The 120,671-nt window shown below is 46.3% G+C and overlaps 2 protein-coding genes and 1 pseudogene across 4 annotated transcripts; 2 read left to right on the forward strand and 1 right to left on the reverse strand.

Annotated features, from left to right (window-relative positions):
• The first annotated feature begins 25,522 nt into the window (after window positions 1–25,522).
• On the forward strand, window positions 25,523–118,674 carry recql4 (RecQ helicase-like 4). 3 transcript variants are annotated; one of them, XM_070881803.1, is made up of 26 exons: window positions 25,523–25,603; window positions 26,309–26,452; window positions 34,605–34,746; window positions 39,725–39,758; window positions 50,271–50,398; window positions 50,652–50,798; window positions 51,905–53,181; window positions 57,749–57,851; window positions 58,877–59,036; window positions 64,268–64,399; window positions 66,124–66,276; window positions 71,238–71,330; window positions 80,044–80,180; window positions 81,216–81,299; window positions 84,520–84,708; window positions 86,093–86,275; window positions 89,810–90,014; window positions 91,304–91,581; window positions 95,752–95,889; window positions 110,215–110,392; window positions 110,665–110,794; window positions 113,677–113,852; window positions 115,166–115,352; window positions 115,785–115,944; window positions 116,472–116,580; window positions 117,506–118,674. In XM_070881803.1, the coding sequence occupies exons 3-26, from the start codon at window positions 34,663–34,665 to the stop codon at window positions 117,631–117,633; spliced, it is 4,593 nt and encodes a 1,530-aa protein (XP_070737904.1). In that variant the 5' UTR covers window positions 25,523–25,603; window positions 26,309–26,452; window positions 34,605–34,662; the 3' UTR covers window positions 117,634–118,674. The 3 variants fall into 3 exon arrangements, with proteins under 3 accessions (XP_070737904.1, XP_070737907.1, XP_070737906.1); XM_070881806.1 differs by having other exon boundaries at window positions 58,889–59,036; XM_070881805.1 differs by lacking the exons at window positions 25,523–25,603; window positions 26,309–26,452 and adding an exon at window positions 27,073–27,244.
• Window positions 78,882–79,120, forward strand: LOC139264935 (U2 spliceosomal RNA; annotated as a pseudogene).
• LOC139264755 (acyl-coenzyme A thioesterase MBLAC2-like) lies at window positions 93,518–94,863 on the reverse strand. Its single transcript, XM_070881807.1, has one exon. It carries the CDS (start codon window positions 94,593–94,595, stop codon window positions 93,777–93,779), a length of 819 nt encoding a protein of 272 aa, XP_070737908.1. The 5' UTR covers window positions 94,596–94,863; the 3' UTR covers window positions 93,518–93,776.
• Window positions 118,675–120,671: the final 1,997 nt, after the last annotated feature.

Consider the following 120,671-nt stretch of genomic DNA (forward strand, 5'->3'; position numbering starts at 1 on the left):
AGAAGCAGCTGAGCCCACTGGATACATCAAAGGCTATGGGCCGCTACAACACCCCGGCTGTCGTGCTGAAGACTTATGCTCCAGAACAAGTCGCGTCTGTAGTCAATCTATTTCAGTGCAGCTACAATACTGGTATCTACCCGACAATGTGGAAAATTGCCCAGGTATGTCCTGTCCACAAAAAGCAAGACAAATCCAATCCATCCATTTACCGCCGCCTCGGTCTATTCTCAATCATCAGCAAAGTGATGGACGTTGTCATTGACAGTGCTATCAAGCGGCACTTACTCACCAGTAACTTGCTCACCGATGCTCAGGTTGGGTTCTGCCAGGACCACTCGGCTCCAGATCTCATTACAGCCTTGGTCCAAACATGGCCAAAAGAGCTGAATTCCTGGAGGTGAGATGAGAGTGACTGCCCTTGACATCAATGCAGCATTTGATGGAGTGTGGCATCAAGGAGCCTAGTAAAATTGAAGTCAATAGGAATCAGGGGGAAAACTCTGCACTGGCAGGAGTCATATCTAGCACAAAGGTAGATGGTTGTGGTTGTTGGAGGCCAATTTTCACAGCCCCAGGACATGGCTGTAAGAGTTTTTCAGCCAGTGCCCTCGGCCCAACCACCTTCAACTGTTTCATCAGTGACCTTAACTCCATCACAAGGTAAGAAGTGGGTTGTTTGCTGATGATTGTTAAATTCCATTCGCAACTTCTCAGAAAATGAAGCAGTCCATGCCCGCCTGCAGCAAGTCCTGGACGACATCCTGGGCTCATAAGTAGCGAGTAACATCTACATAAGTGCCAGGCAATGGCCATCTCCAACAAGCAAAAGTTTAACCACTGCCCCTTGACATCAACATCCTCGGGGGGTCACCATTGACCAGAAACTTAACTGGACCAGCCACATAAATACTGTGGCAACAAGAGCAGGTTTGAGGCTGGGAGCACCTTCACCACCCGGACTGCAGTGGTTCAAGGAGGTGGCTCACCACCACCTTCTCAAGGGCAATTAGGGACAGGCAATAAATGTTGGTCTAGCCAGCAACACCCACATCCTGGAGTGAATAAAAAAATAATTCCCAGCCAAAACCTCTCCACATCTTTGATCAAGCTGCATGTCTTAATGTCTTAATGTCTCCTTCTTTGGCTTCTTGTCAATTTTTGCCTGATTAGCTCCTGTGAACACCTTGGCACATTGTAAGAACATAAGAACATAAGAAATAGGAACAGGAATAGGCCATTTGGCCCCTCGAGCCTGCTCCACCATTCAATAAGATCATGGCTGATCTGATCATGGATCAAGCTCCACTTCCCTGTCCGCTCCCCATAACCCTTCACTCCCTTATCGCTCAAAAATCTGTCTATCTCCGCCTTAAATATATTAAATGACCCAGCCTCCACAGCTCTCTGGGGCAGAGCATGCCATAGATTTACAACCCTCTGAGAAGAAATTTCTCCTCATCTCAGTTTTAAATGGGCAGCCCCTTATTCTAGGATTATGTCCCTTAGTTTTAGTTTCCCCTATGAATGGAAATATCCTCTCTGCATCCACCTTGTCAAGCCCCCTCATTACTTTATAAGTTTCAGTAAGATCACCTCTCATTCTTCTGAACTCCAATGTGTATAGGCCCAACCTACTCAACATATCCTCATAAATCAACCCCCTCATCTCTGGAATCAACCGAACAGCCTCCAATGCAAGTATTGACCATGCAGGTATGGACCATGTACAGTAGACACCTCAAGTCCCTGGGGAAATACCACCAGCGATGTCTCCGCAAGATCCTGCAAATCTCCTGGGAGGACAGAGCACAAACATTAGCGTCCTCGTCCAGGTCAATAACCCCAGCAGTGAAGCACTGACCGCACGTGATCAGCTCCGCTGGGCAGGCCACATTGTCCGCACGCCGGACACGAGAGTCCCAAAGCAAGCGCTCTACTCGGAACTCCTTCACGGCAAACGAGCCAAAGGTGGGCAGCGGAAACATTACAAGCACACCCTCAAAGCCTCCCTGATAAAGTGCAACATCCCCTCCGACACCTGGGAGTCCCTGGCCAAAGATTGCCCTAAGTGGAGGAAGTGCATCCAGGAGGGCGCTGAGAGCATGCAGAAATCAAGCGCAGGCAGCGGAAGGAGCATACGGCAAACCAGGCTCCCTGCCCACCCATTCCCTCAACGACTATCTGTCCGACCTGTGACAGAGACTGTGGTTCTCGTATTGGACTGTACAGCCACCTAAGAACACATGCTAAGAGTGGAAGCAAGTCTTCCTTGATTCCGAGGGACTGCCTATGATGATGATGATGATGATGATTTTTCCTTAAATACGGAGATGAAAACTGCATTCAGTACTCCAGGTGTGGCCTCACCAATACCCTGTACAGTTGTAGCAGGACTTCTCTGCTTTTATACTCTATCCCCCTTGCAATAAAGGCCAACATTCCATTTGCCTTCTTGATCACTTGCTGTACCTGCATACTAACTTTTTGTGTTTCATGCACAAGGACCCCCAGGTCCCTCTGTACTGCAGCACTTTGCAATTTTTCTCCATTTAAATTATAATTTGCTTTTCTATTATTTCTGCCAAAGTGGATAACCTTACATTTTCCCACATTATACTCCATCTTGTAAGGGGAGCTTGGGGTGTGGGTTCGAGTCCACACTCCCCTGGGGTTCTGTGTGTGTGATTTATGAGGATGAGTTAGTAATGAGGCACCAGACACAGTGGGTAAGAGTATAAAATGGCTAATGTTGTTTATTTAGAATAGTAAACACCAAGATAGAGGGCATAGGAAGAGGTCATAAATAGCAGTAATGGCACAATCTCACTCAACAACACGAAAAAACTCGCAACAGGGAAGGGGAAAATAAGAGATTAAAACATTCCACTCACACACAACCCCACCTCCCACTTCCACCCTTCTTACCAATTCCTATCCTAAATTGAGTCTGTGAGGGGGTTTGGGCTATATTCACAATCCACTCAACTCCGGGGTTCTGGGGGGCACTTATTTCAGCTCGGGGTCCCTCTGGGGTGGATTTTACGTTGTCAGTTGTTTGGTTTTCCTCCTCGATGTTGCGTCGGTTTCTTCTCTTTGCCTTTCGGTTGGCTCCTAAGCAAAAAAAGCTGCTGGAGTTAAGCACACCTTCCCCAGAGCAAGGGCCCTGTGAAAAACTGACTCAACTCCCAAAAGCTGACTCCAACCTCCAACCTCTGGTTGGTTTCCTTGCTCAGCTCAGCTGTGGAAGTCACTGCCACTGCCTGCTGGTTTTCAGTCTCAGTGGCTTCGTCTGCGGAACTGCTGCTTCTTCCTCTGGTGGAGCGAGAGCGAGAGGGAGAGAGAGCTCTCCCTGGATACAAGCTGCAAGCTGCAAGCTCCCCAACTGCCTCCACACACTGCTGCTTCTACCCCCCGGTGGTTCTGTGGGTCCTATAACCAATTTAGTTCTGGCCTTTACGCCCTCAAACTCAGTTGGTGGTCCATTGTGTAAGTTTGGGCGGGGAGATAGCTTTGAATATTTAATCAGAAGATGTCACAGGTACAGGTAGGTGTGAGGACAGGGGTATTGTTTTGGTGCACATTGGTGCCTCAACGTCTGCTGGTCCATTGTCCACTGTCCATATTAATTAGGTTGATGATGGTCCACATTCATAATTTGATTAGAGGTGAGTCATATTTTCAAACTGGGCCGGGTAGTCCCCATTGGTTGAGGATTTTCCCGCTTCAGGCCCAACCCGACCCCTGATTGACCTGCCAGAATGCACTTTTCCCCCATTGGCCAGTGCCTCTATCTTGCTTGTGAGCCAGACTCCACAATGTCTGTATCCGCCCACACATTCCCAGCCTGCCTGGTCTGAGGTTTTGGTGGGCAAAAAATTTTAATTTAAAATGAATAGAACGATCCCACGTTAGTTTTCCTGTCCTTAGGGTGTTTCAATAAAATGCGGCCGTGGATTTTCGAACCTGACACTCCCCCATTAAAACACTCTGTCTCAGGGTGTTTTCAAAATGTGAAGTAAAACCTTTACCCTCTCTCAGAGCCAATCTTCCTCAAATCTTACCTAAACCCACGATAAAACCTTAAAATACACCAATGGTATTCATACATTTGGAATCAATACAATACTGAAAATGTAAAAATGCTTCTCAATCAATACCCTTCACCAAAATCATAATAGTACATAGTATCACACATCATAATATTACAGATAGGGAGGTATGGACCTTTAACAAGATACAGACTATTCTTTTGGCAATACATTTGGCTCGCACAATCAGTCCCGTCATACTGCATAGACTTTGCTAGCCCTCCCTTTTCGTTTGGCCTTTGACTTGGCCTCCCGCATAGCTTTCTCAATTTTTAAACGACGGCCCTTTCTCCTAAGCTGGCAGCGGATCGCCAGCAAATCAGCTACGATGATCAGCTGTGCCACTACCAGGGCGTGAGAGAGGATGCGGTCCCAGGCCGAGACCTCTACGTTCAACCCCTAATCCCACCAGGGCCTTGAATTTAAGTCAGCTATCTGGGCTCCCAATTTTACTGGTTTTCTTGTTGTAGGGTGAAATAATGTTACTGGGATTTTTGTACTGCTTTGAACAGATCTGTCAGGTGCTCTGGTAAAAATGGAATGTGGTATCCGAAATTGTCCATGCTATCATTGATGCCCCGGTGTTGAAACCGGTAAAAACATCATTCCAGATCCCTCTTCTGTGTCTTTTCGGTTTGACGTTGTCTTTGGGTTGTACACTGTACAGCAAAGTCTTATTCAAATAGCCAAAAATCGAGCCCGTAGAACATCCTGAACATTTCTCGAAGGAGAGCCTGGTAGAGGCATTCTGTCTGTTTTGGGCACCACTCAGGTAGGTGCACCTCGGTAAGGTTTAGGATGACGGAGGCCATGGTATAGTGGACCCCCTGGTATAGCAGCTTGTCCGTGGGAACCAAAACCAAACCGTTCTCTGGTCCCTGGGTGGTGGTAGGGCATCTGTCCATGTCAGTTGGTTCGGTCGGGGCTGTGGGCAGGGGCTGTCTGGTGTGTGCGCTTAACTCGGTGGCATGGATGGAGCTGGGGTGGCTTACTATGCATGCGACCATGCTCCGGTCCCATCCCATCCCCTCCCCTTCATCCCGCCACTGTCGGGAGAACGCTATGGAGATGCCTGCCGGGCATATCTTCTCTGATCCCCACCTGCACACATACACTCCTAACTCCGCCTCCCACCATTTATCCCAACACACACTCACTCCCCCCTGGGTGCCCGTGATGGTCCGGTGGGTGCTGTTGTCCAGTCTCTCCCAATCTGCTGTCGGGTTTCCCATGTCCTTGCTCAGCTTCCTGAGCCACCACCAGCTTCCCACCGGGATGTGCCCCTTACAGGTCAGGCGAACCCTCTTCCCAACCCGGGATGCGGTCACCTCAATGTTGGGGCAGGAGACTGATGCTTCCCCATACGTGACCCCGGGGTGGCTGGAGTATCTAATGGAATTGGACCTCAACCACCCTGGCCACCTTCCCCTGTGGGTATATATTGCGGTTCCCTCGACCCCTGGTGTCCCTTCTCCTGTGGTGACAGTCGGTGCCTGCTCCCCCTGAGCATCCAAAAATAATGGCTTCTTCAGTCTCTCCCCGGTAGCCGATGCACATTCTAATGTAGGTGCACAGGAGCAGGATTTTCCTCATCTCTGGTTCCTCTTCTGAAAGACAAAACCTCATTTGGTTCAAAAACCCTGAGCCCCCTGGATCATCCCTACCTCATTTTCCACTCTGTCTACAACTTACAGTACCCCTGCACGGGTTTAAACTGTGTGTGCCTATGGGTCTGACCGCAAACCGCAATTATACTGTGGAAGTCAAGGGGTTTCAACTAATAAACACTTGAAACAACAAACAAACCTTGCACAAAAGAGGAAGTGAGAGAAGAAAAAAACTCCAGGCTCCCTATCCTATTGGCTCAAAAGCCTCACTGTTATACTCCCTATATTGCAAAGGCCACCTGAGCCCCACTACACTAGAGAAAACTTTATATATATATGTACACACCTACTGCTCTCCCTTTTAACTTGCTTGCTCCCTTCCCGGGTGGCTGTGCTAATCCCTGGGATGCTCCTTGGTTTTCCTTTTATGCGGGGGAATGTAGGGGGGAGACTACCTCTCCTTTGGCCTCTTGGGCCGGACCGACCTCCGCGGCCCCTCTGTCTCCCCTGCCAAGGTGTCCCCCGAGCTTCAGGTGGTGCTTACTGGGCTGGTACAGCCCCTCACCCCCTCCAGGGATGGCTCACTGCCCTCGGGAGTAACAAAAATTCCCCCGGCAGGCTCCTCACTGCCGGGGACTCCCGTATCCTCTGGGGGCTTTGGGTTGTACAAGGGTTCCACCCGAAATCACTCGCAGCTGATACTCTCACAGCGTTTCCTCAGTTCTTTTAGGGACCACTCACCACTATCTCACTTGCAGGCTCTGGGCTGTCCGCACCGAAGGCTAGGCTAGTACCTGACAGGCTCCTCACTGTTGGCGGCCCCTGTCTCCGGTACAACCCCTTCCCCGTCAGGAGACCTTGGCTGCGGGGTCACGTCCAGTGACTGGCTGCCTGCCTTGTGCGGCCCTTTTCCCCTAGTGCCTCTCGGGAAAGTAAAACAGGCTGCTAGGGACGGTGGCACCCTTGGCTGCGGAGTCCAAGCGGATCTCCTAATGGGTGGAGGTGAGTCCTCGTCCCATATGTAAGGTGGGAATCTCCCTTCCTGTGGGTTCCAAATCTGTTTGTACCTGTGAAGCAACTCACTGCCCCTTGTGGTGGGATCGGTGGGGCTGCAGTGGTGGGCTGGGGGCCTGGGCTTCCCGTCGGGATTATCCCTCCGGGCTACCCTTTCCCACCAGGTTTTGCCTTGTTGGGGTTAAACAGTTTACATTGGTTAATGTGAAACCATGTAACCCAGCGGGGCATCTTGACCACGTATACTATGGGGCTTGCCTTGTCGACAATGCTGTAAGGCCCCATGTATAGTGGCTGTAAGACTCCCACCCTGGTGAAGTTGTGGACCATGACCTGGTTCCCCACCTGCCACTCGTGCTGTTTGCTCGGTTCCAGCAGCAATCGGTTGGTCTGATGCTGCTTCCCCATGTTAGTGGCCGCCTGCCAGTGAATCTGCTTGAGGTGCTCCAACAGATTCTTGGTAAAGCGGTCCCTATTCACCTCGATTACCTGAGCTTCCATCAGGACCGGGGCAATTACATGGGTGGGGGTTCGCATGGCTCTTCCAGTCATGAGATCGTATGGGAAATACCCCGTGCTTTTCGACTGGCTGGCCCGGATTCCCATCAAAACCAGGGGCAACCTCTCCACCCACCTCTGCGGGGAATCCCCAGTCTCCTTCCTGAGTTTTTCTATCAAGGTCCTGTTCATACGCTCCACTAGCCCTGAGGACTGGGGGTTGTAGGTGACGTGCCACTTCTCCTCAATCCCCAGCACCTTAAGGGTTGCCTGCATGACCTGTCCCATGAAGTGGCTCCCCCGGTTGGACTCCATGTACTGTGGAAGTCCCCACCTGGAGAACACCTCCCTAACCAATATCCTGGTGGTCCCCGCTGCTGTGGCTGTTCGGCAAGGGAAGGCTTCAACCCACTTTGTGAAAGTGTCCACCAAAACCAGTCAGTACCGGTACCCTCCCTTAGCCACAGGTAGGGGCCCTATGTAATCGATTTGTATCGATTGCCATGGTCCCTCTACCCTCCTTGCGTGTCCTAGAGACACCTTTCTTTTCTGGGGATCTGGATTATTGGTTGCACAGACAAGACAGTTCGCGCAAAATTCATGAGTGTCTTCCCGGAGCTGGGGCCACCACCCGACCTGCTCCACCCGTTGCCAGGTGACCTCCGGTCCGGGGTGTCCAGCTCCAGGGCCTGCGTGGTCCAGCTGAAGGAACCCCCTATGGTGCTGCTGGGGCACTATCCTTTAAACAACATCTCCTTTAAACAACATCTTCTCCCTAACATGGATGCCTGTGCCTCCGTACGGTCCTTCGACCTTTTCTCCCGCAGTCAGCTTGTCCATGACAGACTTGAGGACGGGATCTCGCGCTTGTACCTGCTGGAGGTCCGGGGCCAAAGCCACCCCTGTACTCCCTTGTGTCTCCTGTCCGCCCCAGATAGCGGGTTCCACTTGGTTCCCGTTCGGGCTCCCTCTTTGGCCAGTTGATCTGCCTTTTGGTTCCCTGCAGCTCTGGGCTCATGTTTGTTATGGGCCTTTACTTTGTGAATGTAAATGTCTGCCCCGGTCCCTACTGCCTGCATGATGTGCTGTAGTAGGGGTTTTATGGCCAGGGGCTTACCGTCTGTAGATGTATACCCGCGACGGGACCAGATGGCTAGGTACTCCGTGCAGGCATTGCAGGTGAACATACTATCTGAACAGATGGTATAGTGCCGTGGGAATTCGTCGGGGTGGGTGACTACACACATGACTGCCGACAGTTCAGCCTGCTGGGCGCTCATGGTGGTTGGGAGCTTTATGTATTGAGTAATCTACCTCCTTGTCTGCCTTCATGGTAATACTAGGAGGCAAAGAGTAGGAATAAATTGGTCCTTTTCAGAATGGCAGGCAGTGACTAGTGGGGTACCGCAAGGTTCAGTGCTGGGACCCCAGCTATTTACAATATACATCAATGATTTAGACAAAGGAATTAAGTGTAATATCTCCAAGTTTGCAGATGACACTAAGCTGGGTGGCAATGTGAGCTGTGAGGAGGATGCTAAGAGGCTACAGGTTGACTTGGACAGGTTAGGTGAGTGGGCAAATGCATGGCAGATGCAGTATAATGTAGATAAATGTGAGGTTATCCACTTTGGTGGCAAAAACAGGACGGCAGAATATTATCTGAATAGTGACAGATTAGGAAAAGGGGACCTGGGTGTCATGGTGCATCAGTCATTGAAAGTTGGCATGCAGGTACAGCAGGCGGTGAAGAAGGCAAATGGCATGTTGGCCTTCATAGAGAGAGGATTTCAGTATAAGAACAGGGAGGTCTTACTGCAGTTGTACAGGGCCTTGGTGAGGCCACACCTTGAATATTGTGTACAGTTTTGGTCTCCTAATCTGAGGAAGGACATTCTTGCTATTGAGGGAGTGCAGCGAAGGTTCACCAAACTGATTCCCGGAATGGCAGGACTGACATATGAAGAAAGACTAGGCTTATATTCACTGGAATTTAGAAGAATGAGAGGGGATCTCATAGAAACATATAAAATTCTGACGGGATTGGACAGGTTAGATGCAGGAATAATGTTCCCGATGTTGGGGAAGTCCAGAACCAGGGGTCACAGTCTAAAGATAAGGGTAAGCCATTTAGGACCGAGATGAGGAGAAACTTATTCGCTCAAAGAATTGTGAACCTGTGGAATTTTCTACCACAGAAAGGCCAGTTCGTTAGATATAGTCAAAAGGGAGTTAGATGTGGCCCTTACGGTTAAAGGGATCAAGGGATATGGAGAGAAAGCAGAAATGGGGTACTGAGGTTGCATGATCAGCCATGATCATATTAAATGGTGGTGCAGGCTCGAAGGGCCAAATAGTCTATTCCAGTACCTATTTTCTATGTTTCTATAACATTTGTCTGTAAATGAACATTTGATTAAAATATTTGTGATCTGCAAGAACCTTTTATTCACATCACTTTCAATATTCATACAACGATATTGTGATGTCTACAAAGCTTTTAACATGGGATATGGTAGCCCAGTGGTTACGTTACTGGACTAGTAATCTAGAGGCCTAATGTAATAATCCAGAGAAACGAGTTCAAATCCCACCATCGCAGCTCGGGGATTTCAATTCAATTAATTTTTTTAAAATCTGGAATTAAAAGTGTTATGTATGCAACACCTTGTAACCAGCATTCTACTGCCACCAGAGGGCGCCATCTGTTGGAGTCCCAAGGGATCCCAGCATCCCTTGGGAGCACTGCATATAAGCAGGCCTCCCATGCTGTGTCAGTATTCTGGAGTCAAAATAAAGAGACTAAGGTCACACTTACTCAAGTCTACAGTACTCAGTCACATTGCTTTATTTGAGACATAACAACTGACGATTGGGAAGTCTTCGTGGAGTGACTTGACCAATACTTTGTGGCCAATGAGCTGGAAGGGAATGAGAACGCTGCCAAATGAAGGGCGATCCTCCTCACCGTCTGCGGGGCAACAACCTATGGCCGCATGAAGAATCTTCTTGCTCCGGTGAAACCAACAACCAAATCGTATGAAGAACTGTGTACGCTGGTCCAGGAACAGCTAAATCCGAAGGAGAGCGTTCTGATTGCAAGGTATCGATTTTATACATGTCAACGGTCTGAAGGCCAGGAAGTGGCGAGCTACGTCGGCGAACTAAGGCGCCTTGCAGGACATTGCGAATTCGGTGGATTCCTGGAGCAAATGCTAAGAGACTTTTTTGTCCTTGGCATTGGCCATGAGGCTATCCTTCGCAAACTATTGGCTGTTGAAACACCGAACCTGAGCAAAGCCATAACGATAGCCCAGGCATTTATGTCCAAATGCGATAACACCAAACAAATTTTGCGGCATAAAGAGGCATCGGCAAGTACTGTACACAAAGTAACGTCGTTTTCAGGCAGGAATGCATATGGCAGAACGTATACATCTGCAACTGCACGACCTCAGATGACTCAGAGTCCGCCATCAAATGTCCACCGATCATGTTAAAAATTGAACTGAACATAATTCCAGTATCCATGGAATTGGACACGGTTGCGAGTCAGTCCATCATGAGCAAAAAGGCCTTCGAGAGGCTGTGCTGCAACAAGGCACAAAGGCCCAAGCTGAGCCCTATTCATACCAAGCTGAGAGCGTACACTAAAGAGCTGATCCCTGAATGCGAGGCAATTAACACCCTTGTTGGCGCTGCGGAGGTGATCATCGATCCTATCAATACCGCTTCAAACACTATGCGTGCAAAGGCTGTGGAACAATGGGGCACCTCCAGCGAATGTGCAAACGAGCTGCAAACCACGTTGCAGAGGAAGACCGATCCATGGCGGATCAAACTGAACTAGAGACTTGAACCGAGGAGGCAGAAGTGTACGGGGTACACACCTTCACCATGAAATGTCCACCGATCATGTTAAAAGTTGAACTGAACGTAATTCCAGTATCCATGGAATTGGACACGGGTGCGAGTCAGTCCACCATGAGCAAAAAGGCCTTCGAGAGGCTGTGCTGCAACAAGGCACAAAGGCTGAACCCGATTCATACCAAGCTGAGAACTTACACTAAAGAGTTGATCCCTGTAATTGGCAGTGCAGCAGTAAAAGTCTCCTATGATGGAGTGGTGCACGAACTACCACTATGGATTGTACCAGGAAATGGCCCCACACTGTTCGGCAGAAGCTGGCTGGGAAAAATCTGCTGGAACTGGGACGACATCCGAGTGCTTTTGTCCGTCAACGATGCCTCGTTTGCCGAGGTTTTGAGCAAGTTCCCGTTGTTGTTTGAGCCAGGCATCGGAAATTTCTCTGGGGCGAAGGTGCAGATCCACTTGGTTCCTGGTACATCTTCCATCTACCACAAGGCACAGGCAGTGCCATACATGATGCGAGAGAAAGTGGAGATTGAGCTCGACAGGCTGCAAAACGAGAGGGCATCATTGTTGAGTTCAACGAGTGGGCCAGTCCGATTGTTCCGGTCCTCAAGGGCGATGGCACGGTCAGAATTTGTGGGGACTACAAAGTAACGATTAACCGTTTTTCGCTGCAGGACCAGTACCCGCTACCCAAGGCAGATGACTTATTTGCGACGCTGGCAGGAGGGAAGACGTTCACCAAGTTGGACCAAACCAAACTGCGATTCACAGACAGCCACGAGCAACCTGAAGAGGACACCACCAACTTCGACCCTCCGATACACACACAAGTGGCAACCGACATCACGGTTGACCACAAAGCTGAACTCATCATCCCCAGCAGCCCAGCAAGGCCAGCTGCACAGCAGTCCCGCGAAGGCCCAACCAACTCACCTGCAGCTGTGTTTGTACCGAGACGATCGACTAGGGAGCAGAAAGCGCCAGCTCATCTCACCATGTAAATAAGTGTACTGCTGACTTTGCGGGGGAGTGATGTTATTTATGCAACACCTTGTAACCAGCATTCTAGCGCCACCAGAGGGCGCATCTGTTGGAGTCCCAAGGGATCCCAGCATCTGCATATAAGCAGGCCTCCCATGCTGTGCCAGCACTCTGGAGTCAGAATAAAAAGACTAAGGTCACACTTACTCAAGTCCACAGTACTCTGTCACATTGCCTTATTTGAGAAATAACAAAAAGCTTCTGAATGAAACAATCGTTTTGTCATAAAAACCCAACTTGTCCTTTAGGGATGGAAATCTGCTGTCCTTTACATGGTCTGGCCTATATGTGACTCCAGACCCACAGCAATGTAGTTGACTCTTAACTGCCCTCTGAAATGGCCTAGCAAGCCATTCAGTTGTACCAAACCGTTGCGATAAAATCTGGTCGGGGCCATAAAAGGAGCGGAGGTGCGGCATCCACAGCGAGGCTCCGACCTGCGAGGAACCATCTGCGGCAGGTCAGGGCCATAAAAGGAGCATACCACTGCAAGGTACAGCACGAGCCGGTTGGGGAGGGCGATGACTGTGAAGAGGGCGACTGGATTGGACGTCACCATAATCCAGGTGGCTGATTGGAGCGTAGGCAGGTACAGCAGGAGCGGTGAGGTCCAGGCGAAGGAGCGGTGAAAGATTGCAGAGCGACGTGATCGGGGTCCAGAGGCAGCACGGGCCAGCCCACACTGCGATATGTGTGCGTATTAGGTCCGTGCAGTAGAGCTGGTCTCCAGTCATCTTGGTTAATCCTTGCCACTGGACCAAGACCTAGCTCTGTCAAGCCCGTGTGGTGGCTGGGGTGCAACGGCCACCACATGTTAAAAAGATCCACGCACAGGCATCTTCCACCCTTCAATAGGTTGTTTGCGACCTGGAATATCAGGTCCTTCACTGAAACACCTGTGAACTCATCCCTTTTTGGTGGAAGCAAGTCATCCTCAATACGAGGGACCACTTAAGAAGACTGTGGGAGTACCTCACCACACGGACTGCAGCGGTTCAAGAAGTCAGCTCACCACCAACTTCTCAAGGAAAATTAGGGATAGGCAATAAATGCCAGCCCTACCAGCGACACCCACAACGAATAAATAAACAACTTCTGATTAAACTAAAGGCCACATGGAACTGTTTTTAAACCATGGAATTGTGTTTTTAAAATAAATTGTCATGTCACAATGGTGGGGGTAATTTCAAGTGGGACCTTGCAAGAGTTGATGCTTCAACCTGTATTATTTCCAACCGATGAATGGCCAGTACACTGAGCTAGCTAAAATGGCCAGGTTTGCTATGGCACAAAGAATTGGGAGACTAAATTGCCAAGTGATGGGTTATTCACTCAGCAGACACACAGCAAGTGAAATTTTAACAATAAAAGTGGGTGGAATAAAATGAAGCCCATACATTTAGAATGGATTGAACTGAATTAGAACAGGACCCTGAGAAAAGGGCCCAGCAGTAATAACCAACAGTCACTTTTAATGTCAGTATAAAGTGATAAGGCTAATAGAATGTTGGTGTGTAACCAGACACCCCTTGGAGGACAGCCTCACCAACATTAGCGTCCTCAATCAGGCCAACATCCCCAGCATTGAAGCACTGACCGCACTTGATCAGCTCCGCTGGGCAGGCCACATTGTCCGCATGCCAGACACGAGACTCCCAAAGCAAGCGCTCTACTCGGAACTCCTTCACGGCAAATGAGCCAAAGGTGGACAGAGGAAACGTTACAAGGACACCCTCAAAGCCTCCCTGATAAAGTGCAACATCCCCACTGACACCTGGGAGTCCCTGCGTACAGATCGCCCTAAGTAGAGGAAGTACATCCGGGAGGGCGCTGAGCACCTCGAGCCTCATTGCCGGGAGCATGCAGAAATCAAGCACAGGCAGCGGAAAGAACGTGCGGCAAACCAGTCCCACCCTCCCTTAACCTCACTATCTGTCCCACCTGTGACAGGGACTGTGGCTCTGTTATTGGACTGTTCAGCCACCTAAGGACTCATTTTAAGAGTGGAAGCAAGTCTTCCTCGATTCCGAGGGACTGCCTATGATGATAATGTGTAACCAGAAGAGTACAATATCAGTAAGGATGCAGTTTACTAAGGAAAATTATGGAAAGTTACTTTAACCAAACTTTATTTTGGTAAGTTTCTACTCCCCTGCTTTGGTTTTTTCTCTTTCCCTTTCTGTTTCTTGCATCTTTATATTTTTGCTACACATTCACTTCTGATATTATTCTCTATCCTTCTGGTCTCTGACCACAGCTACAATTATTACTCAGAAGTTTACTGATTAACATTTTTGTGGATTCATGCAAGTTATAGCACAGAAGGTTTTTTAACCCATCATGCCTACTAGTGCTAGCTCTTTAACTGGATCGATCTGCTCTAATTCCATTTCCTCTATCCCTTTTTCATTTTCAAATACTTATCCGAATCCCTTTTATGTTTTCATTTTTGCCTCAGTAGCCACTTCAAAGGCATTCCATGTTACAATCTAAGCTTGTGAGAATTCTAACATCCCACTTCTTGAATCTATGTCCCCTTGTTACTGATTCACCAACCATTGGGAACTGTCTTTAACTATTTATTATCTCAATTTTTTTCATAATTTAAGCCTCTGTTAGATTTTGTCCTTGGCTTCCATTGGTTTAATTTATTAAAAAGTCCTCTTGCAGCCTTTCTTGCCTCTCATTTGAATGAATCTTTGCTGTACTCTTTCCATGACTCTAATATCCATCTTCGAATGGAATGTCCAGAATTGCATTCCATGTTTTCAACAATGACTCAACCAAAATCTAAGATATCCCACTCTTGCCTAAATGTTGCTAAATAGGATCCTATTTGCCTTTCATGCATCTGCATTCAGACATCTGTCCCTTTATCTGCTCAATTTCCCAGTAAACAATAGTGAGACCTACGACTTAAACTGTGATGCCCTTGCCACTAAATTCTGGCGTATTGGAAAGTACCATATGCTGCCAAGTGAGTCTCTTATCTTTTGTCGGTGGATTAAATATACACTCTCTCGAACAAAGACTTTAATGTCCTATGTATAATAGATGCTTAAAACTGTACACAGCACTCTAACGTTTGCCTAATCATTGCCTTGTATAAATTTATCATTACTTCATTATCCTTGTATACCATACCCCAATGTTGTACAATTTAAAATGCTATTTATTATGGCACTGATACTTAGAAATTCAGCGATTGCACCCTCTGGTCTGTGTTCCGACACATCTGTAAGTGTATTTCTCTGCATTCCACTGTATTTTTTTCCATTCCTCACTAATTGTCCTGCTTCACCTCTTGAAGGTGTTGAGTTCCAAGGCACCTTCCAGTACCTCACCCTCTGATTGGAGTTCATATATGAATAATTTACATTTAGAAGTATTAATGCTGAACTCAAACTGGCTATGTAATACCTGCGCATCCACCGGCATTCACTGGATATTTTTAATGTGCTTATGGGCTGCAGGTGATGTGAGGAAGGCTGCATATTTTTAAGGCCCATCTCTAGCTGCTTAGAGAAGTAGGGAGCTAACTTTTTGAACTGTGGCTCCCTTTCACAATGGTGTTAAAACAAAGAAAGTGTTAGGTAGGCAGCGAATGCCAGGACGTTAACCCGTGACAGTGACAATGAAAGAACAATACATTGCCAGGTCAGGTTGCTGTGTGACTTGAAGATGATGTCATTCCCATTTTATTGATTCTTTCATTCACCTTGGTGATGGAAGTCGCAGGACTGGAAGGTGCTGTCGAAGTAAGCTTCAGTGAGTTGCTGCAGTAATTCCTGTAGGTACACACTGACCACAATTAAATGGTTGTGGAGGGGATATCAAGTCCAGTGGCAGGCTGCCTATGAAATGAACTGCTTTGATCTGGATGGCATTGATCATCTTTAGTGTTATGACTGCACCCATCCAGGTAAGTGTTCCATCACAGCCCTGACTTGAACCAGGACATTGTGACACAAACTGCATTATCCCTTCTCGCTCTGCAGCCTTTCAGCCCCTCCATCACCTCTTTCCACTGTGTGCTTGGTTTCTTATCAATCCAGTATCAGCCAGAAAATCTCTTGCCATGGCTTTTCTTCCCACAATCGCCTCTAGAATTCCCCCAAGCATCAATCTGGACCTCCTTTTCCTCATTCTGGAGGGGGAGCCAGCTGTCGTGGTGCATATAGGTACCAACGATATAGATAACAAACGGGATGAGGTCCGACAAGCTGAATTTAGGGAGCTAAGAGTTAAATTAAAAAGCAGGACCTCAAAAGGTAGTAATCTCAGGATTGCTACCAGTGCCACATACTGGTCAGAGTAGGAATTGCAGGATAACTAAGATGAATACGTGGCTTGAGGAGTGGTGCAGGAGGGAGGGATTCAAATTCCTGGGACATTGGAACCAGTTCTGGGGAAGGTGGGACCAGTACAAACCAGACGGTCTGCACCTGGGCAGGACCAGAACCAATGTCCTACGGGGAGTGTTTGCTAGTGCTGTTGGGGAGGGGTAAACTAATATGGCAGGGGGATGGGAACCTATGCAGGGAGACAGAGGAAAGTAAAATGGGGGCAGAAGCAAAAGATAGAAAGAAGAAAAGTAAAAGTGGAAGACAGAGAAACCCAAGGCAAAAATCAAAATTCTAAAGGGACAAAGTGTGTTAAAGAGACAAGCCTGAAGGCTCCGTGCCTCAATGCGAGGAGTATTCGTAATAAGGTGGACGAATTAACTGCGCAGGCAGCCATTAACGAATATGATATAATTGGGATTACGGAGACATGGCTCCAGGGTGACCAAGGGGAACTCAACATCCAAGGGTATTCAACATTCAGGAAGGATAGACAGAAAGGAAGAGGTGGGGTAGCGTTGCTGGTTAAAGAGGAAATTAATGCAATAGTAAGGAAGGACAATAGCTTGGATGATGTGGAACCTCTATGACTGGAGATGCGGAATGTCAAAGGGCAGAAAACGCTAGTGGGAGTTGTGTGTAGACCACCAAACAGTAGTAGTGAGGTTGGGGACAGCATCAAACAAGAAATTAGGGATGCGTGCAATAAAGGTACAGCAGTTATCATGGGCGACTTTAATCGACATATTGATTGGGCTAACCAAACTGGTAGCAATGCGGTGGAGGAGGATTTCCTGGAGTGTATTAGGGATATGGTGTATTAGGGAGTGTATTATGTCGAGGAACCAACTAGAGGGCTGGCCATCTTAGACTGGGTGATGTGTAATCAGAAAGGACAATTAGCAATCTTGTTGTGCGAGGCCCCTTGGGGAAGAGTGACCATAATATGGTAGAATTCTTTATTAGGATGCAGAGTGACACAGTTAATTCAGAGACTAGGATCCTGAACTTGAGGAAAGGTAACTTCGATGGTATGAGACAGGAATTGGCTAGAATAGACTGGCGAATGATACTTAAAGGGTTGACGGTGGATAGGCAATGGCAAACATTTAAAGATCACATGGATGAACTTCAACAATTGTACATCCTTGTCTGGAGAAAAATAAAACGGTGAAGGTGGCTCAACCGTGGCTAACAAGGGAAATTAAGGATAGTGCTAAATCCAAGGAAGAGGCATATAAATTGGCCAGAAAAAGCAATAAACCTGAGGACTGGGAGAAATTTAGAATTCAGCAGAGGAGGACAAAGGGTTTAATTAGGAGGGGGAAAATAGAGTATGAGAGGAAGCTTGCTGGGAACATAAAAACTGACTGCAAAAGCTTCTATAGATTTGTGAAGCGAAAAAGATTAGTGAAGACAAACGCAGTCAGATTCAGGTGAATTTACAATGGGGAACAAAGAAATGGCAGACCAGTTGAACAAATACTTCGGTTCTGTCTTCACTAAGGAAGATACAAATAACCTTCCGGATATACTAGGGGACCGAGGGTCTAGTGAGAAGGAAGAACTGAAGGAAATCCTTATTAGGCGTAACATAGAAACATAGAAAATAGGTGCAGTAGGCCATTCGGCCCTTCTAGCCTGCACCGCCATTCAATGAGTTCATGGCTGAACATGCAACCTCAGTACCCCATTCCTGCTTTCTCACCATACCCCTTGATCCCCCGAGTAGTAAGGACCATATCGAACTCCTTTTTGAATATATTTAGTGAATTGGCCTCAACAACTTTCTGTGGTAGAGAATTCCACAGGTTCACCACTCTCTGGGTGAAGAAGTTTCTCCTCATCTCAGTCCGCAATGGCTTACCCCTTATCCTTAGACTGTGACCCCTGGTTCTGGACTTCGCCAACATTGGGAACATTCTTCCTGAATCTAACCTGTCTAAACTCGTCAGAATTTTAAACGTTTCTATGAGATCCCCTCTCATTCTTCTGAACTCCAGTGAATACAAGCCCAGTTGATCCAGTCTTTCTTGATATGTCAGTCCCGCCATCCCGGGAATCAGTCTGGTTAACCTTCGCTGCACTCCCTTAATAGCAAGAATGTCCTTCCTCAAGTTAGGAGACCAAAACTGTACACAATACTCCAGGTGTGGCCTCACCAAGGTCCTGTACAACTGTAGCAATACCTCCCTGCCCCTGTACTCAAATCCCCTCGCTATGAAGGCCAACATGCCATTTGCTTTCTTAACTGCCTGCTGTACCTGCATGCCAACCTTCAATGACTGATGTACCATGACACCCAGGTCTCGTTGTACCTCCCCTTTTCCTAATCTGTCACCATTCAGATAATAGTCTGTCTCACTGTTTTTACCACCAAAGTGGATAACCTCACATTTATCCACATTATACTTCATCTGCCATGCATTTGCCCACTCACCTAACCTATCCAAGTCACTCTGCAGCCTCATAGCATCCTCCTCGCAGCTCACACTGCCACCCAACTTCGTGTCATCCGCAAATTTGGAGATACTACATTTAATCCCATCGTCCAAATCATTAATGTACAATGTAAACAGCTGGGGCCCCAGCACAGAACCTTGCGGTACCCCACTAGTCACTGCCTGCCATTCTGAAAAGTCCCCATTTACTCCTACTCTTTGCTTCCTGTCTGCCAACCAGTTCTCAATCCATGTCAGCACACTACCCCCAATCCCATGTGCTTTAACTTTGCACATTAATCTCTTGTGTGGGACCTTGTTGAAAGCCTTCTGAAAGCCTTCTGAAATTGTGTAAGGGAAATTGATGGGATTGAAGGCCGATAAATCCCTGGGGCCTGATAGTCTGCATCAGAGATTACTTAAGGAATAAATAGTGGATGCATTGGTGATCATTTTCCAACAGTCTATCGACTCTGGATCAGTTCCTATGGACTGGAGGGTAGCTAATGTAACACCACTTTTTAAAAAAGGGAGAGAGAAAATGGGTAATTATAGACCAGTTAGCCTGACATCAGTAGTGGGGAAAATGTTGGAATCAATTATTAAAGATGAAATAGCAGTGCATTTGGAAAGCAGCGACAAGATCGGTCCAAGTCAGCATGGATTTACGAAAGAGAAATCATGCTTGACAAATCTGGAATTTTTTCAGGATGTAACTAGTCGAGTGGACAAGGGAGAACCAGTGGATGTGGTGTATTTGGACTTTCAAAAGACTTTTGACAAGGTCCCACACCAGAGAGTAGTATGCAAAATTAAAGCACATGGTATTGGGGATAATGTACTGACATAGATAGAGAACTGGTTAGCAGACAGGAAGCAGAGAGTCGGGATAAACGGGTCCTTTTCAGAATGGGAAGCAGTGACTAGTGGGGTGCCGCAGGGCTCAATGCTGGGACCCCAGCTATTTACAATATACATCAATGATTTAGATGAAGGAATTGAGTGTAATATCTCCACGTTTGCAGATGACACTAAACTGGGTGGTGATGTGAGCTGTGAGGAGGATGATAAGAGGCTGCAGGGTGACTTGGACAGGGGTGAGTGGGCAAATGCATGGCAAATGCAGTATAATGTGGATAAATGTAAGGTTATCCACTTTGGTGGCAAAAACGTGAAGGCAGAATATTATCTGAATGGCGGCAGATTAGGAAAAAGGGAGGTGCAACAAGACCTGGGTGCCATGGTACATTAGTCATTGAAAGTTGGCATGCAGGTACAGCAGGCGGTGAAGAAGGCAAATGGTATGTTGGCCTTCATAGATAGGGAATTTGAGTATAGGAGCAGGGAGGTCTTACTGCAGTTGTACAGGGCCTTGGTGAGGCCTCACCTGGAATATTGTGTACAGTTTTGGTCTCCTAATCTGAGGAAGGACGGCAGCGTCGGGAGGCCTACAAAAAGCCTAACAGGCGTCGAGCAGCCAGCGGGGAGTCGGAGAGGCAGCGTCGGGAGGCTTACAAAAGGCCAGCCGGTGCAGCTGCAGCAGGGAGAGAAAGCAAAAAAGTAGAAAGAAATCAAAGGGTGACGTCACAGCCAAGTGGGTAAGTGATTGGCTGGTGATTGCCGAGTAGTTTTTCTTTTTCTTTTCCTTTATCGGTAGGTAATCTTTATCATTGTTGTTGCCAAATAAAGTTAATCTAGGGGATAAGTCATGGCAGGTGAGCTCAGACACATGTCATGCTCCTCCTGTGCTATGTGGGAACTCAAGGGCGCTTCCAGTGTCCCTGACGACTACATGTGCAGGAATTGTATCCGGCTGCAGCTCCTGACAGACCACGTTGCGGCACTGGATCTGCGAGTGGATTTACTCTGGAGCATCCGCGATGCTGAGGATGTCGTGAATAGCATGTTTAGTGAGTTGGCCACACCGCAAGTAAAGGGTACACGGCCAGATAGGGGATGGGTGACCAACAGGAAGAGCAGCGGAAGGAAGGTAGTGCAGGGGTTCCCTGCGGTCATCACCCTGCAAAACAGATACATCGCTTTGGGTACTGTTGAGGGGAATGACTCATCAGGGGAGAGCAGCAGCAGCCAAATTCATGGCACCGTGGGTGGCTCTGCTGCACAGGAGGGCAAGAAAAAGAGTGGGAGAGCTGTAGTGGGAGGGGATTCTAATATAAGGGGAATAGACAGGCGTTTCTGCGGCCGCAATCGAGACTCCAGGATGGTATGTTGCCTCCTTGATGCAAGGGTCAAGGATGTCTCGGAGCAGCTGCAGGACGTTTTAGTAACATAGAATCATAGAAAATAGGTGCAGGAGTAGGCCATTTGGCCCTTCGAGCCTGCACCGCCATTCAATGAGTTCATGGCTGAACATGCAACTTTAGTACCCCATTCCTGCTTTCTCGCCATACCCCTTGATCCCCCTAGTAGTAAGGACTGCATCTAGCTCCTTTTTGAAGGGGGAGGGTGAACAGCCAGTTGTCGTGGTGCATAAAGGTACCAACGATATAGCTAAGAAAATGGGATGAGGTCCCACAACACGAATTTAGTGAGCTAGAAGCTAACTAAAAAGCAGGACCTCAAAGGTAGTAATTTCAGGATTGTTACCAGTGCCACGTGCTAATCAGAGTAGGAGTAGCAGGATAGCTCAGATGAATACGTGGCTTGAGGAGTGGTGCAGAAGGGAGGTATTTAAATTCCTGGGACATTGGAACCGGTTCTGAGGGAGGTGGGACCAGAACAAACCGGACGGTCTGCACCTGGACAGGACCAGAACCAATGTCCTCGGGGGAGTGTCTCCTAGTGCTGTTGGGGAGGAGTTAAACTAATATGGCAGGGGGATGGGAACCTATGCAGGGAAACAGAGGGAAGTAGAATGGGGGCAGAAGCAAAAGATATAAAGAAGAAAAGTAAAAGTGGAGGGCAGAGAAACCCAAGGCAAAAAACAAAAAGGGCCACATGACATCAAAATTCTAAAGGGGCCAGGTGTGTTAAAAAGACAAGCCTGAAGGCTCTGTGCCACAATGCGAGAAGTATTCGTAATAAGGTGGACGAATTAACTGCGCAGGCAGCAATTAACGAATATGATATAATTGGCATCACAGAGACATGGCTCCAGGGTGACCAAGGCTGGGAACTCAACATCCAGGGATATTCAACATTCAGGAAGGATAGACAGAAAGGAAAAGGAAGTGGGGTTGCGTTGCTGGTTAAAGAGAAAATTAACGCAATAGTAAGGAAGGACATTAGCTTGGATGATGTGGAATCGGTATGGGTGGAGCTACGGAATACCAAAGGGCAGAAAACGCTGGTGGGAGTTGGGTACAGACCACCAAACAGTAGTAGAGGTTGGGGACAGCATCAAACAAGAAATTAGGGATGCGTGCAATAAAGGTACAGCAGTTATCATGGGCGACCTTAATCTACATATAGATTGGGCTAACCAAACTGGTAGCAATGCGGTGGAGGAGGATTTCCTGGAGTGTATTTGGGATGGTTTTCAAGACCAGTATGTCGAGGAACCAACTAGACGGCTGGCCATCCTAGACTGGATGATGTGTAATGAGAAAGGACTAATTAGCAATCTTGTTGTGTGAGGCCCCTTGGGGAAGAGTGACCATAATATGGTAGAATTCTTTATTAAGATGGAGAGTGACACAGTTAATTCAGAAACTAGGGTACTGAATTTAAGGAACGGTAACTTCAATGGTATGAGACGTGAATTGGCTAGAATAGACTGGCGAATGATACTTAAAGGGTTGATGATGGATAGGCAATGGCAAACATTTAAAAATCACATGGATGAACTTTAACAATTGTACAGCCCTGTCTGGATTAAAAATAAAACGGGGAAGGTGGCTCAACCGTGGCTAACAAGAGAAATTAAGGATAGTGTTAGATCCAAGGAAGAGGAATATAAATTGTCCATAAAAAGCAGCAAACCTGAGGACTGGGAGAAATTTAGAATTCAGCAGAGGAGGACAAAGGGTCTAATTAGGAGGGGGAAAATAGAGTATGAGAGGAAACTTCCTGGGAACATAAAAACTGACTGCAAAAGCTTTTATAGATATGTGAAAAAAAAAGATTAGTAAAGACAAACGTAGATCCCTTGCAGTCGGATTCAGGTGAATTTATAATGGGGAACAAAGAAATGGCAGACTAATTGAACAAATATTTTGGTTCTGTCTTCATGAAGAAAGACAGAAATAACCTTCTGGAAATACTAGGGGACCGAGGGTCTAGTGAGAAGGAGGAACTGAAGGAAATTCTTATTTGGCGTGAAATTGTGTAAGGGAAATTGATGGGATTGAAGGCCGATAAATCCCCGGGGCCTGATAGTCTGCATCAGAGAGTACTTAAGGAAGTGGCCCTATAAATAGTGGATGCATTGGTGATCATTTTACAACAGTCTATCGACTCTGGATCAGTTCCTATGGACTGGAGGGTAGCTAATGTAACACCACTTTTTAAAAAAGGAGGGAGAGAAAACGGGTAATTATAGGCCGGTTAGCCTGACATCAGTAGTGGGGAAAATGTTAGAACCAATTATTAAAGATTAAATAGAAACATATTTGGAAAGCAGTGACAAGATCGGTCCAAGTCAGCCTGGATTTATGAAAGGGAAATCATGCTTGTCAAATCTTCTAGAATTTTTTAAGGATGTAACTAGTAGAGTGGACAAGGGAGAACCAGTGGATGTGGTGTATTTGGACTTTCAAAAGGCTTTTGACAAGGTCCCACACAAGGGATTGATGTGCAAAATTAAAGCACATGGTATTGGGGGTAATGTACTGACGTGGATAGAGAACTGGTTGGCAGACAGGAAGCAGAGTTGGGATAAACGGGTCCTTTTCAGAATGGCAGGCAGTGACTAGTGGGGTGCTGCAGGGCTCAGTGCTGGGACCCCAGCTATTTACAACATACATTAATGATTTAGATGAAGGAATTGAGTGTAATATCTCCAAGTTTGCGGATGACTCTAAGCTGGGTGGCGGTGTGAGCTGTGAGGAGGACGCTAAGAGGCTGCAGGGTGACTTGGACAGGTTAGCTGAGTGGGCAAATGTATGGCAGATGCAGTATAATGTGGATAAATGTGAGGTTATCCACTTTGGTGGCAAAAACGTGAAGGCAGAATATTATCTGAATGGCAGATTAGGAAAAGGGGAGGTGCACCGAGACATGGGTGTCATGGTACATTAGTCATTAAAAGTTGGCATGCCGGTACAGCAGGCGGTGAAGAAGACAAATTGTATGTTGGCCTTCATAGCAAGGGGATTTGAGTATAGGAGCAGGGAGGTCTTACTGCAGTTGTACAGGGCCTTGGTGAGGCCCCACCTGAAATATTGTGTTCAGTTTTGGTCTCCTAATCTGAGGAAGGACATTCTTACTATTGAGGGAGCGCAGCGAAGGTTCACCAGACTGATTGCCGGGATGGCAGGACTGACATATAAGGAGAGACTGGATCGACTGGGCCTGTATTCACTGGAGGTTAGAAGGATGAGAGTGGATCTCATAGAATCATTTTAAATTCTGACAGGACTGGACAGTTAGATGCTGGAAGAATGTTCCCGATGTTGGGGAAGTCCAGAACCAGGGGACACAGACTTAGGATAAGGGGTAGGCCATTTACGACTGAGATGAGGAGAAACTTCTTCACTCAGAGAGTTGTTAACCTGTGGAATTCCCTGCCACAGAGAGCTGATGATGCCAGTTCATTGGATATATTCAAAAGGGAGTTAGATATGGCACTTACGGCTAAAGGGATCAAGGGGTATGGAGAGAAAGCAGGAAAGAGGTACTGAGGTGACTGATCAGCCATAATCTTATTGAATGTTGGTGCAGACTCGAAGGGCCAAATGGCCGACTCCTGCACCTATTTTCTATGTTTCATCTGGAGGCTGACCCTTGCTGACATCAGCCAAAGGCATGGGGTTAGTTAACACGCTTATGCCAATGACCTCCAACTCTACCGCTCCAGCACCACCCTCGACCCCTCTACTGCCTTGCTGCTGTCAGAAGGTTGTGGGTTCAATTCCCGCTCCAGAGATCCAGAGACTTGAGCACAAAAATCTAAGCTGACACGCCAGTGCACGGCTGAGGGAGCGCTGCTCTGTCAGAGGCGCTGTCTTTCGGATGAGACGTAAAAGATCCCATGGCACTATTTTGAAGAGGAGCAGGGGAGTTACCCCTGGTGTCCTGGCCAATATTTATCCCTCAATCAACATCAGTTTTAAAAAAAAGATTATCCGGTCATTATCACGTTACTGTTTGTGGGTGGGAGCGTGCTGTGCACAAATTGGCTGCTGCCTTTCCTACATTGACAACAGTGAAAAAAAAAGCGCTTTGGGACATCCGGTGGTCGTGAAAGGCGCTACACAGATGCAAATCTTCCTTCCCCCACCATTACCTACCAACCAACCTCTCCCTCCTCGCCACCCGCTTGAACCTGTGAGCTGCTTTGTGTGGGGGGGGGGGGGGCTCACAGCTCTTTCCACTCCCCATACAAAGACGCCGGGACTTACAAAAACAGGCCCTGCAGATGACCATCCTGTTCTCCCAGAGCGTCGCTGGCCCGTTAATGAGCGTAGGCGGCTGCGCGCGCAGGCCGGGTCAGGTGACCCCCCCCCCCCGAAGGCGGGAGTTTTGTTCGGGAAGCTTCGGCCGGGCCCGCCGTCGCTCAGCACCGGCCTCCGGTAAGTTCCTCCGCCCCGTCACACCGCATTACAGCAGCCCGGCGCCTCACAGAATTGGGCGGAGGGGGAATTGGGACGAAAGGATAATGGTTTTAAAAAAAAACAATCCAATCCTGCGTCTCTTGATACACACAAGCAAGTTTAAAAAAATAAGTTCAGCTTTTATTTTAAAGCCAATGTTTGCCATACGGTGTAAAGCGATGTTTAAAAAATGTCAAAATGAATTGTAATGTTCTCAACCCTGGTGTTCAGTCAGTGTCTCTTTTTAAAGGTGCAGTGTCTTCATTCAAAAAAACCTGTGAGCATTATTTTGAGGGGGTAGTATGGCCCTTTTGGCATTGTCGCTTGCAATTAACTCGATACATGAAGACAGCTAATATCTTTTGTTATGTGCTTATAAAAACAGCTTTTAAAACGTTTTGACGAACAGCTTTTCAGCAGTGCCACTTTAAGAGGATTGAACTGCCACTGTTTTTGGGATACAGTGTTCTGAGCAATATTTATCCCTCAACCAACATAACAAAAACAGATTATCTAGTCATTATCACATTGCTGTTTGTGGGAGCTTCAGTGTGCAAATTGGCTGCCGTGTTTCCTACCTTTCCAACAGTGACTACATTCCAAAAGTATTTAATTGGCTGCAAAGCACTGAGATGTCTGTTGGTTGTGAAAAGCACTATATAAACGTAAATCTTTCTTTTACAGCATATGTGGAAGAGTTGTCAGCATACTGCTTACACATGGTAGTATCGTGATGCTCTCATCTTCCAGAACCAAGTGATTGCTTGTCACTTGCTGATTGTAGTGACACTCCTAGTTAAAGACAGCAAAATGTACATCATGCTCCAGGTAAGTTCATTTTGTGTATTTTCTGCGACTGGAGCTAGCTTGGCTGGTGGCTTAAAGGGCTGCGTCATCACCCCAACCCTCTTCTCAATCTTTCTCGCCGCCATGCTCCACCTCACAGTCAACAAGCTCCCCGCTGGAGTGGAACTAAACTACAGAACCAGTGGGAACCTGTTCAACTTGTGCCGTCTCCAGTCCAGGTCCAAGGCCATCCCAACCTCTGTCGTCGAACTACAGTACGCGGACGATGCCTGCGTCTGCGCACGTACAGAGGCTGCACTCTAGGACATAGTTGAAGTATTTACGAGGTGTACGAAAGCATAGGCCTTATGCTAAACATCCGTAAGACAAAGGTCCTCCACCAGCTTGTCCTCACCGCACAGCACTGCGCCCCAGTCATCAAGATCCACGGCGCGGCCCTGGACAACGTGGACCACTTCCCATATCTCGGGTGCCTCCTATCAACAAGTGCAGGCATCGACGACGAGATCCAACACCCAGTGCGCCAGTCCAGCCTTCGGCTGCCTGAGGAAAAGAGCGTTTGAAGACCAGGCCCTCAAAACTGCCACCAAGTTCGTGGTCTACAGGGCTGTATTAATACCTGCCCTCTTTTATGGCTCAGAGACATGGACCATGTACAGTAAACACCTCAAGTTGCTGGAGAAATATCACCAGCGATGCCTCCGCAAGATCCTACAAATCGCCTGGGAGGACAGACGCACCAACATCAGCGTCCTCATTCAGGCTAACATCTCCAGCATTGAAGCACTGACCACACTCGATCAGCGACGCTGGGTAGGCCATATAGTCCGCAAGCCAGACACGAGACTCCCAAAGAAGTGCTCTTCTCTGAGCTCCTTCACGGCAAACGAGCCAAAAGTGGGCAGCGGAAATGCTACAAGGACACCCTCAAAGCCTCCCTGATAAAGTGCAATATCCCCACTGACACCTGCGAGTCCCTGGCCCAAGACCGCCCTAAGTGCAGGCAGTGCATAAGAAATAGGAGCAGGAGTAGGCCATACGGCTCCTCGAGCCTGCTCCGTCATTCAATAAGATCATGGCTGATCTGATCATGGACTCGGCTCCACTTCCCTGCCCGCTCCCCATAACCCCTTATTGTTTGAAGAAACTGTCTATTTCTGTCTTAAATTTATAGAAACATAGAAAATAGGTGCAGGAGTAGGCCATTCGGCCCTTCGAGCCTGCACCGCCATTCAATGAGTTCATGGCTGAACATGCAACTTCAGTGCCCCATTCCTGCTTTCTCACCATACCCCTTGATCCCCCTAGTAGTAAGGACTACATCTAACTCCTTTTTGAATATATTTAGTGAATTGGCCTCAACAACTTTCTGTGGTAGAGAATTCCACAGGTTCACCACTCTCTGGGTGAAGAAGTTTCTCCTCATCTCGGTCCTAAATGGCTTACCCCTTATCCTTAGACTGTGACCCCTGGTTCTGGACTTCCCCAACATTGGGAACGTTCTTCCTGCATCCAACCTGTCTAAACCCATCAGAATTTTAAATGTTTCTGAGATCCCCTCTCATTCTTCTGAACTCCAGTAAATACAAGCCCAGTTGATCCAGTCTTCCTTGATAGATCAGTCCCGCCATCCCAGGAATCAGTCTGGTGAACCTTCGCTGAACTCCCTCAATAGCAAGAATGTCCTTCCTCAAGTTAGGAGACCAAAACTGTACACAATACTCCAGGTGTGGCCTCACCAAGGCCCTGTACAACTGTAGTAACACATCCACGCCCCGTACTCAAATCCCCTTGCTATGAAGGCCAACATGCCATTTGCTTTCTTAACCGCCTGCTGTACCTGCATGCCAACCTTCAATGACTGATGTACCATGACACCCAGGTCTCGTTGCACCTCCCCTTTTCCTAATCTGTCACCATTCAGATAATTGTGTCTCTGTTTTTACAACCAAAGTGGATAACCTCATTTATCCACATTATACTTCATCTGCCATGCATTTGCCCACCCACCTAACCTATCCAAGTCACTCTGCAGCATCATAGCATCCTCCTCGCAGCTCTCACTGCCACCCAACTTAGTGTCATCCGCAAATTTGGAGATACTACATTTAATCCCCTCGTCTAAATCATTAATGTATAATGTAAACAGCTGGGGCCCCAGCACAGAACCTTGCGGTACCCCACTAGTCACTGCCTGCCATTCTGAAAAGTACCCATTTACTCCTACTCTTTGCTTCCTGTCTGCCAACCAGTTCTCAATCCACGTCAGCACACTACCCCCAATCCCATGTGCTTTAACTTTGCACATTAATCTCTTTTGTGTGGGACCTTCTCAAAAGCCTTCTGAAAGTCCAAATACACCACATCAACTGGTTCTCCCTTGTCCACTCTGCTGGAAACATCCTCAAAAAATTCCAGAAGATTTGTCAAGCATGATTTCCCTTTCACAAATCCATGCTGACTTGGACCTATCATGTCACCTCTTTCCAAATGTGCTGCTATGACATCTTTAATAATTGATTCCATCATTTTACCCACTACTGATATCAGGCTGACCGGTCTATAATTCCCTGTTTTCTCTCCCTCCTTTTTTAAAAAGTGGGGTTACATTGGCTACTCTCCACTCCATAGGAACTGATCCAGAGTCTATGGAATGTTGGAAAATGACTGTCAATGCATCCTCTATTTCCAAGGCCACCTCCTTGAATACTCTGGGATGCAGACCATCAGGCCCTGGGGATTTATCGCCCTTCAATTCCAACACAATTTCCCGACTAATAAGGACTTCCCTCAGTTCCTCCTTCTTACTAGACCCTCTGACCCCTTTTATATCTAGAAGGTTGTTTGTGTCCTCCTCAGTGAATACCGAACCAAAGTACTTGTTCAATTGGTCTGCCATTTCTTTGTTCCCCGTTATGACTTCCCCTGATTCTGACTGCAGGGGACCTACGTTTGTCTTTACTAACCTTTTTCTCTTTACATATCTATAGAAGCTTTTGCAGTCCATTTTAATGCAAGCTTCCTCTCGTACTCTCTTTTCCCTGCCCTATCAAACCCTTTGTCCTTCTCTGCTGAGTTCTAAATTTTTCCCAGTCCCCGGGTTCGCTGCTATTTCTGGCCAATTTGTATGCCACTTCCTTGGCTTTAATACTATCCCTGATTTCCCTTGATAGCCACGGTTGAGCCACCTTCCCTTTTTTTTTAAAATTTATTCAATGTCCCAGCCTCCACAACTCTCTGAGGCAGCGAACTCCACAGATTCACAACCCCCAGAGAAGAAATTTCCCCTCATCTCAGCTCCAAACAGGCAGCCCCCCCCCACTCCAAGATCATGCCCCCCAGTTCTAGTCCCCCCCCACCAGCGGAAACACCCTGCCCGCATCCACCCCGCCAAGCCCCCTTATAATCCCACACCCTTCCATAAGATCACCTCTCATTCTTCCGAACTCCAATGAGCAGAGGCCCAATCCACACAACCTCTCCACATAAGTCAACCCCCTCATCCCCGGAATCAACCTAGTGAACCTTCTCTGAACTGCCTCCACAGCAAGTACATCCTTTCGCAAATATGGAAACCAAAACGTAGTACTCCAGGCATGGCCCCACAGCTGCAACAAGACTCCCCTGTTTTTATACTCCATCCCCTTTGCAATAAAGTTCAAGATTTCATTGGCCTTCCTTGTCACTTGCTGTACCAGCATACTATCCTTTTGTGTTTCATGCACAAGTACCCCCCAGGTTCTGCTGTACTGCAGCACTTTGCAATCTTTCTCCATTTAAATAATAACTTGCTCTTTGATTTTTTTTCTGTCAAAGTGCATGACCTCACATTTTCCAACATTATACTCCATCTGCCAAATTCTTGCCCACTCACTTAGCCTGTCTATGTCCTCCTGCAGCCTCTTTATGTCCTCCTCACACATTACCCTTCCTCCCATCTTTGTATCTCCTCAGCAAACTTGGCTAGGTTACACTCAGTCCCCTCTTCCAAGTCATTAATATAGATTGTAAATAGTTGGGGTCCCAGCACTGATCTCTGCGGCACCCCACTAGTTACTGATTGCTAACCTGAGAATGAACCATTTATCCCGACTGTCTGTCTGTTTTCTGTTTGTCAGCCAATCTTCTATCCATGCTAATATATTACCCCCAACCCCGTGAACTTTTATCTTGTGCAGTAACCTTTTATGTGGCACCTTGTCAAATGCCTTCTGGAAGTCCAAATACACCAAACCCACTGGTTCCCCTTTATCCACCTTGTTCGTTACATCCTCAAAGAATTCCAGCAAATTTGTCAAACATTACTTTCCTTTCATAAATCCATTCTGACTTTGCCTGACCAAATGACTTTTCCAAATGTCCTGTTGCTGCTTTTTTAATAATGGATTCCAACATTTTCCCAATCACAGATGTTAGGCTAATTGATTTATAGTTTCCTGCTTTTTGTCTGCCTCCTTTTTTAAATAGGGGTGTTACATTTGCAGTTTTCCAATCTGCTGGGACCTCCCCAGAATCCAGGGAATTTTGGTAAATTACAACCAATGCATCCACAATCCCTGCCGTTACTTCTCTTAAGACCTTAGGATGCAAGCCATCAGGTCTAGGGGATTTATCTGCCTTTAGTCCCATTATCTTACTGAGCACCGCCTCCTTAGTGATTGTGATTGTGTTAAGTTCCTCCCCCCATAGCCCCTTGACTCTCCCCTGTTGGAATATTGTTCGTGTCCTCTACCGTAAAAACTGATACAAAATACTTGTTTAGAGTTTCTGCCATCTCCATCTTCCCCATTACTAATTCCCTGGTCTCGTCCTCTGAGGGACCAACATTTACTTTAGCCACTTTTTTTTTTTTCTTTTTATATACCTATAGAAACTCTTGTTATCTGTTATATTTTGTGCTAGTTTACTTTCGTAGTCTATCTTCCCTCAATCATTTTTTTAGTCATTCTTTGCTGGCTTTTTAAAACTTCCCAATCTTCTGTCCTCCCAGTAGTTTTGACCACTTTGTATGCCCTTGTTTTTAATCGAGTGAAAGGTTATGGGGAGCGGGCAGGGAAGTGTAGCTGAGCCCAAGATCAGATCAGCCATGATCTTATTAAATGGCGGAGCAGGCTCGAGGGGCAAAATGGCCTAATCCTGCCCCAGATTCTTATGTTATTATATTAATGTGTCCAATATGATAAATTCATTTTGCATCCGAGAGGGCGCTGAGCACCTCGAGTCTCCAACGCCGAGTGCAGGCAGCGGAAAGAGCGTGCGGCAAACCAGTCCCATCCACCCCTTCCCTCAACGACCACCTGTCCCACCTGTGACCGAGTCTGTGGCTCTTGTATTGGACTGTTCAGCCACCAAAGAACTCACTTCAGGAATGGAAGCAAGTCTTCCGCGACTCCGAGGGACTGCCTATGATGATGATTGGGTAATTACATCATGTGGTATGGCACTAAGCCAGATAATAAGGTCCAGGTTATCCCTCTGGTCTCAGCTAACTTGGCCAATCTCAATTGGTTTTGGTGCCCCGGGCAGGGGCACAATCAGCCAGGGTTTCAACTATCAAATGGCCTTGCTATAAGTTATGCATGGAATCATGCAGTACAGTGGGAGACCAGTTGGCCCACAATGCCTGTGCTGGTTTGTTGAAAGAATTATTCAATTAGTCCCACTCCCCTGCTCTTACCCCATAATCCTGCAAATTTTCCCTCCCAAGTATTTATCCAATTCCCTTTTGAAAGTTATTATTGAATCTGCTTCCACCACCCTTTCAGGCAGTGCACTCCGGATCATACCAACTCACAGCATAAGTAACATTCTCCTCGTCTCCCCGTTCCCCAGTTCTCTTGCCAATTATCTTAAATCTTACCGACCCTTCTGCCAGTTCTCTATCTCCACTCTATCAACAGCCCTTCTTCATATTAAATCTCCCCTTAACATAAGAAATAGGAGCCAGGAGTAGGCAATACGGCCCCTTGAGCCTGCTCCGCCATTTAATACGATCATGGCTGATCCGATCATGGACTCGGGTCCACTTCCCTGCCCCCTCCCCATAACCCTTAATCCCTTATCGGTTAAGAAACTGTCTATTTCTTAAATTTATTCAATGTCCCAGCTTCCACAGCTCTCTGAGGCAGCGAATTCCACAGATTTACAACCCTTTGAGAGAAGAAATTCTTCCTCATCTCAGTTTTAAATGGGCGACCCCTTATTCTAAGATTATGCCCCCTAGTTCTAGTCTCCCCTATCAGTGAAAACCACCTCTGAATCCACCTTGTCAAGCCCCCTCAATCTTATACGTTTCAATAAGATCACCTGTCATTCTTCTGAATTCCAATGAGTAGAGGCCCAACCTTTCCTCATAAGTCAAGCCCCTCATCTCCGGAATCAACCGAGTGAACCTTCTCTGAACTGCCTCCAAAGCAAGTATATCTTTTGTAACTATGGAAACCAAAACTGCACGAAGTATTCCAGATGTGGCTTCACCAATACCCTGTATAACTATAGCAAGACTTCCCTGCTTTTATACTCCATCCCCTTTGCAATAAAGGCCAAGATTCTATTGGTCTTCCTAACCATTTGCTGTACCTGCATACTAACCTTTTGTGTTTCATGCACCCCCAGGTCCTGCAGTACTGCAGCACTTTACAATTTTTCTCCATGTAAATAATAACTTGCTCTTTGATTTTTTTTCTGCCAAAGTGCATGACCTCTTACTTTCCAACATTACGCTCCATCTGCCAAATTTTTGCCCACTCACTTAGTCTGTCCTTTTGCAGAGTTTGTGTGTCCTCACACATTGCTTTTCCTCCCATCTTTGTATCATCAGCAAACTTGGCTATGTTACACTCGGTTCTTTCTTCCAAGTCATTAATATAGATTGTAAATAGTTGGGGTTCCAGCACTGATCCCTGCGGCACCCCACTAGTTACTGGTTGCCAACCCGAAAATGAACCATTTATCCCGACTCTCTGTTTTCTGTTAGTTAGCCAATCCTCTTTGCTCCTCAAATCTCTCCAAGTAACTGAAATCCCTCATCTCTGGTACCATTGTGGTAAATCTTCTTCGCACTCTCTCCAAGGCTCACTGTCCCCTGAAGAATGACTCCAGTGTGTGAGGTACCAGAGGGCAACCAACATCTGTGAAATCATAACTAAACGTCAGGAGAAGGCGGCCGAGGGCAGAAATACTGGAGGCAAGGAAGCCAAATTAACATTGGTAACCTAAACCAAAGCATATATAGAAATTCTTTTTATTTTAACTTTAGAATTTTGCGAATAAAATATTTCTGCAAAAGGGGTCTATTGTTTATCCTGTTCGTTGCCCGTGATTATTTTACCAATTTCGGTGGCACTGAGAAAGTGGGAATCACCACCAAAGTAGTTTTACTGTTTTAGTTAATTTGTATGTCCTGCTATTTTCTTCTCTTCAAAACCCCTGCCCTTCCCCTGATTGTCAGCTAGGAGTCATTCCTAACCCAATTTTTTTCCCTAACTCTTCAATTTTTTCTCTTCTAAAGTCACTGACTCAAGCCGGGGTAGGGATTGTCAGACACCTGCAGTTTGCTGGTACTTTGCACAGTGGTTAGTCTTCATCTATTAGACTGATTATTGGCAAGCTTTTCAGCTATGGGGCAATCATAGGCACATCTGATTGGTGACACCCATTGGAATTTAATTTATTCTTTAAATAAAAACAAAACAAAGCCTTTTTGAGGGAACCTGATGGGAACTGAGGGTCCGATGGGGAGGGGAAGAGGAGAATTGGGGGGGGTGGGGGGGTGATGGTGGAACGGAGAACAAGGGGTTAAATAGGTTATTCATAGGTGATCAAGTAACATATCAGATACTTGGAATGGGTTGGGAACATGCAGTTTCCAACATAAGACAGCGAGCAGGAATTCTGGCTATCTTTTAATCATCTCTCCACCCCCTCCCCCACCATATAAGGTTGCTGAGTCGAAGTTTAGAGCCAGTACTGTTACCCTAGCTGAGACCACCTAACTCCGCAAAGCCTTGTGTATATGGATTAGCAGCACACTGCTCACTCATTCATTGGGGCAGCTAGATGACTGCAAGTTGTATACACAAAAAAATCTTATGAGAAATTTGCAATTTCCCACATCTGAACTTCCCAAAATTCTTGCATAAAATTTTGATGCCTTTTTTCTCCTTTCCTGTAGAGACATATTAAACGATTGAAAGATTAAGAGAGAAACCGGTGCAGAGAGCTGTTGAGAAATGGACCGATACAATGAGTTAAAAGTTCTGCTGAAGAAGTGGGAGTCTTCGTTCTTTCAGGAACACAAGCGGAAGCCAAATAAGGTAGGTGCTGAGCACAAGGTACAAAGTGTCAACAGTTTGAAAACCCAGCAGAAACGCTGTCTGATCAAGCTAGCAGCTCCTGAAGTCACAGGCTGCACAGCTTCCAGTAGGCATTAGTCCGAGGCAGGCAACCAACAAATATAAACTGACCATAATAAGAACATAGGAAATAGGAACAGGAGTAGGCCATACGGCCCCTCAAGCCTGCTCTGCCATTTAATAAGATCATGGCTGATCCGATCATGGATTCTGGTCCACTTCCCCGCCCGCTCCCCATAACCCCTTATCGTTTAAGAACTGTCTATTTCTGCCTTAAATTTATTCAATCTCCCAGCTTCCACAGCTCTCTGAGGCAACAAATTTCACACATTTACAACCCTTTGAGAGAAGAGATTTCTCCTCATCTCCGTTTTAAATGGGCAGCCCCTTATTCTAACATTATGCCCTCTAGTTCTAGTCTCTCCCATTAGTGGAAACACCTCTCTGCATCCACCTTGTCAAGCCCCCTCATAATCTTATACGTTTTGATAAGATCGCCTGTCATTCTTCTGAATTCCAATGAGTAGAGGCCCAACCTCCTCAACCTTTCCTCATAAGTTAACCCCCTCATCTCCGGAATCAACCTAGTGAACCTTCTCTGAACTGCCTCCAAAGCAAGTATATCCTTTCGTAAATATGGAAAGCAAAACTGCACGCCGTATTCCGGGTGTGGCCTCACCAATACCCTGTATCGCTGTAGCAAGACTTCCCTGCTTTTCTACTCGATCCCCTTTGCAATAAAGGCCAAGATTCCATTGGCCTTCCTGATCACTTGCTGTACCTGTATACTATCCTTTTGTGTTTCATGCACAAGTACCCCAGGTTCCGCTGTACTCCAGTACTTTGCAATCTTTCTCCATTTAAATAATAACTTGCTCTTTGATTTTTTTTCTGCCAAAGTGCATGACCTCACACTTTCCAACATTATACTCCATCTGCCAAATTTTTGCCCGCTCACTTAGCCTGTCTGTTCTTTTGCAGATTTTTTGTATCCTTCTCACATATTGCTTTTCCTCCCATCTTTGTATTGTATCGTCAACAAACTTGGCTACGTTACACTCAGTCCCTTCTTCTAAGCCGTTAATATAGATTGTAAATAGTTGGGTCCCAGCACTGATCCCTGCAGCACTCCACTAGTTACTGATTGCCAACCCAAGAAGTAACCATTTATCCCGACTCTCTGTTTTCTGTTAGTTAGCCAATCCTCTATCCATGCCAATATATTACCCCCAACCCTGTGAACTTGCATCTTGTGCAGTAACCTTTTATGTGGCACCTTGTCAAATGCCTTCTGGAAGTCCAAATATACCACATCCACTGGTTCCCTTTTATCCACCTTGTTCGTTACATCCTCAAAGAATTCCAGCAAATTTGTCAAACGTGACTTCCCTTTCATAAATCTATGCTGACTCTGCCTGAATTATGCTTTTCCAAATGTCCTGCTACTGCTTCTTTAATAATGGACTCCAACATTTTCTCAACCACCGATGTTAGGCTAACTAGTCTATAGTTTCCTGCTTTTTGTCTGCCTTTTTTAAACAGGGGCGTTACATTTGCAGTTTTCCAATTTTTCCAACCCTCTCATTTCTGGAATCAACCAAGTGAACCTTCTCTGAACAGCCTCCAATGCAAGTGTATCCTTAAATACAGAGACCAAAACTGTATGCATAGAAACATAGAAAATAGGTGCAGGAGTAGGCCATTCGGCCCCTCCAGCCTGCACCGCCATTCAATGAGTTCATGGCTGAACATGCAACTTCAGTACCCCATTCCTGCTTTCTCACCATACCCCTTGATTCCCCTAGTAGTAAGGACTTCATCTAACTCCTTTTTGAATATATTTAGTGAATTGGCCTCAACAACTTTCTGTGGTAGAGAATTCCACAGGTTCACCACTCTCTGGGTGAAGAAATTCCTCCTCATCTCAGTCCTAAATGGCTTCCCCCTTACCCTTAGACTGTGTCCCCTGGTTCTGGACTTCCCCAACATTGGGAACATTCTTCCTGCATCTAACCTGTCTAACCCCGTCAGAATTTTAAACGTTTCTATGAGGTCCCCTCTCATTCTTCTGAACTCCAGTGAATACAAGCCCAGTTGATCCAGTCTTTCTTGATAGGTCAGTCCCGCCATCCCGGGATTCAGTCTGGTAAACCTTCGCTGCACTCACTCAATAGCAAGAATGTCCTTCCTCAGGTTAGGAGACCAAAACTGTACACAATACTCCAGGTGTGGCCTCACCAAGGCCCTGTACAATTGTAGCAACACCTCCCTGCCCCTGTACTCAAATCCCCTCGCTATGAAGGCCAACATGCCATTTGCTTTATTAACCGCCTGCTGTTCCTGCATGCCAACCTTCAATGACTGATGTACCATGACACCCAGGTCTCTTTGCACCTCCCCTTTTCCTAATCTGTCACCATTCAGATAATAGTCTGTCTCTCTGTTTTTACCACCAAAGTGGATAACCTCACATTTATCCACATTATACTTCATCTGCCATGCATTTGCCCACTCACCTAACCTATCCAAGTCGCTCTGCAGCCTCATAGCATCCTCCTCGCAGCTCACACTGCCACCCAACTTAGTGTCATCCGCAAATTTGGAGATACTACATTTAATCCCCTCGTCTAAATCATTAATGTACAGTGTAAACAGCTGGGGCCCCAGCACAGAACCTTGCGGTACCCCACTAGTCACTGCCTGCCATTCTGAAAAGTCCCCATTTACTCCTACTCTTTGCTTCCTGTCTGACAACCAGTTCTCAATCCATGTCAGCACACTACCCCCAATCCCATGTGCTTTAACTTTGCACATTAATCTCATGTGTGGGACCTTGTCGAAAGCCTTCTGAAAGTCCAAATATACCACATCAACTGGTTCTCCCTTGTCCACTCTACTGGAAACATCCTCAAAAAATTCCAGAAGATTTGTCAAGCATGATTTCCCTTTCACAAATCCATGCTGACTAGGACCTATTATATTACCTCTTTCCAAATGCACTGCTATGACATCCTTAATAATTGATTCCATCATTTTACCCACTACCGATGTCAGGCTGACCGGTCTATAATTCCCTGCTTTCTCTCTCCCTCCTTTTTTAAAAAGTGGGGTTACATTGGCTACCCTCCACTCCATAGGAACTGATCCAGAGTCAATGGAATGTTGGAAAATGACTGTCAATGCATCCACTATTTCCAAGGCCACCTCCTTAAGTACTCTGGGATGCAGTCCATCAGGCCCTGCGGATTTATCGGCCTTCAATCCCATCAATTTCCGCAACACAATTTCCCGACTAATAAGGATTTCCCTCAGTTCCTCCTCCTTACTAGACCCTCCGACCCCTTTTATATCCGGAAGGTTGTTTGTGTCCTCCTCAGTGAATACCGAACCAAAGTATTTGTTCAATTGGTCCGCCATTTCTTTGTTCCCCGTTATGACTTCCCCTGATTCTGACTGCAGGGGACCTACGTTTGTCTTTACTAACCTTTTTCTCTTTACATATCTATAGAAACTTTTGCAATCCGTCTTAATGTTCCCTGCAAGCTTCTTGTCGTACTGCAGTACTGCAGTACTCAAGGCCTCACCAATACCTTGTACAGTTGTAGTAGGACTTATCTGCTTTTATACTCTATCCCCCTTGCAATAAAGGCCAACATTCCATTTGCCTTCCTGATTACTTGCTGTACATGTATACTAACTTTTTGTGTTTCATGCACAAGGATCCCCAATTTGCATTTTTTCTCCATTTGAATTATAATTAGCTTTTCTATTTTTTTCTGCTGAAGTGGATAACCTCACAGTTTCCCACATTATACTCCATCTGCCAAATTTTTGCCTACTCACTTAACCTGTGTATATCCCTTTGCAGATTTTTTGTGTCCTCCTCACAATTTGCTTTCCCACCCATCTTTGTGTCATCAGCAAACTTGACTACTTTACGCTCGGTCCCTTCATCCAAGTCATTAATATAGATTGTAAATAGTTGAGGCCCAGCACTGATCCTTGCGGCACCCCACTAGTTACTGGTTGCCAACCGGAAAATGACCATTTATCCCGACTCTGTTTTCAGTTCGTTAGCCAATCTTCTATCCATGCTAATATATTACCCCCAACCTCGTGAGCTTTTATCTTGTGCAGTAAGAGTATGCCCCTTGTTTTTCAATTCTATGTTCAATAGAAACTTCCTGGATCTAGTTCCTCTATACCACAAAACACTTTAAAGATCTTTGATCAAATACTCATCCCAATTATCTCTCTTTTGAAGAAAGTGATGTTCCATTCTAAACAATCTTTCCTCATAACCCGGCCGCCTTAAGTTCAGGAGTCAGTCTTGCAGTCCTCCTTGGGACTCTTGAATAATTCTCTGCCTGTAATATGGAGACAAAAATGGAGCACAGTACTCCACATGCAATCTCACCAAGGGCAGATACAACTTCAAAAATTAATTTGATTTCTAAATTACACCCTTAGCTGTGCATCCCCTCTGTCCTTTTGGCCTGCCCATGAGCACCGAAGTGACTGTTTTAGTGACCGATCCATCAAAATCCCCATATTCTTTCAGCTCTGTTACCTCAAGCACATTACTATACTGTTGTTTCTTTTACCTAAACATAAGTGTTAAGACTAATCTGCATCACTGGTCTCTGCATCCAATTTGGTGTCAAAACTTGCAGACCATGCACAATATTTTAAAACTTTGACTATGCGTCTGGTTGTCAGTACTTGTTTCTGTGGATTGAAAGCAATATGTGATGGTACAAAGTGACAGTTCTAGCTAATATGTACTGTTACTATGGCTTCAAGCAGCCACAGGTTATAAAGTATGATTCCAAAGTTTAGTCTTATTTTGTGGAGGGATGCGTGTGAAAGAGTGCTTCTGTACACTATACATGCATGTGTCTACACACAACTTACTGTTCCCCAATTTCCCCTCATTCAGGTGGATGTGGCTGGTGCTTCGGTTGAGACACAACGTAAGTAATAAATGAAAGGCTTTTCCAGGATATCTGTTTCCTTAATTCAGAGTTATTGTTGGTGTGGGCAGGATTGGACGGAATCTCCTTTTTTTTTTAATGCAGCAATTATTTGTACCAAGTCTCCCTTCTGCGCCGAAGTGAGAGTTAGGACAAATATCACTGACTCTGCCCCCACCCCCGTCCCCAATGCAATTCCTACTAACCCATTTCTGCTCATGCGTCCAACACCACGTTGCCTCCGATCCATCCGGTAGCAACCCCGACGCACGAGCAGCCGAACGCATCCGCGGAACCTCCCATAACGCTGAGCCTTGAGTGGGCTGTGGGCCCCGAGCTCTCCCCGAGGGGGCCCAAGCCTCCCGCAGCCCCGGGGAGAGAGAGCTGGGCTGGGGAGGGGGAGGGAGCGCGCGAGCTGGGGAGGGGGAGAGGAAGGGAGGGAGCTGGGTAGAAGGAGAGAGCAAGTGAGGGAGGGAGAGGGAGGGGGCGAGCGAGCTGGGGAGGGAGGGAGGGAGAGGGAGGGGGCGAGCGAGCTGAGGAGGGAGAGGGCGAGCTGGGGAGGGGTGGAGGGAGGGAGGGAGGGAGCGAGCGAGCTGGGGGGGGTGGGGGAGGGAGCGAGCGAGCTGGGGGGGGAGGGAGGGAGCGAGCGAGCTGGGGAGGGCGAGGGGGAGGGAGGGAGCGAGCGAACTGGGGAGGGGGGTGAGGGAGAGAGGGAGGGAGCGAGCGAGCTGGAGAGGGGGAGAGGGAGGGAGCGAGCTGGGGAGAGGAAGGGAGCGAGCTGGGGAGGGGGAGAGGGAGGGAGCGAGCTGGGGAGGGGGAGGGGGAGGGGGAAGGAGCGAGCTGGGGAGGGGGAGGGGGAAGGAGCGAGCAAGCTGGGGAGCGGGAGAGGGAGGGAGCGAGCTGGGGAGGGTGAGAGGGAGGGAGTGAGCTGGGGAGGGGGAAAGGGAGGGAGCGAGCTGGGGAGGGAGCTGGGTAGAGGGAGGGAGGGAGGGAGCTGGGTAGAGGGAGGGAGGGAGCTGGGTAGAGGGAGGGAGGGAGTTGGGTAGAGGGAGGGAGAGAGCTGGGGAGGGAGCGAGCTGGGGAGGGGGAGGGAGGGAGCGAGCTGGGGAGGGAGGGAGCGAGCGAGGTGGGGAGTGGGAGGGAGGGAGCGAGCGAGCTGGGGAGGAGGAGGGAGCAAGCGAGCGAGCTGGGGAGGGGGAGGGAGTGGGAGGGAGCGAGCGAGAGGGGGAGTGGGAGGGAGCGAGCTAGCTGGGGAGCGAGCGAGCTGGGGAGGGGGAGGGAGCGAGCGAGCTGGGGAGTGGGAGGGAGCGAGCGAGCTGGGGAGTGGGAGGGAGCGAGCGAGCTGGGGAGTGGGAGGGAGCGAGCGAGCTGGGGAGTTGGAGTGGGAGGGAGCGAGCTGGGGAGTTGGAGTGGGAGGGAGGGAGCGAGCTGGGGAGTTGGAGTGGGAGGGAGCGAGCGAGCTGGGGAGTTGGAGTGGGAGGGAGCGAGCGAGCTGGGGAGGGAGGGGTAGAGGGGGGGAGGGAGCTGGGTAGAGGGAGGGAGGGAGCTGGGTAGAGGGAGGGAGGGAGCTGGGTAGAGGGAGGGAGGGAGCTGGGTAGAGGGAGGGAGGGAGCTGGGTAGAGGGAGGGAGGGAGCTGGGTAGAGGGAGGGAGGGAGCTGGGGAGAGGGAGGGAGGGAGGGAGCTGGGGAGAGGGAGGGAGGGAGGGAGGGAGCTGGGGAGAGGGAGGGAGGGAGGGAGCTGGGGAGAGGGAGGGAGGGAGGGAACTGGGGAGAGGGAGGGAGGGAGAGAGCTGGGGAGGGAGGGAGCGAGCTGGGGAGAGGGAGGGAGGGAGCGAGCTGGGGAGGGGGAGGGAGGGAGCGAACTGGGGAGGGGGAGGGGGAGGGAGGGAGCAAGCTGGGGAGCGGGAGGGAGCGAGCGAGCTGGGGAGGGAGTGAGCGAGCGAGCTGGGGAGGGAGAGGGAGGGAGGGAGCGAGCTGGGGAGGGGGAGCGAGCGAGCTGGGGAGGGGGAGGGAGTGGGAGGGAGCGAGCTTGCTGGGGAGGGGGAGGGAGCATGCGAGCTGGGGAGGGGGAGAGGGAGAGAGCTGGGGAGAGGAAGGGAGGGAGCTGGGTAGAAGGAGAGAGCAAGTGAGGGAGGGAGAGGGAGGGGGCGAGCGAGCTGGGGGGGGGGTGGAGGGAGGGAGGGAGCGAGCGGGGTGGGGGAGGGAGGGAGGGAGCGAGCGAGCTGGGGGGGGGGAGGGAGGGAGCGAGCGAGCTGGGGAGGGAGGGAGCGAGCGAACTGGGGGGGGGGGGGAGGGAGAGAGGGAGGGAGCGAGCGAGCTGGGGAGGGGGAGAGGGAGGGAGGGAGCGAGCTGGGGGAAGGGGAGGGGGAAGGAGCGAGCTGGGGAGGGGGAGGGGGAAGGAGCGAGCGAGCTGGGGAGCGGGAGAGGGAGGGAGCGAGCTGGGGAGCGGGAGAGGGAGGGAGCGAGCTGGGGAGGGTGAGAGGGAGGGAGTGAGCTGGGGAGGGGGAGGGGGAGGGAGGGAGTGAGCTGGGGAGGGAGGGAGGGAGTGGGCTGGGGAGGGAGGGAGGGAGCGAGCTGGGGAGGGAGGGAGGGAGCGAGCTGGGGAGGGAGGGAGGGAGGGAGCTGGGTAGAGGGAGGGAGGGAGCTGGGTAGAGGGAGGGAGGGAGCTGGGTAGAGGGAGGGAGGGAGCTGGGTAGAGGGAGGGAGGGAGCTGGGTAGAGGGAGGGAGGGAGCTGGGTAGAGGGAGGGAGGGAGCTGGGTAGAGGGAGGGAGGGAGCTGGGTAGAGGGAGGGAGGGAGCTGGGGAGGGAGGGAGCGAGCTGGGGAGGGGGAGGGAGGGAGCGAGCTGGGGAGGGGGAGGGAGGGAGCGAGCTGGGGAGGGAGGGAGCTGGGGAGTGGGAGGGAGGGAGAGGGAGGGAGCGAGCGAGCTGGGGAGGGGGAGGGAGCAAGCGAGCGAGCTGGGGAGTGGGAGGGAGCGAGCTTGCTGGGGAGGGAGCGAGCTGGGGAGGGGGAGGGAGCGAGCGAGCTGGGGTGTGGGAGTGGGAGGGAGCGAGTGGGAGGGAGCGAGCTAGCTGGGGAGCGAGCGAGCTGGGGACGGGAGGGAGCGAGCGAGTTGGGGAGTTGGAGTGGGAGGGAGCGAGCGAGCTGGGGAGTTGGAGTGGGAGGGAGCGAGCGAGCTGGGGAGTTGGAGTGGGAGGGAGCGAGCGAGCTGGGGAGGGAGCTGGGTAGAGGGAGGGAGGGAGCTGGGTAGAGGGAGGGAGGGAGCTGGGTAGAGGGAGGGAGGGAGGGAGCTGGGTAGAGGGAGGGAGGGAGGGAGCTGGGTAGAGGGAGGGAGGGAGCTGGGTAGAGGGAGGGAGGGAGGGAGTTGGGTAGAGGGAGGGAGGGAGTTGGGTAGAGGGAGGGAGGGAGCTGGGGAGAGGGAGGGAGGGAGGGAGGTGGGGAGAGGGAGGGGGAGGGGGAGGGAGGGAGCGAGCTGGGGAGGGGGAGGGAGGGAGTGAGCGAGCGAGCTGGAGAGGGAGTGAGCGAGCGAGCTGGGGAGGGAGGGAGCGAGCGAGCTGGGGAGGGGGAGCGAGCGAGCTGGGGAGGGGGAGGGAGTGGGTGGGAGCGAGCTTGCTGGGGAGGGAGCGAGCTGGGGAGGGGGAGGGAGCGAGCGAGCTGGGGAGTGGGAGGGAGCGAGCGAGCTGGGGAGGGGGAGGGAGCGAGAGGGAGAGTGGGAGGGAGCGAGCTAGCTGGGGAGGGAGCGAGCTGGGGAGGGGGAGGGAGCGAGCGAGCTGGGAGTGGGAGGGAGCGAGCGAGCTGGGGAGTGGGAGGGAGCGAGCGAGCTGGGGAATTGGAGTGGGAGGGAGCGAGCGAGCTGGGGAGTTGGAGGGGGAGGGAGCGAGCGAGCTGGGGAGGGGGAGGGAGCGAGCGAGCTGGGGAGTGGGAGGGAGCGAGCGAGCTGGGGAGGGGGAGGGAGCGAGAGGGGGAGTGGGAGGGAGCGAGCTAGCTGGGGAGGGAGCGAGCTGGGGAGGGGGAGGGGGAGGGAGCGAGCGAGCTGGGGAGTGGGAGGGAGCGAGCGAGCTGGGGAGTTGGAGGGGGAGGGAGCGAGCGAGCTGGGGAGGGGGAGGGAGCGAGCGAGCTGGGGAGGGGGAGGGAGCGAGCGAGCTGGGGAGTGGGAGGGGGAGGGAGGGAGCGAGCTGGGGAGGGGGAGAGGCAGGGAGCGAGCGAGCTCGAGGGGGAGAGGGAGGCGGTGAGCTGGGGAGCGGGAGAAGGAGGGAGGGAGCGAGCTGGGGAGAGGGCACGAGTGAGCTGGGGAAACATAGAAAATAGGTGCAGGAGTAGGCCATTCGGCCCTTCGAGGCTGCACCACCATTCAATAAGATCATGGCTGATCATTCCCCTCAGTACCCTTTTCCGGCTTTCTCTCCCTTGATCCCTTTAGCCGCAAGGGCCATATCTAACTCCCTCTTGAATATATTTAACGAACTGGCCTCAACAACTCTCTGCGGTAGAGAATTCCACAGGTTAACAACTCTGAGTGAAGAAGTTTCTCCTCATCTCGGTCCTAAATGGCTTACCTCTTATCCTTAGACTGTGACCCCTGGTTCTGGACTTCCCGAGTATTGGGAACATTCTTCCTGCCTCTAACCTGTCCAGTCCCGTCTGAATTTTATATGTTTCTATGAGATTCCCGATCTCATTCTTCTAAACTCCAGTGAATACAGGCACAGTCGATCCAGTCTCTCCTCATATGTCAGTCCTGCCATCCCAGGAATCAGTCTGGTGAACCTTCGCTGCACTCCCTCAATAGCAAGAACGTCCTTCCTCAGATTAGGAGACCAAAACTGAACACAATATTCCAGGTGAGACCTCACCAAGGCCCTGTACAACTGCAGTAAGTCAGGAATCCTACGCTCATCCCCTAGCTATGAAGGCCAACATGCCATTTGCCGCCTTCACAGTACCTGCATGCCAACTTTCAATGACTGATGTACCATGGTATCCTGGTCTCGTTGCTCCTCCCCTTTTCGTAATCTGCCGCCATTCAGATAATATTCTGCCCCCCTGTTTTTGCCACGCAAGTGGATAACCTCACATTTATCCACATTACACTGCATCTGCCATGCATTTATCCATTCAACCTAACCTGTCCAAGTCACCCTGCCGTCTCTTAGCATCCTCCTCACAGCTCACAGCGCCACCCAGCTTAGTATCATTTGCAAACTTGGAGATATTACACTCAATTCCTTCATCTAAATCATTGATATATATTGTAAATAGCTGGGGTCCCTGCGGCACCCGACTAGTCACTGCCTGCCATTCTGAAAAGGACCCGTTTATCCCAACTTTCTGCTTCCTATCTGCCAACCAGTTCTCTATCCATGCCAATACATTACCCCCAACACCATGTGCTTTAATTTTGCACACTAATCTTGTTATGTATGGAGAAAGAGTCAGACTGAACACTGAGCTCAAAGTAAAGTGTGACTGTGGTCTTTTATTGCAGGTCTCCAGAGTGCCCCTCCAACCTGTGAGGCCTCCTTAAATACCTGTGCTCCCAAGGGATTATGGGATCCCTTGGGACTCCAAGGGATGAGCCCTCTGGTGGCTGTACAGAGTAAATACAAGTTTACATATATAACAATACTCCCAGGCCCCCAAAGTCAATAGTTACAATGTGAGTTGATCTGGGGCCCTTTTTGCCCTGGTTGATCGTCTCAGTGTGAAAGCTGATATTGTTGAATCATTTGTTGGGCCCTGCTGTGGATGATGGGTTCTACTTCGTGGTCAACTGTGGTGCCGGTTGCCACTGTTGTGTATGTTGGGGCATCAAAAAAGGTAGGGTTCAAGGTGGGTTGTTCAGGATAGTCCGTGAATCTGAGTTTGATTTGGTCCATGTGTTTCCGGTGAATGAGTCCATCTGAAAGTTTGACCCGAAACCCCCTGCTCCCCTCTTTGGCTACGACAGTGCCGGGAAGCCACTTGGGACCTTGTCCATAATTCAATAATACAGGATAATTGATTTCAATCTCGCATGACACATTTGCGCTATCATGTAGATCAGGGTGAACTAACGAGAGCCTTGTCTTAAGTGCTCTTTTCATGAGCAGTTCAGCAGGTGGGATCCCAGTGAGCGAGTGGGGTCTCGTACGGTAGCTAAGCAGGACTCGGGATAGGCGAGTCTGCAGTGAGCCTTCAGTTACCCTCTTCAAGCCTTGCTTGATAGCTTGCACTGCTCTCTCTGCCTGACCATTGGATGCTGGTTTAAATGGGGCAGTTGTGACATGTTTGATCCCATTATGGGTCATGAATTCTTTGAACTCAGCACTGGTAAAACATGGCCCGTTGTCGCTCACCAGGACATCAGGTAGCTGTGAGTGGCAAACATGGCCCGCAGGCTTTCAGTAGTGGCAGCGGACGTGGTAGCCGACATTATCTCACATTCAATCCACTTGGAATACGCGTCTACAACCACAAGGAACATTTTTCCCAAGAACGGGCCTGCATAGTCAACGTGTACCCGATACCACGGTTTTGAGAGCCAAGACCATCAACTTAGCGGCGCCTCCCTGGATACATTGCTTAACTGCGAGCATGTATTATATCTGTGAACGCAGGACTCTTAAGTCTGCATCGATACCGGGCCACCACACGTGCGATCTGGCTATCGCTTTCATCATTATGATGCCTGGGTGGGTACTGTGGAGGTCATTGATGAAAGTGTCACTGCCCTTCTTTGGAACCACTACTCGATTGCCCTACAGAAGGCAGTCTGCTTGTATAGACATTTCATTTTAGCGCCGCTGGAACGGCTTTATCTCTTCCTGCATTTCCACTGGGACACTGGACCAGCTCCCATGAAACACACAGCTTTTGACTTGAGATAATAAGGGGTCTTGGCTTATCCAGGTTTTGATCTGCCGGGCAGTGATCGGTGATTGCTCACTCAAATGCATCCATAACCATGGCTAGATCTGCGGGCTGTGCCATTTCCATCCCCGTGGTGGGCAATGGCAGCCTACTGAGAGCATCGCGCAGTTTTTGTGCCTGGCCTGTGGCGGATGACTTAGTTGTATGCGGACAACGTGAGCGTCCATCTCTGGATGCGGGTCAATGCGTTGGTATTTATTCCTTTACTCTCGGAAAACAGGGATCTAAGTGGCTTATAGTCAGTTTCCAATTTGAATTTTAGCCCAAATATGTATTGATGTATTTTCTTTACCCCATAGATACACGCTTACACTTCTTTCTCAATCATGCTGTAGGCTCTCTCAGCCTTCGACAGACTCCTGGATACATAAGCAACCGGTTGCAGTTTCCCGAAATCATTAGCTTGTTGCAATACACACCTGATGCCAGGTGATGATGCATCACATGCTAGTACCAACACTTACACGGATCATACAACACAAGCAGTTTGTTTCAGCATAACAATTTTTCTCGCTTTAACAAAGGCATTTTCTTGGCTTTTGCCCCAAACCCATTCGTCCCCTTTTCGTAGTAAGACATGCAGTGATTCCAACAGTGTGCTGAGACCCGATAAGAAGTTACCAGAGTGGTTCAGGAGTCCCAGAAACGACCGCAGTTCTGTCACGTTCTGTTGCTACAATGCGTTCTCGATTGCGTCCGTCTTCGCATTGGTGAGCCTGATGCTGTCCGCCGCAATCCCTCCTTCCCAAGAACTCCACTTCAGCCACTAGGAAAACACACTTCGAGCGTTTTAACCTGAGCCCCACACAGTTGAGTCGATTTAAGAACCTCCTCCAGGTTCTGCAGATGCTCGACTGTGTTCCGACTTGTGACCAAGATGTCGTCCTGGAAGACCAGGGTGTGGGGAACCGACTTCAGTAAGCTTTCCATGTTTCCCTGGAATATCGCCGCTGCTGATCAGATTCCAAATGGGTATCTGTTATAAACAAAAAGACCTTTGTGCGTGTTGATGCAGGTGAGGGCCTTCGATGATTCCTCCAGTTCCTGCGTCATGTAGGCTGAAGTCCGATCCAGCTTCGTGAACGTCTTTCCTCCCGCCAGCGTTGCAAAAAGGGCGTCGGCCTTTGGTAGTGGGTATTGGTTCTGCAGGGAGAAACAATTGATAGTTACTTTGTAATCACCACAGATTCTGACGGTGCCGTCTCCCTTGAGGACTGGGACGATAGGACTGGTCCACTTGTTTAACTCGATCGGTGAAATGATGCCCTCTCTTTGCAGCCGGTCTAGCTCGATCTCTACCCTTTCTCTTATCATGTACGGTACTGCTCTCGCCTTGTGATGGATGGATCGTGCCCCCGGAATTAGATGGATGTGCACTTTTGCTCCTTGGAATTTCCCGGTGCCTGGTTCGAACAGCGAAGGAAATTTGTTTAAGACCTGGGCACACGAAGTGTCGTCAGCGGGCGATTGCGCTCAGACGTCGTCCCAGTTCCAGCGTATCTTTCCCAACCAGCTCCTGCCGAGCAGCGTGGGACCATCGCCTGGTACCACCCAGAGTAGTAGCTTGTGCACCACTCCATCGTAGGAGACCTTTACGGTAGCACTGTCGATTACACAAATCAGTTCTTTTGTGTAAGTTCTTAGTTTCGTGCGAACTGGAGTTAAGACTGGTCTTGAGGCCTTGTTGCACCACAACCTTTCGAAAGTCTTTTTGCTCATGATGGACTGGCTCGCGCCCGTGTCCAGCTCCATTGACACCGGGACTCCATTTAGTTCAACATTCAGCATTATCGGGGGACACTTTGTGGTAAATGTGTGCACCCCATGTACCTCTGCCTCCTCGATCTGAGACTCTGGTTTGTCGTGATCTTCCGTGGATCTGTCCTCCTCTGCTACATGGTGGTTTACAGGTTTAACAGGATTTGCAGCTCGCCTGCACATACATTGCAGGCATCCCATTGTTCCACAACCCTTGCAAACATACCCTTTGAATCGGCATGAATAGAAACGATGATCACCCCCCGCAGCGCCAACAAGGTGTTAACGGCCTTGCATTCATCACCCTTGATGGTGGTCTCTGAGACATCTGCGGACGTGCAGCTGCAGGAATGTGTGACCTGCCCCTTACGTTACGACTCTAAAACAACATCACTTCGTTCACAGTACTTGTAGCAACACTTGTGTGCTGAGAGATTTGCTTTGTATTGTCACTGGTGGCAATGAACACCTGGGCTACCGCTATGGCCTTCTTCAAGGTTAGGGTCTCTACAGTCAAAAGTTTGCGAAGTATGGTTTCGTGGGCAGTGCCAACTACGAAAAAGTCTCTGAGCATGTGCTCGCAATGTCCTGCAAGGCGTCTTAGCTCGGCGACATAACTCGCCACTTCCTGGCCTTCAGACCTATTGTAGTTGTAGAACCGGTACCTCGCCATCAGAACTCTTTCCTTCGGGTTCAAATGCTCTCAGACCAGTGTGCACAAATCGTCGTACGATTTCTCTGTGGGTTTCGCTGGAGTGAGCAGATTCTTCATGAGGCCATACGTTGGTGCCCCACAGATGGTGAGGAGGATCGCCCTTCATTTGGCAGCGCTCTCTTCCCCATCTAGCTTGTTGGCCACGAAGTATTGGTCGAGTCACTCCACAAAAGTTTCCTAATCATCTCCCTCCGAGAATTTCTCCAGGATGCCCGCTGTTCTCTGCATCTTTGGGTTCGCTGTCTATCTAGTCGTCAGTTGTTATGTATGGAGAAAGAGTCAGACTGAACACTGAGCTCAAAGTAAAGTGTGATCATGGTCTTTTATTGCAGGTCTCCAGAGTGCCTCTCCAACCTGTGACGTCTCCTTTAAATACCTATGCTCCCAAGGGATTATGGGATCCCTTGGGATCCCAGGGGATGAGCCCTCTGGTGGCTGTACAGTGTAAATACAAATTTACATTTATAACAAATCTCTTGTGTGGGACCTTGTCAAAAGCCTTTTGAAAGTCCAAATGCACCATATCTACTGGTTCTCCCTTGTCCACTCTACTAGTTACATCCTCAAAAAATTCTAGAAGATTTGTCAAGCATGATTTCCCTTCCATAAATCCATGCTGACTTGCAGGGAGAGAGCGAGCGAGAGCTGGGGGGGTGGAGAGAGGAGAGGAGAGGAGAGGAGAGGAGAGGAGAGGAGAGGAGAGGAGAGGAGAGGAGAGGGAGGGAGAGAGAGAGAGAGAGAGAGAGAGAGAGAGAGAAAGATTGGGGGCATGGAGCGAGGTAGAGCTTGTGTGTGGGGGGGGGGGGGGTGGAGAGGTAGAGCTTGAGTGTGGGGGGGTGGAGAGATAGAGCTTGTGTGTAGGGGGGGGTGGAGAGGTAGAGCTTGTGTGTAGGGGGGGGGTGGAGAGGTAGAGCTTGTGTGGGGGTGGAGGGGGGAGAGAGATTTGAGGGGAGAAGAGGGGGGAGAGAGAGAGAGAGAGAGAGCTTGTGTGGAGGGGAGGGAGAGAGAGAGTGTGATTGTAGGGGGGTTGTATTGTAATTTGTTGTAAATTAATTCTATAGTAATTGTATGATAAATTAAACCACTTGTACATCAGGCCATTCTGATAATTAGTATTTTCTGAATGCACAGAATTGTACATTGAGTACAGAGCTATCAAGAAAACTAGGGAGGGACATGCTACAGAGAATGATCAAAATACACATTCAGATTCTACAAGGAGACCCTCACTGGACACTAGCCAACATGAGGATGAGAAGGTAAGTCTAGTTTTCTAGACTTTGATGGGCCGAGTGGCCACCTCCTGTGCTGTGATATTCTATGACTTATAAACTGGGTTATATTGTAATTACTAACTGGAAATCTTCTGGCCTGTGACTAGTTGGCAAATAGAACCTTCCAGCACCAGTTGGTATATATTTTTCCAACCAACAATTGGTCATCTTTTGGGACAGGCTGGAGCTGAGGAGGGAATATTGGGAAAAAATATAATCAGCCAATTTCTGTTTCCAGATCCCTGAATGTGATATTTGGGGATCCCATCTAAATCGTCAGAACAGAATTGTTCAGGAGCTCAAGTCAAAGGAGCACAGTGGCCTCAAAGCGTCGGCTCAGTACTATGGAATGAAACTGAAGGAGAAACTTGGAGCATCGGGAAAGGCAAGTGTTTTTTCCTTTTCTTCTCGCCTGTGATGGTAGATGTTGGGAGCTTGCTGCAGCTAAGCCCAAGCCCAGCCTTCTTCAATGTTCCTGCTTGTGGGTTACTGGACAACTATTGAGGGCACCTCATCGTGTCACACATCCCGCCCAACCAAGCAGGTTACCTACTTTCCAGTCACAGCTGTTCTGTTGCTGTCTGTCTCTGAAGAACATGTTGGTGACCTGCCTGGTGTGTGTGTGCTTTGTTTCCTTCATGGAAGCTGTGCTTACTTGGTACCATGGCTGAGATCAGGACCTCAGTATAAAGAATTAAAGAAGAGGTTTGAAAATATATCTTTACACAGACTATTTACAACAAAACCGTTATTGAAGTAGTCGATTAATTATTTTAAAAGGGAATTAATTAGTTGCTTGTAAAAGAGGAATATTAAGAGGGATAGGGAAGGAGCAAGAGAGTGGGATTAGACTGGGGGCTCGTGCGGAGAAAAACAACAGCACAGACTATGAATCGTTTGGCCTGTTTCTGTCTTGTACAGTCTATGAATTATGGAAGTGAAACCATATTCTTCTACTCTGCTGGGCACAGAGAATTCTTAATGTTACTTCACGGACTTAGAAGCTTGGTTGTTACATAGAAACATAGAAAATAGGTGCAGGAGTAGGCCATTCGACCCTTCGAGCCTGCAATACGATCATTGCTAATCATTCACCTCAGTACCCCTTTCCTGCTTTCTCTCCATACCCCTTGATCCCTTTAGCGGTAAGGGCCACATCTAACTCCCTCTTGAATATATCCAATGAACTGGCATCAACAACTCTTTGCGGCAGGGAATTCCACAGGTTAACAACTCTGAGTGAAGAAGTTTCTCCTCATCTCAGTCCTAAATGGCTTACCCCTTATCCTAAGACTGTGTCCCCTGTTTCTGGACTTCCCCAACATCGGGAACATTCTTCCTGCATCTAACCTTCCCAGTCCCGTCAGAATCTTATACGTTTCTGAGATAAAGTTTTAGACTTATAACAGCTGTACAAATAAAAGACTAAAGCAAACAACAGGTATGTTTTACAAATTCAATTTAAATTTTTTTTAAACATTTTTTTGACAGGAAAGGCCAATTTCTCTCCGTAAATCATTGACTCCAAGAAGACCACAGATGTCCAAAGAGATCAAGAACAGTGAAATCAGCCAAGTTGTTGGGACAAAACCAGTCACTCCCAAACCTTCACAAAATCTGCAGACTGCAACCAAAGAGTCTCACGATGGGCCTGACCAACTGGAATTACTGCACCTCACCATGAAAGGTATCACTCCATCAAAAATCCTCCTGGCTCAGACACGTACTCCCCGATCTGTAAATAAATTACATCAATTGCAGCAGAATGTGGCAAGAAGAATGTCTTCGATTGACCCTGGCTGGTTAGACAGATGCCAGGAGAGAATGCAGCCAGGTGCAGAGATGCCCATTTTGGGCAGCTGTTCCCTACCAGCCAATGGGACAAATAGTGGGGCATGTGATCTTAATTCTGTTTATAGGAAACCTTCACCTAAAGGGAAGCCTCTGTCTTTCAGTGACTCTACATCAGAAGTCAATGACAGGCCTCTAAACTTAAATGATTCTACACAGGTGACCCATGAGAAGCTTCTGCACCAAAGTGATGTTTTTCCTACAGTCAATAGAAGGTGCTGTCCAGTGAGCAACACTTCTGCTTCAGCTGATGATGCACCGTCATTATTGGGCGATGTCCCTTCAAATGCTAATGGTGATGAGATTTTGGTTTCTACCATTCCTGATGTGACCAATCCTAGAAAGCCTGCAGAATCAGAGAATGATTATTTCCAGGATGCTCATACTTGCCAAACAAAGCTTGGTACAGGGAAAATACCAAACATAATACAAAGTAGACTGGAATGCCAACTAAACACCGATTCAGTGAGCATGGAAGAGAGAAGTTCCTGTTTCCAAGATTCTTCACGGACGATTTGTGATGAAGTGAAACCAGACTTGGGCGCAGAGTTAAATGGCTGCGAGAATTTTGCTGAAATGCTGAATCCTGGGGAAGAATCACGAGATATAAAAACAAGCAGCAAAAAGAGACCGAGAACACCAAGTGCGGATGTTAAAGAGAGTGCTGAAGCTTGTGAAGATCTCGAAGGCAAGACCAAGAAACGTAGAAAGATGACCAAATCTTCAGACACTTCAGCTCAGAAACAAAAGAAGAAGCGAACACTCAAAGTTGGTTCCAAATCTATGGGAGATGAAAGCAGTCCTGCTGTGAATGAAGGCAAGAATAATCCAAAAACTGAAATGCTGAGGGAGAATCTATATGGAGATGTGGAAGAAGCGAGCCTCAATTCAGAGGCTAGAAAGGGTAGTGCAGTAAGGTATGTACAGACACTGGTCCAACAGGGTCAGATGCCAGATCTGAGAGTGGTGTACTCGACACAGCTTTTTCTTTTTAAAAGCTTGAACAGAACAAAATCTTGCGTTGGTTGTAGTTTTATCATCTCTATTGGTCAGCCCAGAGCTGGGATGGAACCGCATGTCCTGCTCTGGTTGGGAGGGGAAATGGCACTGTATACTGGAGGGTGGAGGATGGTCTTTGAATGTATGTTTCAGACCTAGGCTATATTCAATGCTTGCTTTGGACCAATCTGAAGTTAATGCACCCAAGACCAACCACCTGGTGTTATTGAATTGGAACTCCCCCATTGCTATGTTTCCCTTTTGCTGTCTTTAAACCTGATTCCCCCTGCATTGGCACTCTGACATTAGCCACTAGAGGGGGCATGGGCTAACTTACTTTCTCAGTGTTAGTATCCTCTAATCAGATTTCTTATATATTCACTATATTTCCCAAAGACATCATGTGAGAAATCACATTGGCAAGCTCATTATTTCACAGCACATTATGCTTGTATAATGGTGTGCTGTGTCATTACACTGCAGTGCCCTCTAACATTATATCTTTTGTAAGTGTAATTAAGATTTCATGGAATATTTGGGAGACATGCTGTAGCACAGACTTTGGGGTTGGCTTATTTCCCAAGTAATTATGGCTTCTCTATGTAAACATAGAAACATAGAAAATAGGTGCAGGAGTAGGCCATTCGGCCCTTCGAGCCTGTACCGCCATTCAATAAGATCATGGCTGATCATTCCCTCAGCACCCTTTCCTGCTTTCTCTCCATACCCCTTGCAAGATTGTAATCTAATTTACAGGTGCTTTTTATAAAGAATAATGGATACCTGTAAGTGTTTTTAGGACTGTTATTTGAAGTCCATGTTCCTAAAATTGTCTGGATTCAGGTTACCCATCATTGGAGATTTTTCGCTTTTAATATAAAGCTTTACTTGAACAAAGGAACTAATTTAGTTAAATTATTTGTTTAAAGTTCTCTGACTTTTTTAAATGTATAACCCAAACATATTTTAAAGTTCATTTTTTATATAATTTTTTTTAAATAAAATTGTCCATGGGATTAAAACAAAGAATTTGAATCCAAGAGGTCTAATAGTGCTATCTTTGGATTTGACTGATCTAGCACTGAAGAGGCAATCTTGACAGGGGAGGGACAGATAGGGAACACCAAGAAGCATTAAACCATTGTTATGTTTTCTAAAGAATGTGCATGACTGTCTTCAAAACAGTGCAGCAAAGAGCGGGACTGAAGACAGTAATATTATAATCCATCTTGTTTTTATTTAAAAAGCACAATTCACCTCCACGTTAGCGGTTTTATAGAGGGCACCAAGCATCTGCAGCACTCTTTCATAAATATAACAGCGAGTTACATTTCAAGTAGTAGAAATCTAGAATTCTCTCCCAAAAGGTTGAGACAATTGGAACTTTCAAGACTGAGATTGATTTTTTGTTGGGTAAATTCTGGTCTCTTGCGCATCCCACATTTTCATCATTCTATCATTGGCGGCCGTGCCTTCACAGATTAGGGCCTAAGCCCTGGAATAGTGCAGCTCGTGTACAGGGATGCTGAGCAGGTGGGAGAAAGGAAAAAAGTTCGGGTGGAGGAAAAAAAAGAAAAGTATTCTCTTCAGTGACTCTTTAATACAGATAAAGGTGAAGTGATTTGGAGAGGAAGTTCCTGGGTGGTGCAGGCTCGCAGGGCCGAATGGCCCACTCCTGCACCTATTTTCTGTGTTTTCTATGTTTAGTAGCTGAATGCAGCCATGGATGATAGAGCAGAATGCAGGGAATAGCCAGTGTTGGAGGATTCTGTATAGGACATATGGTTCGAGCAGATCAGAAAGTGGAAAGGCCAAGATTGAATTAAAAGTGAGGTGATAATCCTGATAAGACTGGGGTGGTGGGAGTTCAGGCGAGAACACAGGCAGCAGCTTTCTGAACAAGTTGTTTGTGGAGGTGGGGAGACCAGCTCGGAGGGCATGAGGAATCAAGCCTCGATTAGGAGGCTTCACCCCGAGGAGAGGAGATTCAGGGGCAGGCACTGTTACTGAAGTGAAAGATAGCCTTGGTACTTGAGTGACAGCTCAGCTCCGGGTCGAGAGATGCACCAAGGTTCCACACTTCTGAATTTAACCTGTGGCGGCAGCTGTGGGACCCAAAGAGAATAGATTCACTTCAGCCAACATTAAGTTGGAATAAATTTCAGCTCATCCACTTCTTAATGTTTGTCAAGCAGGTGGGGAGGTGCAGTTGACTGTCATACTTGTGGAAGCTGACCCTTTGTTCTGGGTCATGTCTGTGCGGAGTAGCTGATAAATAAATACACCAGGATTAGACATTAACTGCTCCACTTGCATTGGATCCACAATAGTTTATTGGTAAATAATCATGAACTTCTACAAATATTGTATTTGACACCAAACCAGACCATAGTGTCTTGCGTATCACCAAAATAAAATCCAAGCACTTGCATCTTCCACCCTCTAAGATGTAGTTCGGGATCTGGAATATTAGGTCCTTCATTGAAACACCTGTGAACTCATCCCTTTTTGGTGTGAAGCAAGTCATCCTCGCTTCGAGGAACTGCAAATAATCATAGAAATTACAACACAGAAGCTGATCGTTTAGTCCGTTGTGCCTGTTCAATTGTACCTCTTCTAATCCCACTTTCCTGCATTTTCCCTTTATCCTTTTTATATTTTCTTCTTTTCAAATGTTTATCCAATTCTGTTCAAATTATTTTATAGTCTCTACTTTTAATGGTGGTAAAAGTATCATGTGTTGTAATAAAAGCAAAATACTGTGGATGATGGAATTCTGAAATAAAAACAGAAAATGCTGGAAATACTCAGCAGGTCAGGCAGCATCTGTGGAGAGAGAAAGAATTAACGTTTCAGGTCGATGACCTTTCGTCAGAACTGAAAAAAGTTAGATATATAACAGGTTTTAAGCAAATACAGAGACGGGGGAGGGGAGGAAAGAAAAGGGAAGGTCTGTGATAGGGTGGAAGGCAGGAGAGATTAAATGACAAAAGGGATGACGGTGAAAGGAGATGGGAATGGGACAAGTAAAGAAGCAAAAGATGGGTCTCGAGGAGGTGTAACTGGGAATATCAGAATCATCAGCAACAGTTGCTATCTGAAATAAAAAATGGGGGCCGAGGTAATGATCTGAAATTATTGAACTCAAATGTTGAGTCTGGAAGGCTGTAAAGTGCCTGACAGAAAGATGAGGTGCTGTTCCTGGAGCTTACACTGAGCTTCATTGGAACAGTGTAGGAGGCCGAGGACAGAGAGCCCAGAGTGAGTGAAGCGGGGAATTAATTCATTCTTCCACCCTTCCCTTTTGATCTTTCCTCCCCTCCCCCTGTCCCTGCCACAAAATGGATGGATTCAACAGCCTATATCTGTGTTATTGTGTGACTCATTGTATGATCATTACCTTTCTTGAGACACAAGTGATTTCCTAAAAAAAAAATCGATATGAGTCAAGCTTTGCCTACGCTTTTGCAGATCCATGCAGACTCTATCTGATTAGTTCATTACTTTGAGTGTTCACTCATTTCATCCCTAATCATGCAGTCTTTTTGAACAATGTTTCTCTAATGCTAATCTTCCTGGCTTCACAATACATGATCTTTTAGAGCTCATAATAGATAAGTGGAAAGGATTGCAGGGCTATAACTCCAATCTCTTGGCTTGAATGTCAACTTGTAAGAGTGAATTCTGAGCACTACTTTACAACATTCATCCTACCTCTGCTTAAATTACTGCTTCACTCATTCCTGGTATTGGTTACTTTTATTATTAATAATGTGTTAACAATATGAGGTGGCTTTCTTTTGTGGCAGATTTGTACCAGAAGCTAGTGTCAGTGCAGACACTGCTGATTCATTTCATGCCATTTACACATGATGATCGCAGGTCATTAACCAATAACTGACATCATTAGTGAAAATCATTTCTGCTGATGACTAGAGTTTTACAGTAAGAGAGAAAGACTTGCATTCATATAGCGCCTTTCACCACCACTGAACGTCTCAAAGAGCTTTACAGCCAATAAGTACTTTTGGAGTGTAGTCACTGTTGTAATGTGGAAAACGCAGCAACCAACTTGTGCACAGCAAACTACCAGAAACAGTAATGTGATAATGACCAGATAGTCTGATCTTGTTCTGTTGATTGAGGGATAAATATTGGCCAGGACACTGGGGATAACTCCCCTGCACTTCTTTGAAATAATGCCATGGGATCTTTTACGTCCACCTGAAGGAGCTGACGGGGCCTCGGTTTAACGTCTCATCCGAAAGACGGCAACTCCGACAATGCAGCATTCCCTCAACACTGCACTGGCGTGTTAGCCTAGATTTATGTGCTCAAGTTCCTGGAGAAGGACTTGAACCCACAATCTTCTGACTCCGAGGCGAGTGTGCTACCACAGCTGACACTAGTGTCGGATTGAGCCCTGGCTGCTTCATCAGTCTTCTCTGACACTGCCAATTTGTCTTTGCTTATAATATATTTTAGGTTCGCACCTCCTAAAAAGGATGGAAACTTTGTGAGGATCAACCTAAAGAACAAATCACATGTTAAAGGTGGGGTGTTAAGAGGAGCATATCTTCGCAAACAGGTACTGTACTCGAATGGACTTTAAAAAAAATTAATTCATGGAATGTGGGTGTTGCTGACAAGGCCGGCATTTATTGCCCATCCCTAATTTCCCTTGAGAAGGTGGTGGTGAGCCGCCACCTTGAACCATTGCAGTCTGTCTAGTGAAGGTGCTCCCACTGTGCTGTTAGGGAGGGAGTTCCAAGATTTTGACACAGCGACAATGAATGAATGGCGATTATAATTCCAATTTCCAAGTCAGGATGATGTGTGACTTGGAGGTGATGTTGTTCCCATGCCCTTGTTCTTCTAGATAGTAGAGGTCGCAGGTTTGGGAGGTGCTGTCAAAGAAGGCTTGGTGAGCTACTAAGTATATAAGTCATGTAATTTTTTTGATGAATATAGAAATAGAAACTTCTCCCTTTTTGAGGTGATAAGTTTTCACTGATAGGGAATTTGGAAACGTAGAAATTTACAGTGCAGAAGGAGGCCACTTCGGCCCATTGTCAGGCAGCGCGGACACGAAGAGCTGCACGACCCTTGGTCAGCAGCCCTGAAGGTTACATGTAAACCTATGAACAATGACGGAAAGGTAAAGAGCACCCAGCCCAACCAGTCTGCCCCACACAACTGTGACACCCCTTATACTGAAACATTCTAAACTCCACCCCAACCGGAGCAATGCGAAACGATGAAAATTGTGCTCCAACCTTTTGTTCTGCTTCCCGAGACGGTAACTGTAATATTTTACTTTTCTTTGGAATGCTGCAGGATTACAATCCTAGAAAGAAGTTTGTAAAATGGAAAAAGACCTGAATGTTGATGATACCAGGCAGTGATGTGGTCTGTCTGCAAAAAAAACTTCTTTTGGGTTATGTGATTGATTAAATCTCAGGCAACAATCACTTCACATGAGGAAGTAACCATTATTTGGTGGCGTAAATGAACAACATTAAACATTAAAACAATCCGTCTCAAGTAGCATTTAATATGTTGTCAGAGCGTTTTGTGTTCTACCACAGTTCACTAATGTACATTTTTCTGGAGTTGTTTCTAAAGGCCTGGAAGCAGAAATTACAGATGAAAGGGGAACGTTTTGGAGGTGGAGGTGGAGGTGGAGGTGGTGGCGGGCGTTCGAATAGGAATGGAGACACGTGTTTCCGCTGTGGAGGAACAGGTCACTGGGCAAAGAATTGCAGGGGTCAAGGTAAGTGCACACATTGCAATGAAGTTCTTCTGCTTCAGGGGTTTGACACCATTTTTTTTAAAACACTGTTTACCGGAATGTCACAATTGACAGCCTGACCTATGGGCGGGAGCACAAGCAAGTGGCATGAGCCTGCAGCCGTGGACCCATGAGCATGTTTTGCCTCACGGGGGAACTAGCACTGTCCCGCGCCCCCCCACTCCCGTTCGGGCCTCTGGTTGATATTGCAGGTCGGGTTCTGATAACATCAGACCCGAACTGCATATTTAAAATAAATAGCTTTTCCTTCTTGCGGGTGTCCTGCTTGCCTGCTCAAAAGAGCAGGTTAATTTCGCAATATGGCAGGAAGGAGGCGAGTTTGGTGGAGGTAGCTGACACCTGTTTTTTTACTTTACCCCCCCCCCCAGGTTTCCTCCAGGTAGAGGCAGTTAAAATCAAGGTCTACTGGCTCAAAACCATTTGCAAATAAACATCATCAGTTGTGCCAGCATTCTGGTGCTGGTTATATTTCATGTATCAATCGCTGCCAAGAGACAGTTTGCTGTGATTGGTGTATTGCAGGTTAGATAGATGCCACCCTCAAAACAGTGTGGCCTCTCTGAGTGAGATTATGAATTTAGTAGCACTTGTCTCAGTTTTATTCTGTGAATACTGGAGACCGGATCATGACTGCCGAAGTTTGTGTCACTTAGAACCATTGAAGCCAGCAGAAAAAAAGAGATCTTCATCCTATAAACCTGAGTTGGAATCAAACTAGAGATGTGTTATTCAGGTCTCCCACAGCTACTTGTACTTGGAGTACGTAAGATGTGACCTTCAACCAGATTTTATAGAAATTTGTGTGGATTTAACGGGGCTGAAATTGCCCCTTCCTTGTTACCGCTGGAAATGACTGCGGAGTGGAATGGCCCCCATTTTGAAAATTGCCCTCCTGGCGGTGACCCGCTCCCCCCATAACCGCTCCATTGCTGCCGATCCGTCTTAACAGCGTGCCCACCCCCCGAACGCAAAATTCCACACTGAAAATCTTGCTCCTGCTGCTCTATGCCACCGACAGCTTTTTCTGTCGGTGCACTGAGCTTGCAGTGCTTGTCAAATGGCAGGGAGGGCGCACTGCAGCGGCCGCCATCTTATTTTTTTTTTGTTGGCCGACTGCCAGGTTGGGCTGACAGTTATGCCCCCGCATTTGGCCGGGCTGCCTGGTCTTGAATGCCAGGCCGCTGGCCAAGCCGAAACCCTCCCTGGTGGCCCAGTGGACCTAACTTAATGGCTTACAGCGGCTCTCCTCTTTAAGTGAAAGGGAGAGGCGTGACGCGCCAGCGTGATGACTTCATCAGCGCTACGCTGATGGCTGACACTCCGCCCGCCCCCCACCCCCCACTTCCGCTCCTCTACTTACCGAACTACCGCTCTCCGCTGCATTTCCGTTCCTATTATGACTGAATTCAGGGCCGCTCGGGAAAAAAAGCCAAAGAGCGGAATTTCCTGCAAGAGACCATCACTTCTACCGCGGAGGTGAAAACAGTCGAAACACGTTGGGTGCGCCGCGTTTTTGGTGGGGGGCAGTTTCGGTCCATGTCTCATTTTATTTTATTTTAGCTGGTGTGGGGGTAAGGATGCTATTTGGCAACTGGATGTGGAAGCAGGTTGTGCTTATATTTTTTTCCCTTTGAAAAATGGGAATGTGATTGTTCCTCGTGCTGTTGCAGCTTGTCACTGATGGAAAGATGCTGGAACATGTCTGGTGGCAGGGTATTATTCATATATGCAGTCCCAATTCTGTGGTTTGCTATGAGAGAGGAGAAATACAGACACAAACAGCCACTGTCACCGACTGAGCAGAAACAAATTCAAATTTAAGATACAGAGTGCAGGAATATCTATGAAGAAAGTCATTGCACTTGGTCCAAACAGTAAGGGGCTGAATTTTACTTTGACCACCTGTCAGCCCCTCTGTTCCCATCTCCCCCACTCCCCCCACCACACACCCACACACACACGTGTTTAGCCTGAATGGACCTGAACACACCCATATTTAAAGGTTCAGGTTCTTACGATGCCCTTTGCAGGAACTCTCGGAATAGATGTGCACCCTAAATTGGGAAGGACACTTGGTGGTAATGACCAATGGCTTCAGAGCTTTCTGGCTACTCTCCCAAAACAGCAGCTAACTGTCCTCCAGTCTCTAATCCTGGCCCTGAACTAATAAAATAATCTTATCTGTTTGGAGGTGGAAGAAGATTGCTTGAAGCCCTTTACAGGTCCTATCTGTCCAATCTGTGGGGACGGGGCATAACTTGTGAGGCCTATTATCAGTTGCCTTTCACTGTTTAGACCTCTGCCTGGTGGAGACTCAGGAAAGTGAGGCAGGAGGTGTTCGGACGTTAGTCTATAGTCAGTAATACCAAAGAGCTGCCCTACCCCTTCCCCAGTCACAATACAAGAAACACCTTTCCTCAGGACTTGGTCAAAGCCCACCTTAATTAATGTCACTCCTTGTCTCTAAATTGAACGTCTTATTGTTATCATCATCATCGGCAGTCCCTCGAAATCAAGGAAGACTTGCTTCCACTCCAAAAATGAGTTCTTAGGTGACTGAACAGTCCAATACGGGAATGACAGTCTCTGTCACTGGTGGCACAAACAGTCGTTGAAGGAAAGGGTGGGTGGGGAGTCTGGTTTGATGCACGCTCCTTCCGCTGCCTGCGCTTGTTTTCTGCATGCTCTCAGCGACGAGACTCGAGGTGCTCAACGCCCTCCCGGATTCTCTTCCTCCACTTCGGGCGGTCTTTGGCCAGGGATTTCCAGGTGTTAGTGGGGATGTTGCACTTTATCAAGGAGGCTTTGAGGGTGTCCTTGAAATTTTTCCTCTGCCCGCCTGGGGATCAGCTGCCGTGCAGGAGTTCTGAGTAGAGCGCTTGCTTTGGGAGCCTTGTGTCGGGCATGCGGACAATGTGGCCCACCAAGCGGAGCTGGTTGAGTGGTCAGTGCATCGATGCTGGGGTTGTTGGCCTGGTTGAGGCGTGAATTGGCTAGAATAGACTGGCAAATAATACTTAAAGGGTTGACGGTGGATAGGCAATGGCAAACATTTAAAGATCACATGGATGAACTTCAGCAATTGTACATCCCTGTCTGGAGTAAAAATAAAAAGGGGAAGGTGGCTCAACCGTGGCTAACAAGAGAAATTAAGGATAGTGTTAAATCCTAGGAAGAGGCATATAAATTGGCCAGAAAAAGCAACAAACCTGAGAACTAGGAGAAATTTAGAATTTAGCAGAGGAGGACAAAGGGTTTAATTAGGAGGGGGAAAAATAGAGTACGAGCAGAAGCTTGCTGGGAACGTAAAAACTGACTGCAAAAGCTTCTATAGATATGTGAAGAGAAAGAGATTAGTGAAGACAAACGTAGGTCCCTTGCAGTCGGATTCAGGTAAATTTATAATGGGGATTAAAGAAATGGCAGACCAATTGAACAAATACTTTGGTTCTGTCTTCACGAAGGAAGACACAAATAACTTTCCGGGAAGTACTAGGGGACCGAGGGTCTAGTGAGAAAGAGGAACTGAAGGCTATCCTTATTAGGTGGGAAATTGATGGGATTGAAGGCCGATAAATCCCCGGGGCCTGATGGTCTGCATCCCAGAGTAATTAAAGAAGTGGCCCTAAAAATAGTGGATGCATTGGTGATCATTTTCCAACAGTCTGTCGACTCTGGATCAGTTCCTATGGACTGGAGGGTAGCTAATGTAACACCACTTTTTAAAAAGGGAGGGGAGAGAGAAAACGGGTAATTATAGACCGGTTAGCCTGTCTTCAGTAATGGGGAAAATGTTGGAATCAATTTATTAAAGATGAAATAGCAGCGCATTTGGAAAGCAGTGACAGGATCGGTCCAAGTCAGCATGGATTTGTAAAGGGAAAATCATGCTAGACAAGTCTTCTGGAATTTTTTGAGGATGTAACGAGTAGAGTGGACAAGGGAGAACCAGTGGATGTGGTATTTGGACTTTCAAAACTTTTGACAAGGTCCCACACAAGAGATTGGTGTGCAAAATCAAAGCACATGGTATTGGGGTTAATATACTGACGTGGATAGAGAACTGGTTGGCAGAGAGTCGGGATAAACGGGTCCTTTTCAGAATGGCAGGCAGTGACTCGTGGAGTGCCGCAGGGCTCAGTGCTGGGACCCCAGCTCTTTACAATATACATCAATGATTTGGATGATGCAATTGAGTGTAATATCTCTAAGTTTGCTGATGACGCTAAACTGGGTGGCGGTGTGAACTGTGAGGAGGATGCGAAGAGGCTGCAGGGTGACTTGGACAGGTTAGGTGAGTGGGCAAATGCATGGCAGATGCAGTATAATGTGGATAAATGTGAGGTTATCCACTTTGGGGGCAAAAATGTGAAGACAGATTATCTGAATGGCGGCAGATTAGGAAAAGGGGAAGTGCTACGAGACCTGGGTGTCATGGTTCATCAGTCATTGAAAGTTGGCATACAGGTACACCAGGTGGTGAAGAAGGCAAATGGTATGCTGGCCTTCATAGCTAGGTGATTTGAGTATAGGAGCAGGGAGGTCTTACTGCAGTTGTACAGGGCCTTGGTGAGGCCTCACCTGGAATATTGTGTGCAGTTTTAGTCTCCTAATCTGAGGAAGTGCAGCAAAGGTTCACCAGACTGATTCCCGGGATGGCAGGACTGACATATGAGGAGAGACGATCAACTGGGCCTTTATACATTGGTGTTTAGAAGGATGAGAGGGGATCTCATAGAAACATATAAGATTCTGATGGGACGGGACAGGTTAGATGCGCGTAGAATGTTCCCGATGTTGTGAAAGTCCAGAACCAAGGGACACAGTCTTTGGACTGAGATGAGGAGAAACTTCTTCACTCAGAGAGTTGTTAACCCGTGGAATTCCCTACCGCAGAGAGTTGTTAATGCCAATTCATTGGATATATTCAAGAAGGAGTTAGATATGGCCCTTACGGCTAAGGGGATTAAGGGGTCTTGAGAGAAAGCAGGAAACGGCTATTGAGGGAATGATTAGCCATGATCTCATTGAATGGTGGTGCAGGCTTAAAGGGCCGAATGGCCTACTCCTGCACCTATTTTCTATGTTTCTATGAGAAACAGTAACCCTAACTAATGTAACTTCTTGCTGGACTGAAAATTTTATAATGCTTCACATTATTTCTTATCTCTGATTGTCATTCCTTCCCTCAGGACGTAGCACTGGGCTTAAATCAGAATCTGAAGAGAAAGTGGAAACTTCTGAGATGACAGATAATGACATTTCTCCATTACCAACCCTGGAGGAGGTGGCACGTTTAACGTCTATATGCGGCACTGTGAGGGGTAAGAGGACACTGTAGAGGGACTACTGACCAAGACAAAGTCCTTCATTTTTCACAAAACTATTTTTTTTAAATCGTACTAAGAACATAAGAATTAGGAACAGGAGTAGGCCATCTAGCCCCTCGAGCCTGCTCCGCCATTCAACAAGATCATGGCTGATCTGGCCGTGGACTCAGCTCCACTTACCCGCCCGTCCCCCGTAACTCTTAATTCCCTTATTGGTTAAAAATCTATCTATCTGTGACTTGAATACATTCAATGAGCTCACCGCAACTGCTTCCTTGGGCAGAGAATTCCACAGATTCACAACACTCTGGGAGAAGAAATTCCTTCTCAACTCGGTTTTAAATTGGCTCCCCTGTATTTTGAGGCTGTGCCCCCTAGTTCTAGTCTCCCCGACCAGTGGAAACAACCTCTCTGCCTCTATCTTGTCTATCCCTTTCATTATTTTAAATGTTTCTATAAGATCACCCCTCATCCTTCTGAACTCCAACGAGTAAAGACCCAGTCTACTCAATCTATCATCATAAGGTAACCCCCTCATCTCCGGAATCAGCCTAGTGAATCGTCTCTGTACGATCTCCAAAACTAGTATATCCTTCCTTAAGTAAGGTGACCAAAACTGCACGCAGTACTCCAGGTGCGGCCTCACCAATACCCTGTACAGTTGCAGCAGGACCTCCCTGCTTTTGTACTCCATCCCTCTCGCAATGAGGCCAACATTCCATTCGCCTTCCTGATTACCTGTTGCACCTGCAAACTAACTTTTTGGGATTCATGCACAAGGACCCCCAGGTCCCTCTGCACCGCAGCATGTTGCAATTTCTCCCCATTCAAATAATATTCCCTTTTACTGTTTTTTTTTTTCCCCAAGTTGGATGACCTCACACTTTCCGACATTATATTCCATCTGCCAAACCTTAGCCCATTCGCTTAACCTATCTAAATCTCTTTGCAGCCTCTCTGTGTCCTCTACACAACCCGCTTTCCCACTAATCTTTGTGTCGTCTGCAAATTTTATTGCACTACACTCTGTCCCCTCTTCCAGGTCATCTATGTATATTGTAAACAGTTGTGGTCCCAGCACCGATCCCTGTGGCACACCACTAACCACCGATTTCCAACCCGAAAAGGACCCATTTATCCCGACTCTCTGCTTTCTGTTCGCCAGCAATTCTCTATCCATGCTAATACATTTCCTCTGACTCCGCGTACCTCTATTTTCTGCAGAAACCTTTTGTGTGGCACCTTATCGAATGCCTTTTGAAAATCTAAATACACCACATCCATCGGTACACCTCTATCCACCATGCTCGTTATATCCTCAAAGAATTCCAGTAAATTAGTTAAACATGATTTCCCCTTCATGAATCCATGCTGCGAAATCACCCAATTTCCCATATGGCCAGTCCATTCCTGTTTGGGTCATTTTCTTGGATTTTCTCTTCTAACCTTGCAATCTAGGAAGTGAGTTAGAAAAATACTCTGGTCAATTTTAACTCTTCCAACTTCAATGGAAAGGAAAATTGGGAGACGGAAGCAGTTAAATTCGACTCCGTTGTTTTATTTAATATTATTACAATTTAGGGCTGCTGCCTGAATTTATGACCAATATTTTTTTAATCTAAACTGGTCCTTAATCAGTGACCCAGATATATCATGTTTAATCTTTGTTCTTACCTGTAACCAGGAGAATGTTTTTGGGTATCACACCTTCATTGCAGGTATCTCAACCCCAGAAGATGCAACAAAACAGCTTGAACCGATGCCTGCTACTGAGGTCCTACTGAACACCATTCGTCCCACATTTGAGCAGCCAGCAGCTCCGCCGCCCATGGAACCTCTGTACAGCCTTGGGGAGGATGGCAAGGTCATAGGTACAACATCGAATTGAGTTTCAACACCCCCTGTGGTCTATGTAAGCTTTCTTTGCCAGAAAGTGCCTGTGAAACTTGCATAAGAACATAAGAAACAGGAGCAGGAATAGGCCATTCGACCCTTAGAGCCTGCTCCGCTATTCAGTAAGATCATGGCTGATCTTTTACCTCAACTCCACCTTCCTATACTATCCCCAGATCCCTTGATTCCCTTAGTATCCCAAAAAACTCTGCATCTCTGTCTTGAATATATTCAACGCCTGAGCAATTCACTGCTCTCTGGGTATAGAGAATTCCTAAGATTCACAACCCTATGAGTGAAGAAATTTCTCCTCATCTCAGTCCTAAATGGCCGAACCATAAACAGAAAAAGCCTTCACATTTTTCAGTTAATATGCAACTAATGCTTTACATTGTGTAGTGCTTGGCTGTCTGGCTGCCTTAGCTTATTCTTGTTACAGGGTAGCACTAATTTAAAGCATATTCTGACTATTTCATGGAAATGTTATGCTGCTGTTCCTGTACATAGCCATTGACTGATTGAATTTTAGAAATCTTGTCACAATTTTTGAATGAACGAATGTCCTCCTCCCTCCCCCAAAACAACATGAAGCTACAATAACATGCATAACTGTGGTTTATAGTGAGCCCATTGAAAGCTTTCGGGCTAGAATTTCCACGTCATTTCCGGCGGTTTTCTCGGCGGTACTGCTCGTTTTTAGCGGAAAACCACCCGGCGAAAATTTCCACTCCACTTCTCAGAGTTTCGCCAGCGTTTTCAAAATATTGCTGGGGAGTGGACCGCTGGCGTGCACCGCCGAAAAAAACTCAACCCCCTCAAGTTTGGGCTCAGTGGTGATCCATAGGTAAGAGCGAAAAAAACGCCCACAAAAAGCAGCCGGAACTGGGCGGTAGATAAGTAGCCCTGCAAAGAAAGGTAAGTTCAAGGGTTTTTAGAAATTCTTTTACAGCAATTAAATTAAAAAGGCACTTGATAATGTTTTCTTTTTTGTTTCTTTGAAAAAATATTTTTTATGTTTACCCCCCTCCCTAGGCCCAATTGTAAATTTGAGTAACTACCGCCTATTTTGATTAAGAACAGCCCAGGATCGTGTTTAACCGCCGAGACTCTGCGTGTAAGATCCATTTTCTTGCCGGGCGGTATTTTTTCCCTTTTTTATGCAATTTTTCACCGGTGTTAATTTAAGAATCTGAGTGATCTTTTTGGGCAGCACTCCGGAGATGGTGGGTTTTATGGAAAATCTAGCCTATAAAGTCCAATATTATTGTTTCAGACATGTTAGCTCTCAAGTTTCTTTACACTTATATCAATTTGCAGGTCGGGGAATGATTGCCATAGCTCAAAGATTGAATCCTGACTGCTTCATTGGCTCAGCGAGCTTAACCAGCTGCACCCTTTGGGTCAGGATAGTCCGGAGTTTGAACACTAGCCTGTGCTGACGTGGCTGATCGCGGCCATGGCAGTGGTTGGGATACTACAATTGGCCTCAGTCCCTCAGACAGGAAGATGGTGGGTGGCGGGGTATTGTGGAGAAAGGAGCTGCCAATTACTGCATATTCCAGGGGAAGTTGCAGTTCTCATCCCATGCTCTCTCGTCCATCGCCCTACTTTCCCCAACTTAGTCCCATCGCATCCTCTGCCCCTTTACCTTCCTTTCGACTTTTTAAAAATAAATTACATTGCCTTTTGAAATGTTCAAGGCTCCGTTTAAGACCAGAAGACATGCAGTGCTAGCTCTTCCTTGTCAATTCTGTGCACCAGGAGTGGGGGAGCAGGATACTATTTGTTGATCCCCTGTTTGTTTTATTCTCTTGTCCAGAACTTAAAGAAGGGTAACTTTGAAGGTATGAGGCATGAATTGGCTAAGATAGATTGGCTAATGATACTTAAGGGGTTGACTGTGGATGGGCAATTGCAGACATTTAGAGAACGCATGGATGAATTACAACAATTGTACATTCCTGTCTGGCGTAAAAATAAAAAAGGGAAGGTGGCTCAACCGTGGCTATCTAGGGAAATCAGGGATAGTATTAAAGCCAAGGAAGTGGCATACAAATTGGCCAGAAATAGCAGCGAACCTGAGGACTGGGAGAAATTTAGAACTCAGCAGAGGAGGACAAAGGGTTTGATTAGGGCAGGGAAAATGGAGTACGAGAAGAAGCTTGCAGGGAACATTAAGGCGGATTGCAAAAGTTTCTATAGGTATGTAAAGAGAAAGAGGTTAGTAAAAACAAACGTAGGTCCCCTGCAGTCAGAATCAGGGGAAGTCATAACGGGGAACAAAGAAATGGCAGACCAATTGAACAAGTACTTTGGTTCAGTATTCACTAAGGAGGACACAAACAACCTTCCGGATATAAAAGTGGTCAGAGGGTCTATTAAAGAGGAGGAACTGAGGGAAATCTTTATTAGTCGGGAAATTGTGTTGGGGAAATTGATGGGATTGAAGGCCGATAAATCCCCAGGGCCTGATGGACTGCATCCCAGAGTACTTAAGGAGGTGGCCTTGGAAATAGCGGATGCATTGACAGTCATTTTCCAACATTCCATTGACTCTGGATCAGTTCCTATCGAGTGGAGGGTAGCCAATGTAACCCCACTTTTTAAAAAAGGAGGGAGAGAGAAAGCAGGGAATTATAGACCGGTCAGCCTGACCTCAGTAGTGGGTAAAATGATGGAATCAATTATTAAGGATGTCATAGCAGCGCATTTGGAAAATGGTGACATGATAGGTCCAAGTCAGCATGGATTTGTAAAAGGGAGATCATGCTTGACAAATCTTCTGGAATTTTTTGAGGATGTTTCCAATAAAGTGGACAAAGGAGTACCAGTTGATGTGGTATATTTGGACTTTCAGAAGGCTTTCGACAAGGTCCCACACAGGAGATTAATGTGCAAAGTTAAAGCACATGGGATTGGGGGTAGTGTGCTGACGTGGATTGAGAACTGGTTGTCAGACAGGAAGCAAAGAGTAGGAGTAAATGGGTACTTTTCGGAATGGCAGGCAGTGACTAGTGGGGTACCGCAGGGTTCTGTGCTGGGGCCCCAGCTGTTTACATTATACATTAATGATTTAGACGAAGGGATTAAATGTAGTATCTCCAAATTTGCGGATGACACTAAGTTGGGTGGCAGTGTGAGCTGCGAGGAGGATGCTATGAGGCTACAGAGTGACTTGGATAGGTTAGGTGAGTGGGCAAATGCGTGGCAGATGAAGTATAATGTGGATAAATGTGAGGTTATCCACTTTGGTGGTAAAAACAGAGAGACAGACTATTATCTGAATGGTGACAGATTAGGAAAAGGGAAGGTGCAACGAGACCTGGGTGTCATGGTACATCAGTCATTGAAGGTTGGCATGCAGGTACAGCAGGCGGTTAAGAAAGCAAATGGCATGTTGGCCTTCATAGCGAGGGGATTTGAGTACAGGGGCAGGGAGGTGTTGCTACAGTTGTACAGGGCCTTGGTGAGGCCACACCTGGAGTATTGTGTACAGTTTTGGTCTCCTAACTTGAGGAAGGACATACTTGCTGTTGAGGGAGTGCAGCGAAGATTCACCAGACTGATTCCCGGGATGGTGGGACTGACCTATCAAGAAAGACTGAATCAACTGGGCTTGTATTCACTGGAGTTCAGAAGAGTGAGAGGGGACCTCATAGAAACGTTTAAAATTCTAACGGGTTTGGACAGGTTGGATGCAGGAAGAATGTTCCCAATGTTGGGGAATTCCAGAACCAGGGGTCACAGTCTAAGGATAAGGGGTAAGCCATTTAGGACCGAGATAAGGAGAAACTTCTTCACCCAGAGAGTGGTGAACCTGTGGAATTCTCTACCACAGGAAGTAGTTGAGGCCAATTCACTAAATATATTCAAAAGGGAGTTAGATGAAGTCCTTAGTACTCGGGGGATCAAGGGGTATGGCGTGAAAGCAGGAAGTGGGTACTGAAGTTTCATGTTCAGCCATGAACTCGTTGAATGGCGGTGCAGGCTAGAAGGGCTGAATGGCCTGCTCCTGCACCTATTTTCTATGTTTCTATGTTTCTATGTAACAACGTAAGTTGTGCAGTTTTCGTTAGGGGTCTTACTCAGAGCAAGAAAACATTTATTAGATCTTGGATACAAGAATCATCAAAGCAAAAGCATTAACTAGCACTCTTTTTATGTGGGAACATTCAGGTAACTTGGTAACAACATGAGGGAGGATTGAGCATTTTTGGCTGAAAACTCTTGTCTAGAAAAATCTGAGTTGCTGAACTACAAGTACTATGCATACTAAAAATAAAAAATAAATTTGTATTACACAAAACAAACAATCAAGGCTCAGTCTTGATCCTGTCGGTTGAGATCTCCACAAGTGGGACAGGCCTTCCCACCGAACCGAGGAGGATCGAAAAGTGGAATGATGCTCTGACTTTTGGGAAAATATGAGGTAAAAGGAAAAAAAAGACTTGCAATTATACAGTGCCTTTCATGACCTCAGGTGCACTTTCCAGCCAATGAAGTACTTTTGTGTAGTCACTGTTGTAATGCAGCCAGTTTGTGCACAGCAAGATCCTACAAACAGCAAAGTGATAATGACCAGATAATTTTTTTTTAAAAAGATGTTGATTGAGGGATAAATATTGGCCAGAACACCAGGGATAAATCCCCTGCTCTTCTTTGAAATAGTGCCGTGGGATCTTTTACGTCCAAATGTCGGAGCAGACAGGGCCCCGGTTTAACGTCTCATCCAAAAGACGACACCTCCGACAGTGCAGCGCTCCCTTAGTACTGCACTGAGACTGTCAGCATAGATTTATGTGTTCAAGTCCCTAGAGTGGGATTTGAACCCACAACCTTTTTACTTCGATGAGAGTACTACCCACTGAGCCACAGCTGACACAAAAGGAAGGATTTGGGTTGCACTTCATTTAGTAATGTTTATTACCCTCTTTGTCAGCTACTCCAGCAGAAGTCCATGAAGCCCTGTCGGAGCTTGGGTACCATTCATTCAGACCGGGCCAGGAATTGACAGTTATGAGGATTTTATCAGGTACGTGAGTAATAGAATTTTTCAGGCTGCATTTTCACATTTCAATAGAGTACTTACTAATGGCAATAGTATGTGCAGTACCTTTTATCTCTTTAATTACTTAGAATAATACAGCATAGAAGGAGGAGAATTTACTTTTGAAAGTTATTGTTGAATCTACTCCCTTTCAGGCAATGCATTCCAGATTACAATTCATTGTGTGAAAAATAAAATCTGATCTCAAGAACTCAAGAAATAGGATCATGCTGGAGATGGCGGAGGAACATAAGAACATAAGAATTAGGATCAGGAGTAGGCCATCTAGCCCCTCGAGCCTGCTCCGCCATTCAATAAGATCATGGCTGATCTGGCCGTGGACTCAGCTCCACTGTCCCGCCCGCTCCCCGTAACCCTTAATTCCCTTATTGGTTAAAAATCTATCTGTGACTTGAATACATTCAATGAGCTAGCCTCAATTGCTTCCTTGGGCAAAGAATTCCACAGATTCACAACCCTCTGGGAGAAGAAATTCCTTCTCAACTCGGTTTTAAATTGGCTCCCCCGTATTTTGAGGCTGTGCCCCCTAGTTCTAGTCTCCCCGACCAGTGGAAACAACCACTCCGCCTCTATCTTGTCTATCCCTTTCATTATTTTAAATGTTTCTATAAGATCCCCCTCATCCTTCTGAACTCATAGAAACATAGAAAATAGGTGCAGGAGTAGGCCATTCGGCCCTTCTAGCCTGCACCGCCATTCAATGAGTTCATGGCTGAACATTCAACTTCAGTACCCCATTCCTGCTTTCTCGCCATACCCCTTGATCCCCCTAGCAGTAAGGACCTCATCTAACTCCTTTTTGAATATATTTAGTGAATTGGCCTCAACAACTTTCTGTGGTAGAGAATTCCACAGGTTCACCACTCTCTGGGTGAAGAAGTTCCTCCGCATCTCGGTCCTAAATGGCTTACCCCTTATCCTTAGACTGTGACCCCTGGTTCTGGACTTCCCCAACATTGGGAACATTCTTCCTGCATCTAACCTGTCTAACCCTGTCAGAATTTTATATGTTTCTATGAGGTCCCCTCTCATTCTTCTGAACTCCAGTGAATACAAGCCCAGTTGATCCAGTCTTTCTTGATAGGTCAGTCCCGCCATCCCGGGAATCAGTCTGGTGAACCTTCGCTGCACTCCCTCAATAGCAAGAATGTCCTTCCTCAGGTTAGGAGACCAAAACTGTACACAATACTCCAGGTGTGGCCTCACCAATGCCCTGTACAACTGTAGCAACACCTCCCTGCCCCTGTACTCAAATCCCCTTGCTATGAAGGCCAACATGCCATTTGCTTTCTTAACCGCCTGCTGCACCTGCATGCCAACCTTCAATGACTGATGTACCATGACACCCAGGTCTCTTTGCACCTCCCCTTTTCCTAATCTGTCACCATTCAGATAATAGTCTGTCTCTCTGTTTTTACCACCAAAGTGGATAACCTCACATTTATCCACATTATACTTCATCTGCCATGCATTTGCCCACTCACCCAACCTATCCAAGTCGCTCTGCAGCCTCACAGCATCCTCCTCGCAGCTCACACTGCCACCCAACTTAGTGTCATCCGCAAATTTGGAGATACTACATTTAATCCCCTCATCTAAATCATTAATGTACAGTGTAAACAGCTGGGGCCCCAGCACAGAACCTTGCGGTACCCCACTAGTCACTGCCTGCCATTCTGAAAAGTACCCATTTACTCCTACTCTTTGCTTCCTGTCTGACAACCAGTTCTCAATCCATGTCAGTACACTACCCCCAATCCCATGTGCTCTAACTTTGCACATCAATCTCTTGTGTGGGACCTTGTCGAACGCCTTCTGAAAGTCCAAATATACCACATCAACTGGTTCTCCCTTATCCACTCTACTGGAAACATCCTCAAAAAATTCCAGAAGATTTGTCAAGCATGATTTCCCTTTCACAAATCCATGCTGACTTGGACCTATCATGTCACCTCTTTCCAAATGCACTGCTATGACATCCTTAATAATTGATTCCATCATTTTACCCACTACCGATGTCAGGCTGACCGGTCTATAATTCCCTGTTTTCTCTCTCCCTCCTTTTTTAAAAAGTGGGGTTACATTGGCTACCCTCCACTCCATAGGAACTGATCCAGAGTCAATGGAATGTTGGAAAATGACTGTCAACGCATCCACTATTTCCAAGGCCACCTCCTTAAGTACTCTGGGATGCAGTCCATCAGGCCCTGGGGATTTATCGGCCTTCAATCCCATCAATTTCCCCAACACAATTTCCCGGCTAATAAGGATTTCCCTCAGTTCCTCCTCCTTACTAGACCCCCCGACCCCTTTTATAACCGGAAGGTTGTTCGTGTCCTCCTTCGTGAATACCGAACCAAAGTACTTGTTCAATTGGTCCGCCATTTCTTTGTTCTCCGTTATGACTTCCCCTGATTCTGACTGCAGGGGACAAGTAAAGACCCAGTCTACTCAATCTATCGTCATAAGGTAACCCCCTCATCTCCTGAATCAGCCTAGTGAATCGTCTCTGTACCCCCTCCAAAGCCAGTATATCCTTCCTTAAGTAAGGTGACCAAATCGGCACGCAGTACTCCAGGTGCAGCCTTACCAATACCCTATACAGTTGCAGCAGGACCTCCCTGCTTTTGTACTCCATCCCTCTTGCAATGAAGGCCAACATTCCATTCGCTTTCCTGATTACCTGCTGCACCTGCAAACTAACTTTGGGATTCATGCACAAGGACCCCCAGGTCCCTCTGCACCGCAGCATGTTGTAATTTCTCCCCATTCAAATAATATTCCCTTTTACTGTTTTTTTTTCCGAAGGTGGATGACCTCACACTTTCTGACATTGTATTCCATCTGCCAAACCTTAGCCCATTCGCTTAACCTATCTAAATCTCTTTGCAGCCTCTCTCTGTCCTCTACACAACCTGCTTTCCCACTAATCTTTGTGTCATCTGCAAATTTTGTTACACTACACTCTGTCCCCTCTTCCAGGTCATCTATGTATATTGTAAACAGTTGTGGTCCCAGCACCGATCCCTGTGGCACACCACTAACCACCGATTTCCAACCCGAAAAGGACCCATTTATCACGACTCTCTGCTTTCTGTTCGCCAGCCAATTCTCTATCCATGCTAATACATTTCCTCTGACTCCGCGTACCTCTATCTTCTGCAGTAACCTTTTGTGTGGCACCTTATCGAATGCCTTTTGGAAATCTAAATACATCACATCCATCGGTACACCTCTATCCACCATGTTCGTTATATCCTCAAAGAATTCCAGTAAATTACTTAAACATGATTTCCCCTTCATGAATCCATGCTGCGTCTGCTTGATTGCACTATTCCTATCTAGATGTCCCGCTATTTCTTTCTTAATAATAGTTTCAAGCATTTTCCCCACGACAGATGTTAAACTAACCGGCCTATAGTTACCTGCCTTTTGTCTGCCCCCTTTTTTAAACAGAGGCATTACATTAGCTGCTTTCCAATCCGCTGGTACCTCCCCAGAGTCCAGAGAATTTTGGTAGATTATAACGAATGCATCTGCTATAACTTCCGCCATCTCTTTTAATACCCTGGGATGCATTTCATCAGGACCAGGGGACTTGTCTACCTTGAGTCCCATTAGCCTGTCCAGCACTACCCCACTAGTGATAGTGATTGTCTCAAGGGTCCTCCCTTCCCACATTCCTGTGACCAGCAATTTTTGGCATGGTTTTTGTGTCTTCCACTGTGAAGACCGAAGCAAAATAATTGTTTAAAGTCTCAGCCATTTCCACATTTCCCATTATTAAATCCCCCTTCTCATCTTCTAAGGGACCAACATTTACTTTAGGCACTCTTTTCCGTTTTATATATCTGCAAAAGCTTTTACTATCTGTTTTTATGTTTTGTGCAAGTTTACCTTCGTAATCTATCTTTCCTTTCTTTATTGCTTTTTTAGTCATTCTTTGCTGTTGTTTAAAATGTTCCCAATCTTCTAGTTTCCCACTAACCTTGGCCACCTTATATGCATTGGTCTTTGATTTGATACTCTCCTTTATTTCCTTGGTTATCCACGGCTGGTTATCCCTTCTCTTACCGCCCTTTTTCACTGGAATATATTTTTGTTGAGCACTATGAAAGACCTCCACTGTTCCTCAATTGTGCCACCGTTTAGTCTGTGTTCCCAGTCTACTTTAGCTAACTTTGCCGTCATCCCACTGTAGTCCCCTTTGTTTAAGCATAGTACGCTCGTTTGAGACACTACTTCCTCACCCTCAATCTGTATTACAAATTCAACCATACTGTGATCACTCATTCCGAGAGGATCTTTTACTCGGATATCGTTTATTATTCCTGTCTCATTGCACAGGACCAGATCTAAGATAGCTTGCTCCCTTGTAGGTTCTGTAACATACTGTTCTAAGAAACAATCCCGTATGCATTCTATGAATTCCTCCTCCAGGCTACCCCGTGTGATTTGATTTGACCAATCGATATGTAGGTTAAAATCCCCCATGATTACTGCCGTTCCTTTTTCACATGCCTCCATTATTCCCTTGATTATTGCCCGCCCCACCGTGAAGTTATTATTTGGGGGCTTATAAACTACGCCCACCAGTGACTTTTTCCCTTTACTATCTCTAATCTCCACCCACAATGATTCAACATTTTGTTCATTAGAACCAATATCGTCTCTCACAACTGCCCTGATATCATCCTTTATTAACAGATGATCCATTGAACGTGGAGGCTAGTGGGGTGAAAGGTGAGGACAAGGGGAACCCTGTCGTGGTTCTGAGAGGGAGGGGAAGGGGTGAGAATAGAGGTGCAGGAAATAGAACGGACAAGGTCGAGGGTCATGTTAACCATGGAGGAGGGAAATCCTCTGCTGAGGAAAAAGGAAGACATGTGAAAGGTGGCGTCGTCGGAGCACATGCGACGGGGACGAAGAAACTGGGAAAATGGAATGGAGTCCTTTAAGGATGCGGGGTGGGAGAAAGTCTAGTCCAGGTAGCTGTGGGAGTCGGGGGCTTATAGTGGATACTGGTCGAAAGTCTATCCCCAGAAATGGAAACATACAAGTTAAGGAAGGGAAGAGTCGGAGATGGACCAGGTGAAGGTGAGGGAAGGGTGGAAATTGGATGCAAAGTGAATGAAATTTTCAGTTCAGGGCGAGAGCAGGAAACGGTACCGATAGTCATCAATGTACCGGAAAAATAGGTGAGAGAGGGGACCCGAGTAGGACTGGAACAAAGAATGTTCCTCAAAGCCCACGGAAAGGCAGGCATAGCTAGGACCCATGCGGGTTCCCAAAGCAACGCCTTTAATTGTCTCCATTTCTGGGGATAGACTTTCGACCAATATCCACTATAAGCCACTGAATCCCACAGCTACCTGGACGACACTTCCTCCCACCCCGCATCCTGTAATGACTCCATTCCATTCTCCAAGTTTCTCCGTCTCCGTCGTATCTGCTCTGACGACGCCACCCTTCATCCCTTTTGTCTCTCTAATCTCTCCTGCCTTCCACCTATCACAAACGTTCCCTTTTGTTCTCTCTTCCCCTCCCCCTATCAGTGCTTAAGAATGTGTTCTTTTCAAACATTCGGCAGTTCTGACGAAGGGTCGTTGACCTGAAACGTTAACTCTTGTTTTTCTCTCCACTGATGCTGTCTGACCCGCTGAGATTTCCAGCATTTTCTGTTTTTAATTTCAGATTCCAGCATCTGCAATATTTTGCTTTTGTACCAGATTTATTAAATTTGATTCACAATTTTGCCATGGTGGTTTCCCTGTGTTCACTTGGGAGCCCCTGAACTTTGACTCTTGCCAACATATGCCTCAGTTCTTTCACTTTGGGTAAAGGGATGTGTCTACAATGAGATGATGTGTAATCTATATCTGGTTACTTTTCTGGTTCTTGCTTTCATTCGTGTAGAAAACAATTGGGATTTTTCTCTGCCTGGATTTCATACAGCTCACAAAAGTAGCTTTTAAAGTGGATGCCACTTGTTTCACTGAACAAAAATTGGTGAAATTCCATTTGCGTAAAATGAGGCAGGTTATTGTCCATGAATTGGCTGATAAAGGATTCCTTCTGACGACAGGGGGCGCGGTGCGGAGGAGGCAAAACGTTAAAAAATTAATGAATGCAGCATTTGTCAGACGGATGTGTAATTTCCATTTATGGTCATCTGTGAATTCGTTTGGTGGAAAATACTGTAAGAAAAAAGTATTGCAGCCACAAATATTGTTTGTTCATGTGATGGTGGTAAGCATTTTGATTGCCTGATTGCTTCAAAAAGAGTACATCTGTATAATTTAGGAACCTTCGAATGCTCTTGAAGTTTACTGTTTATCTTTGCTGTTAATATGTATGGACGGTGTATGCTTACATATGCACCACCAGAAAATGGCTAACAATCAACTGTCCAATATATTTAAACATTTTAATTTGTACAAAGTAGTCTGAAGGTGAGAGATTTTCCATCATGCGATTTGCTATTAAAAGTTGTCAGCATCTGCAGATGTGTGCAGTAAGCAAATGACCATTATCAGAGTTAATTGCTGGACTTGTGTTACACTAATCTCCATACAGCAGAGAATAAAGATGCAGATTTGTTTGTAGGAGTCTGAAGTTACAGAAATTCATCCAACTTTTTGTACAACATGAAGGTGTTAGGAGCAGTTGCGATACAAGAGTTTGATTTGGAGATTTATAGGATTTCAGCATTTCTCGGTCACCTTATCAAAAAAAAACTTACCCTTTTTAATTTCATACCTCCTATGATGGTGATTGCAGTGGTTGAGTGCCACTGGTGATTGAATAAGTAAAATTGTATTTTTATTACAAAATATGATGGGAGTATTATTGTTTGTTTTATCTATATACTCAATTTCATGTCTTGCCTTTTTTCAAAGTGTAGGATAGAGAGGAGGCCGATGGCGCATGAAGGGGGAGGGGGAAGAGGAAGATCATTGGGGAGGAGGGTTATTGGAGAAGCGCTGGTTGCGGTGTGAAATAGATGCAGGAAACGATCGCTGCGTCCGAAGGGATCTGCCCGAGAAGTTTGGTTTTTATAATTTATAGGGGGATGTGAATGAGAATGAAGGCTGTAAAGGTTCATGAATTTCCTCCCCTTGTAAATTTTAAAAGAGCACTGATCTGGGCAGTCTGCTTATAATGCAACTGTCGAAAGTGAAACCCACATGCGCAAAGAAAGCATTACAGCCAGAGGGAGGAAAGGTATGGGCACTGAGTGTAGAATATGGGAGCTGCAAGAGGCAGGAAGGAGGGAGAGAGAAAGTTCATCGGTGCTAAGGTTCCATTCTGTCCTGAATTATTGAATCCTGAATGCTTTGCATATATCGCCATTCCTTCATTGTCGCTGGGTCAAAATCCTGGAACTCCCTCCCTAACAGCACTGTGGGAACACCTTCACCACAAGGACTGCAACAGTTCAAGAAGGTGGCTCACCACCATCTTCTCAAGGGCAATTAGGGATGGGCAATAAATGCTGATTTCCAGGAACGGTGCAGTGGCTCTAGGCCTTTTGGCTAAGATCATGCGTAACTGACCTGACAGGGGAGTAGCCACCATAACCCCAAGGTGGTTCTCCCTGGATCAGGAAGGTATATGCTTGCTTTTTTGGAAATAGGAGGTGGGTGGGGTGGCTTGACCCATCCACCTCCACGGAGGTGTGTGGGGGACCTGACCCATCCACCTCCATGGCACGAACCTGGTATTGCAGTACTTCCAGGAACGGTGCAGTGGCTCTAGGCCTTTTGGCTAAGAGCATTGGCGCAGAGTGATCCTTGAATGGGCCCAAGGTGACCTCTGGCGTTTGTGATTTGACAAAGAATTGGAACGATTGGCTACGAATTTTAAAAAAAAAAATGCTGATTTTGCCTGCGCCACCCACATCCCAGGAACAAATTTTTAAAAATGAAGACTTGTATCTCTAGTGTGCTCCAGTAATTAGGAAGGCAAATGGAATGTTGGCATTTATTGCAAGGGGGATAAAAGGAGAAAAGTCTTGCTACAACTGTACAGGGTGTGGTACACCTGTGTAGTTTTGGTCTCCTTGTTTAAGGAAGAATATACTTGCATTGGAGGCAGTTCAGAGAAGGTTCACTAGGATGATTCCTGGAATGAAGGGGTTGTCTTATGAAGAAAGGTTGAGCAGGTGAGGCCTGTACTCATTGGAGTTTAAAAGAATGAGAGGTGATCAATTGAAACATACAAGATTCTGAGCGGGCTTGACGGGGTAGATACTGAGAGGATGTTTTCCCTCGTGGGGAAATCTAGAACTAGAGGGCAAAGTTTCAGAATAAGGGGTCACCCATTTAAGATGGAGATTTGAGGGTTGTGAATCTTTGGCATTCTCTACCCCAGCGAGCTGTGGAAGCTGAGTCATTGAATATATTCAAGGCTGAGATAGACAGATTCTTGAATTCTAGGGGGATTGAGGGTTATGCGGATTGGGCAGGGAAGTGGAGTTTGAGGCCAAGATCAGATCAGCCATGATCTTATTGAATGGCGGAGCAGGCTCGAGAGGCCGTATGGTCTACTCCTGCTCCTAATTCTTATGTTCAGCTCGGCCAATTAATTAAAAGTCAAAGTCGTTGTTAAATTCAGTACTTTCAGGGATTCCTGATGCTCTCTTATGGTGTCTGTTCTGTTTTCTGTCCCAAACCAGGCCTTTCGACCTTGGTTGTGCTCTCCACTGGAATGGGAAAATCATTTTGCTACCAGCTGCCTGCATACCTGTACGCCAAGAGGTCAAAGTGCATCACCTTGGTGATTTCACCTCTTGTCTCGCTGATGGACGACCAGGTGAGATTTTCAGTTCCTCTTTCAGTTTTCTACACCCATTTTTTTTTAAGGAGTAGCCCTGGCTGCATTCTCAAATTTATCATTATCATCAAGTACCTGTTCGTAACCCAAGGGTCACTTGAGATTCCAGTTCTGTTCAAACTCATGACTGTTACAAAACAAATTATACCATGAAGTATATTTCACCCCACAACCGGATAATGTACCAGTACCCTTTCAATTGCTTGTCGGTCACAGATCTAAGCTATGTGCATTCTGCATGAGGTAGTGTTACTGTCACCATTTATCCCTCAACCAACAACACTAAATTGATACAAAATCAAAATACTGCGGATGCTGGATATCTGAAATATAAATACGCAACAAGTCAAGCAGCATCTGTGCAGCGAGAAACGGATCTTTCGTCAGAACTGGAAAATCTGGTCATTTATTTCATTACTGTTTGCGGGAGCTTGCTGCAGATAAATTAGCTGCTGCATTTCCTACATTACAATAGTGACTACACTTCAAAAGTACAGGTTGAACCTCCCTTATCCGAAACTCTTGGGACCTGGCCTGTTCGGGATAAAGGATTTTTCAGGACGAGGGGGTGGTCACGTTAAATTGGATGGTACAGGTATTGAGCAAGGGGCTATCGGCGCTGGCTGGCTTGGGGCTGGGAGTGCGGCAGAGAGATTGGGGCGGGGGGGGATTGTGGAGTCAGGCCAGCGATTGTGGGAGTCGGCAGCGAGGAAGGACTTCAATTTGTTCATGTCGGAGTTCTGCGCAAGCGCCACCCGGTGGCCGGGAATGGTTCCAAATAAGGGAGGTTGGACCTGAACTGAGTTGGCTGTGAAGCACTTTAGAATGTCCTGATGCCATGAAAAGCTCTATATAAATGCATATTCTTGTTTTTATTGTGTATCGGATATGAGGGTATGTTATATTTCTCAAGGAAGGAACCACAGTGCACATTGTAAGATTTGTTTGTGTTATGTCAGATTATTGGTATGAAACCACCTTAATTTATATATTTATTTTGTATCTTTCCTACAGGTGTCTGGGCTCCCTTCCAATCTAAAGGCTGTTTGTATCCACTCTAGTATGACAAGGACACAGAGAGAAGCAGCTATTGCAAAGGTCAGCTGGAGATTCAGTGGTTAATTATGATCATTGAATATGGGGGATGACGAGCTGATCTCATTGCAAATGTTCCTTGACTTGTTAATAGAATCATACAACACCGAAGGAGGCCATTTGGCCCATCGTGTCTGTGTCGGCTCTTTGAAAGTTATCCAATTAGTTGCACTCCTGGTCTGTCCCCGGAGCCCTGTAAATTTTCCCCTTCAAATATTTATCCAATTCCCTTTTGAAAGTTACTATTGAATCTGCTCCTATCACCCTTTGAGGCAGTGTCCAAATTATTTTATTTAATGGCATACTTCAGCATCTTGCAGCGCAACAGCTGCAGGAAATTACAGGGCGCAGCGCCAGCCCTTATACGTGGCCGCCTTCGACTTTACAAAGGCCTTTGTCACTGTCAACCGCGAGGGTCTATGGAGCATCCTCCTCTGTTTCGGATGCCCCCAAAAATTCGTCAACATCCTCCGCCTGCTCCATGACGACATGCAGGCCGTGATCCTTACCAACAGATCCATTACAGACCCAATCCATGTCCGGACCGGGGTCAAACAGGGCTGTGTCATCGTCCCAACCCTCTTCTCAATCTTCCTCGCTGCCATGTTCCACCTCATAGTCAACAAGCCCCCTGCTGGAGTAGAACTAAACTACAGAACCAGTGGGAAGCTATTCAACCTTCGCCGTCTCCAGGCCAGGTCCAAGACCACCCCAACCTCTCGTCGAGCTACAGTACGTGGACGATGCCTGCGTCTGCGCACATTCAGAGGCTGAACTCCAGTACATAGTCGACATATTTACTGAGGCGTACGAAAGCATGGCTCTTGCGCTAAGCAGACATTGACGACGAGATTCAACGCAGCCTTCAGCCGCCTGAGGAAAAGAGTGAACATAAGAATTAGGAACAGGAGTAGGCCATCTCGCCCCTCGAGCCTGCTCCGCCATTCAAAAAGATCATGGTGAGTGTTCGTAGACCAGGCCCTCAAATCTACCACCAAGCTCATGGTCTACAAGGCTGTAGTAATACCTGCCCTCCTGTATGGTTCAGAGACATGGACCATGTACAGTATGCACCAAGTTGCTGGAAAAATACCACCAATGATGCCTCCGGAAGATCCTACAAATCCTCTGGCAGATCCTCAGATGCACCAACATTAGCGTCCTCAACCAAGCCAACATCCTCAGCATTGAAGCACTCAATCAGCTCCGCTGGGCAGGCCATATTGTCCACATGCCAGACACGAGACTCCCAAAGCAAGTGCTCTACTCTGAACTCCTTCATGACAAACGAGCCAAAGGTGGACAAAGGAAACGTTACAAGGACACCCTCAAAGTCTCCCTAATAAAGTGCAACATTCCCACCGACACCTGGGAGTCCCTGGCCAAAGACAGCCCTAAGTGAAGGAAGTGCATCCGGGAGGGTGCTCATCGCCGTGTGCATGCAGAAAACAAGCACAGGCAGCGGAAAAGAACATGTGGCAAACCTGTCCCCCCCCCCCCCCCCCCCCCCATTACCCTCAGCGACTATCTGTCCCACCTGTGGCCAGGACTGTGGCTCTCGTATTGGACTGTTCAGTCACCTAAGGACTCATTCGAAGAGTGGAAGCAATTCTTCCTCAATTCCAAGGGACTGCCTATGATGATGACTTCAGCATCTTGCATGAAAAGAATCCCTATTATTTCAGTCACTCTGTTATATATGTGGATGTTTTACAATTTTTTTTGGTACAGATGCCGCCAACCAGTGCCATTTACAACTGAAAACATTTAGATCAGTGGCAATGCTGTCATCAAAATAGAGACAAGTGGTGACTCCACTACAATCCTTCTGAATACTGTTGCTGAGGCATTCTAAAGAGAGAAAGTATCAGTATAGACCTTCAAAAGCACTTGTTAGAAAATATGCTGATTCAAAAAAAAAAATACATGGTGTTGGAATATGCTAAGAAGGTTTGAGTCCCTAGTACAGTTAGGTAATGACAAGTGACCCCTTGCATGTTCTCTGTACAAATGATCACTTCTCAGACCAATCCAAATACTTCTAATTCTTTGACATTTTGCTGCCTCATGCCTTTGGGCAGTGACGACCTTTACTTCTGAAACTTTGGGTCACAAAAATGTTAGTTTTCTCTTTGGGTTTTCCTGATTTACAGTAAATATGGGGGTAGGGGAAGGCTGGGAGGTGAGAAAAGGTTACCTCCCTGCCTTTATTAAAAAAAAAAACATTTTTTCTTAAACCTGAATGGGTGTATCCTCGTTACTCTCCATAAGCAGTAGTTGCTCACCTCGCTGTGTTCAGATTAGGTGGGACAGGTCAGTTGGAGAGTTACCATGGTGGTTCTTAATCGTCTTATTTCTCAGCCCTTTGATCCAGGTTATGTAGCTGGCTACTGTTTGGCACCTTCTCTCTGACCCTGCAATGAAGCAGTCCGTGCCCGCATGCAGCAAGACCTGGACCATTGACTTGTGCTAGTAAGTGGCAAGTAACATTTGTGCCACGCAAGTGCCAGGCAATGACTATCTCCAACAAGAGAGTGTGACCACTTCCCCAGGGCATTACCAATGTCTATAAATCCCCTACCATCAACATCCTGGGGGTAACCATTTACCAGATACTCAACTGGACCAGCCGTGGCTACAAGAGGTCAGAGGCTGGGTATTCTGTGATGAGTGGCTCACCTCTTGACTCCCCAGAGCCTTTCCACCACCTACACGGCACAAGTCTGGAGTACTTGGGAGATGGAATACTCTCCACTTGCCCAGATGGGTGCAGCAGCAACAACACGCAAGAAGCTTGACACCATCCAGGACATATAAATCCACTTTATCATCACCATTTACTTCCTCTACTACTGGTGCACTGTGGCTGCAGTGTGCACTCTCTACAGGATGTATTGCAGCAACTTCACCAGGCTGCTTTGACAGCACCTGGCTGGTTGGTAAGTTGAGGGATGTGGTGTTGAGGTGCATGACTGAGTTGCTGTAGAGTAGAAGAGGCTTTGCCTTACCTGAGAATGCTCAGTGTTGACACTGAGTGCCATAGTGCTGAATTATTTCACCTTGATGAACACGAGATCTGCCCCCATCTCCCACCCCCCCCCCCCCCCCTGCCAAGCAGGTAAATTAAAACAAACCAGATGGCAGTAAGGAACTTTTGCTTTGGATTTACTAGGACATAATTTCATATTTCCTCCAATTCATGTGTTCACCTTTGAGCCCACAGGTGAAAGAGGGAAAGGTCCACGTTCTGCTGCTCTCCCCAGAAGCGCTCGTTGGTGGTGGCCGGGCCGGGTCGAGCTGTCTCCCACCTGCACACGAGCTTCCCCCGCTGGCTTTCGCTTGTATCGATGAGGCGCACTGCGTCTCGGAATGGTCGCACAACTTCAGACCATGCTATCTCCGACTGTGCAAGGTAAGGGAGGAGCAGTTCAGTGCAGCTGTGTGATCAGAATTATCTTGAGGGAAACGATCTGAATTCAAATTAGGCATCTCGCCACTTTGTTCAGGTTTCTACTCTCCTGGAAATGCTGGCTGTGGAGTGTATGACCCTTGCCCCATTCTTCAAGTGGGGCCCTGACCCTGACTTTGAATGTTGACCGGTGGGCATCACAATGTTGGCCATGCCCAACTTCCACCCGAACTCATTTCCCAGAAGGACTCGCTGGCTAGCAATAAGCAATGGAAACATTGGATGATTCCCACCACTCTCTACCAGTTATAGGCTTCTCAGTGCTGCCCCCTGGCTGCGCTGAGCCAACATGACAGACCTAATATGAACCTGTGATTTTTTTTTTCTGAATACACAACACACTACCAATTTTCTTGTACAATAAGTAATCATAAAACCTAACAATGTTATCCTGAATCTGAGAGGGTTTTGGAATACAGAAAAGCTTCAATTATACAAAGCCTTGATTAGACCCCATCTGGCGTACTGTGTTCAGTTTTGGGTACCGAACTTCTGGAAAGATACATCGGCCTTGGATAGGTACAGCATATTCACTAGAATTATACTAGGGATTAAAGGGTTAAATTGTGTATAGGTTGGATTAAACATGGCTTATATACCCTTGAGTTTAGAAGATTAAGGGGTGATCCGATCGAGGTCTTTAATGTGATAAAGGGACTTGATAGCGTGGATGAAGAGAAACCATTTCTTCTGCTGGCAGGAACCCAGAACAAGGGGGCATAATAAGATTAGTACTAGGCCATTCAGGACTGAAATCAGGAAACACTTAACACAAAGTGTAGTGGGAATCTGGAACTCTTTTCCCCCAAAAGACTGGTTTCTGGGTCAATTGAAAGTTTCAAGACTGAGAAGGATAGATTTTTGTGAGGTAAGGATATTAAGCGATATGGAGTCAAGATACAATTCCGCCATTTCATTAGATCATGGCGGAACAGGCTCATGTCGGGGGCAGGGGGTTAAAATCAACCCCTCAGTATCTGGAGAAACAGAAAAAAACCGGACACTTGGGTGAGGTATCATGGGACAGCCAGTGCCAATGGAATTAAACCCTATCATAAGTTAGCACCTTCAGGACACGAGGGAAGATTATTGGGGGAACAAGGAAAAAATTAAGATGTGCGCTAAAATCACTCGCAGAAGACTATTGCCTGTTGTCAGTTAGCTAGCAGGCTAATTAAAATTGTGTCTTTTCTCAGTTATGACAAGTCTTTAACCAGTGGATTAACAAATTCAGTTTAAATTGTGAACATCAATAACACTGGAAAGCAATTTTTAGCTTTTTAATATTGCTGTTCTTCAGTAGATGTATTTTGTGTCTGATCTGCAGGTCCTGAAGGAACGTTTGGGAGTGAAGTGCCTGCTGGGATTGACAGCCACTGCCACACGAGCAACAGCCCAGAACATTGCATATCACCTTGGGATCCAGGAGGGAGAAGGAATAGCTGTACGTTCTGCAGATGTGCCAGCCAATTTGTTCCTCAGTGTGTCTACAGACCGAGATAGAGATCAGGTAAAGGCCTGTACTGGCTGTTCATAGCACACCATACAAGGGAAGAGAACATCTGTAATCATCTATTGTTTGAGTACAACAGCCCTATTAGAAAATAAAAGTTGGTCCTATCGGCAGACGGATATACAATCATAGAAATTTACAGCATGGAAGGTGGCCATTTTGGCTCGTCGTGTCTGCGCCGGCCGACCAAGAGCTATTCAGCCTCAACCCACTTTCCAGCTCTTGGTGCGTAGCCCTGTGGTTACGGCACAAGTGCACATCCAATTACTTTTTAAATGTGGTGAGGGTTTCTGCCTCTACCACCCTTTCAGGCAGTGAGTTCCAGACCCTCACCACCCTCTGGGTGAAGAAACTTCCTCTCTAAACCTCCTACCAATTGCTTTAAATCTGTGCCTCCTGGTTGTGACCCCTCTGCTAAGGGAAATAGATCGGTCCTATCCACTCGATCGAGACCCCTCATAATTTTATACACCTCAATAAGGTCTCCCCTCAGCCTCCTCTGGACACAGTCTTAGGATAAGGGGTAGGCCATTTAGGACGGAGATGAGGAGAAACTTCTTCACTCAGAGTTGTTAACCTGTGGAATTCCCTACCGCAGAGAGTTGTTGATGCCAGTTCATTGGATATATTCAAGAGGGAATTAGATATGGCCCTTACAGCTAAAGGGATCAAGGGGTATGGAGGGAAAGCAGGAAAGGGATACTGAGGTGAATGATCAGCCATGATCTTATTGAATGGCGGTGCAGGCTCGAATGGCCTACTCCTGCACCTATTTTCTATGTTTAAAAGAAAACAAACCCAGCCTATCAAATCTTTCCTCATAGCTAAAATTCTCCAGTCCAGGCAACATCCTCGTAAATCTACTCTGCACCCTCTCTGGTGCAATCACATCTTTCGTAATGTGGCGACCAAAACTGCACGCATTACTCTAGCTGTGGCCTAACTAGTGTTTTATATAGTTCAAACATAACCTCCCTGCTCTTGCCTTTATTAGCCAAGGGATAGAATACAAGTATTCCATATACCTTCTTAACCACCTTATCTACCTGGCCTGCTACCTTCAGGGACCATGCACTCCAAGGTCCCTTTGTTCCTCTACACTTTTTAGTGTCCTACCATTTATTGTATATTCCCTTGCCTTGTTAGCCCTCCCCAAATGCATTACCTCACATGTCCTCGATTACATAGAAACATAGAAAACAGGTGCAGGAGTAGGCCATTCAGCCCTTCTAGCCTGCACCGCCATTCAATGAGTTCATGGCTGAACATGCAACTTCAATACCCCCTTCCTGCTTTCTCGCCATACCCCTTGATCCCCCGAGTAGTAAGGACTTCATCTAACTTCCTTTTGAATATATTTAGTGAATTGGCCTCAACTACTTTCTGTGGTAGAGAATTCCACAGGTTCACCACTCTCTGGGTGAAGAAGTTTCTCCTCATCTCGGACCTAAATGGCTTACCCTTTATCCTTAGACTGTGACCCCTGGTTCTGGACTTCCCCAACATTGGGAACATTCTTCCTGCATCTAACCTGTCTAAACCCGTCAGAATTTTAAACGTTTCTATGAGGTCCCCTCTCATTCTTCTGAACTCCAGTGAATATAAGCCCAGTTGATCCAGTCTTTCTTGATAGGTCAGTCCCACCATCCCGGGAATCAGTCTGGTGAATCTTCGCTGCACTCCCTCAATAGCAAGAATGTCCTTCCTCAAGTTAGGAGACCAAAACTGTACACAATACTCCAGGTGTGGCCTCACCAAGGCCCTGTACAACTGTAGCAACACCTCCCTGCCCCTGTACTTAAAACTACTCGCTATGAAGGCCAACATGCCATTTGTTTTCTTAACCGCCTGCTGTACCTGCATGCCAACCTTCAATGACTGATGTACCATGACACCCAGGTCTCGTTGCACCTCCCCTTTTCCTAATCTGTCACCATTCAGATAATAGTCTGTCTCTCTGTTTTTACCACCAAAGTGGATAACCTCACATTTATCCACATTATACTTCATCTGCCATGCATTTGCCCACTCACCTAACCTATCCAAGTCACTCTGCAGCCTCATAGCATCCTCCTCGCAGCTCACACTGCCACCCAACTTAGTGTCATCCGCAAATTTGGAGATACTACATTTAATCCCCTCGTCTAAATCATTAACGTACAATGTAAACAGCTGGGGCCCCAGCACAGAACCTTGCGGTAGCCCACTAGTCACTGCCTGCCATTCTGAAAAGTACCCATTTACTCCTACTCTTTGCTTCCTGTCTGACAACCAGTTCTCAATCCACGTCAGCACACTACCCCCAATCCCATGTGCTTTAACTTTGCACATTAATCTCTTGTGTGGGACCTTGTCGAAAGCCTTCTGAAAGTCCAAATATACCACATCAACTGGTTCTCCCTTGCCCACTTTACTGGAAACATCCTCAAAAAATTCCAGAAGGTTTGTCAAGCATGATTTCCCTTTCACAAATCCATGCTGACTTGGACCTATCATGTCACCATTTTCCAAATGCACTGCTATGACATCATTAATAATTGATTCCATCATTTTACCCACTACTGAGGTCAGGCTGACCGGTCTATCATTCCCTGTTTTCTCTCTCCTTTTTTAAAAAGTGGGGTTACATTGGCTACCCTCCACTCGATAGGAACTGATCCAGAGTCAATGGAATGTTGGAAAATGACTGTCAATGCATCCACTATTTCCAAGGCCACCTCCTTAAGTACTCTGGGATGCAGTCCATCAGGCCCTGGGGATTTATCGGCCTTCAATCCCATCAATTTTCCCAACACAATTTCCCGACTAATAAAGATTTCCCTCAGTTCCTCCTCCTTACTAGACCCTCTGACCCCTTTTATATCCGGAAGGTTGTTGGTGTCCTCCTTAGTGAATACAGAACCAAAGTACTTGTTCAATTGGTCTGCCATTTCTTTGTTACCCATTATGACTTCCCCTGATTCTGACTTTAGTTTGTCTTTACTAACCTTTTTCTCTTTACATACCTATTGAATTCCATTTGTCACTGTTCTGCCACCTGACCAGTTTATTGATTTTTTTTTTCCTGCAGTCTACAACTTTCTTCTTCATTATCAACCACACAGCCGATTTTAGTATCATCGACAAACTTCTGAATCATACCCCCTACAGCCAAGTCTAAATCATTGATATATATCACAAAAAACAAGGAACCTAGTACTGAGCCCTGCAGAACTCCACTGGAAACAGCTTTCCAGTCACAAAAACACCCATCAACCATTCCCCTTTGCTTCCTGCCTCCAGAGTTAATTTTGGATCCAACTTGCCAATTTGCCCTGATCCGATGGGCTTTTACATTCATGACCAGCCTGCCATGTGGGACCTTATCAAAAGCCTTGCTAAAATCCATATACAATGCATCATACGAACTGCCCTCATCGACTCATGCATTCCTCCAAAAAAAGACATCTTTCAGAATGTCACCTCTTTGTATTTTGTTTTATATCTATGTGCTGGCTTTGAGTAAATTCTTTCACTGTGTTCTTGCCCTAGGCACTTGTAGTTTTGATCCGAGGCGACCGGTTTGCCTCTTTAGATTCTATTATTGTCTACTGCACCCGGCGAGAGGAGACGACACGCATCGCAGCCCTGCTTCGGACGTGCCTTCATGGAGTAACGCTGAAGGAGCCACCATTGGAACCAAGCAAGGAGGGGGAGACGCCTGAAGAAATCCTAGCAAAAAGAAAGAAAGCCATTGGTAAGGCTCCGATGTTGCAGGAGCGCGAGATGCTGAGGAAAATGTCCCAACTTAAGATTTTGAAATTATGTTTGTTTGGGGTAGAAATTGAAATGTGTTGCACCCAATATTTGGGTGTAAAATAGACATAAAGCATACCAATTTAGCAGTGGGCAATGAGTGCGGCATAGAAAGGAGATGAGGCTGATCTCTCGTGTTGGAGGACTGAGTTATGAGGATAGGGTCAGCCTGGAAAAGAGAGAATGAGAGGAAGCTGTACATAGTATGCAAAATACCAAGTGGAATCAATTTATCTGGAGCACTATTCCAAGTTAAGCTTGGACTGTAGGACAGACACAAGTTTAAACTCATAAAAGACCCAGTTTAACACTGATCTGTCGCAAGATCCTGCACTGACCACACTCTACCAGCTCTGCTGGGCGGGCCATATTGTTTGCCTGCCTGACACAAGACTCCCAAAGCAAGCGCTCTAGTCAGAACTCCTACATGGCAAACGAGCCCAAGGTGGGCAGAGGAAACGTTACAAGGACACCCTCAAAGCCTCCTTGATAAAGTGCAACATCCCCACTGACACCTGGGAGTCCCTGGCCAAAGACCGCCCTAAGTGGAGGAAGTGCATCCAGCAGGGCGCTGAGCACCTAGAATCTCGTCGCCGAGAGCATCCAGAAAGCAAGCACAGGCAGCGGAGAGTGCGGCAAACCAGTCCCATCCACCCACCCACCGCTTCCTTCAACGACTGTCTGTCCCACCTGTGATAGAGACTATAATTCCCGTATTGGACTGTTCAGTCACCTAAGAACTAATTTTCAGAGTGGAAGCAAGTCTTCCTCGATTTCGAGGGACTGCCTACGACGATAGTGGAAGCAAAGTCTCTGGAATCATTGAAATTGGTGGAATCAGTTCATTACCAAAATTAGGTGGGGGGAAAGAATAGGATCAGCTGGATGGGCTTTCTACTTATCTTTGCAACAGACTTGCATACTTAGCAGCAAATATCACTCAATTATAATCATTCCCTCCTTAGTCCTGTGGCCAATTTGTTGCACTTGTGCTGCTACTCTTCCTGAGATCAGCTAAACCAGTACCAGTTGGGGATTGAACTGGTCTGTGTGGCTCAAAGCCAATCCTGGACAGTGTATTCAACAAGTGGAACAAATTGGGTGGCTTGAATGAAGGGTTTTTATATAGAAGTTGCCTTTGATGATATATGTTCACATGTGATTTGTGTTTTGGTGAGGGAGAAGGTTCTACACAGACTATTTTCTTTTAATCTTTTTTTTTAAAAACAGCAAAAAAGAAAGTGAGGCGGCCTTTGAAGTGGATTGCTGATTGCTACCATGCTGGGATGTCAGCTAGTGAGCGAAGGAGAATCCAGAACAACTTCATGAGTGGTCAGCTGCGTATTGTGGTGGCGACAGTAGCGTTTGGCATGGGATTGGATAAGTCAGATGTCCGGGGAATCGTCCACTACAATATGCCAAAGGGCTTCGAGAGCTACGTGCAAGAGATCGGCCGCGCTGGGAGAGATGGGAAGCCGGCCCATTGCCATCTCTTCCTCGACCCGGAGGTGAGGATAAACCGGTTTGTATTATTTACTTTTCTGAAATCTTCTCTGTCTCGCTGGAGCATACTTCCTTGGGTGGCAGTAATCCAAGTGGCCATTATACTAATTTATTGGCAGGGTGGGTACACCAACGTCAGCGTTCTCTCTCAGGTCAACATCCCCAGCAATCGAGGGTATTGACCACGCTCAACCAGCTCCACTGGGCAGGCCACATTGTCCGCATGCCCGATGCTAGACTCCTGAAACTAGCGCTCTACTCAGAGCTACGTCACGGCAGGCGAGCCTCAGGAGGGTAGAGAAAGCATTTCAAGGACATCCTCAAAGCTTCCTTGGAGAAAATGCAACATCCCCACCGACTCCTGGGAATCCTTGGCCCAAGATCGCTCAGTGAAGAGGAGCATCCAAAAAGGCACCGAACACTTAATCCCTTTGCTGGGAGCACGCGGAAGTTGAACACAAAAAGCAGAAGGAGCATACGACAAATCAAACACCTCATCCACCCGTCCGTCCAACCACTGCCTGCCCCACCTGTGTCAGAGACTGTAGATCCTGCATTGGTCTCCTAAGTCACCTTAGAACTCATTTTAGCATGGAAGCATGTCATCCTCGACTCCGGGGGACTGCCTCAGGAGAAAACATACGAATTTACAAGAGTGGTACCAGGGATGTAAGACTTCAGTTATGTGTTGACACTTGATAAACTGGGATTGTTCTCCTTGGAGCAGCGAAGATTAAGGAGAGATTTAATAAAATCAAAGTCATGGATGTTCAACTTTAAAATAGGGATTGAATTATACCTGATTGCCCGGATCCAATTATCGCCAGCCTATTACACACAGAAAATTAATGCCTTTTATATGGTGGTAGAGTGGGGAAGAGAGTAGAAAGAAAAATTAATGAAATTTAAGCAGTTCCTTTTTGTAATTATGTCCACTTCTCTGCAAAAGCAGGTACGGCACACTTAAATTGAGTTCCTAACAGGGAACTAAATGTTACATCAACCTCGTATTATAAAATTGAGCTGGTCGGAAGCTCGCGGACGCCGTCGGGGATTGTGTGGAGCAGCCGAGTTGGCCATATCCAGTGTGGGAGCGAAAGTCTTGGCAGCAGGAAGGTCCAGTATGCTGGAAGATCGATCTGGGTGGTAAATCCGGTGCTCAAATGGAGCATGGACTATATACAGCAGACACCTCAAAACGCTGGAGAAGTACCACCATTGTTGCCTCCGCAAGATCCTGCAAATCCATTGGCAGGACAGACGCACCAACGTCAGTGTTCTCGCTCAGGCCAACATCCTCAGCATCGAAGCATTGACCACGCTCGATCAGCTCCGTTGGACGGGTCACATCGTCCGCATGCCCAACACGAAACTCCCAAAGCAAGCGCTCTACACGGAACTTCAACATGGCAGGCTAACCCAGGTGGGCAGAGGAAATGTTTCAAGGACACCCTCAAAGCCTCCTTGATAAAGTGCAACATCCCCACCGACTCCTGGGAATCCCTGGCCTAAGACTGCCCAAAGTGGAGGAAGTGCATCCGGGAGGGCGTTGAGCACCTAGAGTCTCATCGCCAAGTGCATGCAGAAATCAAGCGCAGGCAGCGGAAAGAGTGTGCGGCAAACTTGTCCCACCCACCCTTATGCTCAACAACTATCTGTCCCATCTGTGACTGGCACTGTGGCTCTCGTATTGGACTGTTCAGCCACCTAAGGAGTCATTTTAAGAGTGGAAGCAAGTCTTCCTTGATTCTGAGGGACTGCCTATGATGATGAGGTCCTGTATTGGACTTGGTCACCTGACAACTCACTTTGAGAGTGGAAGCTAGACATCCTTGACTCTGAGGGATTGCCGATGATAAAATTAAAGCCCAGAGAAAAATATAAATATGGCATTGAAATAACTTTCTGGGCCCCTTATCTTAAAATACAAAATTGATTTACAGCAAGGATTTTGTAGTCTATAAATGTGAATCAAGTTTATTTTCTGATTTTAACGACCAAATAGTTTTGTGGAATTGTTGTTTCATGACATTACTCTTGCTGAAACACAGATGGTTACCAAACTGCATTCCTCAAGAATTAAACTTTAACTCTGTATGAACAGAATATTTAATTTGCAAATTCCTATCGCATCAATCAAGAAACCTGTAAGCTTAAACAATGTTAAATGTTGCACCACCCATCTTACTGACCCACACTACTACCAAAAATTATTACCCCGAAGAGCTAGGTTTGCAATGCATCTTACAGCAGTCGTTGACATTTTGTGGCACACCCCTGCATTAGCAATGTAGTCAGCGGCCAGACTGTAAAGTCTTTCAGCGCCGAAGGTGTCAAAATGACCGGGCAGCACTTTGTGGACAAGGCCGCTGTCTACTAGGCCCATGAGCTCTTTGCAGCTCTGGGTGTAGTCACTGACGTTGCTGTAAGGGAGCCAGTCGATCATGGATCCATCGTACGCCACATCGCCGCTGAAGAGGAGGCCGTGCTCTCGATCGTGGAGGCAGATGCTGCCCCTGGAGTGGCCGGGCATGTGGAGCACGGCGAGCTGCCGGTCTCCCAGGCTGATGATGTCCCCGGCGTCCAGTATCTGGGCCGGCTGCACGGCCCGCACCCTGTAGCCGCTGGCCTTCCAGCCCGGCTCGGGCCGCCGGCTGATCTCGCCGTCACTCAGCCAAGTCACCGCCTCGAAGTTGTCTCCCCGGGACAAGGCGCCGGCCTCGGCCCGGTGCACGGCCACCCTGTCGAAGTGGTGCAGGCCGCCCGAGTGGTCGAAGTGGACGTGAGTGGCGACAGCCAGCAGCGGCTTGAAGCCGGCCAGGCCGGCCTCCCGCAGGTAGGCGGGCAGACTGCGCAGGCCCAGGCCGGCGTCCACCACCAGGTCCTGGTGCGAGCCCTGCTGCAGCCAGATGTTGGCGCGGTTCCCCGACTCGAAGTAGCGCTCTCGGATCAGGTACAGTCCGTCCGCCACCTTCTGCTGCCAGAACCAGTCCCGGTCCGAAACCGATCCCGACCCCATCCCCGGCCTCCGCACACTGAGCCCCAGCACAGGACGCTGGCTTCCCAACCCTCCCGGATTGCCCTGCAGTCTCCACCAATTCAAGGTTCATCTCCAGGGCGCTGCTGCTGGCAATCCACGTGAAAATTCAGAGGTTTTTTTTAAGTGTTTTTGAACACTTTATTCAAAAGTCAAGAATCATCCAATTAAGTAATTGAAGAGTCTGTTTGCCTTCTGGTTGGTGGGGGAAGGTGGCAAGTCGCCAGCTTGACAGATCGGAAAAGCCGGTTTTCAGCACATGCGCATTGTGCGCTGTAAACCGGGTTTTGCGATGCCTTCCCAGGTCCGTACACACTACAACCCGGGAGGCATGAATTTCTGGGCCAATATTATGATTGAGAACCCCCCCCCCCCCCCTCCCGCAACACCCAAAACACAAATAAAAAATAGAAAAAATACACCATATTTTTATTAATTTAAATTCGTTATTTATGTATTATAAAAAAAAATTCTGATTTTTAAAGTTTTATTTTATTATGTTTTTGTCTATTTTAAAACTCTTACGCCTGTAAAAGTAGGCTATGCGCCTGCTTTTATCAGGCGCAAGAGTTTTCAGGACATCCACTGGGCAAAATATGGGTAAATACCACAATCTTGCCCATGCAAGTGTCCTGGATGTGGAGATCCGGAAGATCAGTCAAGCTGGAGTTTTTTTTCAGCGCATGCGCATTGTGCGCTGAAAACTGGCTTTTGCGATGCCTTTCCGGGTCCTTACGCTCTCCGTATGGAGGCGGGAATTTATGGGCCATTGCTCTTGAGCTACGCGGCCGAGCACCGGACTGGAGGTCTCGTGCAGGCCACTCGGTTTACAATGGAAAAACCAGGCATGTGCTAAAATTTGAATGGGCAAGCCCAAAGTAATTAGCGGGAACATTGGTTGGAGGCGGGAGGTGATATGGTGACTCATCCAGGAGTAGGTCCAATCAGAGTTGGCAACCCTAGCCAAATGTGTTTCAGTAAAATGTTTACTTAATGGTTTACTTGTATAACATTCTAAAACATTTGGGCGTTCTTATCCTGCACACACACACACACATACACCCTTATTTTCACAATTTAAGTTTTAACTAGTAAGCTGCGTCTTTCATTATCTGGTTCTGGGGGGTTTTCTGTGCAGGGCGGAGATATGAATGAGCTACGACGTCACATCTATGCTGACACCGTGGATTATTACACTGTCAAGAAACTGGTACAGAAAGTATTCCCACCCTGCAAGTGCCGTGAAATTCATCAGAAACAGCAGAACATCATCAGTGTAAGTCACAAAACTTGCTTTTCCTGTTCAGTTTAATCACCAGCATAGCTGGCTTTGATGTGTTGTCCAGTGTAACACTAAGCCATATGTAAGTTTTTATATCCAATTTAAAAACCTGGGGTATTTTGGGTGTTTCACATTTTATTTTTATGAAATATTGGGGGAAAAGACTAGCGGCCAAAAAGACTTGAAAATCAGCAAAAATTTGTTTTTTATTTTAAGCATCATTGAACCTCAAGAAATCAACCAAGCGACCAAAATGACATGGTTAAGTGATGGAGCAGCCCACAATTTGCAGTTTATGGATGCCGCTTTTAAGGCATCAATGACCATTCCAAAAGTAATGCAATTTAAGTTTCCTAGATCTCAAAACACTGTCAAGCAATTTAGCAGTAAAATATTTTAAATAATATTTGTAAATGGATTGCATGCTGCAAAATTTTGACTGCTAGACCTTATTAAAATATCATACCACCACCATACACCTAAGTGTCCTGAAGCACACACATTTTTTACTGAAATAGTTGGTTAAATACTCATTGAAATTCTAACAGTCTAACTGGATCAGTTTCTGGACTGGAGGGTAGCTAATGTAACATCACTTTTTTAAAAAGGAGGGAGAGAGAAAACGGGGAATTATAGCCCGGTTAGCCTGACATCAGTAGTGGGGAAAATGTTGGAATCAATTATTAAAGATAAAATAGCAGCGCATTTGGAAAGCAGTGACAGGATCGGTCCAAGTCAACATGGGTTTATGAAAGGGAAATCAAGCTTGATAAATCTAGAATTTTCTGAGAGTGGACAAGGGAGAACCAGTGGATGTGGTGTATTTGGACTTTCAAAAGGCTTTTGACAAGGTCCCACACAAGAAATTCGTGTGCAAAATTAAAGCACATGGTATTGGGGGTAATGTATTGACGTGGATAGAGAACTGGTTGGCAGACAGGAAGCAGAGAGTCGGGATAAACGGGTCCTTTTCAGAATGGCAGGCAGTGACTAGTGGGGTGCCGCAGGGCTCAGTGCTGGGACCCCAGCTATTTGCAATATACATCAATGATTTAGATGAAGGAATTGAGTGTAATATCTCCAAGTTTGCAGATGACACTAAGCTGGATGTCGGTGTGAGCTGTGAGGAGGATGCTAAGAGGCTGCAGGGTGACTTGGACAGGTTAGGTGAGTGGGCAAATGCATGGCAGATGCGGTATAATGTGGATAATTGTAAGGTTATCCACTTTGGGGGCAAAAACACGAAGGCAGAATATTATCTGAATGGCGGCAGATTAGGAAAAGGGGAGGTTCAACGAGACCTGGGTGTCATGGTACATCAGTCATTGAAAGTTGGCATGCAGGTACAGCAGGCGGTGAAGAAGGAAAATGGCATGTTGGCCTTCATAGCTAGGGGATTTGAGTATAGGAGCAGGGAGGTCTTACTGCAATTGTACAGGGCCTTGGTGAGGCCTCACCTGGAATATTGTGTTCAGTTTTGGTCCTAATTTGAGGAAGGATGTTCTTGCTATTGAAGGAGTGCAACGAAGGTTCACCAGACTGATTCCCGGGATGACAGAACTGATATATGAGGAGAGACTGGATCGACTGGGCCTGTATTCACTGGAGTTTAGAAGGATGAGAGGGGATCTCATAGAAACATATAAAATTCTGACGGGACTGGACAGGTTAAATGTAGGAAGAATATTCCCGATGTTGGGGAAGTCCAGAACTAGGGGTCACAGTCTAAGGATAAGGGGTAAGCCATTTAGGACCGAGATAAGGTGAAACTTCTTCACTCAGAGAATTGTTAACCTGTGAAATTCCCTACTGCAGAGAGTTATTGATGCCAGTTCATTGGATATATTCAAGAGGGAGATATGGCCCTTATGGCTCAAGGGATCAAGGGGTATGGAGAGAAAGCAGGAAAGGGGTACTGAGGTGAATGATCAGCCATGATATTGAATGGTGGTGCAGGCTCGAAGGGCCGAATGCACCTATTTTCTATGTTTTGCAGTCTATTGGAATTATTTTATGCATTGCATTTTGTTAATAACATGGTTGTAGTCATTATCGAGGCCCTACAGTGTGGTCCTGGTGTTATTAATGTGATACACGTACACCTAGAGACCTGATTTTTGGAAAGAAAACAATGAGAAACTTCGGGGCTTTTTTCCCTCAAATTTGGGAGAAAATATTTCAAAATTTCACCACCCAGAAAAACTTTTAATGTATCAGTGAAAATTGGTGGTAAACTGATTTTACTGGTTGCTAGGCGGATGTACCAGGAGGTCCTTGTTTCAATTCCTGTTCTTTGTTGAGTTGGCTGATCTCTTGAGGCAGCGGATCGGGTACTATGATTGTCTTCAGCAAAGGAAAGGATAGAAATCTGTGACCTCTGTTGAAAAGTGTAATATAATGTATAGAATAATGAGTTACAGTGAGGAATTTTGAGCTGTGTTCTAGTGAGGATATTTTTTATACAGAGGCTAACAGTTCTGTTTCATTCAAGATCGTGTAGCAATTCTTGTTTAAGTCAGTGAAAATCAATTGTAAATGAGTCCAGTCCCACTTGCTGTGTTGAATAACATTTTCCTTTCGTATTATATATTATATGCAAGGAATAAATATATATGTCCTACAGTGACCTTATATTTGAGTGGTCATTTGAAAAATATCCCCATATCTAATTTAAAAAAAAATACGAACAATGAACATACGAACAATGACGGATAGGTAAAGACCATTGAGCCCATCCCAAACCTTCATCATAGGCAGTCCCTCGGAATCGAGGAAGACTTGCTTCCACTCTTAACATGAGTTCTTGGGTGGCTGTACAGTCCAATATGAGAACCACCGTCTCTGTCACAGGTGGAACAAATAGTCATTGAATGAAGGGATGGGTGGGACTAGTTTGCCACACGCTCTTTCCCCTGCCCTCGCTTGATTTCTACATGCTCTCGGCGACAAGACTCGAGGAGCTCAGCGCCCTCCCGGATGCACTTCCTCCACTTGGTGGTTTTTGGCCAGGGACTCCCAGGTGTCAGTGGGGATGTCGCACTTTATCAGGGAGGCTTTGAGGGTGTCCTTGTAACGTTTCCGCTGGCCACCTTTGGCTCATTTGCCGTGAAGGAGTTCCAAGTAGAGCGCTTGCTTTCGAAGTCTCGTGTCTGGCATGCGAACGATGTGGCCTGCCCAGCGGAGCTGATCAAGTGTGATCAGTGCTTCAATGCTGGGGATGTTAGCCTGGTCGAGGACGCTAACATTGGTACGTCTGTCGTCCCAGGGGATTTGGAAGATCTTGCAGAGACATCGTTGGTTGTATTTCTCCAGCGACTTGAGGTGTTTGCTCTACATGGTCCATGTTTCTGAGCCATACAGGAGGGCTTGTATTACTACAGCCCTGTAGACCATGAGCTTGGTGACAGTTTTGAGGGCCTGGTCTTCAAAACACTCTTAACCCACACCTTATGTATCACAACATATGCATTCCACCCCACCCGAAACCGTGTGATCTCAAGGAGAGGCAAAAAAAACAGCAAAAAAATCCAGGCTAAATTGTGGGGATAAAATCTGGCAAATTCCTCTCCAACCCATCTAGGCATTTGAAACTAGTCCAGGAGATCACTCTGGCCTTGAATTCCCTGCAGTACCTACTTCTGTAAGGTGATCGCTGCCGCAGCCAGGAACAAATCCAGCTTTCACTTGAAGGAATTCAGCGAGTCTGCATCTCCCACACAAAATGGCAGCTTGTTCCAGAGGGCTACTATTAGAAGAAACATAGAAATTTACAGTGTAGAAGGAGGCCATTTCGGCCCATCGTTTCCGCGCCGGCCGACAAAGAGCCGCACGGCCCTCGGTCAGCAGCCCTGAAGGTTACATTTAAACCAATGAACAATGGCAGAAAGGTAAAGAGCACCCAGCCAAGCCAGACCGCCCCACACAACTGTGACACCCCTTACACTGAAACATTCTACACTCCACCCCAACCGGAGCCATGTGATCTGGGCGATGCAAAAATCAGATTAAAAACCCAGGCCAATTTAGGGGGAAAGTAATCTGGGAAAATTCCTCTCCGACCCATCCAGGCGATCGAAACTAGTCCAGGAGATCACCCTGGCCGTATTTGATTCCCTGCAATACTTACCATCATATCTGCGCCGGCCAATAAGAAGTTATCCAGTCTAATCCCAGTTACCAGCTCTAGGTCTGTACCCTGGGTCCTTATTCTCTGGGAAAAGAACCATCTCCTGATATCTAACCTTGATCTAGCCCTGTACAACTTAAATTTGTGACCCCTGGCCCTGCCTAACCTATTTAATTGAAATAAACTGTCAGCTGGAACACTATCTTATTCCCTTCATTGTCTTATCAGTCTTGTCAATCAGATTGCCCCCCCCCCCCGAAGTCTACGCTGCTCTGATGGGTGATTTTGTGACTGGAAAGATGTTTCCAGTGGGGTTCCGCAGGACTCAGTGCTGGGTCCCTTGCTTTTTGTGGTATACATCAATGATTTAGACTTGAATATAGGGGGTATGATTAAATTTGCAGGTGATACAAAAATCGGCAGTGTGGTTGATAATGAAGAAGAAAGCTGCAGACTGCGGGAAGATATCAATCAACTGGTCAGTTGGACAGAACAGTGGCAAATGGAATTTAATGCAGAGAAGTGTGAGGTAATGCATTTTGGGCAGGCTAACAAGGAAAGGGAATACATATTAAATTGTAGGACATTGAGAAGTGTAGAGGAACAAAGGAACCTGGGAGTGCATGTCCACAGATCCCTGAAGATAGTAGGCCAGGTGGATAAGGTGGTTAAGAAGGCATACGGAATGCTTGCCTTTATTAGCCGAGGCATAGAATATAAGAGCAGATGGGTTATGCTTGAACCATATAAAACACTGGTTAGGCTACAGCTGGAGTACTGTGTGCAGTTCTAGTCACCGCATTACAGGAAGGACGTGATTGCACTGGAGAGGGTACAGAGGAGATTTATGGCGATGTTGCCGGGAGTGGAGAATCTTGGCTATGAGGACAGATTGGATAGGCTGGGTTTGTTTTCCTTGGAACAGAGGCTGAGGGGAGACCTCCATTGAGGTGTATAAAATTATGAGGGGCCTAGATATAGTGGATAGAAAGTGCCTTTTTCCCTTAGCAGAGGGGTCAGCAACCAGGGGGTACACATTTGAAGTAATTGGAATTTGAGGGGAAATGTCTTCACGTAGAGGATTGTGGGGGTCTGGAACTCACTGCCTGAAAAGGTGGTAGAGACAGAAACCCTCACCACATTTAAAAAGTACTTGGATGTGCACTTGGAAGTGCCGTAACCTGCATGGTTATAGATCTAGAGCTAGAAAGTGGGATTAGGCTGGATAGCCTCTTGTTGGCCGGAGTGGCCTCATTCCGTGCTGTAAACTTCTATGATTCTAAGGTATAGAGTCCCAATTCTTTTGGCCTATCTTGATAACTAAGATGCTTTAGACTTGGAATTAGTCTAGTAACCCTCTTCTGCACCATTTCCAGAGCCTCAATATCACCCACCATGTAAGGAGACCAAAACTGGACTCTCTATTCCAAGTGCAACCTGATTAAGGTCTTGTATAAGGACAAAATAGTATGGTCTAGAATTTTGGCAACTTTGCCACCGGGTTTTCGCTGCGATTTGACCTTCCGCAGTGAAAACCCGGTCAGCAGGATCTCCAGGCACCTTTTTGCGACGGTGCTTCCACGTACCGCCATGGAAAGGAGCGCTGACGTACAATGCCTAGGATTGTGTTACCGTCATAATTTCGTCAATCTCCGTCACGCCCAAAATACCGACAGGGTCAAACCTGTAGTGCAGCCCTGCCAGTAGTGGTAAGTATGAAGACCTGCAAAAAAGATAAGTTAAAGTTTTTATTTTTTAATGATATTTCAGCGATTTAATAGGTAAGGGTTTTGAGAGTGTGTTTTGCAAATTTTTTTTTTTTTCCTCCCCTCCCAAGGCTTCCCTTGCAGCGCTACCGGCCTTGGACTAAAGTTGTCAAAATTCGTGGTTTGCGCTGCGAATCCTCGTGCAACGCCAAGTTTACCAATAAGTAAAGGCCGAAATTTAGAACCATAAACGGTTACGCAGCGAAAACGGTCATTTTGGCGTAAAACTATCGTTTTCGCCGGCAACAGAAAGTTTTTCCCTATGCGTTGTCTTGCACTCAATTGTCCTATGGATACACCCCAACACCTATTTGTTCTAGCTATCGCTGCACAGCATTGCTCGTGTAGCTTTTAAGTATGTATGCACTGGAATACCCAAATTTTTTTCTATTTCCACCATCTTTAATGCCTTTCCCTGAAAGATGTATGAATGTTGAGCATTTGCCCTGCCCACGTGTATAACATTGCACTTATCTAAGTTATACATAATTTTCCAGTTTTGAGCCCAATCTCCCAACACATTAAGATCTGCCTGAAGCAGACGAGCATCTTCTACATTTCTAACACTCGTACTGATCTTGATATCATCTGCAAATTTGTAAATTGTGCCCCCAACTGCAAAATCCAGATCATTGATAAAAATAATAAAAAGCAACGGTCCCAACACTGATCCCCGTGGGACACCACTGGTGACCGGTCTCCAAACATATCCAAATCCATCTATAACTACTCTTTACCTGCATCCTGACAGCCAGTTCTGAATCCAACTCAGTATATTACCACTAATACCAGAGGCTCCCATCTTGGAGAAGCCTCTTATGCAGGGCACCTTATCAAAAGCTTTTTGGAAATCTAAGCAGACAATGTCTACTAGGATTCCCTCATCCACCAACTTTGTAACTTCTTCAAAAAAATACAATTAGATTTTTGAGACATGACCTCTTTTATGAAGCCATGTTGGGTGTCCCTAATATGTCCCTCCCTATCCCAAGTATTCATATATTGCATCCCTTACGATTCCTTCAAGCATCTTGCCTATTACCGATGTTAAACTGATGGGCCTATAGTTACCCGGGTCTGTCTCCTCACCTTTTTTAAAAAAAAAATGAGGACTACATTAGCCTCCTTCCAATCTGTAGGAACTATTCTAGAGTGCAGTGAGTTATGAAAGTACAGGACATGTCCCATCTCCTGGAGGACCCTCGGGTGGATATAATCCGGCCCGGCTGCTCTATCGATTTTCAAATTCTTAATTCTTTCTAAAACAATGTGTTGATCTACATTAATGTTACTAACAAAACTAGTATTATTAAATTCTAATATTCGAATATCATCATCAAGGGTGAAGACTGATGAAAAGTACTCATTTAATATTTCTGCCATACTTAGTGAGTCCTTTGTAGCCTGTCCTTGAACACCCTTCAGTGGCCCAATACAGTCTTTGATAGTTCTCTGATTCTTCACATAACTGAAAAGCACTTCCCATTCCTGCCACAGTTGTCTACAATCCTTTTTTCCATTAACCTTTTTGCTGATCTAATAGCAGCCTTCATTTTCTTTAGATCTTTGTATTCTACCCTGTTTATTTGAGTATTAAATGTTTTTAATTTATAGAAACATTTCTGGTTACATCTTGTCTTTTTACTGCTTAATCGTAAAAACATTTTCTGTGATGATTGGCCTCCTAGTTTGGTCTCTGAGGGTTTTAAGGATGGGGCCACTGAGATGTGACTATTATTAGCTGCGCTTTTACTCCCACCATTCCCTGCTGTTTGTTGTCAACACAATCAGCGAGGAGCACTGGAAACAAGTGAAGTCTAGAAAGAAAGAAAAGGATTTGCATTTCTGTAGCGCCTTTCACAACCTCAGGACGTCCCAAAGCGCTTTACAGCCAATGATATACTTGTGAAGTGTAGTCACTGTTGTGATGTAGGAAATGCAGCAGTCAATTTTTGCGCAGCAAGCTCTCAAACAGAATAAGATAATGATCAGATAATCTGCTTTAGTGATGTTGGTTGAGGGCTAAATATTGACCAGGTCACCGGGGAGAACTCCCTTGCCCTTCTTTGAAATAGTGCCATGGGATCTTTTACATCCACCTGAGAGGATAGACAGGGTCTCAGTTTAACGTCTCATCTGAAAGATGGCATCTCCAACAGTGCAGCACTCCCTCAATACTGCACTGGAGTCACATTTCAATAACAATTCTCAGACATGGCACAAATATGTAGCCCTGATGAGTAGGATGGCAGCCACACTTAAAAAAAACATTTTTTACATCAGCCCTCAAGTCCACATCATGAGGTTATCCTCGAGTAGTCTTGGTTTCTGATTTGATTCTCCTTACTTTCAAATCCTATTCAAATGCCCTAAACCTGAGATGCTCCTCCCCTCACTCTTCCATCCCTTAAAAACAAGCCTAAAGCTCAGGGAGGCGTAGGAAACCTTTGGCATTGCTAGAAGTAGGAACTGCAAGTAAATATATGTGATCTTTATTATCTATGGAGAGCTAGATAATTAAATCAGCTGTTTGCTGAGTAGCGGCTGGGTGTGTTGTGCTAAAGTTTAGAGTTTAGTTCGATTCGATAGTTGCAAGTGTAACTAGAGGGATGGCAGGGCAGCTCAGTCCCGTGGATTGCACATCCTGTGGCATGTGGGAAGTCCCGGCTGCACCAACTCGAGCACTTTGTTTTGGAGCTTGAGTGGCAGCTGGGGTCACTGCAGTAAATCCGTGAGACTGAGAGCAATGTGGATAGCACGTTTCTAGAGGCAGTCACCCCACAGCTTAAGAGGGTGCAGGCAGATGGGGATTGAGTAACCGCCGGACAGAAGAGAAGAACTAGGCAGGTAGGCCAGGAGTCCCTTGAGTCCACCTCGCTCTCCAACTGGTACTCTGTTCTGAGTACCAGTGAGGGCGATGGTAGCTCTGGGGAGTGCAGCCAGAGCCAAGTCCACGGCAACACGGGTGGCTCAGCTGCATGGGGGGGAGGAAAAATAATGCAAGAGCTATAGTGGTAGAGAATTCAATCGTCAGGGGAGCAGACAGGCGTTTCTGCGGGCCGCAGACGTGACTCCAGGATGGTATGTTGCCTCCCGGGTGCCAGGGTCAAGGATGTCACTGAGCGGCTGCAGGGCATTCTGGGGGGAGAGGGTGAACAGCCAGAGGTCGTGGTCCACATTGGTACCAATGACATAGGTGGAAAGAGGGATGAGGTCCTGCAGGCAGAGTTTAGGGAGCTAGGAGAGAGATTAAAAAGCAGGACCTCAAAGGTAGTAATCTCCAGATTACTCCCGGTGCCACGAGCTAGTGAGTACAGAAATAGAAGGATAGAGCAGATGAATACGTGGCTGGAGAGATGGTGCAGGTGGGAGGGCTTTAGTTTCCTGAGGCATTGGGACCACTTCTGGGGGAGGTGGGACCTGTACAAGTCGGACGGGTTGCACCTCAACAGAGCAGGGACCAATATCCTTGCGGGGGGGTTTGCTGGTACTGTTGGGGAGAGTTTAAACTAGCTTGGCAGGGAGATGGGAACCTGAAAATAGATTCAGTAGGGAGAGGAGTAAAGCTGGAATTAGAAAGCAAAAATAAAGAAAGTGAGGTTGAAGGAGAGAGGAAACAAGCAAGAAAAAAGGGTAAAATAACAAACTTAAAGGCACTTTGTCTAAATGTACGTAGCATTTGCAACAAAATAGATGAGTTGACGGCACAAATAGAGACAAATGATAATGATCTGATAGCCATTACGGAGACGTGGTTACAAGGTGACCAGGACTGGGAATTAAATATTCAGAGGTACTTGACAATCCGGAAGGACAGACAGAAAGGAAAAGGAGGTGGGGTTGCTCTATTGATGAAGGATGGAATCACTGCAATAGTAAGAAATGATATTGGCTCAAATGATAAGGGTGTTGAAACAGTTTGGGTGGAGATAAGGGACAAAAAGGGGGAAAAGTCACTGGTGGGCGTAGTCTATAGGCCCCCTAACAGTAGCAACTCTGTTGGGCGGAGCATAAACCAGGAAATAGTGGGGGCTTGTAAAAAGGGAACAGCTTAATCATGGATGATTTTAACCTCCATATTGATTGGACAAATCAAATTGGTCAGGGTAGCCTTGAGGTAGAGTTCATAGAGTGCTTAAGGGCCAGGTTCCTTGAGCTGTACGTAATGGAACCAACCAGGGGGCAGACTATCTTAGATCTAGTCCTGTGTAATGAGGCAGGATTAAGAATCTCCTAGTAAAGGATCCCCTCGGAATGAGTGATCATAGCATGATTGAATTTCAAATTCAAATGGATGGTGAGAAAGTTGGATCTCTAACCAGCGTACTAAACTCAATTAAAGGAGACTATGAAGGTATGAGGGTAACGTGGACTGGGAAAATAGATTAAAGTGTAGGACGGTTGATGAACAGTGGTGTACATTTAAGGAGATATTTCACAATTCTCAAGAAAAATATATTCCAGTGAGGAGGAAAGGGTGTAAGAGAAAAGATAGCTATCCGTGGCTAACTAAAGAAATAAAGAACAGTATCCAACTAAAAACAAGGGCATACAAAGTGGCCAAAACTAGTGAGGACAGAAGGCTGGGAAGCTTTTAAAAGGCAGCAAAGAACGACTAAAAAAATGATTAAGAAAGGGACGATAGACTATAAAAGTAAACAAGCACAAAATATAAAAACAGATAGCAAGAGTTTCTATAGGTATATAAAAAGGAAAAGAGTGGCTAAAGTAAATGTTGGTCCATTAGAGGACAAGACCAGGGAATTAGTAATGGGGAACATGGAGATGGCAGAAACTATGAACAAATATTTTGTATCAGTCTTTACGGTAGAGGATACTAACAATATCCCAACAGTGGATAGTCAAGTGGCTATAGGTGGGGAGGAACTTAACACAATCACAATCACTAAGGAGGTGGTACTCAGTAAGATAATGGGACTAAAGGCAGATAAATCCCCTGGACCTGATGACTTGCATTCTAGGTGTTAAGAGAAGTAGCGGCAAGGATAGTGGTTGCTTTGGTTGTAATTTACTAAAATTCCCTGGACTCTGGGGAGGTCCCAGCAGATTGGAAAACTGCAAATGTAACGCTCCTATTTAAAAAGGAGGCAGACAAAAAGCAGGAAAGTATAGACCAGTTAGCCTAACATCTGTGGTTGGGAAAATGTTGGAGTCCATTATTCAAGAAGCAGTAGCAGGACATTCGGATAAGCAAAATTCGGTCAGGCAGAGTCAGCATGGATTTATGAAGGGGAAGTCATGTTTGACAAATTTGCTGGAGTTCTTTGAGGATGTAACGAACAGGGTGGATAAAGGGGAACCAGTGGATGTGGTGTATTTGGACTTCCAGAAGGCATTCGACAAGGTGCCACATAAAAGGTTACTGCACAAGATAAAAATTCACGGGGTTGGGGGTAATCTATAAGCATGGATAGAGGATTGGCTAACTAACAGAGAACAGCGAGTCGGGATAAATGGTTCATTCCCTGGTTGGCAACTAGTGGGATGCTGCAGGGATCAGTGTTGGGACCCCAATTATTTACAATCTATATTAACGACTTGGAAGAAGAGACTGAGTGTAACGTAGCCAAGTTTGCTGATGATACAAAGATGGGAGGAAAAGCAATGTCTGAGGAGGACACAAAAAATTTGGCAGATGGAGTATAATGTTGGAAAGTGTGAGGTCATGCACTTAGTCAGAAAAAAATCAAAGAGCAAGTTATTATTTAAATGGAGAACGATTGCAACGTGCTGCAGTACAGTGGGACCTGGGGGTACTTGTGCATGAAACACAAAAGGATAGTATGCAGATACAGCAAGTGATTAGGAAGGCCAATGGTATCTTGGCCTTCATTGCAAAGGGGATGGAGTATAAAAGCAAGGGAAGTCTTGCTACAGCTGAACATGGTTTTGGTGAGGCCACACCTGGAATACGGCGTGCAGTTTTGGTTTCCATATTTACGAAAGGATATACTTGCTTTGGAGGCAGTTCAGAGAAGGTTCACTAGGTTGATTCCAGGGATGAGAGGGTTAACTTATGAGGAGAGGTTGAGCAGGTTGGGCTTCTACTCATTGGAATTCAGAAGAATGAGAGGTGATCTTATCAAAACGTACAAGATTATGAAGGGGCTTGACAAGGTGGATGCAGAGAGAATGTTTCCACTGATGGAGGAGATTAGAACTAGAGGGCATGATCTTAAAATAAGGGGCCGCCCATTTAAAACAGAGATGAGGAGAAACTTCTCTGAGGGTTGTAAATCTGTGGAATTCGCTGCCTCAGAGCTGTGGAAGCTGGGACATTGTCTATTTCTGTCTTAAATTTATTCAGTTTCTTCAACGATAAGGGGTTATGGGGAGCGGGCGGGGAAGTGGAGTTGAGTCCATGATCAGATCAGCCATGATTTTATTGAATGGCGGAGCAGGTCCGAGGGGCCGTATGGCCTACTCCTGCTCCCATTTCTTATGTTCTTACGAATGCTGATGGCACAGCCAGTTACTGGGTTTTTTAAAATTGAGACACCCAGGGGAAAGGCTATGGCTTGCAGATTTTAAAAAAGGGTAATGGAGCAAACCAGGTAAATCAGGAAGTAGTGGTTAGATAATACTATTCTTTGAGTTTTAGTGTCTATAAATTGTAAGACTGAGAGATGAGGCGCTCCACTGGTTTGTGGTCCTGGGAAGAATGTGTTAAAATAAGAGACTGCAGTGAGTATGTAGAGTGGTGTATGAGTAATTCACAGGAGTAAGGACCCATAGTGGAATCAATAAAGTAGAAAACATAAGAATTAGGAACAGGAGTAGACCATCTAGCCCCTCGAGCCTGCTCCGCCATTCAACAAGATCATGGCTGATCTGGCCGTGGACTCGGCTCCACTTACCCGCCCGCTCCCCGTAACCCTTAATTCCCTTATTGGTTAAAAATCTATCTATCTGTGACTTGAATACATTCAATGAGCTAGCCTCAACTGCTTCCTTGGGCAGAGAATTCCACAGATTCACAATCCTCTGGGAGAAGAAATTCCTTCTCAACTCAGTTTTAAATTGGCTCCCCCGTATTTTGAGGCTGTGCCCCCTAGTTCTAGTCTCCCCGACCAGTGGAAACAACCTCTCTGCCTCTATCTTGTCTATCCCTTTCATTATTTTAAATGTTTCTATAAGATCACCCCTCATCCTTCTGAACTCCAACGAGTAAAGACCCAGTCTACTCAATCTATCATCATAAGGTAACCCCCTCATCTCCGGAATCAGCCTAGTGAATTGTCTCTGTACCCCCTCCAAAGCTAGTATATCCTTCCTTAAGTAAGGTGACCAAAACTGTACGCAGTACTCCAGGTGCGGCCTCACCAAGACCCTGTACAGTTGCAGCAGGACCTCCCTGCTTTTGTACTCCATCCCTCTCGCAATGAAGGCCAACATTCCATTCGCCTTCCTGATTACCTGCTGCACCTGCAAACTAGAGACAAAACTAGGTTGTAATGGAGTAACAATTTGGAAGCTGGATGTGAAGGGGAATGGCCCCAGCAGCTCTCAAGCTTATTGTTGTGTCCTGATTTCGACCACAACTATTTGTATTTATATAGCGTCTTTAACATAGTAAAACGTTCCAAAGCGCATCACAGGAGCATTATCAAACAAAATTTGACACCAAGCCATGTAGGACAGATGAGAGGTAGATTTTATGGAGGAAATCGAGGTAGAAAATTTAGGGGGGAATTCCAGAGCTTAGGGCCTTGGCAGCTGAAGGTACGACTGCCAATGGTGGAGCGATTAAAATCGGGGATGCTCTAGGCCGGAATTGGAGGAGCGCAGATAGCTTGTAACACAAAAAATAGGAGCTGGAGTAGGCCATTTGGCCCTCAGAGCCTGCTCTGCCATTCATTAGATCATGGCTGATCTTGTACCTCAACTCCACCCACTATCCCCTTGTTCCCTTAATAACCAAAAATCTATCGATCTCTGTCTTAAATATATTCGGGATGACTGAGCATCCACAGTCCTCTGGGGTAGAGAATGCCAAAGATTCACAATCCTTTGAGTGAAGAAATGTCTCCTCATCTCAGTCCTAAATGGCTAAACCCTTATTCTGAGACTTCTCTCGAAGGGTTGTAGGCAATGTTCCCTGTAAGTTGAGTTTGTTCTGCGCAGCCTGTTTTTAATTTAAATTTCTGCTTATGCACGGTATTTACAATGCAAAAGCCAATGCAGGACCGTCCAGATTTCTGCGTGCACCTTAGTGGGATCATTTGGTTGTAGGGTTGGAGTAGATTACAAAGATGGGGAGAGGTGAGGCCGTGGAGGGATTTGAAAACGAGGATGAAAATTTTAAAATTTCCTGGAATCGTGTATTGTTCTAGGCCATTTGCTTTATACTGTAAATGTCTAAAGTGGTAGAAGATACGAGTCCTGATGATTTTCTCCCACTGACAGTGTGGGGCCATAGCAGATGATGAGATGATGGAGATCCCTGATCCGTCTGAGGAAACGACCCCCGAGGAGGCTCTGCCCCTCGAAGAATTCGACGGGAGTTCTCTGAGGATCTGCCACAGGCACGAGAGGGCGATGCCTATTCAGACAACCGTAGAAATGTTGGATATCCGAGAGGAAGGTAAGCGGCTGTGCTTATTGTCCCCAGTGCTAACTTTCCTGGGTAGGATAACTACGCGTAAAAATATTCAATTGTTTTTTATTTATTATGAAAAGAATCTGAACGTAACAAAAAAGAGCTGATTGTGAACAGTATTTTTCATTTGTGATCCAATCTTTAATGCCTGTGCTCTTGTGGTTCTGACCAGGTAACCAGGGGAAAGTGGTGTTAGATGGGATGTTGGTTCTGCATGGCTGGTTCAAACATTTCTGCCCTCTTCTTTTTACTTGCAGGAATTGAGACTTTGCTGTGTTACCTGGAGCTCCACCCCCAGTGCTGGGTGGAGTTAATGCACCCAACCTTTTCAACCTGTCGCCTCGAGTGTTACAGCGGACCCATGCAGCTAAGAATCACGGCTAGAAGGTAAACGTTGTGCCTCCTGTAGTTAGGCCACTGTGGTTGAAGGTGTAGCCCTTAGCAGAAAGACTTTCACTGCAAAGTTGAGTGTCATCCGTTGAAAAAGGAACAAGTGCGAGTACCTCACAATAAAAGGTGAATTATGACAGGAAACACATAATCCAGGCACATGTTGGCGCATTTAGGAGTCGCGCAGATGGTGGGTTGTGATGAGCATGACTGGTTACAATTCGATCACCACAAATTCAGTGCCATATTAAGGCTGGAAATTGTTACCTTGTGAGGTAGCAAAGTATGAAGCAACTTACCACGTCGTGAGTGGGGCAGTGCAGGGGAAGTTTTACTTTTCTCTAGTCCATACCCAACTTGTGGTGGTGTTGGTGGGGAACAAAATATCTTTCTGACTTCAATTCATAACTGTTCCAACAACAACTGGCATTTATATAGAGCCTTTCATAGAAAATTACGACACAGAAGGAGGCCATTCAGCCCATCGTGTCTGTGCCGGTCAAAAAAGAGTCACCCAGCCTAATTCCACCTTCCAGCACTAGGTCTGTAGCTCTGTAGGTTACGGCTCTTTAAGTGCACGTCCAAATTCCTTTTAAATGTGATGAGGGTTTCTGCCTCTACCACCCTTTCAGACATCCACCACCCTCTGGGTGAAATCCTTCTACCAACTACTTTAAATCTATGCTTCTTGGTTATTGATCCCTATGCTAAGGGAAATAGGTCCTTCCTATCCACTCTATCTAGGCACCTCATAATTTTATACACTTCAATTAAATCTCCCCTCAGCCTCCTCTGTTCTAAGGAAAATAACCCAGCCTATCCAATCTTTCCTCGTAGCTAAACTTTTCCAGTCCTGGCAACATGTCCTCTGCACGCTTTCTAGTGCAATCATATCCTTCCTGTAATGCGGTGACCAGAACTACATGCAGTACTAAAGCTGTGGCCTAACTAGTGTGGTATACAATTCTAGCATAACTTCCCTGCTCTTGTATTCTATGCCTCGGCTAATAAAGGAAAGCATTTTGTTTGCCTTTTTAACTACCCAATCAACCTTTCCTGCTACCTGTAAGGATCTGTGGACAAGCATTCCAAAGTCCCTCTGTTCCTCCACATCTCTCCGTATCCTCCCATTTATTGTGTATTCCCTTGCCTTGTTGCCCCTCCCCAAATGCATAACCTCACACTTTTCAGGATTGAATTCCATTTGCCACTTTTCTGCCCAATTGACCAGTTCATCGATATCTTCCTGCAATCTAAAGTCCTCCTCGCTGTCAACCAATGATCAATTTTTATATCTTCTTCAAATTTCTTTATCATGCCCCCTACATTTAAGTTTAAATCATTAATATATACTACAAAAAGTAAGGGACCAAGTACTGAGCCCTGTGGAACCCCACTGGAAACAGCCTTCCAATCACAAAAACTCTCCTCAACCATGACCCTTTGTTTCCTGCCACTGAGCCAATTTTGGATTCAATTTGTCACTCTTCCTTGGATGCCATGGGCTTTTACTTTTTTGATCAGCCTGCCATGTGGAACCTTGGCAAAAGCCTAGTTAAAATCCATGCAGACTATATCAAACGCACTGCCCTCATCGACCCTCCTTGTTACCTCAAAGAATGCAGTCAAGTTAGTCAGACACGACCTTCCCTTAGCAAATTCATGCCAATTGTCCTTGATTGATCTGTGTCTTTCTAAATGAAGGTTTATACTGTCCCTCAGAATTGATTCCAGTAACTTGCCCACCACCGAGGTTAAACTCACTGGCCTGTAATTGCTCGAATTATCCCTGCCTCCCTCTTTAAACAATGGAGCATTAGTAGTTCTTTAATCCTCTGGCACAACTCCTGTTGCCAAGGAGGATTGGAAAATGATGGTCAGAACCTCCGCAATTTCCTCCCTTGCTTATTTTAATAGCCTCAGATATATTTAATCTGGTCCTGGTGATTTTCTACTTTCTAGGATGCTAAACGCCTTAATACTTCCTCGTCCAATATTTCACTATATTCCTCCTGAACTTCAACGTCGGCATCTTTAAGTAGTAAAACTTCCTACGGTGTCCAAAGTTTACTTCTCTGCTTTCTTCCTGCACCTAGTCCTTTGTGGCCTATTGCAGCTCCTCCCCATTCCATCAGCTGACACCTCATCTCAGCAAAGAGTGATTCTATGCCATTCTCAGACTCGCTTCCTTCAGTTGAATTTGGAGTAACAATTTTTGTGATGATAGGCCTCAAGTTTCCAGGGTCCCCACTCCACAGTCGTAAGTGTGACTCCTGACTATCTGAAGCAAATGACTGACCCCCATCTCAAATCCCAGAGGGTGGGGTCATTTGAGTATGAAGGGTTGGTGACCCATGCCTGCAGCAGCACCTTCCCTGAAGAAATCTGGAGAATCGTAATTTGTCCTGCAACTCCGACTGGGGGAGCCAATGGCCATTTACAGGCCAGTGGGGACATTTTCAAAATAATGTTGTTACATCCCAAAGACACAACCTATGGCCACAATTGGGTATTCAGTCTCCCAGGGATCAATTACTGCTCTTCCCTCAACCTTTTGGGACCTGCTTTTAGATGCCTTCTAAAAGAGGAAGAGGAACAGGAACACCTGAGACACTCCATCTAGACAAAAGAAGAACAGGCAGAATTCTTGTTTGCCCTCTGCCAATCACAATCAGAGCTTAAATGGCACGGAAGCTAGGCAAATCCAGGTCCCACCGCAAATCCCTACCACCTCCTCCCGCCGCCCCAAACCCCTTGGGATGATCCACCCTTTCAATCCCCAGGAATTTCAGCCACAAGTCTTTTTAGTAATTTGTCAAGTAACTTTGATATTCTAGGAGGCTGAAAGTGCTTAATCTCCATCTTTACTTTGTTTGAAGATGTCCTCCTGTGGCCGTGGCCCTCGCCAAAGAGCGCTTATCTGGTGTGGATCACACCCATTCCAGTTCAGTAGAGTTTGATGTGGTGGAACTTGCAGATTCAATGGGATGGGATCTGCTCCCAGTCAGACGAGAACTAAGGCAACTACAGTGGACAATGACTCAGTCCAAGCAAGGTGAGCGGCAAGGGAAGTTAAGCTTGGTTCAGCTGAGAATCTCATGTAGGGAATCTGGGATAATCCTGAGACTTCTACCCTCTATGTCTTGTACTCAGTCTAGAATATAACTCCTCAAAATCTCTCTGCCAACTTCCATTCTGAATTTTCCTACGTCATTGGTTCCTACATGAATCACTTTTGTCTGTTTTCCCTCCTTTTGACGTTTTTTCCATCAGCTCCCTTAAGTCCCAAGAGCTGAGAGGCACCATACATACCACTTGGGACTCCCAATCATGGCTGCAAAAGCTGTCTATTAGAATGTGAATATTAGAATTCCCCACTACCATCACTCTCCTGCTCCCATGGCTAGTATCTCGTCTTTTGCTGCGAGATTAAATATTTGCTTCGTAGTGTCATCACCATTTATCTCATTGTTTGGGTTGCTCTTTCTCAAATATGTCTTCTGGAAACCGTTCCTCTCCAGGTATGTTTCCGAATGTAACCAACCGGTTCGCTACTTGAGCAATGCAACTTTCTGACACTTCGTGAAATGTACTTTGGATAATTTACAGATCCAAGGGAGTTATCCCCGGAGAGCTGGCCAATATTTATCCCTTAATCAACATAACAAAAAACGATTATCTGGTCATTATCACATTGCTGTTTGTGGGAGTTTGCTGTGCATAAATTGGCTGCCACGTTTCCAACATTACAACAGTGACTGCACTCCAAAAGAACTTAATTGGCTGTAAGACACTTTGAAACGTCCGGTGATCATAAATGCAAGTCTTTCTTGTATATACCACTGTGAATGCGTCACACTTCACCAGCCCAGCTCCTTATCCTGTTATTACAATGCTCCTAAATTCTATGCTACTCTAGACTTAATTAATTAGAGCACATTTTCATTTGCCTTCCTGGTCGTACAACATCAGGCCCACTCTGTCTTGGCCAAAGTCACTTGGTTACCTTCTCTCAGCAAAACTCGTTCCGTCAACCTCTTGTTCAAGAAGCTGTTTGTGACCTTATCTGACTACAAGAAACCTAACTAATGATTCACTCAGGAATTCACTCGTAACCATTCCGATTGTACATTGCAGTTAATTCATTTTTCAGCTGATCATCATTTCAAAGACTTCACACAGATGTTACTACCACAGTGCACTATAACACAACCACCAACTTCTGTTCCAGCCAAACTTCCTTTCTACCTTCCCTTGGCAAAAGCTCGCTGTGTCAGGTTCTCGCTCAGGCAACCTTGCATGGCTCCAACTTTGATTTCTAGTTGTATTCACTCAGTTATCTTGTGTTTTTACTCTGTGATTTTGTAGGATTTCAGGGTACAGGGAAGAGTGGAGTGCTGGTGGAATTCAGTAACCTGTCCTTCCACTTTCGATCGCATGGAGATCTCAGCCACCAGGAATTAGACACCGTCTGCAAATTCCTGCACCAGCGTGTATTGGCCCATGAGAAGACTGCGCTAAACCGCCTTAAAGCTTCCTTCAAGTCATTTCACAGGTGGGCATCATCCTCCTGTAAAAGGCAGGTTATGGTAGTAAAGTCGGTGAGCACCATTGTGCAGTGAGGTGGAGAGGGAGAAGGTTGCACTTTGTCATTTAGCTGAATGTCATCTTGCAGTAAAGCAAGGCAGTCCAGCAAGTTGGTGTCATTCTACTACAATGACGCAGTTGTGCAAAATGGCTGACCTGCTTTAAATGAGGTCATCAAGCCGGTGGGTGGCAATCTGCAATAACAATGAACACTGAAGCAGATGGCCATTATCCTGCACTAAGTAATTGTGTAGTTAACCTTGCTGCTCACTGACTTGCATACCAGTAATTCTATTAATTAGAGTTGGAGTGGGTCCAGGAGTTGATAAAAGTATAGCATTCTGTGAAGTGGTTCAATTAACGATTATGTCTCTCTCTCTCACTCTCTCCTGTCTTCCAGTGTGGCCTTTAAGAACTGCAGCATCTGTGCAGATGCTGTTGATGTGGAGAAGAGCTTATGCTTAAAGCAGCTGCTGAAGGACTATTTTGACCAGAAGAACAACCAGGATCAAGGCATGACTTCCCCAGAGCAAGAGGAGGATGAGCTGAACAAAGTGAAGGTTTGTGCAAACTCGAGGTCTTTCGAGAAGTTGCTTGGGAAGCAGGCAGTGGGGGTGTTATAATGAGCTGGCTGAACAGTGTATCTCTGACCGTATTAGGAGCTGAGGTCCAGTCACTTTGAAACTAAAAGGAACGTGACAATTTAAGAACCTTATGGTGAAGATGTTGACTATGAGCAACAGTTAAGATTGCAGTGAGTGTTGTATCGGGCAATTGGTTGGAGGTGAGGCAGGACTCACAGCAAACAGTGTCTATTTAAACAAAGTCCGTACAAACTACAGCAAACTGAACTCGTGACCGAAATTACAGTGATCTCGGTAAATACAGCAAGTGGAGGATAGTTACATGTGGGTAAAATAAATCTGTCACTTGCAGCAGTGCGGTCTCCAGGCGTGATTGACATGGGAATAACCCAATCATCTCCATTCTGGCCGGGACTTGTGGTGTTACTATATGCAGCCTTTAAAATACATTTTGAGGGATGGAAGGTGTTGAAAGACTTCACCCAATGTTGTCTTTGTTTCAGTTCAAGGATTGGGAGAATCACATCCGAGCCGACATCCGCCAGTTCTTGTCTATTCGTCTTGACGAAAAATTCTCCGGCAGAGCAGTCGCAAGAATATTGCATGGGATCGGTGAGGCATTGGATTTATAAAATCTTTTGGAAATTTGTTTCCATTGTTTAAGCTTTGAAGCCGAGTGAAATAGAAGTGAATTTGAAGCGTCACTTTTGTTTTTCTTGCCAATTTTCTCTTCTCCCTTTCCTTTTCTCCTTCCTGGATTATGGTTCCACATGTACCAGTTTGCCTCTGGTAACTCCTCCCGAGAGCCTATTACTCATGTGTGAGCTTTGAGAGAGCGTCACGCAGTGGGTGTGTGCGCCAAGCTCGTCCTCCCCTCACTGACAGGCACACACTCTTCCAACAGGGTTACTGGAATGTGATCAGGAGTGAGAACCCTGGCTAACTTAGTTTTCATTTGTTATCTCTGGTTGCCCCGATGGCATTAAAAGTCAATCACAAAGTGTGGGACTGGACTCGCACGTGGGCCAGACCGGGTAACGAGAAGTTGTCACTTCCCTGAAGGAAAATACTGAACCAGTTGGGTTTTTGATCGCACTCTGGCAGCTTTCATGGTCATATTTTGGTGCTAGCCCACAAATTACCAGATTTAATTCATTTGTTTTCACAACTTGTGATTGTGGGACCTCTGGGTTTCTGGTCCAGTACCATAACCATGAGGCGTAGACACCCTTTGTATCGCATCCATCTGCTCTGGCTGTAATCAATTATCTCCGTACAGACCTGGGATGGAAGTGTGCATGTGTGTCCACACCACATCCATTCCCATTATAGCCCTCTCCCCCTCACGTGCCTTTTTCTCATAGATGGAGTGCGTGTCGAATCTACAAACGAGATAGCTCCTAGGTCGTACTTTCAAATCAAATGGTTCCTTCAAAGCTGATGTTTAGTGCATTGTCGGATAGGAACTGGAAACCAAGCAGCTGTTCAATATTTTCTGTTAATAGAGTAACACTTTCCTGATCTTTTCCTCACCTAGAAAGCCCGTGTTATCCAGCTAAGGTTTACGGACGGGACCGAAGATTCTGGCGAAAGTATCTCAAATTTGACTTTAACGAAATAATACGGATTGCGACGGAGGAAATTATCGGAATGAAAAAGCGCTGAGTGAGACTTGCTTTGGCAGCAGGATTCCTGGGATAGACTCTGCATCACCTGGCACCGTTAGTGTTGTAGTTGCTTCTAAATATTCTGCGGTCTGGAATATTCTGCTCTCATGAATATCATGAGAGATTCAACACCTATTTTTGGAGGCAGCAATCTTTTAGCATTGCATAGATACAACATGGCTTTTGGTACTATGGGCTCATCTCTTCGACTGTGACCCTCGAATATGATGCTCCAGGTGCCATTCAGGGGCTGCTTGGGTGAGGGATAGTGACTCCCCTAAATTTTAGGACTGTTTCCTGTTCTCTTGCATCAGCCCAAAGAAAAGGCAAGGGAATGTCAATAGGAAGCAGGGCTATCCCAACTACCGTGTAGCAAGGGGAAGGATCCTCTTGAAATAGAACTTGCACATAAAACTTTGGTCCTGCACAGAAGTGCCTGGCTTCCCCTGGGGAAATAGTGCTCACAGTGGTACGATTAAAATCAGGAGCTCACAGGTGAATACCCGAATCATGTCACATTGGTGCAGGGTGTAGAGGGATCCTCAAGCAAGGGATTGTGACCTTTGATAAAATATTAATGAATAATAAAGCACTTGTGTTGTAACTGGTCATAGGTGAGCTACTTTGGTAACTATTTCTTGTTACTAGTCTGTGCTGTGCAGAAGCCACTAAACAAATCTAGAATAATAAAAACAAAATACAGCAAGATGATCCAACATCTGTAAAGCAGTATAGGCTAATTCACCTGGACTGGATGGACCCTTTGTCAAAAGTGCTGTCGTGAAGGGTCTACACCCAAAATATTCATCTATCTTTTCTCTTTATAATTGTTGATGGTCATGCTGTATGTTTCAAGAATTTTCTATATTATTTTGGGTTTTCAGTTTGTATATTTCCCCTTTTTATAAATCTGATAGATTGACAATTTAAAGTCTTTAAAACAGAGTTGCTACTGGGAAATTAAACTCCAGAAAGTATCTGTTTTGTACTTTTTTTTTAATAGGAATTTTTTCCAAATAAATGTTGCTATAAGATCACACTCTTTGCATTTTGTATCCTTTTATTGTTCTTGCACTACATCAGCATTGTGTATATCAAAGCAGTATTCAAAATGGGAGCGCATAGCAATGCAACACTAAACCTTTTGGCTCACTGGGAGAGCTGTTTAACCATGGGAACCATCCCATGCTGAGTAAGGGCAGTAGCGTATTACTGAACTTCGTCGGATGTGTGGGAGAAGGGGTAGGATGTGGTGTGACCTGTGCTTTGGACAGTTTGTAACATATACCACTGCTTCAGATGAGTTCAGCTAAATTGGCACAGGTTGAAAGAACTTACATTTATTTATATAGTGCCTTTCATGGCCTCAGCATATCTCAAAGCACTTTACAGCCATACAAGTACTTCTAAAGTGTAGTCACTGTTGTAATATAGGAAAACGCAGCAACCAATTTGCACACAGCAAGGTCCCACAGACAGCACTGAGATAATGACCAGGTATCTGTTTGTGATGTATGTCGAGGGAATAAAATTAGCCAGGACACTGAGGAGAACACCCCTGCTACTCTTCAAATAGTGTATTGGGATGTTTTATGCCCACCTAAGAGGGCAAACGGGGTCTCTGTTTACAACGTCTCGTCCAAAAGTGGCACCTCCGATAATGTAGCACACCCTTAGTGCACTGGGAGTGTCAGCCTAGATTATATGCTCACGTCTCTGGAATGGGACTCAAGCCCACAATTTTGAGTCAGATCAGACTGCTATCACTGATCCACAGCTGACATAAGTACTAAGAATTAGGAGCATGACGGCTCCACCATTCAGTAAGATCATGGATGATCTTAGACCTCAACTCCACTTTCCCGCCCAATCCTCATATCCCTCGAGTCCAGAATTCTACCTCAGCTTTGAATATACACAACAATTTATTTATTCCAAATATTCATAACCCTCAGTGAAGAAATTCCTTGTAATCTCAGTCTAAATTGGCTGACCTCTTATCTGGAGACTATGCCCCCTAGTTCTCGACTCTCCAGTCAGGGGACTCTAACCCCTCAATCTTATGCATTTCAATGAGATCACCTCTCATTCTTAACTCAAGTTTAGTCAGTCTATTCAATCTCTCCTCATAGGACAACCTTTATACCCATTAATCAATCAAGTGAACCTTCGTTGCACCACCTCTAAGGCAAGTATATCCTTCCTCAGTTGAGCACAGTACTCCAGATGTGGTCTTGCCACAGCCCTGTACAATTATAGCCAGACTTCCTTACTCTTATACTCCAAATTGGATGGAGCAGACAGCAAAAGTATTCCCTCATGTGGGGAATCAAGAACAAGTTGTTAGATTAAGTATGAGAAATAGTAAAAGGAATACATTTGGCACCAAAAGAATGTGTTTATATTAAGTTCCATTTTCTATTAAGCTTTATAATTAAAAGTCAAAGACTGCAAATATAGCAGACAATGGTTAACAGTACAACTTCTGTAGAGGCTATGAGCAGCCTGCTTCTGGGCCAGGTGACACCCTGCTTACATTTAGAGCTTAAATTATCTGTAATTAATCATAGTAATGCCTTGCTAACCCTAAACACAAGCCTGCGCGTCTTAGGATGTCCAAGATAATTGATAAAAACTGATGAGAATTGGTACAAAGTTCATCAAGACTGTGAAATTCTATAGTTAGAAATATAAAAATGGCAACAGTTTAATGTACAGTTGAGATATGAAGGGAGGCATCTGTAGATTTGAGCTCCACCCACTAATCTTCTGTGGCAATCTCCTGTATTGGCCGTGAGTATATAACTTTTAATAAACCAGCAGTGTTTGATTCCATGTCCAAGAATTCATTTGACTTAGGCAATAGAGAATTACAAAAAAAAAAATTTTGAACAAGAGGAACAATCTTAAAATTGCCATTTAGGACTGCAAGAAGAAATAGCAGGAGTCGGCCATTTCGCCCCTTGAGCCTGCTCCTCCATTCAATATCATGGCTGAAGTACTTCATACATTGTAGTAGAAATAAGATTCTTTCTG

The sequence above is a fragment of the Pristiophorus japonicus genome, chromosome 5 (assembly GCF_044704955.1).
Source record: "Pristiophorus japonicus isolate sPriJap1 chromosome 5, sPriJap1.hap1, whole genome shotgun sequence".
In the NCBI taxonomy this organism is placed as follows: domain Eukaryota; kingdom Metazoa; phylum Chordata; class Chondrichthyes; family Pristiophoridae; genus Pristiophorus; species Pristiophorus japonicus.

Coding starts and splice junctions, on each gene's coding strand:
- recql4 (XM_070881803.1), top strand. CDS start 34,663: ATGGACCGATACAATGAGTTAAAAGTTCTGCTGAAGAAGTGGGAGTCT. Junction 50,399..50,651: donor GCCAACATGAGGATGAGAAG/GTAAGTCTAGTT, acceptor TTCTGTTTCCAG/ATCCCTGAATGTGATATTTG. Junction 116,581..117,505: donor AAGAATATTGCATGGGATCG/GTGAGGCATTGG, acceptor TTCCTCACCTAG/AAAGCCCGTGTTATCCAGCT.
- LOC139264755 (XM_070881807.1), bottom strand. CDS start 94,595: ATGGGGTCGGGATCGGTTTCGGACCGGGACTGGTTCTGGCAGCAGAAG.